The following is a 144,179-nucleotide window of genomic DNA, read 5'->3' on the forward strand; positions in this document are numbered from 1 at the left end:
AGCATTGCAGTGTATGTTTGCTGGCATTCAAACAACATCCGTTCTTTATCTCTCTGTGTTATCCTCAGGAAAGTGATATCATTCATGGTCACCTGGTTGAAATAGGGTGCTTTTCTTAAGGGGACATTCAGAGGTGCCCGTTCCTGCTGAGCTGTTTGCCTGTGGCTGAACAGAAATGTTCCCCGCTGTTAGCCATGGGGAGGGGCTAGCCACACGCTGGGGGGAGGCAAAATGTGACCTTGGAATGAAAGCACATGTTCTATGTATGTAATGTTAACAGTAAGGTTTACCGTGAAAGAGTGTGCCCATTGTTCTAGAAAATGTGTCTTTTTAAATACCACTGTCCCTTTTTTTTTTCCTCCACCAGCTGCATGTGTTTCAAGGATCACAGGATCTTCTCCTTCCCAGAGGCTAGCGAAGATCAGACGGCAAAAAAAATGCACTGGCGATGAAATGTTCGCTGAGCTCATGCTGTCCTCCCACACTGACAGAGCACAGACGAATGCGTGGAGGCAAACAATGTCAGAGTGCAGGAAAGCACAATATGACCGGGAGGAGAGGTGGTGGGCTGAAGAGAGTAAGTGGCGGGCTGAAGAGAGGGCTGAAGCTGAAAGGTGGCGGCAGCGTGATGAGAGGAGGCAGGATTCAATGCTGAGGCTGCTGGAGGATCAAACTAATATGCTCCAGCGTATGGTTGAGCTGCAGGAAAGGCAGCAGGAGCACAGACCGCAGCTACAGCCCCTGTGTAACCAACCGCCCTCCTCCCCAAATTCCATAGCCTCCTCACCCAGACGCCCAAGAACCCGGTGGGGGGGCCTCCGGCCACCCAGACACTCCACCCCAGAGGGTTGCCCAAGCAACAGAAGGCTGGCATACAATAAGTTTTAAACTTTTAAAGTGCTGTGTGGCCTTGTCCTTCCCTCCTCCACCACCCCTCCTGGCGCTCCTCTCCTCCACCGCCCCTCCTGGGCTACCTTGGTAGTTATCCCCCTATTTGTGTGATGAATTAATAAAGAATGCATATATGTGAAGCAACAATGACTTTATTGCCTCTGCAAGCAGTGATTGAAGGGAGGAAGGTTAGCTTACAGGGGCGGGGGATTTCATCAAGGAGAAACAAACAGAACTTTCACACCGTAGCCTGGCCAGTCATGAAACTGGTTTTCAAAGCTTCTCTGATGCATACCACACCCTCCTGTGCTCTTCTAACCGCCCTGGTGTCTGGCTGCACGTAACCAGCAGCCAGGCGATTTGCCTCGATCTCCCACCTCGCCATGAACGTCTCCCCCTTGCTCTCACAGATATTGTGGAGTGCACAGCAAGCAGTAATAACAGTGGGAATACTGGTTTAGCTGAGGTCTAAGCGAGTCAGTAAACTGCGCCAGTGCGCTTTTAAACATCCAAATGCACATTCTACCACCATTCTGCACTTGCTCAGCCTATAGTTGAACAGCTCCTGACTATTGTCCAGGCTGCCTGCATATGGCTTCATGAGCCATGGCATTAACGGGTAGGCTGGGTCCCCAAGGATAACTATAGGCATTTCAACATCCCCAATGGTTATTTTCTGGTCTGGGAATAAAGTCCCTTCCTGCAGCTTTTGAAACAGACCAGAGTTCCTGAAGATGCAAGCGTCATGTACCTTTCCCGGCCATCCCAGATTGATGTTGGTGAAACGTCCTTTGTGATCCACCAGTGCTTGCAGCACTATTGAAAAGTACCTCTTGCGGTTTATGTACTCCGGTGCCAAGATAGGGATATGGGTTCCGTCTATTGCCCCACCACAGTTAGTGGATGGCTTTGCTGCAATGGGATTCCCTATGACCTGCACATTTCCCAGGGTCACTACCCTTGATATCAGCAGATCTTTGATTGCGTTGGCTACTTGCATCACAACAGCCCCCACAGTAGATTTGCCCACTCCAAATTGATTCCCGACTGACCGGTAGCTGTCTGGCGTTGCAAGCTTCCACAGGGCTATTGCCATTCGCTTCTCAACTGTGAGGGCTGCTCTCATCTTGGTATTTATGCGCCTCAGGGCAGGGGAAAGCAAGTCACAAAGTTCCTTACGCATGTGAAAGTTTCGCAGCCACTGGGAATCGTCCCAGACCTGCAACACTATGCGGTCCCAGCAGCCTGTGCTTGTTTCCTGAGCCCAGAATTGGCGTTCCAAGGCATGAACCTGCCCCATTAGCACCATGATTCCCACATTGCCAGGGCCCGTGCTTTGAGAGAAGTCTGCGTCCATGTCCTCATCACTCTCGTCACCGCGCTGACGTCGCCTACTCGCCCGGTTTCGCTTTGCCAGGTTCTGGTGCTCCATATACTGCTGGATAATGCATGTGGTGTTTAATGTGCTCCTAATTGTCAAAGTGATCTGAGCGGGCTCCATGCTTGCCGTGGTATGGCGTCTGAACAGAAAAAAGGCGCAGAACGATTGTCTGCTGTTACCCTGACGGAGGGAGGGGCGACTGACAACATGGCTTACAGGGTTGGCTTAGGGAATTAAAATCAACAAAGGGGGTGGCTTTGCGAGAAACTGAATGGCCCCCTCAAGGATAGGACTCAAAACCTTAAGAATAGAATTCAAAGCTGGGTTTAGCAGGCCGTTGATTTCACAGAGGGAGGGAGGAGAAAATGAATACAAAACAAATCTGGTCTATTTCTTGTTTTGATCCACTTCATCTACCTTTATACATCTTGCTGGCAGCAGACTATGCAGTACGACCGCTAGCCATCGTCATCTCCTGGGTGCTCGGCAGAAGAAGGTGCAGTATGACTGCTGCCCATCATCTTCTACTGGCTGCTGATTAAAGACAGTGCACTGCTGGTAGGACTCAATTGCCATGAGACGAAACTTAAAAGGGAAATGACCTGGCTGAGTCATCCCATGTTTGCCCAGGTGCCCCTGACCTCATCGAGGTCGGTTAAAAGAGCACCCAGTCATACTGCACTGTCTGCTGCCAAAAGGCAATAAATTGCTGCTGTGTAGCAATGCAGTACCGTGTCTGCCAGCACCCAGGAGACATATGGTGACGGTTAGCTGAGCGGGCTCCATGCTTACCGTGGTATGGCGTCTGCACAGGTAACTCAAGAAAAAAGGTGCAAAACGATTGTCTGCCCTTGCTTTCACGGAAGGAGGGAGGGAAGGGGGGCCTGACGATATGTACCCAGAACCACCCGTGACAATGTTTTAGCCCCATCAGGCACTGGGATTTCCACCCAGAATTCAAATGGGTGGCAGAGACTGCGGGAAAGCTACCCACAGTGCAACACTCCGAAAGTCGATGGTTGCCTCGGTACTGTGGACACACTCCGCCGACTACATGCACTTAGAGCATTTGTGTGGGGACACACACAATCGACTGTATAAAAACGCTTTCTACAAAACCGACTTCTATAAATTCGACCTAATTTCATAGTGTAGACATACCCTCAGACCTGATTAACCTAAAAATGGTTACATATCATCTGACTGATATTTGAATAATTTAAGGAGGTTTTGTTAGTTTTTTTCAAGGTGCATTTAGACATATTTCCAGTTGACTTTTGTAATTTTGTTAGAGTAAGAAACTGGAAGTCTATTTTTATGTAGATATTTTATTACTCTTAGTTTTGTGTATATATATTTTAAATAGCAAAATAAAAAAGCAAAAGCCAGACCTGTACAAATATTTTATAAATGCACAATAAATCCCTAGTGTTTTGTCCATATTTTATTTCTTTAGAACAGAAAATCTTAATACAAGAGACTCTTTCAAGCAAGCACTTAAATATACCTGCCAAACACCTATAAATCTATATCAAAAGTGCAACATTTTATAATTTAGAATAACACTGTTTTAATGTTAACCAATAATTGGCAAATTACTTACCTGTAATTATTCTCTGAAGTTAGTATGCTACACAGATCCCCGCTCTTGGGTTACATGGCCTATAGCATAACATAAGAATGTTACTAAGATCTATATTTTTTTCACCAGGCTCTGTGTTTAAGACTCCCTATTGACATCAATAGTTCTGTGAACAAACAAGATAGATAATGCTCTTAACCTCTCCAGAGTTCTAGGAACCCCTTATGTGGGCAGCAACCACAAGCCATTAGAAGGAAAGTCAGGCTACACTGTGCTGGCACTTAAAAAGTGAGGCTCTCCTGTAATACACAGCAAGTAATCATTCTGCAATCTACTGCAAAGATTTAGCTGGAGCACATTTCAAAACTGTGGGGATGGCTCCAAGCAAACCTGATCATATTTAAGAATTTATTTGGATACAAGTTCTGACATGTTTTGGGGTGGGGTGGTGGATATGGAGATTACTTACCTGTAACTGGAGGTTCTTCAAAGAATTTGCAAGTAGCGTCCAATGGTGCGCACCTGCATCCTCATGCGCCTTGTGCTTAGTACAAAGGGTAGACTGATGCCTCTCCAGTTCCTTCTCTACCACAAATCCAAATGTGATCTGAAGCAGAGAGGAAGGAGGGCAGGTAGTAGAATACATATAGGGACCACACATCTCAAACAACCTCCAGTTACAGGTAAGTAACCTCCATTTCTTCTTCAACTGCTGGTCCCTATAGCTATGTCTACACTTATGACAACATGAATAGACACTGCATTGCCAGCTAACATGGGTATAAACAGTGGTGTAGATGATGAGGCATGGCTTAGGCAATTAGAGTGCCTTTCACCTAAATCCTATATGCTCAAGTAGTGCCTCCCAATCTAAACTGCTATTTTTAGCAGTGTAGTGTCCTACTGCCTCCCCCCTGCCAGAGCCTTTCCTCACTGTAGTGAAAGGCTCTGGCAGCAGTAAAAGACTCTGGCAGCCCCCTCCTACCGGAGCCTTTCACTGCCATGATTTCGTTGGGGTTGGTCCTGCTTTGAGCAGGGAGTTGGATTAGATGACCTCCTCTCTTCCAACCCTAATCTTCTATGATTCTACAATGTGTAACTACATACCACAGTGAAAAGTTTGAATGCAGCTGCCTTTTACTGCCGCAGGTAGCTATGCACATAGTGCCTATACTCTACATGCCATTGTAAGTGTAGACATGGCCTATGTGTATTCCACATATGGGCAACTGATAAACAGTATTCAAAGAGGAGGAGGGTGTGAGGATGCAGGTGGTGCAGTTGTCTGTAACTGCTATTCCAACAGCTGTGTCTGTAGAAGAGGCTTGGACTAAACTGTAATGCTTCATAAAGGTATGGATGGAACTCCAGGTTGCTGCCCTAAAAATGTTCAATGTAAGTACTTCTTGAAACGAAGATACTGAGTTTGCCTGTGCTCTAATGGAATTGGCCCACACCGCTTCAAGCAGAGGGAGATGCGCTTACTGACAGCAAAGGGTAATACAGCAGAGGTTCACTTAGAGTCTTTGAGCAGATAAAGCTTGTCCCAGTGATCACTCTGTTATGGCAACAAATAATCTAGGCATTTTCATAATCGGTTTCATTCTTTGCAAGTAGAACACCAGACCGCATCTGAAGTTGAGGGAATGAAACCTTCTCTCCTTGCTGGAGGCAATAGTTTTTGGAAAAAATACTGATAAGTTCCCTCTAATTTTTTCCACCCATGTGCAGAATGAATTTTATGTGCACCAATATTGAGGTAACGTGCAGATGTGCACCACTAGTAGAAACAAAAAACCTAGATATATATTTTTGAAAAGTTACCACAGGGATAATTACACCAGCCAGGACAGGTTAAGCATTTTACAACTCACTACTCAAATAATTAAATTTAAACATGAGAAAAATAAAATTATGAAATATATAGACCAAACAACTAAAATAACAGCACTTTAAAAGAATTAAATTACAGAGAATATATGTGCATTGCAGGAAGTACCAAGTAAAAACAACACAAGTATGTCTTGGGAGGTGAGTGTGACACAGAGACTGTGTATGTGTATGTATGTATGTATGTATGTATGTGAGACAGAGTGTGTGTGTGTGCTGGCTCCTGGGGAAGTCTGAGAGACTGCACATCGTCCCTTTAAGCATAGCATCACTCATCAGACGGCTCGTTCACACTGCAGCATTTGTCAGCAGCTCCATCCTGCTCCTGAGCCCTGTCCCCCCACCTCCCACTCCACGGAGATGGGGTATATTGGTGGGAGGGAGGCAGGGGGAAGGGGACACCCTGACATCATTGCCCTTCCCCTGCTGCTCTGCACAGCAAGCGGGAGAGTTCCGGGAGCAGCTGGTCAGGGGCTCCAAGGCAGAAAGCAGGAGCAATGTGGCTGCAGAGCAGTGGGGGGAGGGGCACCTGAACACATTACTGGATTTGTGCAGCTCTGCTAATCAAGTGTACGGCCCTTGATTGACTCTTGGGTGACCATGCAGCTTAGAGGGAACACAGCTGGTAAGTGAATACATTGATTTTTGTGAAACTCAGAAATTACCTCAGGAATGAGTTTTGAACAGAGATGAAGGAAAAACTTCTCTTTGAGAAATGTAGTGTGTGGCCATGAGTGCTCCAAATTCTGGCTTCTGGCTGATGTGATGGCAATAAGGAAGGAGACCTTCATAGTCATGTGGGACATTGAGCACATGGGCAGAAGCTCAAAGGAAAGTCTGGTAAGTATTGAAAGCACAAGACTGAGATCCCATTGTGGTGTTGGCTTAATTACTGGTGTGAACATCCTTGTTACACCCTTTAAGAATATGGTAGTTCCTAGCTGAGTAAAAACACAAGAGTCCTCTGTTGGAGGGCGGAATGCACTGATAGCTGCTAAGTGGACTCATGACAAGCTAACAGAAGGGCCTGACATCTTGAGGGTGAGGAGGTAGTCTACAAAGGCAGGAATACCTGCTATTTTGGGGAATACAACTGTTTTCTTTTGTGCCCAGTATAGAAATGTCTCCATTTAGCTAGATAGCATATTCTGATGGAGTCTTTTCTGCTTGTGACTGAGGACAGTTTGAATGGTCTCTGGAGAGGAACATTCTAGATCTGATGTCCATCCAAATGGCAGTCTGTGAGGTAAAGAGGAAACTGGCTAGGATATCTGATCTCACTGTTCTCCTCAGTTAGCAGATCCAGGAATGGTTGGATGCTGATGGAGGACAAGTTGACATTTGTAGGAGGTGTGAAAACCAGAACTCTCTGGGCCAGGTGAGTGCAATGAGAATGACTTATGTTCGTTCATGACAAATCTTTTGTAGAACCTGTGGTACTAATAGAATGGGAAGGAAAGCATACCTCAGGTGGTCTGTCCAGGCTAGCTGAAGGACATTGCTCTGGGAGCCCTGACCTAGAGTTGCTCTAGAGTAGTGTAGATTGAACTTCTTGTTCGTCTGAGAGACAAAAAGGTCTCAAGAATACTGAGTGAAAATTTTGTTTGGGATTGAATTGTGCATCTCCCACACATAATCTCCTGAGACTGTCCACCAGAGTGTTTTGTGCACCTGAAATGTTTGTTGCCAAGATTGGTGTTCCGTATACACCAGGTCCATACAGAAGATAGTCGTCATGTTGTCTGACATTACATGGACATGTTGGGATGGTATTAATGTGGGAGGAATGCACTGCAAGCCAGTTGGACTGCCCATAATTTTGAGATTAATGTGCATCCTGGCCTCCCAAAGAGATTGCGTGCTTTGTGCCGCATGACTGCCCAGTAGGCTCTCCAGTCTAAGAAAGATGTATCTGGGATTATGGTTGCATCAGGTGTCAGTGAACTGAAAGGGATTCAAGCACACACCTGTTCCAGGTTTGTCCCCACCCTGCAAGGCAAGCCATGAAATTGATGGGAATTGTCACCTTGTCACACAGCTGAACATAATTTGTTGGGGGAAGAGTCAACATGGTTTTTGTAAAGGGAAATCATGCCTCACCAATCTACTAGAATTCTTTGAGGGGGGTCAACAAGCACGTGGACAAGGGGGAATCCAGGGGATATAGTGTACTTAGATTTTCAGAAAGCCTTTGACAACATCCCTCACCAAAGGTTCTTAAGCAAAGTAAGCTGTCATGGGATAAGAGGGAAGGTCCTCATGGATTGGTAACTTGTTAAAAGATCGGAAACAAAGGGTAGGAATAAATGGTCAGTATTCAGAATGGAGAGTGGTAAATAGTGGTGTACTAGGGTTGCCAACTGTCTAATCCAGGGATTGGTATCCTTTGGCACCCAGCCCGTCAGGGAAATCCGCTGGCAGGCCGGGACGGTTTGTTTACCTGCAGCATCCGCAGGGTCGGGCAGCACATACCTCGGCCCATGCCGCTTCCCGCAGCCCCCATTGGCCTGGAACAGCAAACCGCAGCCAGTAGGAGCTGCGATCGGCCGAACCTGTGGACACTGCAGGTAAACAAACCGTCCCGGCCTGCCAGCGGATTTCCTGATGGGCCGCATGCCAAAGGTTGCTGATCCCTGCTCTAATCACACAAACACCCTTGCCCCGCCCCTGCCCGTTCTCCGAGGCCCCGCCCCACTCACTCTATCCCTCCGTCGCTCATTCTCCCCCACCCTCACTCACTTTCACCAGGCAGGAGGTTGGGATATGGGAGAGGGTCTGAGCTCTGGGCTGGGGCCAAGGGGTTTGGTGTGGGAGGGGGCTCCGGACTGAGCCTGGGGCAGGGGGTTGGGGTGCAGGGTGGAGCTTTTACCAAAGATGGCATCCGTCTAAAAACAGGTATGACATCAGGGGAGGAGCTAGAAAGCTAGAAGCAGATTGGCTGAGAGGAGCTGACCTTGAGAGAGCAACTAGTTTATCAGGCTGAGACTATAGTGGGTTTTGGGGGTTTCTAGAAGAACAGGAGTAGTGAGACACCTCAGCTACCTTGCCAGCAGCAATGGCCACTACATCTGCAGCTCAAAGAGACCGCAGCTGTGCAAGCAACACTCCAGAGATCAGAAGGACCAAATTAGATGGTACAGAGGGAATTCGAACAGAAGTGTAAGTCTGATCTTCTTTTCTACCTATTTAAGAGTGTATGGGTCTCTCTGTAAATAAAGCTGGATGCTTGCATCTTGAGTGAGATCTCCCCTATCCGTTCTACAACTGCTTGGCCAATGCTTACAGGATGTTAAATGTTTAGTTTTAAGTGTTAATGTTAGTGTTAAAGTAAATGTTTTATATTAGTCAGTGAAAATGATGATGGTTTCTCATATGTGTATATAGAGACAGCCTATGCCACAATGTATTAAGTATGGGGTTAGATTGTAGCACAGACTAAAAGCCTTTGTGTATATGGGCTCTTTATATGCATATTATATTGAAACTACTGCATTTCCTGTATGTATTAGATATCTTATGCGGTCTGTCTTATTTTGTTGTGCCACTTTAACTATAGGATTCTTTAAATGTAATTCTACGGCATTTTACCATGTTTTATGTATTCTTTTGTGCTTTATTAAATACAATGTAACCACTTTTTTAAAATAAATAATTCTTTTGTTTTCTAAGAATTACTGCTTGTGCATCTATCCTTGAGCCGAAGGCTGTATCCGTGTCCTTTCAGGGGTTAGCAAGACTAACTTGCTCTGGGGAGCCCTCTGTGGTTAAGAGACAAGTCCGTGCGTAACACCCTGGCAATTCCTTTAGGGCAGGCCAAAACCTTGTTATCCTTTGGTTAAATTAGACAAATTTGTGGGTAACATATTTGGCATCCCTGTATTGGTGGGCTTGAGGTGCTATTTTAAACCCTGAAGCTTGAAAGTTTTATTTCAAGGTCAAGGAGGGTACAGCACCCCTTATTGGATAAAAGGACGACTGACACCAAGCAGTAATATTTTTTTCTCTCTCTTCTTTCCCCCCCTTTTCTTTTTTTTGACAAATACACATACACTCTCAATACACACAAGCACACACACAACTTCATTACATACACATACCTGCTTGCATATCTGGCAGCCGTGCGCAGGTCTGAAAGGCAAGTAGGACCTGTCACTTAAAGCAGGAAATTCTAGACATTTTTACAAGTTTTGAGAACATTACAAAAGCACCAGAGGCCATGTGACTCAACAGTAGGGATATACAAAGAATACAGTACTTACCTTCAGAGAACATATTTTATTATTTAATAGACGTTTTTGCTCCAATATACAAAATAGGGGACCTGTCATCCCAATTAACATTTACATAGTTACACAGAAATCATTTCCATCATTTACAAGTGAAGATTCTTCTCACACTCCCCATTGCAATTACAATCAAGAGATAATCCTCTAATGCTTTTCATATTGGTCAGTTACATTTTGTATTTCCTCTGCCTGTAGTTTCTGGTATCAATTTTACCAAGAATTTACTTATATTTTTCAGTTGCACTAGAAGTGAAATTAAATGCATCATTTGGAACCACTATCTCAAAAAACCCTATCCAAAATAAATCACCATTTTATAAAAATATGTTGCAGGAGTAAAGCAAAATATCCTGTGGCTACCAGTGAAACAAAAATGCTTTAAATTTTGTTACTGTATAAAATATGTTTAGCAACTCAGCTTGGCTTTTAACTACATACATTTTTAAAAACTGTAAAATGACTGAGCAAACTTTTATCAGTTAACAAAAACTAATGCGACAATGGTTTTACAAAGCTGTACATTTAATGCAAGGGACTTCATCTTTCTGGCATGTACTATGGTCCAACTGATTCACCCCTCACTCTTTTCCCACTGAAACCTGGAAAAACAGATTTAGGTTCTAAAATAATTTGGTATAAGCCCTTAAAAATATCTAATCCATTATATTTTTTATGTCTCTCCCAAAATATTTGTGATGCTTTTCTTTGCAATGCTGGTAGTTTAGCCAAGCTACATAATTTATACAAAAGAATTTTAGCCAAACCAAGGTTTCAGAAACCTTGCATTTATAAAAGCAATCTGTTATAATATGACAAGAATTTTCTTTCATATATGTTAAATAGCCCAATTTACTTAGTGACCCTGTTCACCTATTCATTCAGTTGAACAAATCTTGAAGTCTTTTCCTGAGATAAAAATACAGGTAAGTAAATATATTAGTTATAGCAGCAGACAGGAGACATTCTTTTTAAAGGTTTCAACAGTATCAATAAAATAACCTTAGAAAATTACAATAAAGTAAAAATCACTATCTGAAATGGGATGACAAGGACATCCAAGACCTGATAGCCAGAATCTGAAATATGTATTCCATCATTTTCCAGAAATTACATTCAGCCACTGTCAGACAACAAACTAATGCATGGAAAAGTATCAAATCAAAACATTTCACATATTTCTTATTACATCTATTACTTGGTGGTGCTATTATTTAAATCTTAATGCTGTTTCATAAACCCAAAGCAAGGTAAACTTTAATTTCAGAAAATTCACCTCATATGACTTGAAAAAAATCTCAAAACACTGAACTCCTTTTACATTCCTAGATTATTTCATTTATTATCAACTTCATTTCATATTTAGAGAGTTTTTTGAAAGTCACCCAGGCTCTTGGGAGTCTGAATGGATCAATTTTTTGAGAAGGGAATGATATTCTGAAAACTGTTTATTTTGATCCAGGTTTTTCTAACAAATTATTTAGAGTATGGACCCTTAATGAATAAAGAACAGTAAGGATTAGAGTACACCACCAGCATTTCACTATAGTAAGCATTCTTACAATCATCATTCAGACAGCTACAGGAAACATTTTACGGCTTGGCTTTTTCATCAGAGTAAAACCAGATTCATTGTTTAATTATTAAATTAAAATATGAAAGACATTGAGCCAGATACCAGTTCCTCCTGAAAGAGAGAATACAAAAGTGGTAAAACAGAAGGGGTAAAAGACATTTTATGCATTTTATTTAGAATCTGTCTTTCCTAAAAAAACCCATTTAAATGGAACAAGTAAATCTAATTCAAATATATATATAAAATTATGTTCAAGATTTGTTATGCTCTAAGACAATACATAGGACCCTAGTAGTTATAGTAATTCATAAATAAAAATAAACTATTATTGACCTCCCCATCTTTCTCCATAGGGAGATTAAAAGCCATAATTTTTACTGATTGTTCCCGACAGCATAGGTATATATTACTATAATGTAAGCTTCTTCAGAGAAGCAAAACATACTTGGCCTCCTTGACACTAGTTTATATTTTCTGTTAATCTATTACGGTCAAGAAGGCAACTGTGTTGTCCCAAGTATATTTGTTATTTATATATTAAAGAACCCAGGAAAAAAACAAAACAAAAAAACCTGTCCACCATATTCTTTCATAATTGAACACAGTCAAATTACTGCACAAAGAATTCTCTGTCTTTTCAAATAAAAAAATCAGTATAAAATACCAGATTTATATTGCTTCTATTGCACTGCCAGATTGTTGCAATTAGCCTTGAACCAAACCCCAGTGAAGTCAATGGGAGTCTTTCCATTGATTTTAAGGGGCCCTGGCTCAGGACTTTAAAAAGAGAAAATGTGTTCACTGTTGGAAGGTTGTTCCTACAAGAGTGGCGGGTATCTCTCTTTTCTCTTTGCAGTTGTAGAAGAATTGTGTAGTCAGCATGATACCTGAGTAAATAAAATGAACTTGATATGAAGGGTTAAAAAAAAAAAAATCCAAACTTTCCTTTGTTGTGTGCAAACTGCGCGACTGTCCCTGGAGCTCCCTGCATTCCATTTTTTAAATCAGTGCTTGCTCCATTCCATTATAGCCAGAGAAGAAACGAGGCATAAAATCTCTCTTCACCACAGTTCCTGTTCAATCCCGAGACTGATAGAAGAGAATGTAACCAGACTCAGAGTTCTTTGAAATGTCTGATGTCAACCCATAGAATTCTTCAATAGCTTGTGCATCTATTTTCTACAGAAAACAAAATACAAACATTAATTGTAAAGGGAAAAAAATCTACAATGACAAATGTATATTCTATTAAGTTACACTTTGTGAAACAATGACAAGATATTCTGGTCTCATCTGCTAATTACCTTTCTCCGGATAACCTACGTTATAGAAGGGTTATAAGGCTTTTAGGTTTTTTTTTTACTTCCAAATCATCTTTCCTCCACAGCAGCCCATCTTCTGTCTAATTTAAGTAACTTGAACATCTAATACTAACAAATGGACTAAACATGAATACAACTTAATCATCATCTGATAGGTTCCTCACACAGAAAGGTGATTTATAATGGTAAAGATCTTTCCTGACGAGGGGATATAAAGGATATAAAGATCTTTTCTGATGAGGGGCCAAAACTCACCATGGGCTATGCACATATAAGAACTTACAATCAGCACTGAACTTATAAATTGGACTAATCAGAATGTAATAAAGTAGACCAACTTAGACAGAGATGGGGGATGAGCATTAAGAGGACAAAAGGGCACGTGGCTCTTTAAAAAATTATGAGCTACTAGGACGATAGACACTTAAATTGCAAGAAGAGCCTCTAGTTTGTGATATAGAGCAGGATGCAAAGAGCTGCCAGATGCTACCACCATCATGATGATTTTGGGGAGCACAACAGAAATTGAAGCCAAATTAAAGGCAATAAAAGAACTCTTGATTCAGAACAAGCCACAGATATATTTCATACAGCAGGATTGTGGAAATAAGCACTCTTTTCCCTCAGATCAATTAGATTTAATCTAATCTTTTGCCTCCACTGATGTGATGACTAATTGGATCATTTCCATCTTGAAGCACCAAATACAGCTACTTAAGATCTAGTATCAGCCAGCCTTCTTTGGGAATGCAAACTCTAGTAAATTCCTGAAAAGCATTCTCGCTCAGGTTCTAGTGAGATACATTGATGTTTGAGAGGTTGCAAGGCCTGTCCTAGCACCATCCACTTTACTAGTGGGAGAGTGAACCTTTAACTCTGTTGCAGTATCTTAAAATCCACTGACTATCCTGTCAGGACAACTGACACCACTCATCAATCATCTTTGAGCCCCCCCAGGAAGAAGTCTTCAGTAGCCTGATTGGTTCTGGCAACTGAAAGGGAAGACTAACCTCTTGGTATCTCAGGCAAAATGTTCTTTTTCATTATGCAGTTCTTGCACATTGTAGAGAAAAATATGTACTACTAATACACCTTATAGGTTCTAAATGAACTCTATGAACTCAAGGAACTGACTGGGGCATCACTGTGGGCAGTTCAATTAAGACCTCTATTGAGTGTAGCTATGGTTAAAAAAAAAAGCAATCAAGATGATAGGGTGCATAAGGAGAATAATGAAGTCATAAAACTATATAAATCAACACAATGGCCTCATATGAAATACTATATGCAATACAAGTTATACCATCTCAAAAAAAGGATATTGTAAAATTAGAGGGAGTTCAGAAGGCTGACAAGAATTATTTAGGTGCACAAGAAAACTCCTATAAGAGACAAAAGACTGGGACAGTTTACCTTAGAAAAGAAAGGAGACAAAATAAGAGGAGACGTGATAGAAGCATACAAAACATAAGAATGGCCATACTGGGTCAGACCGATGGTCCACCTAGCCCAATATCCTGTCTTCCAATAGTGGCCAGTGCCAATTGCTTCAGAGGGAATGAACAGAACAGGCAATCATGAAGTGATCCATCCCCGGCCACCCACTCCCAGCTTCTGGCTATCAGAGGCTAGGGACACCATCCCTGCCCATCCTGGCTAATAGCCATTGATGGACCTATCTCCATGAACATATCTAATTCTTTTTTGAACCCCATAATAGTTTTGGCCTTCACAACATCCTCTGGGAACAAGTACCACAGGTTGTGTGAAAAAGTACTTCCTTTTGTCATTTAAACCTGCTGTCTAATAATTTCACTGGATGACTCCTGGCGCTTGTGCTATGTGAAGGAGTAAATAACACTTCCTTATTCACTTTCTCCACACCATTCACAAATTTTATAGATTTTTATCACATTCCCCTTTTAGTAGTCTCTTTTCCAAGCTGAAATGTTCCAGTCTTTTTAATCTCTCCTCACACAGAAGCAGATTCGTATCCTTAATCATTTTTGTTGTATGAACAGAATAGAGAACGGACATTAGGAGCTTCTGTTGTCTCTGCCTCACAATGCAAGAATAAGGGACTATCCAATGAAACTAAAAGGTGGCAAAGTCAAAACTGATGACAGAAAAGACATTTTCCACCCATTTAATTCGACTGTGGAACTCATTTACATAGGATGTTATTGAGGCCAAGGATTTAGCAGGATTTAAAGAGTTTATATGGATAACAATAATATCCAGAATTACTGGAGTTAACACTAACGAAAAGATTATTGGAAAGGAAATAAAACCTCATACTTCAACATTAAACCAATCTCCAGCTATTAGGGATTAGGATTAAACCTTCCTGAGGGGCAAGTGACTCTATATCTTTCTACTGTGGGATTTCTTGCACCTTTCTCTGAAGCATCTGGTAATGGCCACAGTCAAGAACAGAGTACTGGACTAGTTGGACCATGGCTCTGATCCAGTATGTCAACTCCGGCATCCCTAAAGGGCTTGGAGTAATGCTTGTCCAAAAAGTTTCTTGCCCTTAAAGAAAGCAGTAGTAAGCATCCATTTTATCTACCTCTCTACCTGCCATGTCTTTTGCCACAGGATCCACCAGTGACATTAATGACCAGAAGAGAAAAGCAGGATGACCTTATCCAAAAAGAAATTGTAAAAAAAGTAGGAAAACAAGCAAAGATTCATGCAGGCCTTTATCATCTGCCTGGAACACACTGATACTTCAGCAGCTGAGGGTTTGAAAAAAAATGCCCAAGCACTTAAGACTACAAGAATATGGCAGAGTCAGCTGATGACACGCACATGGTTTTCAAGTCCTCGCTGCATCTCAAGTTGGACTCCAGTTTCCTGTCATACTACTATTTCTGGAACATTATGCTAGCCATTGAAGGGTTTACTTCTTCACTGACAAGAAGAATACTGTCAAAGTGCTTCCTAGCAGAATCAGTGCATTGCACTGGAGGTTGCATCGCTTTTGAGAGTGCAGTGTCAGAATCTGGATTCTTCCGTGATTCAATTTCCTTCGCTTTCCTTATGGAAAAGGAAACAGAAGGATTCACTTACGACTTAACATCTCTTCCTATGAGCCTTTTGATTCTAAGAATCACTCCACAGTAAATCCAAGACTGAAGACTCCACTTACACAGTGTATTAAAATCTTGTGGCAAAAAAATTATGCTCTGGTACAGGAGTTTCTCTTTCTTTATATGAACTACAGAGAGCCCTTTGGTGACATAACAGTACAGAGAGAGATGGTCCCAAAAGCTTCACAAGCTGGTTCCACACAGGGCTTGGGAAAGGGGAAAGCAGCATCCTTCAAAGAACCATCTCCCAAAAGCCTCCAATGAAGAAAGTTGTATGATCTCTATCATAAGTCAAGGTAGGGATTAGAGAAGACAGTGTGGAATCTTAGTCTCCTTAAAGAAAACTTGGACAAGCAGGCCCTACTACTACCTGGCACTAACAACCAGGGTAATGGAGTTTAGATCAAGGGGTGATGGGAGAGAAGGAAAACAAATAAAAGAAGGATTGGCTGTCCGTCCCACCTGGCCTCATCAAAGGTTTAGTTAAGCAGACTCACTACACAGGGATATATGACCATATTTTCCAATGTTATGTGACCTCCTCTTTGGCCCTGGCATCTCTCATATGGGAAGAGTGGTTTTGTTTTAGAGAGTTTTCCCTCCCTGCCAGGAAAAGGTGAAGGTCACAGGTGGCAAAAGCAGCAAAAGAGATCTGCCATTAATCATCATGCTTGATTCAGAGTTGCAGAGTCTCAGGTACTTCTCTGAAAGACTCTAATCTACCCATAAGGTTGATATTGCAGATAAGACTGCCATGGAGGATAGCCATAAAAACTTAGCAATTCCTTCGGGCAGAGTTACCTCTATCTAAGCTATGACTATTAGTCTCCCTAGCACAGATTTTTCTTCTTTTGGTAAAAAGCAATTCCTCTGGAAAGTGATCCAAAAAGATATACATTTTGAACAAACAGCTCTACTTTATCTTCCTCCAATAAATATCTAAACATGACTGTACTCAAAGAACAAGGATTGAATCTATCTAGTTTAGGAAAGAAAGGAAATGTAGCTGAAGATATTTCTTCAAAGTATCAGCACACTATTCCTTTTAATCTTTAAGTGATCATAAATGGGGTGTTGGGATGGCGGGGGCTGGGGGGGGGGAGACTTTTGTTTAGAAGGAGTAAAAACACCAGGGTTACAGCAACACTTACCTCTACAATATCATCATCAAAGAGCAACCAAAAATCATGACTCTTCACTATTGCAATATAATGTCCTCGATTAGGGCCACTGTATTAAAAAAACGAAACAAAACATAGAACATTAACATTATGAATGTCTATTTTATTAAAGAGCTGCTTTTTTCCACAAGAAAAAACATTTAGTAAAAATTAAGCTGATTATTTGTATTTCTATTTGTATATTCATTCCCCTTTATGTTACCAAGGACATTTACATGAAAACAAGACATTAGTCATCATGACGCCAAATATTATACTAAACAGAGGCTTAAATAAGGAATAAGTAGGACAAGCTATGACAACATAAATGAGAGACTTTCATGCTAAGGCTTTATTGACAGAACTAGGGAAAAAAATATAGAACATTTTTTATTTTAAAAAAAGGGGGGTGGCGGTTGAATGGGGGTGGGGGGGTGATCAAACTTTCCACACCAGATTGGATTCTGGGTGAGACCAATACCAAGAAGTTTCATACCAAAAACATAACTTTGAAGAATATTCAAAACCCATGACAATAGGGGAACTTGGAAGAGTCGTTCCATCAGTATTATTGATCTGTCTCTTATCTATAATGCTGTCCCAAATTTTATGTGAGGCAACAGAAGGTCATGGACTTGACCAGCCAGGATGGACAGAGGTTCAACTCAAAATGTGTAACCTGAAGCACGCTAGCACAGCCAGGACCTCAATGAGGCACACAAACTCAAGCAGAGACGATTGCGTGTGCCTGTTCTCATAAGAAATTGCTTTGAAAGTAGACAGAGTTGGTTAAGATGAGTAATTTTATCCACAAAGCAATATGAAAACTCCTCATAGCAACAACTTGACCATTCAATACAATGCAGGCCACCTACAACAGTTCCACTGTGCAATACCTTGTAGATTAAGGCAGAGACAAAAACATTCTTTACCTTCTGAGCAGACACAGAAGAAGATGTTAAAACATGTCTCTAAGGTGCCACAAGTACTCCTTTTCTTTTTGCGAATACAGACTAACACGGTTGTTACTCTGAAAAAATGTCTTGCATCTCAAACAGTCAGGCTTGGAACTGAATTTGAACTATGAATACTCTAACAGTCTCCTTTCTCATTTGTCTATTGCAAATCATCTGTAAATCACACTGACTTATGAGATGAAAGGTCTGAGGAAGGGGACATCTAGAGGTCACTGAGTTGATGTTTGCAGACAAAAAGGTCCACCCAGGATTTTGTTACATTATTCTATCAACAAAACAGCACACTCCCTCAGAGCCAGCTAAAAACTGGCAGGTCCCATTAACCAATTAAGCAGATTAATAAAGCAGGAGCAGCATTGCCTTTACTGAATAATGGCACCCCAACCTCCAACCATAGGAGGCAATCTTATGGTAGATTTGTGATCGGTGTTCCATTTGGGGCTCCTGTGCTTGAAAAGTAAAATTAGAACACAAGTGCACAAACTTTAAGAATAGAATATACTTCTTAAACGTCCATCAACTAACATAATACTTTGAACTTGAAAGCAGGGAGAAGAGATCAAATCAGGCTATTTAAAAAATTGTACAAAACTGTTCTAGGAAAAATTCTGTTAAAATCTGAAGGTATCTTTTGTTGAAGAACTTACTTAACAAGGTCAAATACATTCTGCAATGTTTCCTTCTGTGCTACATACTTTCTTAAATCACTTTAGAGATTACTTAAATTAAGTGATACTGGATTTCTGTCACAATGTTAATAATGTCATACAAGAACCCCAATGTGACAAACTTCTTATTACCTCCCACAATGAACGACTACAGCAACAAGGTCGTACATTCTGTCAGGATTGGTGGCATCTCCCGAAGTGTTAAAAAGTCTAAGTTCTAAAGGAAACACTACTCTATAAGAGAGTTTTGTATATCGATGTAGCTGATCCATGTATTTAAATCTCTTCAGATGGAGAGCTAGAATCATAGGCAGTTTTTTTACTTTCATCCTGAAATGATAAAATGAAATATATATCATATCTCAGATTCCAAGATTTCAAAATTTTAGGTTGACATTGTCAGAAATGAAAAAAACAGTCTTTTGAATACTATTAAAATACACTCAAGTATTAAAGATGCTCAGCTTGTCAGTTTCCTGAATTTTCTCTATTAAAACCACATGATCAGTCATCTTTTCTTCAGCATGTCTTAATGCTGCAACACCTAAACAATAAAACAAGTTATGAACAACTGCAGTAAGTTACACATGGAGATTAACCCTAAAAGAGAACTGCAAATGTGTGTTTGAAAAACATGTTAAATAAAAGCTTATGTGCCTTATGCCCCAAACAACATAAGTAAAAGGGACATGCAGCACAGAAGTGAATCTAAATACACTTTCCCTCATCCTTCTTGTTTAGGTCCCTAAAAGCAAAACCCAACTCTTTCGTGATACTTCTACGCACAGACCAATTTGTTTTAGAACTACTGTGGAATCCAACTGGAATACAGAGTTATCCTTAAGGTAGAGGGAGTCAAGCTAAATGTTTTCATTTTAAAATGTGTGGCTTATTTTTCAAAAAAAAAAAAATATACATATGTAAAAATTAGTTTTATGTCTGCAAGGGACACAAATGTCAATATACTGCTATTTAACTGATGTAACCCCACCCAAACAAGTCAACACCGTACTCCAGAGAGTGCCATGATAGCATGATCTGCCTGTTACTTTGGAGGACAAAAAACAAGGCAGCAGCAGATGGAAAATACAATCCTAGATTCACCAATGTGTTCAATAACCCCCTTACCCTGTTTGAGCCATTCAGGCCAGAATCTCAAATAATTTGCAGTGACTACAAAACTTTATCAGCTGACCACAGAAAGCCTGGTGGTGAGCTAACAGTTCTGCTTAATGAACAGTAAATTTACTCACTTAACTCACCTCATCCTCTCCCTCCCCACAAACATCCATTTGTCTAGCTCATCCATCAACTGCATCTTGTCATAACCTATGCTATAAACTCTTTAAAGGCAGGAATTGTCTTTTTATTGCTTATTAGTAGGGCTCTGTGTCTGTCACGGAGGTCGCAGAAGTCACAGATTCCATGACTTTCTGTGACCTCCATGACTTCTGCAGCGGCCATTGTGGGTGGCCCAGGGACAGCCACACTGGCCACTGCTGGAGCAGCTCTGCAGCCAGCTGCACTGGCTGCTACTGGAGTGGCCCCAGGGCTGGTCCCGGGGACCGCCCGAGCAGTGGCCAGTGCAACTGGCCTGGAGACTACCTGAGCAGCAGTCCCAGGGTGGCCAGAGCAGCAGCAGGTGGGGCTGCCCTGGGGGTGGCCGGAGCAGGCACTGATCGGCAGCCCCTGACAGCTGGTGCGGCTGGCCCCGGGTCCCCACCCCACTCCATGCTTGAGCAGTGGCTCCCTGCCCCGCGGCCTCCCAGCTAAGATTTAGTCAGGGGTATTTATAGTACAAGTCTGGACCACTGATTTTTGTTTATTGCCAGTGACCTGTCCATGATTTTTACTAAAAATACCTATAACTAAATCATAGCCTTACTTATTAGTACAGCACCAGCACAATGAGTCACGACCCTCAATTGGTGCCTCTTGACATTACTGCAATACAGATAAATCAATAAAAAACAAAAAGCTACCCAGGACTACAAAGAGACAACTTTAGGAAGACAGCCTTTGTGCACCACAACAGTGGCTTTCAACCTTTCCAGACTACTGTACCCCTTTCAGCAGTCTGATTTGTCTTGTGTACACCCAGGTTTCACCTCAATTAAAAAACTACTTGCTTACAAAATTAGACACAAAAATACAAAAGTGACACAGCACGTTATTACTGAATAATTGCTTACTTTCTAATTTTTACCATCAAATTATAAAATAAATCAACTGGAATATAAATGTACTTATATTTCAATGTATAGTATATAGAGCAGTATAAACAAGTCACTGTCTGTATGAAATTTTAGTTTGTACTAACTTCGCTAGTGCTTCTTAAGTAGCCTGTTGTAAAACTAGGCATATATCTAGAGAAGCTTATGTATCCCCTGGAAGACCACTATGTACCCCAGGGATACGTGTACCCCTGGTTGAGAACCAGTGCACCACAATACTAAATCTCTGTTGTGCCAGCACTTAAAAAAATAAATTAAAAGTACCGGAGAAACACCTAATGCCTTCTGCAACCCTACTCAGTGAACATTTTGAATTTGGAATAAAATAAAAGGAAAAAGTCTGAATCACCTCTAAGTCTCTGATGTATATCAGAACATTAGAATGAAGCTACATTAAAGAAAGGCATGAATAGTTTCGGAAAACACTCCAAAAGATGTACATCATAGTAAGTACATGATCTCCAAACTTCCATCCTCAGTGATATCCTCCCCCAAGTGGAACATTCTACAGCAGCACCACAGCAACTAATATATCACTATCTAAAAGTGCAGTTAATACACCACTACATAAAAGTACAACACAAACTCAGTACAACAAAAATATCCTGCCTCCTCTCTTGTGCAAAGACATGAAGGGTCTCAGCTCTCCCTAAAATTCAGCCCATCATAGAATTCAAAAGCAGCACATGGATCAAAAATAAACTGTATAATTTCAAACAACCTCAAAAGTTAATCAGGGCAAAGATATGGAAAGTGTTGACTGTTGACCCTGACTTGATCTTGGAGGCTTCACAATCTTTGGGCTATGATTCCTTTGGTAAGCATGTTTAATGGAAGTTATGAAAGCTGTAAAAGCAAGTAGGAGAGCACACATAATTGGGTTATTAGGCTAAAATCTGCTGGGCCCAAGAAATAACCCAGGTCATAAATTCTGCACTCATTCTGAAAAGACACAGAAGTATCCACAAGAGGACAGCACACAGCAGTTATGTAAGAATGGAGTTTGCGGGGAGGCTTTAGCGATCTGGCTGCTATACAATAACTAGGCAGTTAAACTGTATTTATGTATAAGAATGATTAAGAAATGTGTGATGCAGTTAATTAATATTAATAATTAGGGGTTTGGCTAGGGACACCCAAAAGGCTACGCATGGATAATAGACCGGTATCAATCTTGTTATGGTCACATAAGGTGGTCAGTGTGGTTAGATATCCAACAGGATACAAAAAGTGGGATATAAAAGGCTCTGGTTCTGGTTCTAAGCTGCGCACTTGTGTGGCCACCCAGGAGCAACCCAAGTGCCATGCACGTGATTAGCAGAGCTGCACATAGCGGTATGTGTTCAGGTGCCCCTCTCCCCACTGCTCTGCAGCCATGTTGCTCCTGCCCTCTGCCTTGGAGTCCCTGACCAGCTGCTCCTGGGATCCTCCTGCTTGCTGTGGAGAGCAATGGGGCAGGGGGACGCTGATGTCAGGGTGTCCCCCTATCCCCTCTGCCATGCACCCCATCTCCGCAGAGCAGGGGAGAGAGGACAGGGCTCAAGAGCAGGAGAGCTCAGCTGCTGTGGTCTGAACCTTCTGGCGTGAGTGCCTTAAAGAGACAGTGCATGGTCTCTCAGACTGCCCAAGTAGCCAGCACACTCACTCTCTCTCTCACACACACACACACACACACACTGTCTCTCCCCCTCCCCACGTACTCCATCTCCGCAGAGCTGGGGAGGGGACACAGGCTTCAGGAGCAGAAAAGCTGTTGGCAGCTGCTGCTCTGAGCTTTCTGATAAGTACCTTAAAGAAACAGCACATGGTCTCTAATAGACTTCCCCAGCAGCCAGCGCACGCACACGCACACGTCTCTTTCACACTCACCTCCCAACACATACTTGTGTTGTTGTTGTTACTTCCTGCTACTTCCTGCAATGCACATATAATCTCTGTAATTTTATTCTTTCAAAGTGCTGTTATTTTAGTTGTTTGATTGGTCTATGCATTTCATAATTTTATTTCTCTCTTATGCTTAAATTTAATTCTTTGAGTAGTGAGTTCTAGAATGCCTATCCTGTCCTGGCTTGTGTAACTACCCCTATGGTAACTTTAAAAAAATATATATATACCTAGGTTTTTTTGTTTCTACTGATGGCACACATCTGCACATTACCTCAATATTGGTGCACATAAAATTCATTCCGTACATAGATGGAAAAAATTAGAGGGAACATTGCTCTGGTTCCCTATTTTTGGGTTCACTGGGTCCTCAAGATGCCTAAATCAGAATCCCTTCTGATGGGCTCCACTTATTATTCCTTCTATCTTTGTTTCCAATGGTCTCTATAAAGTTGAAAGTACGTACAAAGCACATTGTACTGGTCTTATACTTCTGTATAATGGTTTTTCTATTATTTCAGTTACAGTTGTCTGTATTAACTAAAGCTAAAGTTTCTGTGTGAGCTTCACTAACTTTCATTTTTAGTAGCTGCCTGAAAAAGAATCTGTGACAAATGTATGTTGCACCCCAATAAATAATCTTACAATTGTTAAGGCTAAAACAGTTTTTAGAAGTACGGATCAGGGTAGATGTTTAGCATTTTTGCCAAGTCCATATCAAATTCAGGAAATAAAATTAAAAATTCAGTCTTAACTTTGTGAGCCCAGTCTTCTTCAAATTAAAAACCATTCAGCATCCTCATGATTCTGCTTTCCTAATCTCCATAAAATTACAAGTGTCCTTTATGGAGAGACAAGAAACCAAATAGTTATTTGACCTCCATAATCTACTCTTAACTTGGCCAGATATTGGACCACTTCAGGAATATCCAAACTCTCAGTTGTCTTAACTTAAACAAGTGCTCTTTTCTTATCTTAACCGTGTTCAGATACAGTTAAGACTGATCGTCACACATAGTATCTTGAACACAAACTTCTCCAAAGATCTTGCTGTCTTAAGTATTCTATTTCTTACTGAAACATGCACAAATAATTAGGGTAGTTCTTGAGACTGCAGCCACAGAAATTATCCTTAAAAGCAATCTTTTGACAACCAAAATATATACAGGACACACAAAACCAGATAGACAAGGTAGCCACAAACTGTCTTTCTCTGCAAGGAAAAATGTCAGTTCACACAAATCAAGCTTCTTTGGGGAAACAAATACTATGAAAGCTCATAATTTTAGGATTGTGAGGCCCCACTTTCACGGTCTGTATTCTAAAGAACTAACTTAATAAACATCACTTTAAAAAAATCAAAACATAATTTTTGTGATAAACTGACATGCCCACTTTTCAGAAACCCCTCACCAATCTTGACAGCAGTCTCTCTAGCACTCTATCTCATCTTTATCAGTAGTTATGCTTGATGTTGAAATTCATCCCTGATAAAAGGGAAGTGACACTGGTTGGTTGAGGGAGCAACTAGAAGATATGGCAAGAATATCACTGTCCCCATAACTGAGGTGTGTATCTGCAGTGCGCCATGGGCAGATACCCCAGTGTACAACCTACCACCATCTGGCACGTTGCCTTTTGGAAAGTTTTGGCAATGCATGGTGGTGCAGAAACAAGTCATGCGGGGGTGACTGGGAGCAAGGGGTGAGCTTCTCAGGGTGCAACTATCTCTATCCCATAATGTCATCAGTATGCCATCATTTTCGCACCTTTTGAAAAAAATCATTAACAAGTTCCAAAAATGGAAATATATATTTTCTAAGTACACTATACCTTTTATGTGCTTCCTGTTTACTGCGACATTCTTCACAGTAATATTTGTATTCACTGCACAGAGTTTCTGTATTGCTGAAACCCCTGAATATAACAGAAAGGAAAATGCAAGATGTAGAAGAAACTACTCCTTGATTTTGAAATATGTACTGATTTTTAAACAAAACAAAAATCACACTGTTTTACATCATATGTTTACATGTCTCATTTTAAATAAACAGGGACAATAAGCATGTAAAATAAACATTTGGACTATCAAATTAACCTGAGATATTTTGCTTTACTTCCTCCATTTTCATCTTCATCAATTTATTATTAGTTAACATGGTGACAGATGAAAGACTAAAATGTATAAGCATTTGTTTGTGCATGTACCTTAAGCAGTGAGTAATTGATGTATTTTGCTCTACATCAACAGAAAGGTCTAAAAAATCTTCATCTTTGCTGCTTATCTGCAGGAAAAAAAAGACTGATTATTAAAATAAATCTGCAATAAATTATAACCAAAATTGATTGTAGTGATTAACCTCACCATTACTGACAATTTCCACTGCTGGATACTAGATCTTATCCTTGAACGAGAAGAAAAGAGGATGCATTCACCTCAATCTTCCTAATTTAAGTACATACTTAAGTCCTTTTGAAATCTAAGGTGTGGTAGACTTTTTTCCCTTCCTGATTTAGGATCAGGACAGAAGCTTGGAAAGTGGTACCGTGGTTAGGTGAAAGGGAGACAGGGATTTGGGCAAAAACTAAGGTAAGTGTTGAAGATCATCTTGTCACTAGGGAATAGCAAATACGGAGGACTAAAGGGAAGTACAAGAATTCTAATTTTCTTGGCCAACCTGATTGCTATCCAGAACTAATGTCAGAAGGCAGAACCACAAATCTACCAAATGGAAAATCTTGAAGGGAAGTTTGCACAACCCTAAGGGGACTAAGTACAGTTGCCATAGAACCAGTGAGGGGCTATCTGAAAGGAAGAGGAGAAGATTCCACTGTACACCACCGCTGCAAGACTGCTGAAGATTCTGAAGTGCAGAGCCTTTTATGTAAAGGGGCCTTCAATGGAAAATCTTATGTAGAAAATCTAAGATGGGGGGATTCTGATTCTTCTCTTTCTAAAAAAAGCCTATCCTGTATCATGTGGAAAGTGCCACCTTCACCTCATTGTACCTCTTTCATTTTCTCTTTTTTGTGGGTGCAGCATGGTAAATAAGGAAGTATTATTTACTCCTTCTCATAACACAGGAACTAGGGAAATTAATTGGCAGCAGGTTTAAAACAAACAAAAGGAAGTACTTCTTCACACAACACACAGTTGTGTGCAGTCAATCTGTGTAACTCTTTGCCAGAGAATATTATGAAGGCCAAGACTATCACAGGATTCAAAAAAGAACTAGATAAATTCATGGAGGATAGGTCCATCAATGGCTATTAGCCAGAATTGGCAGGGATGGTGACCCTATCCTCTGTCTGCCAGAAGCTGGGAATGAGTGATAGGGAATGGCTCACTTGATGATTACCTGTTCTGTTCATTCCCTCTGAAGCACCAGGCATTGGCCACTGTTGGAAGACAGGATACTGGGCTAGATGAACCTTTGGTCTGACCCAGTATGGCCGTTCTTATGGTCAGGGCACCTGGAGATGCTTTACCACTTCAGGAGTGCCCTGTTGTGGACCAATGCAAGAGATTTAATACACTTGGGTTCTAGGCATTACTGGACCCAAGATGGTTTCAGCATGAGGGCAGAGGGATTTATACCCCTTGGGAAAGCATCAGCAGGTCTAGGCAACACCTTCCCTTGGCCAGTCTGGGGAAATTAGGATTAAAGGAGTCACAGGATGACTAGTGCTCTTTAAGACAATCAACTGCCTATCATGCTGACCAATACTGTCTCACTGTTTTCTTGTACTCCCAGATCTGTGTGTCTGTATTCATCTGTTGTCTCTTGTCTTATACTTAGACTGTAATCTCTTTGGGGCAAAAACAGTTTTTTTTGTTCTGTGTTTGTACAACACCTAGCACAATGCGGTGCTGCTCCATGACTAGGGCTCTTAAGTGCTACAGTAATACAAAATAATATTATTATTAATATGACCAGGAAGGGAGGAAATGTATGAGCCAAGGAAAATTCCTTGGAACAGTAAAGCATTCCTTTAGCTAGTGTTTCTATGTCCAGATACATTTAAAAAAAGGAGAGAGTTTGTCATGGAAATATATTGCCAACAGGTCAACAATGGAGATACACCATTTCTTGAGGATTTGCTGGAATATCTCTGCCTTTAATGACCACTCCCCTGGAAGAAACTTTATCAGATCAGCAAGTTCACTGTGCATTTAAGGTGACCCAGATTAAATATGGCTCTACTGAAAGCAGAACTGCAAAAGAGGCAGACTCCCTAAGCAGAGTGGGTTTTTTCATGTCATACTGCTGATTCAAGTATGCAACTATTGCTGTGTGTGCCTCACTTTATGAGGGTGTATTTTCCTTGAATTAACCTTCTGAACACCAAGAAATGCTAACCCAATTACATTAGGTGTTTTTGTGCTGTGCTGAGAAGGCATCCTTGTGTGCTCCCTATCCCAAGAAGCTCATGACCAATGCTATGTGTATTCTGGCTAGGACAAGAGGAGGGATAGTATCAGGCTGCCTTATCTCCTGCAGAATCAAGAAACCTTGAAGTATGTGGAGATGTAGATGAGAACCCTAATCCACACTGAAGCAAATGTGAACAATAGTGAAGCGACAAAGGAGTGTGAAGGGAATTATCTAACAGATGTATTCCTCCTTCAAACCCATAGGATCGGCCAAGGCATACTGGCCTAGATGTCCATGACTCTGAGGTGGTACACCTTCCATAAGGATAAGTTACTCACCATGTAGTAACTTCAGTTCAAGATGTGCTGTCCCTTTGCGTAGTGCACTTCTGGGTTGCACATGTGCTCCATACACCCAGGACTGGAGATTTTTCCTTAGCACTGTCTGCCTGATCCATATTCATGTGCCACCACTCTCCTTGCACTCTGCATTTAGGGGATAAAGGAGGCTGCCAGACCACCAGCAACTTAGTTCCTTCACTACTGTCAGTCCCCGGTAGGGGGAACCAGGCAGTGGGGAATGAGAGCAGGCAGTACACTAGACCATGGGTCTCAAACACGTATGCAGCCCACGGAGTTATTTCCTGCCGCCCGCCATAGCTCCTCTCACCCCCCACCCCTGCACCTCCGAGTACACCACATCCCCGGTCCTCTGCCTATCTCCCCGCACTTCCTGCTGCCAAACAGTTGTTTGGCAGCTCTTGGGGCTTTCCGGGAGGGAAGGGGGAGGAGCAGGGATGAGGCATGCTCAGGAGAGAAGGTGGAGAAGAGGCGGGGCTGGGGTGGGGATTTGGGGAAGGGGCTGGAATTGGGGCAGGGAGGGCAGTGGAGTTTGGGTGGGGACTCTGGGGAAGGGGTTGGAAGAGGCTGGGCTGGGGTGGGGCGGGGCGAGGCCGGACGCAGAGCTGGGGGCTTTTGTATCTTTGTATGAAAAGGTGTCAGTGATGTGGCTCTTGGGCCAATGTCCTCATGTGGCCCTCATGGTGATTTGAGTTTGAGATCCCTGGTCTACGACATTTGAAGTAATTTCATCCTTTGCAGGTAAAAGGAAAAGAGCCCTACACACATCTAGTAAGTGCCATGTCACCTCTTCCCTGCTAGAAAGAGGTTTACTATTAAAAATGGTAGCTGGATACTTTAGTTCATGTGAAAATCTGACACCACCTTAGGAATGAATTTCAGATGTAGTCTTATGGATACCTTGGCCTAGTGGAGAACTGTATCAGGGAGGTGCGGAGGGGTGGGAGTAGAAGAGGGAAGGAGGTATAAGCCATGAGCACTCCCTAGCTCTTAGACTCTGACATGATAGTGACCAAAAATGCTACCTTCATGGAGATACGTAGTAGAGAGCAGGATTCCTGGGGCTTGAACAGTGACTTAGTAAGGGCTGATAAAACAAGGTTCAAGTCCCAGGCTGGTACACATTTTGCCACCGGAGGGAAGTCTAGAATTACACCTTTCAGGAAGTGGGCAGTGACTGGGTGGGAAAATACAGAGTAAGTATCTGTATCAGAGTAAGTATCTACATCTATGCTGCACACTCTTCACGGCGGCATGTAGAATACATACACTATACCTCCCTAGCATGGGTATAAACAGCAATGTAGATGGTACTGCACTACTTTGGCATATAAAGACAGCCCTGAACCCTTAAGGTATGCACACTTTTCAGCCTTTTACACGCTGAAACAGTGGCTCCCATGTTTACACTGCTATTTTTAGCAGTATAGTTTCCTGCTGCCTCCTCATTGATACAGCTTTTCCCCATCACAGAGAGCTGCCAAAGCTCGTCCCCACCGCAGGGAAACACTCAGGAAGCAAGGAGGCAGTGGGGACACTGCTGGAAACTCTCCCTGCTACCTCTCCCTTGCTAGAGAGTCTTTCACTGACGCACGTAGCTATACACTACAGTGTGGATGCAGCCTGCCTTTACTTGTGCATGTAGCTACTCATATACAGCACGCTGTCACCAGTATAGCCTACGTGTCTACTAGTGGATGACAAGCACAGATGGCCTCCAGGTGTATCCTGAGAGACCCAAATGACAGCCCCGAAGATTTAAGTAGAAGAGGTAGTTCAGTACTCATTGATTCTTTGCTCAAAAGGAGGAAATTCCTTGTCTATTAAAACAACAAAATGCAAATCTTCTCCATTTTGATTTGTAACATTTCCCAGTATAGTCCCTTTCTACTGCTGCTCAGAATAGCTTGTACATCAGCTAAACAGGCCTTTTCTAACACTGACATCCAACCAAATACCTTCCCCTCAGGTGAAGCATGGCTGATTTGGGTTGGTAAGTCCGTCCTTTGCCCTGGGTTAATACCCAGGGGGATGGCAGCGAGGAGGTCAGGAGGACAGTTGCAAAAGAATAGGGTACCAGAAATGATGGCCCCAACCTGATGCTATGAGGGTGACTTGCACCTTGTGCATTCTGATTTTCTTCAACACCTAAAATAATAAGGTAATTTGGAGGGGAACGCGTATTTCAGGGCTCCTGACCATTACATGAGAAAAACATCTCCCAGATCACCTGGCACTTGTTTACATGGGACATGAAGAGATCTGTGGATGCAAGATCCCACACCCATAACCCCTCCCACAAAGTTGGTTCATGCTGGTCCCATTCAAGTTCTGTGGAGAAATGTCTGCTTATAGAATCTACCAAAATGTTTTGGATTCCTGGCAGGTGGACAGCAGTCAGGGTAATATACATGGGAATGCTATAGTTCCAAGGGCAACGGATCCACACAAAACTGAGGAGTGTGCTCCTCCTTGCTTGTTGATGCAATAGGCTGCCATCACATCCAATAACACCCAGATTAACTGGCCACAGATACGAGGGAGAATTGTTCGTAGGCTAGTCCAGCTGCTCTTAGCTCCAACACATTGATGTGAAGCACAGATTCCTGAGAAGACCATACAACTCAACCAACCTGTCCCTCCAAGCGTGTTCCCCAACGTAAAACGTGTGCATCTGTGGTTATAGTCTTTGCTGAAAGTGGGGAGTTGAACAGCACTACCACACATACTTTTCCTCTGTCCTCCCACCAACTACGGGAGGTTAAGACCCTTTTGGGAATCAGGACTAACAAGTCGAGACTGTGTTTGCCCAGAGTGTAAACAGTCCACAACCAGGCTTGCAGACATCAGAGATAAAGTTTTGCCAACAGGATAAGTACTTGTGTCCGTATGACCCAATAGCGCCAAGCAGGACCATGTGGATGCCCTGGGACTTGTCTAGCTTCACTGAACTAGTCAGATGATGGAGAGGAAGTGGTCGTGTAGTACGTATGCCCTGGTTGTAACAGCATCCAGCCTTGCTCTGATAAATTCTATCGATTGTGAGGTTTACAGGGTAGACATCTCCAGGTTAATTTTAAAACCCAACCTATCAGATAACGTAGACGTTTGGTGGTTGCTTCTTGTGTTTCCTGGCAAGATTGTCCCTTTAGGAGCCAAATCATTTAAGTAAGGATAAACTGTCACTCCTTCATTGATGAAAGTGAGCCGCTACTACTGACAGCACTTTGATCAACACTTCAGCACTGTCAAGAGTACAAAGACGAGAACGCTGTACCACTTTTGGCTGGCCACAAATCTCAGGAATTCCCTGGCTGCCCAATGAATGTCCATGTGAAAGTAGACATCTTTGAAAATTAGAGCTGTAAAGAGATGGGATAATTGATGGCAGGGTCACCACTCTGAACTTTTGGTGGTGTATTAATTTGTTCAATTCCCTGAGAATGGGTTTCCATCCTCCTGCCTTTTGGGGGATAAGGAAGTACCCCAAGTAAAACCCCTTTCTCCTTGCTGTCGAAGGCACTAGTTCCAGTGCCCTCAAAAGCAACTCTACCTCTTACAGAAGCCTCCCCTCATGAAAAGTGTCCCAGAAAACAGATGGAGGTTGGGGAAGGAAGCAGACTGCTGGTGTATCCTAAGGAGATATCCTCTACTACCCAGCTTTCCATTGTGAATTCTGTCCAGACAGATAGGTAATGGGAAAGTTAGCCTTCAAAGGGAGGGGTAAAACCAGAGGGGATGTGTAGATATGGAGGGACAGTTGGTGTGTGCTTTTGAAGGTCCTGCCAAAACACCAATTTCCAATGGCCGTAGCTGTGAAGTAAAGGACAAGTGTCCCTGTGGTAGATGGTAAAATCATACTTGGCCATCAATGCTTGGCAATTTGACACACAAAACTGCAGGGAAACCAAGGATATGCCTTTTTCCGAAAGAGGTCAAGACTCTTTACTTCTTTCTTATGTGGCGTAGTCCTGGTTTGTCTCTGTCTGTTATGCTTGGCGGCCAATGACACTACCAACAAGTTGGGAGGAGGGGAAAGAATAGGTACTCTGACCCTTTCACAGGTACAAAATGCCTGTTTTCAGCCCATAGGTATACTGGTGGGATCATGGTAAGCATCTGCCAAGTGTGCTACTAGTTTAGAGGGTCTTAATAGGGAGCACAACTCAGACTCATGCTATGCAAGATATCCAGCAGTTTGTGTGGTGCTTTCTGGACCTCTTCCATGGGGATTGTAGCGACTCTGTCACCCTCTTAAGTAAGTCCTGGAAGGTCTTTGTGTAATCAGGATGTGGTGGTGAAGCTGGAATCACCGCCTTGTCTGGGGAAGAGTAGGGTAAGGTCACTAGTATAGAATCCTCCCGCTCCTACTCTTCTCTTCTTCCTTATGCTGCTATAATTCCATGTCTTCAGGAGGCTGACAAAGCTCTTCCTTTTCTCTCAGGACCCTGGATCTCCTTTATCCTCTTGTTAGACAAGAGACCTTACCGGGCAGCAGTTTCACAGATCTTCCAGGCCCCAATACTACCATTGTGGGATCTCATACCTCCTTGGTGCAGGGCCTTGGTACAGTACAAGGTACCAGAAGGCATAGTGGGGTACTCTTTCATATAAGAGTAGTGAGATACCTTGGAGACACCCAATGTTCTGTCTGGGCTCAGTCCTCTCAAAGGACCCCTCAAGGCACAGTCCAGAGTGGGCGTCTGTCATAGTTCTCTTGTGACTCTGAAGTTGTGAAGCTCAGATCCAGTGTGAGCACCCTGTTGTTAACAGTACCGTGTTTCAACAACTACTTTTACATGAGGATGGAGAGGAATACCATAGGGATACTGATACCAGCTGCCATTCTGGCATCACATGTTGGGGTCTGGAAAGGAGTGGAACATGTATTCCGAGAACACTGGAGTCGAGAAGTGAGCCAAAAATCAATGGAGTAGTTTCCATACCTCAAGCTAAAAGTAGATTTTTTTCAGTTAAACAATAAAAGGTTGTTTTAAGAGAAAGGATGGTCTTGTGGTTAAGGTAGTGGACTGAGTCTTTTGATACTTGGCTTCAGTTCTTGGCTCTGCCACTGAATTGCTGTGTGACTTGGGGCAAGTCACTTGATTTCTCTGTGCCTCACTTCCCCATCTGCAAAATACTTCTGTTCTCGAGCACCGTGGTGTTTGTTTGAACTGTTAGTTCTTTCGGGAGGAGCAGTCACTTATGTGTGTACAGTGTCTAGCACAGTAGCGCAAAAACTTGTACCTTCCACCAACAGAAATTGGTCCAATAAAAGATATTACCTCACCTCTCTTGTCTCTCTCAAAGTTCTATCATGCCAATGAGAAATTAACAGCTCAGCAAAGTCTAAAAATATTGTTTTCAGTTTTGTTGCCAAAATGCTGCCCAAATCAGACAAATTTAAAACAGATCTGCCCATCCCAATAACCAAAAGACAAACTCTTGAATACTACATTAAAATAAATAAATTTTGCTTTTGGCAAAGCTATCTTTTTACCAGAAAGAAGTCATGGGGGAAAAAATTAGTTCTAATACCCAGAAGTGAATTCAACATCTCTTATTACCCACATTATATAGTATATAACTGCTGAAAATCATGTGGTACATCCCAGTTAATTGAGCTGGAAGATGGACTTGTGGATCAATAACTTCCTTTAAAAGAAAGAAGGCAAAACACCCTAAAAAGTCAGGGATATGACTAGGATTACGCTACAACCCAGGGATCCCCCTCTGCTGCTCAAAAAGGCACTGTATGTTAGCATTATTCTCCAGCTATAATTAAGTTTTATCCAGAGCCCTAAAAACATGAGTCTCCCACCACACATTTTCTACCTCTACGCATTCCCTTCTACTTGCATAGTCCCCTATATATCTATGCATGGTACTTATTTGAGTGCCTAACAATCTAAAAAGAAAGTACTTACCTTGTGCAAGTAATGACAACTCTTTGAGATGTGTGTCCCCATGGGTGCTCCACTGTAGGTGTGCTTGCATCCCTGCACTGCTGATCATAGAACTTTGATAGTAGTGTCCGTTAAGCCCACACATGCACTGTTTGTCCTTGTGCCCTGCCACGAGACTAGCCACTGTAGGCAGGCTAACCCCCCTCAGTTCCTTCTCTACCAAAGTCACTGACAAGAACTCTGAGGTGGAGGGGAGGAGGGTAAGTTGTGGAGCACCTATAGGGACACAAATCTCAAAGAACCACTGTTACTGCACAAGGTGAGTAACTTCTTCCAATAGTGTCCCTAAGCCCTGGTCTACACTAGGACTTTAGGTCGAATTTAGCAGCATTAAATCGATGTAAACCTGCACCCGTCCACACGATGAAGCCCTTTATTTCAACTTAAAGGGCTCTTAAAATCGATTTCCTTACTCCACCCCTGACAAGTGGATTACCACTTAAATCAGCCTTGCCAGCTCGAATTTGGGGTACTGTGGACACAATTCGACGGTATTGGCCCCCGGGAGCTATCCCAGAGTGCTCCATTGTGACCGCTCTGGACAGCACTCTCAACTCAGATACACTGGCCAGGTAGACAGGAAAAGAACCGCGAACTTTTGAATCTCATTTCCTGTTTGGCCTGCGTGGCAAGCTGCAGGTGACCACGCAGAGCTCATCAGCAGAGATGACCATGATGGAGTCCCAGAATCGCAAAAGAGCTCCAGCATGGACCGAACGGGAGGTACGGGATCTGATCGCTGTATGGGGAGAGGAATCTGTGCTATCAGAACTATGTTCCAGTTTTCGAAATGCCAAAACCTTTGTCAAAATCTCCCAGGGCATGAAGGACAGAGGCCATAACAGGGACCCGAAGCAGTGCCGCGTGAAACTGAAGGAGCTGAGGCAAGCCTACCAGAAAACCAGAGAGGCGAACGGCCGCTCCGGGTCAGAGCCCCAAACATGCCGCTTCTATGATGAGCTGCATGCCATTTTAGGGGGTTCAGCCACCACTACCCAGCCGTGTTGTTTGACTCCTTCAATGGAGATGGAGGCAATACGGAAGCAGGTTTTGGGGACGAAGAAGATGATGATGATGAGGAGGTTGTAGATAGCTCACAGCAAGCAAGCGGAGAAACCGGTTTTCCCGACAGCCAGGAACTGTTTCTTACCCTGGACCTGGAGCCAGTACCCCCCGAACCCACCCAAGGCTGCCTCCTGGACCCAGCAGGCGGAGAAGGGACATCCGGTGAGTGTACCTTTTAAAATACTATACATGGTTTAAAAGCAAGCATGTGAAAGGATTACTTTGCCCTGGCATTCGCAGCTCTCCTGGATGTACTCCCAAAGCCTTTGCAAAAGGTTTCTGGGGAGGGCAGCCTTATTGCATCCTTCATGGTAGGACACTTTACCACTCCAGGCCAGTAACACGTACTCGGGAATCATTGTACAACAAAGCATTGCAGTGTATGTTTGCTGGCGTTCAAACAACATCCGTTCTTTATCTCTCTGTGTTATCCTCAGGAGAGTGAGATATAATTCATGGTCACCTGGTTGAAATAGAGTGCTTTTCTTCAGGGGACACTCAGAGGAGCCCATTCCTGCTGGGCTGTTTGCCTGTGGCTAAACAGAAATGTTCCCCGCTGTTAGCCACAGGGAGGGGGGGAAGGTTGAGGGGGTAGCCACGCGGTGGGGGGAGGCAAAATGCGACCTTGTAACGAAAGCACATGTGCTATGTATGTAATGTTAACAGCAAGGTTTAGCCTGAAAGAGTGTAGCCACTCTTTTATAAAATGTGTCTTTTTAAATACCGCTGTCCCTTTTTTTTTCTCCACCAGCTGCATGTGTTTCAATGATCACAGGATCTTCTCCTTCCCAAAGGCTAGTGAAGCTTAGAAAGAAAAAAAAACGCACTCGAGATGAAATGTTCTCCGAGCTCATGCTGTCCTCCCACACTGACAGAGCACAGACGAATGCGTGGAGGCAAATAATGTCAGAAAGCAGGAAAGCACAAAATGACCGGGAGGAGAGGTGGCGGGCTGAAGAGAGTAAGTGGCGGGCTGAAGACAGGGCTGAAGCTCAAATGTGGCGGCAGCGTGATGAGAGGAGGCAGGATTCAATGCTGAGGCTGCTGGAGGACCAAACCAGTATGCTCCAGTGTATGGTTGAGCTGCAGCAAAGGCAGCTGGAGCACAGACTGCCACTACAGCCCCTGTGTAACCAACCGCCCTCCTCCCCAAGTTCCATAGCCTCCACACCCAGATGCCCAAGAACGCGGTGGGGGGGGGCCACCGGCCAACCAGCCACTCCGCCACAGAGGATTGCCCAAAAAAAAGAAGGCTGGCATTCAATAAATTTTAAAGTTGTAAACTTTTAAAGTGCTGTGTGGCGTTTTCCTTCCCTCCTCCACCACCCCTCCTGGGCTACCTTGGTAGTCATCCCCCTATTTGTGTGATGAATGAATAAAGAATGCATGAATGTGAAGCAACAATGACTTTATTGCCTCTGCAAGCGGTGATCGAAGGAAGGAGGGGAGGGTGGTTAGCTTACAGGGAAGTAGAGTGAACCAAGGGGCGGGGGGTTTCATCAAGGAGAAACAAACAGAACTTTCACACCGTAGCATGGCCAATCATGAAACTGGTTTTCAAAGCTTCTCTGATGCGTACCACACCCTCCTGTGCTCTTCTAACCGCCCTGGTGTCTGGCTGCACGTAACCAGCAGCCAGGCGATTTGCCTCAACCACCCACCCCGTCATAAACGTCTCTCCCTTACTCTCACAGATATTGTGGAGCACACAGCAAGCAGTAATAACAGTGGGAATATTGGTTTAGCTGAGGTCTAAGTGAGTCAGTAAACTGCGCCAGTGCGCCTTTAAACGTCCAAATGCACATTCTACCACCATTCTGCACATGCTCAGCCTGTAGTTGAACAGCTCCTGACTACTGTCCAGGCTGCCTGTGTACGGCTTCATGAGCCATGGCATTAAGGGGTAGGCTGGGTCCCCAAGGATACATATAGGCATTTCAACATCCCCAACGGTTATTTTCTGGTCTGGGAATAAAGTCCCTTCCTGCAGCTTTTGAAACAGACCAGAGTTCCTGAAGATGCGAGCGTCATGTACCTTTCCCGGCCATCCCACGTTGATGTTGGTGAAACGTCCCTTGTGATCCACCAGAGCTTGCAGCACTATTGAAAAGTACCCCTTGCGGTTTATGTACTCGGCAGCTTGGTGCTCCGGTGCCAAGATAGGGATATGGGTTCCGTCTATGGCCCCACCACAGTTAGGGAATCCCATTGCAGCAAAGCCATCCAGTATGACCTGCACATTTCCCAGGGTCACTACCCTTGATATCAGCAGATCTTTGATTGCGTGGGCTACTTGCATCACAGCAGCCCCAACAGCAGATTTGCCCACTCCAAATTGATTCCCGACTGACCGGTAGCTGTCTGGCGTTGCAAGCTTCCACAGGGCTACCGCCACTCACTTCTCAACTGTGAGGGCTGCTCTCATCTTGGTATTCATGAGCCTCAGGGCAGGGGAAAGCAAGTCACAAAGTTCCATGAAAGTGCCCTTACGCATGCGAAAGTTTTGCAGCCACTGGGAATCGTCGCAGACCTGCAACACTGTGAGGTCCCACCAGTCTGTGCTTGTTTCCCGAGCCCAGAATCCGCGTTCCACAGCATGAACCTGCCCCATTAGCACCATGATGCATGCATTGGCAGGGCCCATGCTTTCAGAGAAATCTGTGTCCATGTCCTGATCACTCACGTGACCGCGCTGACGTCACCTCCTCGCCCGGTATTGCTTTGCCAGCTTCTGGTGCTGCATATACTGCTGGATAATGCGTGTGGTGTTTAATGTGCTCCTAATTGCCAAAGTGAGCTGAGCGGCCTCCATGCTTGCCTTGGTATGGCGTCCGCACAGAAAAAAGGCGCGGAACGATTGTCTGCCGTTGCTCTGACGGAAGGAGGGGCGACTGACGACACAGCTTACAGGGTTGGCTTCAGGGAGCTAAAATCAACAAAGGGGGTGGCTTTACATCAAAGAGTATTTCAGGCAGGACTTCACGGAGGGTTCCAATAAGAAATGGTGCACCTAAGTTATTGTTCTTATTGGAACAAGGAGGTTAGCCTGGCCTCTGATTGATATATGGCTAGATTTACCTCGCTGCACCTTCTCTGTGAGTGACTGCAGTGTGACCTAGAGGAATGAGTCCCCTAGACAGGGGAGGGGGGGAAGCAAATGAGTACAAAACAAATCTGGTCTATTTCTTGTTTTGATCCACTCCATCTATCTTTTACATCTTTGGCTGGCAGCAGACGGTGCAGAAGGACTGCATGCCATCCACATCTCATGGCTGCTTGGCAGAAGATGGTACAGTATGACTGCTACCCATCCTCATCTCTTGCCTGTCCAGCAGAAGATGGTACAATACGACTGCTAGCAATCTGTATCGCCTGCCTGCTCACCATAAGACGGTTCAATAGGACTGACTGCAGGACTAAAGAGAATGACCTGGTCAAGTCACTCCAAATTTAGTCCCTGCGCCCATGTCTGCCCAGGTGCTCCCAGCCAACGTGGCCAGGAGCACCTCGGACACGACAAGGACGGCTACCAGTCGTACTGCACCGTCTGCTACCAGAAGGCAATGGGTTGCTGCTACTGTGTAGCAATGCCGTACCGCGTCTGCCAGCACACAGGAGACATACGGTGACGGTTACCTGAGCGGGCTCCATGCTTGCCGTGGTATGGCGTCCGCACAGGTAACTCAGGAAAAAAGGCGCGAAACGATTGTCTGCCCTTGCTTTCACGGAGGGACGGAGGGAAAGGGGGCCTGACGATATGTACCCAGAACCAACCGCGACAATGTTTTAGCCCCATCGGGCATTGGGATCTCAACCCAGAATTCCAATGGGCAGCGGAGACTGTGGGAACTGTGGGATAGCTATCCACAGTGCAACGCTCCGGAAGTCGACTCTAGCCTCGGTACTGTAGAAGCACTCCGCCGAGTTAATGCACTTAATGCACTTAGAGCATTTTCTGTGGGGACACACACACTCGAATATATAAAACCGATTTCTAAAAAACCGACTTCTATAAATTCAACCTTATTCCGTAGTGTAGACATACCCGAAGGGTGCTCCACTGTAGGCCACTCATGAGCAGTATCCCTGCTGGAGGGCTGGGGCTTTGGAGTTGGGTCAGTTACAGATCTCACAACTGTGGAGCTGAAAATGGCATTGGATGGGGAGTCCCCAGTGATTGCAAAATGTTCTGCGAAGGCGTGGACTGACGCCCAAGTCACCGGTCTACAGATCACTGAGATAAGGACATTGTTGAAGAAGGCAACAGAAGAGGAGATTGATCTTGTGGAGCATGTACCAACAGTTTGGAGGTGTCATATTGTGAACTTGGGAACATTGTTTAATGCAGTTTGAGACCCACTTGGAGAGTCTCTGGGCTGATATTGCCGAGCCCTTTGAACTTTCCACAATGGAGAGGAAAAACATAGGGACTTCTTAAAAAGTAGACGGTAGAAGGCTAGGCTCTCCTGATATCTCGAGTGTGTAATATACCCTCTCTGTTGTCTTGGTGAGGCTTGGGTAGAAGATTGGAAAGTGAATCAATTAGTTCATGTGAAACTGGGAGATTACCTTAGGAATGAAGTTTTGATGTAGTCCGAGAGTAACCTGGTCCCGAAAGAATACTGTGTAGGGATAACGTGTCATTAGGGTCACTATTTCCCCTATTCTCGAAGCAGAGGTGATTGCTATCAGGAAGGCTGTTTTCACTGATAGGTATGTACAGTAACTCCTCGCTTAAAGTTGTAGTTATGTTCCTGAAAAATGCAACTTTAAGCAAAACGATGTTAAGCAAACCCAATTTCCCCATAAGAATCAATGTAAATGGGGGGGGTTAGGTTCCAGGGAAACATATATATATATATATACACACACACACACACACACACACACACAGTATAAGTTTTAAATAAACAATTTAATACTGGAACACAGCGATGATGATTGTGAAGCTTGGCTGAGGTGGTTAAGTCAGAGGGTGGGATGCCTTACTGCTAAATGATGAACTAGCACTTGGCTGAGCCCTCAAGGGTTAACTCATTTTTGTTCAGGTAGCTTCACACTCTACAAGGCAGCACAAACGGAGGGAGGGGAGACAACATAGCAGACAGAGACACACACCCTGTGTGTGAGAGAAAGATGTGCATTGCTCCTTTCAGTACGCTGACCCCACTCTAAGTACATTGCCTTTTTAAGTTAATCAGCAAGCTGAGATGGCAGCTGCTGCCAGGAAGCTCCCTCTGTCCTGAGCCCTGTCATGTGTCCCCTCTGCTCTATGGAAGATGGGGTAAGCGGGACACCCTGACATTAGCCTCCCTCTTCCGCCCAACCCCTGCACAGCAAAAAGGAGGCTCTGGGGAGCAGCTTCAAGGCAGAGCGCAGGAGCAGCACATAGCAGTGGGGGGAGGGACAGCTGAACTGCCGGCAGTTGATAGCCTGCTGGGCAGCTGCCGCACAGGGAACTTAGTGGAACGGGGAGCTGTTAGGGGGGCTGCCTGTCCACCTGGGTTCCAAGACCCCACCAGCTAGCTGCAATGGGCTGCTCTTCCTGCAAGCCGTGGACAAAGCAGGCGACTGCCAAATGACGTTATAAGGGAGACCTGCACAACTTTAAACGAGCATGTTCCCTAATTAATCAGCAACGTAACAATGAAACAACATTAACCAGGATGACTTTAAGTGAGGAGTTACTTTAAGTGAACAGCTAGCCATGGGTCTGAAGGGAGACCTGGTCAGTCCTTTCAGTACCAGGTTTAGGTCCCATGAAGGGGTTGGGAGTCAGGGCTCTGAGGAGGCAATCGTCCAGAGAGGGGTAAATCATGATCCCTTGGGAGACTTAAGTGGACAGCCACTACTGAGAGAACCTTGGAGAATATTGTCGGGGCAGATGATAGTCTGAAAGGGAGTAACGTGTATTGGTAGTGGTCTTGTCCCATGAGCACCCACGGGGAAAAAGTGGTGGGTGCTGAACACCCACCGGCAACTTCTTATCAGCTCCCCTCTTCCACTGCAGCGCCTCCCGTGCACTGCGATCAGCTGTATCGCGGCATGTGGGAGGCTTTGGGGGAGGAGCGAGGGTGCAGCATGCTCAAGGAAGGGAGCGGAACAGGGTGGGAAGAGGCGGGTGGGGGCGGGCATTTGGGAGAAGGGGTGGAGTGGGGGCTGGATCTGGGGCAGAGCCAGGGATCGAGCACCCCATAGCACATTGCAACATTGGTGCCTGTGTCTTGTCCTAGGATGAATCTGATAAATCATCGATGAGAGGGTAGGATTGAGATACGAAAGTAGGAATCCTGAAGGTCAAGAGTCGAAAAAAAGTCTCCCTGTTTCAATGCTGGAATGATCATTGCTAGAGAGTGACCATCATGAATTTGAGCTTTGACAAACTTGTTGAGAGCTCTGACGTCTAGTACGGGTCTCCAACCACCCTTCCTGATGGGTTTTAGGAAATAGTGAGAGTAGAACCCTTTGCATCGTAAAGATGGTGAAGTACTGGTTCTATGGCTCCTAACTGGAGGAGATGATCTACCTCTTGTCGTTGTAAACTCTTGTGAGAAGGATCCCTAAAGAGGCATGGGGAAGGCTGTTGTGGAGGGGTCAGGGAGGTAAAATGAATAGAGTACCCATTGCAAATGATCTCTAAGACCCATTGATCCAAATGTTATGCATTCCCAGGTGCTGCAGAACATTGCTAGCCAGTGGCCAAATGTCTAGTGGCCAAAATGGTCACCTGTAGCAGTTGGGGGGAGTGGTCTATCGAAGCCTCAACCAACACCTCAAAATTGGTGCTTGAAATTGACAGCTGGAATGAGGAAGACTGTGGGCCAGATGGTTTACACCTTGAGAACTTATTTTTCCTTTCTCTGTGGCTCATAGTAGCACTGAGCTGGGTATTGGGAGGTGTGGTTTGCGCTGAGGCTGCGGACTAAATTTCCTCTTTTGTCCTGGCGTGTAGATGTCCAACGAACAAAGAGTTGCCCTAGAATCCTTCAGGGTGTGAAGAGAGGCATCCATCAAAAGGAAAGATCTTCAAAGGTCGACTGTACCTCCTTCGGAAAAGCTGACAGATGTAACCATGATGGACATCACATAACCGTGGAGATGGACCTTATGCTGTGTCAGGGGCAGACTGTAGTGTTGTCTTGGCCACTAACTGTCTCTCTTGGATAACGGCTTTAAATTGGTCACAGAGAGACTCAGGCAACTGTTAAATAAAATTGTTGTTCTGAATAGTTTACATAGTCGTAACTTGCCATCAGGGCTTGGTAACTGGCAATTCAAAACTGAAGCATGGCCGAGGAGTATGCTTTCCTCCCAAAAAGGGACTGGGAGCGTTTGGACCTATCGTAGGGAATAGACCTCATCTGGTGTTGCTGGCCACGGGAATTAACTGCATCCACCATGGTGGAGATGGGTGGAGGGTGGGAAAAGAGGAATTCAGTCTCTCTCACTAGGACATAATATTTTTTGTCCACCTACTTGCAGGTAGGTGTCACTGATACTGGGGTCTGCCAAATGGTTTTTGTGGGGTCCAGAACAGTCTCACTAATCAATTTTTGAGGATGAATGGAATAGGTCAGAATTGATGATGGGTGTCCTTGACTTCTTCTAGTGTTATTTGGAGAGTATCTGTCACTCTCTTTGCTAGGTCCTGGAAGAGGTGAAAATCATCAGCCAGAGATGGTGGGGGAGGCATGACAGCCTCATCCGGGGAGGAGAAGGATATGGTCCTTGTCAGGGTTCCTTCCCCACTCTGCACTCTGGGGTACAGATGTGGGGACCTGCATGAAAGACCCTCTAAGCTTATTTTTATCAGCTTAGGTTAAAAACTTTCCCAAGGCAGAAATTCCGCCTTGTCCTTGAACAGTATCCTGCCACCACCAAGTGATTTAGACAAAGAACCAGGAAAAGGACCACTTGGAGTCCTATTCCTCCAAAATATTCCCCAAAGCCCTACACCTCCTTTCCCAGGGAAGGCTTGAGAATAATCACCTCTACCAATTGGTGAGGATAACAGACCCAAACTCTTGGATCTTAAGAACAATGAAAAAATCAATCAGGTTCTTAAAAGAAGAATTTTATTTAAAGAAAAGGTAACAGAATCACCTCTGTAAAATCAGGATGGTAAATACTTTACAAGGTAAACAGATTCAAAACACAGAGGATTCCCCTCTAGGCAAAACTTTAAAGTTACAAAAAAACGGGATAAACCTCCCTCTCGCAAAGGGAAAATTCACAAGTGGAAAACAAAAGGTAATCTAACGCGTCTTGCCTTATTTACTTACTCTTTTTGTAATATCAGAGACTTGTACGGGATGGTTTATAGGAGGAGTTTTTTGACCTGATGCTTCTCTGCTTTCCCCAGAGAACACACCAACAAAATCTTTGCTCCCTCCCCACCCCCGCCGATTTGAAAGTATCTTCTTTCCCCACTGGTCCTTTTGGTCAGCTGCCAAGCAGGTTATTTGAGCTTCTCAATTCCTTACAGGTAAGGAGGAATTCTAGGCTACCCTTAGCTGTATGGTTATGACAGTCCTCAAGGTCACCTCTTCCTCAACACCGCCCTATGGTTCCTTCCTGATTCCTTCTGGAAGTTATGAAGCTCTGGACGCCACAGTGGAAGGGGTGCATCTCAAGGATTCTTGGGTGGGGCTTAAAGCCTGAGAAGCATGGCGGTGATAAGCAGTGGTCTCAGTATGGCCGTAGTGATTGTGGTGGTGCCCAAGGTTGGCCATACCATGATGGTGGTAGTGGGCCAGCTGAGGGTACGCTCAGTGGCCCGGTTGATATCGGGCACCATACGGAGCTTGAGATGAGTACTGTGATACCGCCTCCTCTGGTTCGCTATCCAAGTCTGCACTAGAGAGTGGGGGAGCATGATAGGGCAGCAAGGAAAACTCCCATGCCAAATGAAGACTCGGTATGGAAATCCTGGTACCAACAAGAGGAGACTCTGCAATGTCTGATACACGGAGGTCCCTTGAGTGCCGGAATGCTGGCAGTACTGACCAACTCGGTGCCACTGTCAGTTCCAGGGAGGACGGAGATCTTGCCCGCACCTATCGTTCTGGTGTGGGATGGGGTGTCGATGATGGTACCGATGGAGAACTGCACACCAGCAGTGCCTTCTTAGTGGAGTGCTTACTCCTGTCCTTGGTCCCTCAGTGCTGTTGACTTGGTGCCTGAGCCCATTGAATCCATAGGCTTGCTCACAGTACCTACCGCCGTTGAAATCTGTGAGCAGTGGGTACCGGGCTGGGATTGTCTTGGTGCTGATGGTACCAAGGATACTGAGCATGTCAGAGATTGTTGGCAGCTATCTCAGGGCTCACTGTGGGGACTTCCTGCTCTCTTTTTTGATGATTTATGAGAGGGGTCAGCGCCTGGTTTCTTCAATCTACAGTCTTTAGATGTTGAAGATTGTGGGGAAGACTCATGTCTGCCAGGTGACTTGTTGCATGGGTCCAGAGAAGGCTGGAGGGCCGCCTCCATTAAAATGATCATCTGTCTCAGCTCCCTATCCTTGCGAGACCTGGGCCTGAGTTGCTAGTACAGACCACACTTTCATTGAATGTGACCTTCCCCCAAGGCAGCATATGCTCTGAGAGTGTTTGGAAAGAGGTTATCCCTGTTGCATACAAGAAAGGCACTTCTTGAACTCCTGTGAACTGGGCATACCCTGTTAGGGGAAGGGTCCCCAAAGAAAAAAGGTGGGAATTTTTTATTTTTTTTTCAGGCAGAAAAGATAAGATAAAAAGGAAAGAACTACAACTACATACTAGGAGATCAACTAACTACAGAAATGCAGAACAAAAGGACTGGTCGTAATGCACTGTGAATAGCTCAGTCTCCAGCCAGGGACAATTGAGAAGGAACTGAAGGCAGTTAGCCTGTGTGCTGGCTAGCCTCTTGGCGGGGCACGAGGACAGACAGCACGTAGGTGGGCCTACCGGACACTGCTACCAAAGCTCTTCAGCAGGGAGCATGGTACCTACAGTGGAGCACCCATAGGGACACTACTCAAAGAAGAATATTTTTATCCTCACAACACCCTTGTGACATAAGAAAATATTTTTATACTTTTATTTTAGAGATGGGAAATTGAGGAATGGAAACACTAAGTGACTTGCCCAATGTCATACAGAAAGTCTGTGATGCAGCAGGGATTTGAATTTCGTCCTCCCCAATCCCAGCCTAGCACACTAATAACTGGACCATACTTCTTCTCATTCTGCCCTCATCACCATAGCGTCCAAGTACTTTAAAAACATTAATTAATTTATTCTTATAATACTCCTTCTGAGGAAGAAAAGTATTATCCCCATTTTACAGAAGTGGAACCAAGGCACAGAAGAGATAAAGGACTTGCCAAAGTCACACTGGGAATTTGTGGAAGATCCAGGAATTGAAACCTGAACTCTGGAACATTAGCCTAATGTCTTAATCACAAGACCATTCTTCTTCCTTTTCCTGAAATTTTCCCCACATCTTTTAACTATTTCAAGTTATAATCAGAAAACTTTATACTATCTTCACTCAACCATATTCACTGAATTGAGACTATTTGCGGGTTTGCCATCACCCTTCCCTTATATCTTAGGGGAAATTCTGTATGATCCAAGAATCAATTAATATTACTTTTATTTTCAAAGAGCAGCAAATTCGTAACATGAGCACATACTACCAACATCCCCACCTTCCAAGCCAAAATCCTGATAAAATCTCTATTGAAGGAAATATACAGATAATGGTTCTGTTACAGCGTAGCTGGTCCCAGAAAACTAATCTTTGCTTAAGAGCAGCCATTCTACGTCCTCACAATCACCTTCCATTTGTACTACACAAAAGCCAAAAAACAACTCAACATCTTCCTGCATAGACACACTCTGGCCCACGACCAAAGTGTGTGTCTAGGACAGCGGTTTTCAAACTGTGGGTTGGGACTAGTAGACACTCAGCTTAATGAAGTCAGGCACATAACAACAGGTACCAAGTAGGGATGTCAATTAATTGCAGTTAACTCACGCAATTAACTCACAAAAAATTAATCACAACTAATTGCAGTTTTAATTGCACTGTTAAATAGAATACCAATTGAAATTAATTAAATATTTTGGATGTTTTTCTACCTTTTCATATAGATTGTAGTCTGTGTTGTAATTGAAATCAAAGTGTATATTATTTTTATTATACATATTTTCACTATAAAAATGATAAACCTCATACAAGTACTGTAGTGCAATCTCTTTGTTGTGAAAGTGCAATTTACAAATGTAGATTTTTTTTTGTTATATAACTGCACTCAAAAACAAAACCATGTAAAACTTCAGAGCCTACAAGACCACTCAGTCCTACTTCCTGTGCAGCCAATCACTAAGACAAACGAGTTTGTTTACATTTACAGGAGATAATGCTGTCCTCTGTCTTATTTACAATGTCACCATAAAATGAGAACAGGCAATTTGCACGGCACTTTTGTTGCTGGCATTGCAACGTCTTTACATCTCAGATATGCTAAATATTCATATGCCCCTTCATGCTTCGGCCACCATTCCAGAGGATATGCTTCCATGCTGATGACGCTTGTTAAAAAAAGAATGCATTAATTAAATTTGTGACTGAACTCCTCAGGGGAGAATTGTATGACTTTTGCTCTATTTTACCCACGTTCTGCCATATATTTCATGTTATAGCAGTCTCAGATGATGACCCAGCACATGTTATTCATTTTAAGAACACTTTCACTGCAGATTTAACAAAATGCAAAGAAGGTACCAATGTGAGATTTCTAAAGATTTAAGAATCTGAAGTGCCTTCCAAAATCTGAGAGGGATGAGGTGTGGAGCATGCTTTCAAAAGTCTTAAAAGAACAACACTCCGACGTGGAAACTACAGAACCCGAACCACCAAAAAAGAAAATTAACCTTTTGCTGGTGGCATCTGACGCAGATAATGAAAATGAACATGCATCAGTCCTCACTGCTTTGCATTGTTATCAAGCAGAACCCGTCCTCAGCAAGGACATGTGTCTTCTGGAATGGTGGCTGAAGCATGAAGGGACATATGAATCTTTAGCGCATCTGGCACATAAATATGTTGCGACGCCGGCTACAACAGTGCCATGAGAATGCCTGTTCTCACTTTCAGGTGACATTGTAAACAAGAAGCGGGCAACATTATCTCCTGCAAATGTAAACAAACTTGTTTGAGCTATTGGCTGAATCAGAAGTAGGACTGAGTGGACTTGCAGGTTCTAAAATTTTACATTGTTTTATTTTCGAATGCATTATTTTGTACATAATTCTACATTTTTAAGTTCAACTTTCATGATTAAGAGATTACACTATAATACTTGTATTAGGTGAATTGAAAAATACTATTTCTTTTGTTTTTTTACAGGGCAAATACTTGTAATAAAAAATAATTATTAAGTGAGCACTGTACACTTTGTATTCTGTGTTGTAATTAAAATCAATATATTTGAAAATGTAGAAAACATCCAAAAATATTTAAATAAATGGTAGTCTATTATTACTTAATTGCACGATTAATTCTTTTAATTGCTTGACAGCCCTAGTACCAAAAGAATGATTAACCTGGCCTGGCTGCTGGTCCTGTGCAACAGCGTCACCTTGCAGAATCTGCTCCTTAAGGAGCAAAACAGGCCACATCTATCCCTGCTTACAGATTAGTTTAATCCATTGAGCCATCATCTCAGCTCAGTTTCCCTAAGGAACCTTGATATCACCTCCAGGTGGCACTGTAGCTGGCAAGAGCAAGCTTCCAACATTGACAGTGCCTATCTTGTGACAGATCCAACAGTCCAGCCCCTAGTTTTGACATTCCATGCCATTTTTGGGTAAAGCTCAAACACTTATAGAATGATCAGATGTGCTGACCATGACTATAAGTGGTCTGACCTTAAGAGCCTCTCCATGCCAACTGGCAGAGACCCACTATTTTGTAACTCCTATCAGACCTGACAAACTCACTCCACCTAACATATTGCTATCATTTATCTGTAAAGAGTACTGTGTGAAGTATCAAATGAAAGCTGAAAACTGGTGACACATCTGTCATTAATATCATTGCATGATGTATGTACACATGGCGTGTAAAGAGTTGTACGTGTGCCAGAAATATGTTCCTAAAATGTGTTTTGAGGGCAGAGTTGATAAACAAATTTCTCCTAGACAAAGGAATGTTGATTTACCTATTTACATGTGTGTCTAATGTAAATTGAGTGTGGTGATGCCAGAGACATTGAGCAGTTCCTTTACATCAGAGGTTAACGTCTGTTATCAGGAGGATAAGTCGTCAGCACACCAGAAGATACATCACAGGTCATCCTGACTCTTGAGACAATGAACTTCGGGAAATGTAAGGAGAAGCAAAAGGGCATTTTGTTTTCATCACTGGGGGAGGAGAGGAGGAAAGAAGTCAGTGTTCTTTACATTCTGTGAACGGTGGATCCCCAACTACATAGGGTTGGTGATGTTAAAACTGGCTGTAGGTGAGAAAACTGCCTTGGACAAGGATTGTAAGCTGTTAAGTTTTAGTCACTAGAAAGCGTGATTATATTATGGTTTATTTGTAACCATTTTCTGTTATCTCTGCTTAGAATCACTTTAATCTGTTTTTTACTAATAAAACTTACTCTTGTTTTACTATAAATTCATCTCAGTGCTGTTAAGTGAGGTGTGGATCCTCAGCTAAGCCAACAGGCTGGTATATATTCCTTCTCTTTAGAAACACGGGCATCCAGTGGCTGGATGCTGCACAGAGATGCTTCTGGACAGTTAGGGAACTAAAGTACATCAAGGGTTAACCTGCAGAGAAAAGTTAGGACTGATAGAGTGAGAAGGAGTTTGTTTGGCTGGCTAACAGACTGGGGTGGCAGAGAGCACCAAAAATGTGTACACAGAGTGTAGTACCAAAAATGTATCTTTTGCTAAAGCAGAAGGGTGACAGTGAGTTACAGTTCCGGATGCCCTAAAAAAAGTGTCAAAATGGGGCCTTTGTAACTCCCCCATGTTGTTGCTGTGGCCAGTTAGAAGATGTAGGCCACATATTAGTAGGCTGCATGCATCAGCAAGGGCTGCCCGGTTCCATCATGGTCTGGCATAATGCCCTCCCATCAGCTATTGAATGGTTAAGACATTTAAATTAATGCACCTGACTTGATCATCTATCCAGATGCAATGTTTAAGTTATATATTTTACAGTCATCATCCTAATATCTTATTTTAAGTAGGGACTTATTTTAGACTTGAGCTGATCCTCTAGACCAGAGCTGGAATAGTATCCTGTGGAGAAACATCTCTCTATATTCAAGACTTGGCTATCTAAATAAATGAGGAAAAATGGGCCAATTTTGACAATGGAATTCTGCCATACTGATTTTAGCACTGTTAAGCAAATTTGGCCAATTAAAAACTGATCAAGCTCACCTGGGAAGATATACTTAATTATAGAACATAAATGTGCATGTTGAATGATAGCAATGTTTTAAATCTAAATCTGAAATAGGTTAGATTTAATAGTTTACTATTAGAAGAAAAGGATTAACAACGAAAACAAAAAAGGTGGATTTACATATAACTATCTATAGTCAGGCCCTTCTAAACTTTTAATCCTTGTTTTTAAAACATTATCTAAATTCTCTAGCTGATTATGGAGGGCACAATTCAAAAATCCAAATGCAGATTTTTCATGCAACAGTTTGCTCAGTACTCTCACTGACCAATAACTCATTCAGTGATTACTCATTTAAAAAAAAAATTTCATCACTCACTAATATTTAGTGGAACATACAGATAGTCACATTTAAAGCTTACAGAAATAAACCAATTAGTCTAATACACTTACCATCTGCATGAATCTTGAAACTAACAGAGTAAAAAAAATTAAAATAATTTGAACTGCATATTTAAATTACAAAGAAAAATGGATTCCTGAAAGTATGAAATAAGAATTTCTTCTATAAAACAAATACAAACTTACAGTTTCACAAGTAAGACATCTGGTTTCATTAGTTAATGTTCCCTGAAAGATCTCATGAACCCAGGTCGGGTCTGGGGTGCTGTTATTGTTTTCGTTGTCAATACTGCCATTAGGTAGACGGCCATTTTGTTTTTCCTGTTTTCTCTCTTCTTGTAAAATATCAGCAATTGTGTTTAAAAGATAGTTTAAGAACTCATGCGCATCCTGCTGCATGTAGTTGTCAAAGAGCTCTAAAACATGAAGATAAAATAAAATAACCAACTAATTAAAATTTAGAATAAAAAGTCCAATGAATGTAAAACTTTCAAAATATAAGTCAAAAATATGGCATTAGCAGAACTTATTTCATAGACATATGCAATCAATTTTAACCTTTAAAAAAAAACAGTGAAAGCAATCAAATTAAAAAACTTTGGCAGAACAAGGTACTGTATATATATTTGGATAAATAATACAGATAAGAAGGGATTCTAAGATGAATTTTATGATGTAAACATGTATGGAAAAGAGAAAAGTGTACTTATGGAAAAGGTATTAAGTCCAATACAATGCCTTGAAATATAGGAAAATATTGATTAGGATGCTTTCTCAAAATTTCCACCTCCCACCCATATGTACTTGTTACAAACACAAATAAAGTAAAATTACATTAAATGATTGCAGAGCACAATCTAAAGAAGAGGACACCATATAACAGTGGCTCTCAAACTTTTTTACTGTTGACCCTTTTCACATAGCAAGTCTCTGAGTGCGATCCCCCCTTATAAATTAAAAACCATTTTTATACAGTAACTCCTCACTTAACATTGTAGTTAACTTAACATTATGTTCCCGAAAAATGCAACTTTAAGTGAAACGACGTTAAACAAATCCAATTTTCCCATAAGATTTAATGTAAATGCAGGGGGTTAGGTTCCAAGGAAATTTTGGGGGGCAGACAAAAGGCATTATATATATATTGTACAGTACTGTACTGTGGTTGGGAAGTGCCCCTGGCTTACCCTATACAGGCACTGCGCTTCCTCACTCCTCCCCCTCCCTCCCAGAAAGTCCTAAGCACTGCCAAACAGCTGTCTGGCGGTGGGGGAAGAGCTGGGAGGGAGCGGGAGGAGGCGGAGAAAAGGAACTTGCTCAATGCTCCCTTGTAAAGTTGCTGCTCTTCCACAAAATCTTACATGCAGTGTACAGAGCAGGCAGCCAAACAACATTATAAGGGAGCATTGCACAACTTTAAACGAGCACATTTCCTAATTGAGCAGCGACATAACTTTGAAACAACATTAAGCGGGAGGACATTAAGTCAGGAGTTACATAGGATACAGAAGGACCTAGACAAATTGGAGGATTGGGCCAAAAGAAATCTGATGAGGTTCAATAAGGATAAGTGCAGGGTCCTGCACTTAGGACGGAAGAACCCAATGCACAGCTACAGACTAGGGACCGAATGGCTAGGCAGCAGTTCTGCGGAAAAGGACCTAGGGGTGACAGTGGACGAGAAGCTGGATATGAGTCAGCAGTGTGCCCTCGTTGCCAAGAAGGCCAATGGCATTTTGGGATGTATAAGTAGGGGCATAGCGAGCAGATCGAGGGACGTGATCGTTCCCCTCTATTCGACATTGGTGAGGCCTCATCTGGAGTACTGTGTCCAGTTTTGGGCCCCACACTTTAAGAAGGATGTGGATAAATTGGAGAGAGTCCAGCAAAGGGCAACAAAAATGATTAGGGGTCTGGAACACATGAGTTATGAGGAGAGGCTGAGGGAGCTGGGATTGTTTAGCCTGCAGAAGAGAAGAATGAGGGGGGATTTGATAGCTGCTTTCAACTACCTGAAAGGGGGTTCCAAAGAGGATGGCTCTAGACTGTTCTCAATGGTATCAGATGACAGAACGAGGAGTAATGGTCTCAAGCTGCAGTGGGGGAGGTTTAGATTGGATATTAGGAAAAACTTTTTCACTAAGAGGGTGGTGAAACACTGGAATGCGTTACCTAGGGAGGTGGTAGAATCTCCTTCCTTAGAGGTTTTTAAGGTCAGGCTTGACAAAGCCCTGGCTGGGATGATTTAACTGGGAATTGGTCCTGCTTCGAGCAGGGGGTTGGACTAGATGACCTTCTGGGGTCCCTTCCAACCCTTATATTCTATGATTCTATGATACTGTACATTTAACACCATTATAAATGCTGGAGGCAGAGCAGGGTTTGGGGTGGAGGTTGACAGCTCGCGACCCCCCCAGGTAATAACCTCAGGACCCCCTGAGGGGTCCCAACCCCCAGTTTGAGAACCCCTGCCAAATAATATAGTTCAATGCCACCATTTACATTCAAACATGTCCTAAGACGTCAGGCAAAAGTTGACATTGGTCTATGTCAAGAATCATGCATGACTGTAAGTACTTCTATAACATTACCCATAAAACCTATATTCCACAAACTTTACGTCTGGGGATGAGAAAGTGCAGTGGTATATAAGAACAGTCTTTTTATCCCATGTGCTTCGAAACTACTTACAGAGTGAACAGGCTCAAAAGAAAGCCTTAAACAACAGGCTTATGCATAGGTTGGTTCAGTCAAAGCAGACACACAGCTTTGAACAGAGAAACATTTCCTGATTCTACCTTCATCAGAGGAAGAATATGACCACTATGGCCTCAAAGGCCAAATCTACAAAAGTGCAAGGTTTTTGTTTTTAAATACTATCACAAGTGCGACTCCATAAATGCTAGCAATAATGAAAACATTATAATAAACAAGGCCCCTACAGATGTCAGTATTTTTAATGAATATCATCTAACTATTAAAAATATAAAACTATTTTAAAAATGGTGGTAGCCACAGGTCCCTTGTCTACATATGGCTAAAAGGACTTAGCCCAAGACTCAAAGTGGACAGGAGCAGTGACAGCCAACCACCAAATTTGTTCTCCCTTTTTGAGCAGTAGTTGACTCAAAGGAATTGCACATTCACCTTAATTACCAAATCAAAAATATTCTATGCCTGCATAACTAATCATGCAATTCCTCCAATGGGGCTCTATATATTGGTTACATAGCAGAAATTGTGTTTCTACCTAACAAATTACAAGTTGCAACTTGTTCTTAGTCCAAGAATATAGAGCAAATGTTAGCCCATAAGTGAAGGAATGGTACCATAAATAGAAAGACGAACAAAAATGTGTCATCAGTTTAATATGGTGCTACTACAATCGAGCCTACATCTGAGGAGAGTATATTTGAAGATACATGGAAATTTGGCTAGCCTATTTTAGGGAGTCTGAAAAGAAAAAAAACAACAACAACATTTGGAATAGGGAAAAATTGCTAGTTTGATTCTAGATCACTAAGAGGGTCTAAAGTAAAAAGTGTCACAGATCATCTACAAACCAAGCAGCTTCCAGGACAAGACACAACTATACTTTTCAGAGTTGAAAATAAACTAGATCCCAGATCAAACCAGCCCAAATGTCTCTATTTAATTGAATATTTTAATGAGGTGGCATAACAAGTATTTCAAGTGCCCTGAAGGTAAAAGGCTTGTCTCAGAGGTTCTTAGCAGTATTGCATCCAGATTCCAGTGTAGTTAATGTCCAGTCAACAGTCTGATATTAAGCACAGTGGATCTAATCCCACAGATGATCTTGCCATTATTTAATTCAAGGATTAGGAGTGATCGAAACAAAAGGAAATAGAACACTTCCACTTGGTTAATGAGAAACTGCAAACTTGAAGCATGTCAGTTTTTAAACTCTTATTACCATATACTGTACAGTATGTATTTTAATGTAATAGAGTCTAGAAATGATATAGAGGTAAGAGATTCTGAGCACAGAAAGAGTCTTGATATGACAGCTGTGAGGATATAAAACTCCTCATGAGTGATTGGTCTTACTTAATGAGAGTAGAATCCAGACTGGGTTTTTCTTTGCGTTTATCCTCTTTCATGTATTGTATATCAATACAAACATAAATCTACTATTCCTAGGAGACATATTTTTATAAAGAATTCTCCATTGTAGCTATCAAGAAAGTTATTATTCATGGATGTACTTTTTAAAAAAGTTAATTCATCAGAGTAGTTAATACTTCAGTGTACATAATCAGCCACCTGGCAATTCAGCAATTGTCTCCTATAAGTCTATACCAGGGATGGCCAAACTTACTGAATCTCTGAGCTGCATACAACAATCTTCAGAAGTTCGAGAACCGGGACGCGCCTGCCGGGGCTTCAGCAGGCGCTGGGCTGAAGCCCCGAGCCCCAGCAGGCACCTCCCATGGAATATAGAGTCTTTTTTACTTCTAAATCCCCATTTGAATAAATCCCAAAGTCAGCAGTGATTAAAGTTGATGTGTTTGATGAGTGAGATGATGGTGTTTTATGATATGTACACTTAAAATACCATTATAGTTATCACCTTTGATGGCAGTCTCAGCAGAATTGCCAAGAGCTAAATGGCATGGAGATTGAACTATTCTCTCACCTCTAAAAACAGTCACCCTTCTTCAGATTTAAGACTCACTGGTGTGAGAAAGCTTGCACAACACTACTACCTATGCTATAAACTGCTCTATTGATAAACAGATCATCTTCCAGGTCTGAAAAATCTAGCATCTTTCATGAGCAGTAAATTCACTCAAGGCTTGAAATAAATTGTTATGCTATCCTAGAGTAGTTTGTCTTTATTATGCATCTTCATAATATTTGAATACATTTTAATTTTAAATGTTTAATTTGGAAATATGACCCAGGATGGATTATACAGGTATGAAAATTTCTACTATATGAAAGTGTTGCCATATTTAACTTGTGTAAACCAAGCACGGAAGTTTTTATTGAAAGACAACCTGTAATTAATTTAAATAAAATGTACAATTTACAAGCATTATTTTATATTTCCTCCAAATCAAGTAGCAGATCTATTAAAGGATTTAATTATATTTTACTACACAGAATTATTTCATGAACCGTCCTAATCAACAAGCATTACAAATACCAAATAGGAAGTGTTAAATATATGAAATTAGGCGTGTCCATGGCACTAGGATAATTACTGGAAGGGTTACTAATTTTTAAAGAAGAGTATATTAATCCTGAATAGAAATGTTAAGTCCTAAGTGTTATATAAACATGAACTGAACTAAATTTAAGCTATAATTTTCCAGTCAAAGCCTTAACATGGAAAGACAGACCTTCAGGGCTCACTTCACACTTTAATTATTTCATTTAATTAGTAATATTCTTACTAATAAGCACTAACATTCTGGAACAACAGAAAGTTTCAGATTATTTGATTTTAACATATGAACTGAGACAAAAGAATGGCCATTCTGGGTCCAACCAAAGGTCCATCTAGCCCAGTATCCTGTCTTCCGACAGTGACCAACACCAGATGCTTCAGAGGGAATGAACAAAACAGGTAATCATCAAGTGATCCATCCTGTCACCCATTCCCAGCTTCTGGCAAAAGAAAAGGAGTACTTGTGGCACCTTAGAGACTAACCAATTTATTTGAGCATGAGCTTTCGTGAGCTACAGCTCACTTCATCGGATGCATACCGTGGAAACTGCAGAAGACATTATATACACACAGAGACCATGAAACAATACCTCCTCCCACTCCACTGTCCTGCTGGTAATAGCTTATCTAAAGTGATCATCAGGTTGGGCCATTTCCAGCACAAATCCAGGTTCTCTCACCCTCCGCCCCCCCCCACACAAACTCACTCTCCTGCTGGTAATAGCTTATCCAAAGTGACCACTCTCCCTACAATGTGCATGATAATCAAGGTGGGCCATTTCCAGCACAAATCCAGGCTTTCTCACCCCCCCACCCCCGAAAACACACACACACACACACAAACAGGAGAGTGAGTTTGTGTGTGTGTGTGTGTGTGTGTGTGTGTTTCCGGGGGGGGGGGGGGGTGAGAGAGCCTGGATTTGTGCTGGAAATGGCCCACCTTGATTACCATGCACATTGTAGACATGTAGGGAGAGTGGTCACTTTGGATGAGCTATTACCAGCAGGAGAGTAAGTTTGTGTGTGTGGTTTCTGGAGGGGGGTGAGGGGGTGAGAGAACCTGGATTTGTGCAGGAAATGGCCCACCTTGATTATCATACACATTGTGAAGAGAGTGGTCACTTTGGATGGGCTATTACCAGCAGGAGAGTGAGTTTGTGTGTGTGTGTGGGGGGGGGGGGGGGAGGCGGAGGGTGAGAAAACCTGGATTTGTGCTGGAAATGGCCCAACTTGATGATCACTTTAGATAAGCTATTACCAGCAGGACAGTGGGGTGGGAGGAGGTATTGTTTCATGGTCTCTGTGTGTATATAATGTCTTCTGCAGTTTCCACGGTATGCATCCGATGAAGTGAGCTGTAGCTCACGAAAGCTCATGCTCAAATAAATTGGTTAGTCTCTAAGGTGCTCCTTTTCTTTTTGCGAATACAGACTAACACGGCTGTTACTCTGAAACCTGGCAAAAGAAACTGTGCCTCTGCCCAGTTTCGAAGCAGGGCCCTTTTGTGTGTTAGCCAAACATGATAACCACTATACTACAGAAACAAACACAGATGTGAGACAAATAGCAAGAACAAAAGCTTTAAAACAGCGATTTTTGACAAAAATCTACAAATTCCACACTGCCTCCAATATTTGCTAAGCACTGCCTGGGCTCAGTTCTGTATGAGACGGGGGAAGGGGGTGGGGGGGAAGACATTGCCTCAAGAAGGCCAAAGTATTTCTCAAATGTGGCCACCGGGGCTTTTCTTGTGGCCAGGCTTCTGGGCAGTGATGGGGGAAGGAGCAAAGCAGCGGCCCCTCCTCTGGGGCTGCCAGGAGGGGTTGGGCCCTGACCCTCTCAGGATCCACAACTGCCGGAGGAGCAGACAGAGGTTGTGAGTTCTCTGCCTTCCTGGGGGTGGTGGGGCTCAGGCTTCCAGCTTTAGCCCTGGGTTGGTGTGGGCAGGCTCCAAACCCTGATCACAGGGCTTCGGGCTCACCACTCCCCCGCCGCACCACCTGGCTTGAAGGGTTTCTATCATGTACAGGATTTCAATGGTTCTCAGCACGACCACTATAAAAATTGTTCCAGAGCCCCTGCCCACTGCCTCCCTTCCCACCTCACCATCCAAGGTTTAATTTGTCCCCTGGCTTGACAGGGATGAGTAAGTCTGCTGTGAAAAGCAATATTTGTATGTTTGTTAATATCACTTTTCACTGCCTCCCAGCTAGCTAACCAGTCTGCTGCTGTGAAAAGTGATATCAACAAGCATACGAATATCTCTTTTCACAGAAGCAGATTTATAAGCTATCAAATCTAAAAAACAAGAACAACCAAAACAGCAAAACAACAACATGCAAAACACCTTATTTGTGTTTCTATTCTGTTTAGGTCCAGTAAAGAACAGACACAACTGTACATTATTTTTAGTATTGAGTCTGCAAAAAAACAAACCTACATAAATTACTGTATATACTCGCTCATTAGCCCATTTGTTTATAAGCCGACCCCCCAAGATGGAGACGTAAAAATAGTAAAAACTGTATGACCCTTTCATAAGCCGACCCTATATTTCAGGGGTTGGCAAACTTTGGCTCCTGGCCCGTCAGGGTAAGCTACTGGCGGGTCGAGACGTTTTGTTTACCTGGAGCATTCACAGGCACAGAGCTCCTCAGCTCCCAGTGGCCGCGGTTTGCCGTTCCCAGCCAATGGGAGCTGCAGAAAGTGGTGCCACTTCCCAAAAATATTCGGCTTATGAACGAGTATATACGGTACTGTGATTTGGACATGTATATGTGCATATTTATTTGTTTTTCCTAAAGTTAATTAAGCATTTTAGGGAAAAAATGTCATAGCAGCCACCAGCAAGAGTTGGTGGCCGCACTCTGAGGCCACCAAAAAATGTGTTGTGAGAACTTATTCAGCATGTGTGTCGTCTTTTCTGTCTTTTACAGCATCAAGCGTTCCTGTTGTACTTAGCAAATATATTTTACATATAAAAAAAATGTCAACCTTTCAATTTCAGTATTAAATCACAATTGATGTAATTAGTATACACAGAATAAAAGAAAAATTAAGAAGGTACCATTTTCTTTCCGTAATCTTGTTATAAACTTCTTCGGAGGTATTACTCCAACTTTTTTCTTCTGTGTAGCTATGCTGTGGAAGAGATCAGCTAAGCATGTAAGAAGGGTCTCTTTTTTTCGGGGTTGACTCTTGTATGCTAGGACTTTTTCTCGAAATGGTCGACAAAAATAAAGTGCCTGAAGAACTGAATTGCAGTAGCATGTGTTCCCAAACTATAAAATAAGAAAAAAAAATATTACCTTGTATTGTATTTCTACAGTGATGCAAGGTTAAAAAAAACAAAACTAAATATAAACGCACAAGCAAGGGCAAATTTTCTGGAAGGCATTTCTTGTTGATTTTCAGACAGTAAAGAATCTCAGGCGGCAACATAAATAATGGGGAGCACTCCAGATATTTTTAACTGATACTAGATTGTGTTTTCCTGTTTGTAATAACTGGGGTATGTATGTGTTATCAATGCTTTACAGTGCTGCAGAACTGTAAAAGTATTCAGTAAGTGCTCAGTATTTACCTAGTGCCAAAAATGTATACAACACAGTATAAAGAGTAAACTGAAAAAATGAGATTCTCTGCCACATATATCAGTCAAAACACCACTCAGTACAATGAAGAACAGAGTGTAATGTCGTGTTTATAGCTGAAATTCTTCATGGTAAAGGTAGGTGGGTCTTCGAGAAAAATGCATGGTCCTGGGCAAGTCTCCCCATCTGTAAAAAGGGAACATCATATATCTGCCACACATAGATTCTGTGAAATACAGTCAATATTTGTACAGCATTTTAAAAACGCAAAATGCTATTTTCATCATATAAATTGTAGAATCATAGAAATGTAGGGCTGGGAAGGGTCCTCAAGTTCGTCCTCCTGAGCTAAAGCAGGACCATGAATACCTAAGCCCTGGTCTACACTAGGAGTTGAGGTCGAATTTAGCAGCGTTAAATCGATTTAACCCTGCACCCGTCCACATGACGAAGCCCTTTTTTTCGACTTAAAGGGCTCTTAAAATAGATTTCCTTACTCCACCCCCGACAAGGGGATTAGCGCTGAAATCGGCCCTGCCAGGTCGAATTTGGGGTACTGTGTACGCAATTAAACGGTATTGGGGTCCAGGAGCTATCCCAGAGTGCTCCTTTGTGACCGCTCTGGACAGCACTCTCAACTCAGATGTACTAGCCAGGTAGACAGGAAAAGGCCCGCCAACTTTCGAATTTCAATTTCCTGTTTGGCCAGCGTGGCAAGCTCCAGGTGAGTGCAGAGCTCATCAGCAGAGGTGACCATGATGGAGTCCCAGAATCGCAGAAGAGCTCCAGCATGGACCGAACGGGAGGTACGGGATCTGATCGCTGTATGGGGAGAGGAATCCGTGTTATCAGAACTCCGTTCCAGTTTTCGAAATGCCAGAACCTTTGTCAAAATCTCCCAGGGCATGAAGGACAGAGGCCATAACAGGGACCCAAAGCAGTGCCGCGTGAAACTGAAGGAGCTGAGGCAAGCCTACCAGAAAACCAGAGAGGCGAACGGCCGCTCCGGGTCAGAGCCCCAAACATGCCGCTTCTATGACGAGCTGCATGCCATTTTAGGGGGTTCGGCCACCACTACCCAGCCGTGTTGTTTGACTCCTTCAATGGAGATGGAGGCAACAGGGAAGCAGGTTTTGGGGACAAGGAAGATGATGATGATGAAGTTGTAGACAGCTCACAGCAAGCAAGCGGAGAAACTGGTTATCCCGACAGCCAGGAACTGTTTCTCACCCTGGACCTGGAGCCAGTACCCCCCCGAACCCACCCAAGGCTACCTCCCGGACCCGCCAGGCAGAGAAGGGACCTCCGGTGAGTGTACCTTTTAAAATACTATACATGGTTTAAAAGCAACCATGTTTAATGATTAATTTGCCCTGGCATTTGCGGCTCTCCTGGATGTACTCCCACAGCCTTTGCTAAAGGTTTCTGGGGAGGGCAGCCTTATTCCGTCCACCATGGTAGGACACTTTACCACACCAGGCCAGTAGCACGTACTCTGGAATCATTGTAGAACAAAGCATTGCAGTGTATGGTTGTTGGCATTTAAACAACATCCGTTCTTTATCTCTCTGTGTTATCCTCAGGAGAGTGATATCATTCATGGTCACCTGGTTGAAATAGGGTGCTTTTCTTAAGGGGACGTTCCTGCTGGGCTGTTTGCCTGTGGCTGAACAGAAATGTTCCCCGCTCTTAGCCACGGGGAGGGGGGGTGGGGCTAGCCACGTGGTGTGGGGAGGCAAAATGTGACCTTGGAACGAAAGCACATGTGCTATGTATGTAATGTTAACAGCAAGGTTTAGCCTGAAAGAGTGTAGCCACTCTTTTATAAAATGTGTCTTTTTAAATACCACTGTCCCTTTTTTTCTCCACCAGCTGCATGTGTTTCAAGGATCGCAGGATCTTCCCCTTCCCAGAGGTTAGTGAAGATTAGAAGGCAAAAAAAAATCACTCGTGATGAAATGTTCTCTGAGCTCATGCTGTCCTCCCACAGTGACAGAGCACAGACGAATGCGTGGAGGCAGACAACGTCAGGGTGCAGGAAAGCACAAAATGACCGGGAGGAGAAGTGGCGGGCTGAAGAGAGAGCTGAAGCTGAAAGGTGGCGGCAGCGTGATGAGAGGAGGCAGGATTCAATGCTGAGGCTGCTGGAGGATCAAACTAATATGCTCCAGAGTATGGTTGAGCTGCAGGAAAGGCAGCTGGAGCACAGACCGCCGCTACAGCCCCTGTGTAATCAACCGCCCTCCTCCCCAAATTCCATAGCCTCCTCACCCCGATGCCCAAGAATGCAGTGGGGGGGACTCCAGCCACCCAGCCACTCCACCCCAGAGGATTGCCCAAGCAACAGAAGGCTGGCATTCAATAAGTTTTAAACTTTTAAAGCGCTGTGTGGCCTTGTCCTTCCCTCCTCCACCACCCTTCCTGGCGCTCCTCTCCTCCTCCACCACCCCTCCTGGGCTACCTTGGTAGTTATCCCCCTATTTGTGTGATGAATTAATAAAGAATGCATATATGTGAAGCAACAATGACTTTATTGCCTCTGCAAGCAGTGATCAAAGGGACGAGGGGAGGGTGGTTAGCTTACAGGGAAGTAGAGTGAACCAAGGGGCGGGGGGTTTCATCAAGGAGAAACAAACAGAACTTTCACACCGTAGCATGGCCAGTCATGAAACTGGTTTTCAAAGCTTCTCGGATACGCACCACGCCCTCCTGTGCTCTTCTAACCGCCCTGGTGTGTGGCTGCACGTAATCAGCGGCCAGGCGATTTGCCTCAATCTCCCACCCCACCATAAACGTCTTCCCCTTACTCTCACAGATATTGTGGAGCACACAGCAAGCAGTAATAACAGTGGGAATATTGGTTTCGCTGAGGTCTAAGCGAGTCAGTAAACTGCGCCAGCGCGCCTTTAAACGTCCAAATGCACATTCTACCACCATTCTGCACTTGCTCAGCCTGTAGTTGAACAGCTCCTGACTACTGTCCAGGCTGCCTGTGTACGGCTTCATGAGCCATGGCATTAAGGGGTAGGCTGGGTCCCCAAGGATACATATAGGCATTTCAACATCCCCAACGGTTATTTTCTGGTCTGGGAATAAAGTCCCTTCCTGCAGCTTTTGAAACAGACCAGAGTTCCTGAAGATGCGAGCGTCATGTACCTTTCCCAGCCATCCCACGTTGATGTTGGTGAAATGTCCCTTGTGATCCACCAGTGCTTGCAGCACTATTGAAAAGGACCTCTTGCAGTTTATGTACTCGCCGGCTTGGTGCTCCGGTGCCAAGATAGGGATATGGGTTCCGTCCATGGCCCCACCACAGTTAGGGAATCCCACTGCAGCAAAGCCATCCACTATGACCTGCACATTTCCCAGGGTCACTACCCTAGATATCGGCAGATCATAGAATCATAGAATATCAGGGTTGGAAGGGACCCCAGAAGGTCATCTAGTCCAACCCCCTGCTCAAAGCAGGACCAATTCCCAGTTAAATCATCCCAGCCAGGGCTTTGTCAAGCCTGACCTTAAAAACCTCTAAGGAAGGAGATTCTACCACCTCCCTAGGTAACACATTCCAGTGTTTCACCACCCTCTTAGTGAAAAAGTTTTTCCTAATATCCAATCTAAACCTCCCCCACTGCAACTTGAGACCATTACTCCTCGTTCTGTCATCTGATACCATTGAGAACAGTCTAGAGCCATCCTCTTTGGTAGTTGAAAGCAGCTATCAAATCCCCCCTCATTCTTCTCTTCTGCAGGCTAAACAATCCCAGCTCCCTCAGCCTCTCCTCATAACTCATGTGTTCCAGTCCCCTAATCATTTTTGTTGCCCTTCGCTGGACTCTCTCCAATTCATCCACATCCTTCTTGAAGTGTGGGGCCCAAAACTGGACACAGTACTCCAGATGAGGCCTCACCAATGTCGAATAGAGGGGAACGATCACGTCCCTCGATCTGCTCGCTATGCCCCTACTTATACATCCCAAAATGCCATTGGCCTTCTTGGCAACGAGGGCACACTGCTGACTCATATCCAGCTTCTCGTCCACTGTCACCCCTAGGTCCTTTTCTGCAAAACTGCTGCCTAGCCATTCGGTCCCTAGTCTGTAGCTGTGCAGATCTTTGATTGCGTGGGCTACTTGCATCACAGCAGCCCCCACAGTAGATCTGCCCATTCCAAATTGATTCCCGACTGACTGGTAGCTGTCTGGCGTTGCAAGCTTCCACAGGGCTATTGCCACTCGCTTCTCAACTGTGAGGGCTGCTCTAATCTTGGTATTCATGTGCTTCAGGGCAGGGGAAAACAAGTCACAAAGTTCCATGGGAGTATCCTTACGCATACGAAAGTTTCGCAGCCACTGGGAATCGTCCCAGACCTGCAACACTGTGCGGTTCCACTAGCCTGTGCTTGCTTCCCGGGTCCAGAATCGGCATTCCACCGCATGAACCTGCCCCATTAGCACCATGATGCCTGCATTGCCAGGGCCCGTGCTTTGAGAGAAGTCTGTGTCCATGTTGTCATCACTCTCGTCACCGCGCTGCCATCGCCTACTCGTCCGGTTTCGCTTTGCCAGGTTCTGGTGCTGCATATACAGCTGGATAACGTGCGTGGTGTTTAATGTGTTCCTAATTGCCAAAGTGAGCTGAGTGGGCTCCATGCTTGCTGTGGTATGGCGTCTGCACAGAAAAAAGGCACGGAACGATTGTCTGCCGTTGCTCTGATGGAGGGAGGGGCGACTGACGACATGGCTTACAGGGAATTAAAATCAACAAAGGGGGTGGCTTTACACCAAGGAGAAACAAAAACAGGGGTCACACAGAATGGTCCCCTCAAGGACTGAACTCAAAACCCTGGGTTTAGCAGGCCAATGCTCAACCCGCTAAGCTATCCCTCCCTCTGGTATTTCAAGCAGGACTTCACGGAGGGAGGCAGGGAGGGGGGAGCAAATGAATACAAAACAAATCTGGTCTATTTCTTGTTTTGATCCACTCCATCTATCTTTTACATCTTTGGCTGGCAGCAGACGGTGCAGAAGGACTGCAAGCCATCCACATCTCCCGGCTGCTCGGCAGAAGATGGTGCAATAGGACTGCCTGTTGGACTGAAGAGAATGACCTGGTCGAGTCACTCCTAATTTAGTCCCTGCACCCGTATCTGCCCAGGCGCTCCTGACTGACCTTAGCGAGGCGGCCAGGAGCACCTCGGACATGAGGAGGATGGTTTTCAGGCCTATTGCACAGTCTGCTGCCACAAGGCAATGAGTTGCTGCTGCTGTGTAGCAATGCAGTACCGCGTCTGCCAGCACCCAGGAGACATACGGTGACAGTGAGCTGAGCGGGCTCCATGCTTGCCGTGGTATGGCGTCTGCACAGGTAACTCAGGAAAAAAGGCGTGAAACCATTGTCTGCTTTCACAGAGAGAGGGAGGGAGGGAGGGCCTGATGACATGTACCCAGAACCACCCGCAACAATGTTTTTTGCCCCATCAGGCATTGGGATCTCAACCCAGAATTCCAATCGGCAGCGGAGACTGCGGGAACTGTTGGATAGCTACCCACAGTGCAACACTCTGGAAGTCGACGCTAGCCTCGGTACTGTGGAAGCACTCCACCAAGTTAATGCACTTAGAGCATTTTGTGTGGGGACAAACACAATCGACTATGTAAAAGCTATTTCTAAAAAACCGATGTCTATAAATTCGACCTAATTTCGTAGTGTAGACATACCCTAAGACTACCCCTGATAGGCATTGTCTAACATGCTCTCAAAAACCTCTAATGAGAAGGATTCCACAAACTGTCTTGGCAACCTATTCCAGTAGTTAACTATCCTTATCGTTAGAAAGGCTTTTCTAATATCTAACCTAAACCTCCTTTGCTGCACATTAAGCCAGAAACTTCTTGTCCTACCTTCTGTGGACATAGAGAAAAATTGATCATCGTCATTATAACAGCCCTTACCATAACTGAAGACTTATCAGCAACCCCCACCTACCTCCTTTTTTCCTAAAGGATAAATATACTCTATTTTTTTAATCTTTTCTCATAGGTCATGCTTTCTAAACCTTTTATCATTTTTGTTGCTCTCATCTGGACTCTCTTCAGTTAGTTCACCTCTTTCCTAAAGTGTGGTACCTAAAACTGGATACACTATTCCAGCTGTGGTCTTACCAGTGCCAAGTACAGCACAACAATTACCTCCCATGTCTTACATACAATACTCCTGCTAATAGATCACAGAATATTAGCCTTTTTTTTTTTGCAATGGCATCATACTGATGACTCTCATTCTATTTGTGATCCACTATAACCCCTAGACCCTTTTCTGCAGTGCTACTGCCTAGCCAGCTATTCCCCATTTTGTATTTGTGCATTTGAATACTTTGCACGTTTTTATTGAATTTCATCTTGTTTATTTCAGACAAATTCTTCAATTTATCAAGGTTCTTTGGAATTCTAATCCTGTTCTCTGAAGTGCTTGTGATCCCTCTCAGCTTCATGTCATCTACAAATTTTATAAACATATTCTCCACTCCATTATCAAAGTAATTCATGAAAATGTTATGTATTAGTGCACGTTAGTAGCTGGTTTCAAACTATAGGGATGTACTATATCATAAAGCCACTAATACAAACAGTTATCTAGGGGCAAGTTGAGACCATGTTCTCAACCGAGAATGGTCTAAAAGTTCCTTAGTCATTGCTTTGGGAGTATGGGGAAAGTGACTGCTTTTGGCAGCTCTCCTTTGGGACTGCATGATCAACAAAACCACCATATACAATGCAGTCAAAAAATTGGAGACCAAAGACAGACATCTGGTTTCCAGATTTTCAGTTGATTTCAAGTACAATTATTCACAGAATACATATCTATTGCTAAATGCTTTAAAGAGTCACAGCTCCTACAATTTAGAATATAGGTAATCAGGATGAACACAGCCCATTTAAAAAAACGAAAACAAAACCAAACCCAGTTTCCACCCCCAAGATTATTCTCCAGGAAAGGCTGCTTGCAATAGCTCAAAGTTTTTAATATTACATGAAATATACTGATCACATTATAATCAAGAATATCCAAGACAACTGAATTTTTGTTTAAATATAAAATTAACATTTTTAATTAAATCAGTGAATTTCAAATATGCCTTTCAAAATTTCCTACAGAAATCAGGGCAACAAAGTTGTAGATAAAAGGTTTCACAATTTTCAGATCGAAAAAGCATACAGACTGGTGACATATTAATTGGGAGAGTAAAACATGTAGAAGGACAGAGAACCAAAATGCAGAGTGACATTAAAGCTCTGGGCCAAACTGAAAGAGATGAAATCCAATATAAATTAATGTAAAATTATACATTTATGGAAGAAAATAAAAGCAGACTGACTCTCAGCTTTTCAGAGTCTCTCTCTCCAATCCATTTTGAGAGACAAGGAGACAACTGTAAGTAGCAAGCTAAATGTTAATTATTCATATTATTATTTGTATTATCATAGCACCTAGGAATGCCAGTTATGAACTAGGATCTCACTATGCAGCTGTGCTATTTACAAAGACCACCACATTTGGGGAACCACACGTACAGGTAGAGAAGAAAGACAATAAGACCATACCTATGCTACTGGCTATAAGTTTGACCTCCCATTTTTGGGAGATGCTAAGAAACTATAAACAGGATAACAAAGTGATATATGGATTAGATTGCCCACTTGGTAAAGCAACTCCCATCTTTTCATGTACTGTGTATCTATATCGGCCTATTGTATTTTCCACTCCATGCATCTGATGAAGTGGGTTTTAGCCCACGAAAGCTTATGCCCAAATAAATTTGTTAGTCTCTAAGGTGCCACAAGTACTCCTCGTTGTTTTTGCTAATAAAGACTAACTCAGCTACCACTCTGAAACAGAGCACACTAAGTTTATCTAGTCTGAAAAAGATCACCATATGCTAGTAATACCTTCAAAGTAACAGTTTAAATGAAGGTATGGAACTGTTTCATCTAAGGCCAGATATACACTAAAGAGTTAAGTCATACAGCTACATCCCTCAGGGGTATGAAAAATCCACACCCCTGAGCAACTCAGTTAAGATGACCCAAGTAGACAGTGCTAGGTTGATACAATAATTCTTCCGTTGCCCTAGCTACTGCCTTTCAGTGAGGTGGATTACTTATGTCAAAGGGAGAACCCCTCCTATCAGCATAGGTAACATCTACACTGAAGCGCTACAGCGATGCAACTCGGCAGCTGTGCCACTGTAGAGTTCCAAAAGTAGACAAGCCCTCAGATGATATCAGGAATCTAAAACTAAGAAAAAGTTTAGCCAAGGTATTATGAAAAACTTTACTGGACAAAGACTATCAAGATTTCCTCAGACAGAACCATGAAAATTATTTTTACAGTTTTATTGTTCATCACAGAGTTCTGAATATCAGCAATGAAACTAACTAGTCTTAGGCCAGGTCTACACTTAAAAATTTGATCATTCTAGCTACATTGCTCAGGGCTGTGAAAAGTTTCACGCCTTGTGCAATATAGTTAGGTTGACCTAACCGCCTGTGCAGATCAATGGAAGAATTCTTCCATTGACCTCTCTACTACCTCCTGGAGACGTGAATTAACTACATTGATGGAAAACTCCCTTCTGTCAATGTAGGAAGTAGCTATGCTACCGCGCCATAATTGTGTCACGGTAGCAACTGTAGTGTAGTCATACCATTAGTCTCAACTTGCTCGTATTTGGCAAACCTATGAGTAGCAGCGGAGGCACTAAGGCTATGTCTACACTACAGCTTATGTCGGCATAACTTACGTTGCACAGGGGTGTGAATAAACCACCCCCCTCCTGAGCAACGTAAGTTACACTGACAAAAGTGCAAGTGTGGACAGGACTATGTTGGCGGGAAAGTTTCTCCCACCGACATAGCTTCTGTTGCTCACAGAGGTGGTTTTATTATGCCACAGGAGAGCTCTCCTGTTGGCATAGAGCCAGCTTTTTTGTTCTGTGGTGGGACATAGCCTGGGGTCGCTGTGGGATACTTTCCCCCTGAATTGGTCAAAACATCTGCTGTCTGCCTTCCTTCCAATTCTGCTCCTGCCCAAGGTCTTGTCCAAGATCAAACAAGATGGTGCTCACATCATACTAAAAGCCCCAGCATGGTCTCACCAACACTGGTTTTTGTCTCTACTAATCCTATCAGTCCGAATCCCTATGATGCTCCTGAGAAATGCGGATGTGGTCTCCCAGGACAACAGCTGCTCCTCCATCTGACAGCATGGATGCTACGTGGCTAACTTCCTTGGAAAGTCTTTGCTTTAAAGAAGAATGCCATACAAGCCAAATGGATGGGCCCAGACTTCTTTGATATTTATATGGAGAGTGAGGTCCTATGATGACCAAAGCCTCTGAGTCTGATGGGGGACTAAATGAGCCACAAACACTCGTGGGTTGTTACGAGACAATGTCAGGAGAGGAAAAGGCCCATGTACACCACAGCACAAAAGAACTGTGGCTGGTTTAATCAGAAATGCTCGAGAGAGAAAGGAAAGAGTTGTTTGGAAAAACCTGATTGAGACAGGACCCACTGAAGTCAGGCCTGCCTAGGTTACCATCAGAGGCAGTATGCCTCCAGTATGCACGTAGACTGTCATTTTAAAATCTTTTTTCTCTAGATCCTTTGCTCCCATTGCAAAATAAACAATATTTTTGTTTTAAGAGGACTGTTTTATCACCAGATACCACTGGTCACAGACTCCTGAAATGAAGAACCACAGGTTTCCAAATTCAGTCAGACCTGCTGGGTAAGATTAGTTGGTACATACAGAATCATAGAAAAGTACATCTGAAAGGGACCTCAAAAGGTCATCTAGTTCATCCCCCGCTTGCTAAAGCAGGACCAAGTACAACTCGACCATCCTTAGACATTATACTATACAGCCCAGGTCTCGGAAGAACTGCAGAATTCCACCCCAAAATAGGTAAAGGTAGAAAAGCCATTAGTCAAAAGCCACTTGATGGACTGCATTCAGAGAGACAAGAAAGGGGACAGAGGTGCAGCTGGCCCTGTAATCATGACATATTAACCAAAACTTCTGGACACAAGTTAAGGTTATTGAATGTTGCATGTATGAAAAATAACTGGGTCATCACAACAGAATCAATTCTGAGCTATTGGTAAACAAGCAATGACATAACAAACCCTCTCTGTGCAGAGAAGCAGAATAAAGACTATGAAACAGTTCTATTTGTCAATACAATGGTACCCCGAGATAAAGATGAGAATATTTTTGAAAACTTTGAAGGAAAGAAGTTTACAAATGTAAGATTGTGTTGTCAGTTCTACAAGCTAGCACCAATACTTCACTATAATTGTGTTTCATTATTTCCCAACTAAACTAATACCAAGCTGAAAGGAAACTGTTTCATCCTTCTACATGAAATAGGAAAAATGGTGATTTAAACTTATGCATGGTCTGAACACAACTAGATTACATTTAATCAACAGGCATTCTTGTTGGCCTATGAATAGGGCCCTACTAAACTCATGGCCGTAAAAAAACACGTCACAGGCCATGAAATCAGACCTCCTTCATGAAATGTAGCTATTGGAGGAAAGAGGAAGGGGCAGGGAGAGGGGTGCGCCAGCCAGGGGCTCCTACCATTCAGTGGGCTCCAACTGCTAGGCCACCAGGCTGGAGAAGAACAGGACTTCCTCTTCCCCTGCACAGCCCCTCATGAGGGGGAGATCAGACCCACCTCCAGGTACCTCTCATGGCTGCAGAAAGCTCCATGCCTGCGCTGCCCTCAGAGCTGGGCTCTAAAGGTAGCAGCCACAGCGCTTCCTGCAGCTGGGGAAGGTTCCTGGGGGTGGAGGCTTCTTCCCCTGCACAGCCACTCTCGGAGGGGTGGGGGGGGGGAAGAGATCAGACCCACCTCCAGGTACCTTCTCCAGTTGCAGGAAGCGCCGCAGCTGAATAAGCCCAGCTCTGAAGGCAGTGCAGCTGTGGAGCTTCCTGCCCTCAGGGGAAGTACCCAGAGGTGGGTATGATTTCCCTCCCAAGCAGCCATGCAGGGGAAGAGGAAGTCCTGGTCCCCCGCAGCCTGGCCCAGACTAGCAGCTAAGAACCCCCAGCTGCGGTACACCCAGCAGCACAGGGGAGATCAGACCCATCTCCACCTCCAGGAAACTTCCCCAGCCACAGGAAGCTCCACAGCTGCTGCCTTCAGAGCCTACCTCTGACGGCAGCACAGAAGTGAGGGTGGCAATCCCCCAACAACAGCTTTGCAACCCCTATGACCCTCTTTTGGGTCAGGACAATACCGTGAAATTTCAGATGTAAACATGTGAAAATGTGAAGTTGAACAATTTTAAAACCCTGAGGCTGTGAAATTGAACAAAAAGGACCATGAATTTGGTAAGGCCCTACTGTCAGACTCACTTTCTTAAAGTGTAGCATATCTATGGAACATATCCTAACAAGAGGCAGAAGATTACACTACGGTAGCAATTCCTGTTAACAGCAATTAAAAATAAACTTATTTCTTTAAGAAACAAAGCATTGTGGCCTATGTTTATTCATCTGTTTTTTACTACTGTATATTCTGAAACCCACAACGATTTTAAAATATCTCTAACCTGTTCAGTTGCAACTAGAGAACTAAAAATACCCGCTATGTTTTCAGATCTGTGTGATTTAAATGCTCTCCCCCAAATCTCTCTCACCTACCCCGCTGTCAGACCAACAGTTTTAAAACTGCAGCAACGCTTAGTCTCACACAGAACGTTTCCAAGATGGTAGCAATTCCATTTGGAATGATCAGAAGCATTTCAATGTATTATTTTTTCCCCCTTTGCTTTTTTGGAGGGCATATATTTAAACAATCGATTGTGCTTTCATTTAAATATGCTTCTTTTCCAATCTGAGATTCTGCCACCAGCTTAGAACAGCTGTGCGGTGGATTCCTGCAGCTCATGCAGAAACGAGCAGCACTTGTCGCTCTGGTCCATCCAAAGTGAAGGTGCTATATTATATTACTGTTTGTCTTTACAATACCCTCATCACCAAGAAACAAAATTTAAAAACTCTTATATCACTTCAGGCAGTGCTACAGAAGTTCTTCTAATGAGATGCAGTTTTCACAATTTGCCAACTGTCAGTTGTGTAATTAAATTTTATTATTGAATAGAATATGCTGAAATTTTCCAGTCTGGCTCTCTTTTTTGGGCTGAACATGTTTTGAAAGTTTCAACAAAAACTGCAACCTCTATTCTGGCATTTCCACACTTCTGAGTGCTTTAACACTGCAACCATGTGTTAAGGTTTTTTGTATGTAATTATTTATATAGACTGTGATAACCACCACAACATGCTATGTACTTTTCTGCTTTAGAGTATAGTAATCTGAAGAAGTAAAAGTTTACAGAGGAGTAAAACGCAAGAAACATGAGAAATAGTTCTATATTTATTCTAACATATATATATATACTGTACCTTTATGAGAGTCTTAACTTTTAACATTAAGTTTACAGCAAGTCAGATTTCAATAATTTCTTTCCAATGACATTATATTAGTGTTGTACACAATTTGCTCCACCTCAGTTCTATCACTTAGTATTTCAAAGCAATTAAATTATTAATTGAAACTTACGTTAACTAAACCAAAATAGTGCTCATTGACTGGAAACTGTTCCGGACCAATCTCTTTCTCTAAAGCTGAGGCATTGGCGCCCTGGAAAATAAAACAATGCAATCTTAATATTCATAGGTTCTATGGTTCTATCTATTTATAGTTCTATCTACGTCCACAGTGTAGACATGTAGTGTAACTAAAGAAGGAAAAATTAATTAAATGGCAGTTTCTACCAGGATACAAGGCCAGCTCTGCAATGGTCAATGTGAATAACTGCACACACAAATGGCCAGTTACACATCTAACTGGCAGTGTATGCACAAATGAGGCATGCAAATACATACCCACCGTTCTGAAAATCTGTCCCAAATGTCCAATATGAACAACAGTCACTTGTTAAAAAGAAAAACAGGTGCTCAATTGCTTTTGAAGTAGCATGTATTAATGTGGAGGACTATATGCTTGGAATTAGCTGCCTATATTCCACAGTGCACATTTATTCTACCAAAATTAAGTAATTGTTTAAGGCAATTTTAAACCAAACAAATTGAAAATACCAGAAAAGCATGTCTGACTGAGTTTGAACTTTCTGAGCCATCAAAATAAACAAACAAACAAACAACAGGTTTGGTCAGGATTTGGTACTTATTCCTAGGCACTCCATAACATGGGGCTGATCCAGCCAAAACAAGCATGCACAGCTTTCAGGACATAAATGCTCTGGATTTCCTAGACTCTGTAACAACAGTTACGCCCTAGTCAGATGAAGAAAGGCAAAGATATGCAAAAAATTAATCTGACTGTAAATCTGCGGAACAATGGATTAGGCGTCTGTCCTGCCTCCTTCCCAGGGGGTGTTTTTATGACCCAGCCCAGTCATTATACATGGCAATTAAAATCTTGGCAATGATTAGAGAAAGAACTAACTGAGTATGCTTAGCTAGTCCTAATTAGTCAGCAATACAGAAAAAAGTAGCCATTTTAATTGTTGGTGTTTTTCCGGATGACACCTCCAGAATGGAACTTATTTTTTTTCCATACAGCTCTTAAAGAAGGCAGAACATCTACCAAGTGTTCCTCAGACTAAACCCCATTCATATTTTTAAAACTTCCAAAATATTGCCTCACCTAACCTCTCTTGCACCAAGACAGACAGGATTATGTTAAATCATTTTACAATCCCCTAAAAGATTTTTTTATTTCTGTGTATGTTCTGTGTATACTTCACTTTTAGTATGATATTTACTGACCCGCAAAAGTTACAAGTATTTTTGCATAACTATAAATAAAGCACACCAAAACAATAAGACATTAGTTCTTTTCTGAGCAACATTTGCACGCGCATCTAGCATTGCAAAGCAATGGACCTCAGGCCACATGATTTGTAACAATTTCAGAAATAATGATCTCCAGGAATGAAATGCCTGGAATGTACTATTATACCAGGATTACATTTTACAGAAGTTAGGGAATTGAGATCATCTACAAGGAGCAGAGAGGCTTGTTTGTTTTATTAATATTAATATTAACATTAGAATTCTGCAATCTTCAGGTTGGTTTTCTATACAGTTATATCATCTTGGCCTAATGACAGCCATTTCAGCACTAACATGTAGGAGACATTACGGGATAATATGAAGCAGTAAAGGCTGGAACTGCTGCAAACTTCGTAAAATAAGGACAGAATATAATGATGTTGCTTATTTTGATGTTTTGGTGATGTTTTTATCTGGCACACTTTTCTATTGGACTGTCACCCTACTGCTTCCCTCACCTCCAGTACACCACTTCCCCAGTCAACAAAGGAAGTTAGGTTTGTTTAGCACAATTTGTTCTTAAAGCCATTTTGGCTATTACTTATCACCTTATCCTCTAAGTCAGTGGTTCTCAAACTTTTGTACTGGTGACCCCTTTCACATAGCAAGCCTCTGAGTGCAACCCCCTTACAAATTAAAAACACTTTTTTATGTATTTAACGCCATTATAAATACTGGATGCAAAGCACGGTTTGGGGTGGAGGCTGACAGCTCATGGCCCCCCATGTAATAACCTCGCGAGCCCCAAGAAGTCCCGACTGCCAGTTTGAGAACCTCTGCTCTAGGTGCTTGCAATTTAATAATTTGTTTCAGTATCTTTCTGGGTAATGAAGTTATGACGATTGTGCTTTAATGGCCTGAGTCTTCCTTTTTTCCTGCTTTAAAGATTATTGCAGAGCTCTGCTATACTTAGGGTGACCAGATGTCCTGATTTTATAGGGACAGTCCCGATTTTTGGGTCTTTTTCTTATATAGGCTCCTATTACCCCCCCACCCCGTCCCGATTTTTCGCATTTGCTGTCTGGTCACCCTAGCTATACTTACGGTTAAGACCAGCTTCCTGTTTAAAGCCTGACTGTTCCAAGTGCTCTAAAATCCTTACAGTTACTCAGATTGCCTTGAAATCTGTGCACCTCATGTGGGTTCAGTGTAGGGTCAGTGATCCAAATTTGGGGCCACTTGGATAAACTCTCTTTTTGGGAGAGCTGTTTCTTAAAGTTGACCTATTCTGGAACACAGAGATCAACCCAGTACTCAGATCATCACATCAGGATCTCTGAAGCCCAAGGGTTACCCCAACAGAGTGTATGGCACCCACCAGCCCTTCAGGGGAAATCTAATTGGAATGTGATCTAAAAAAAGAAAGAGTTTGCTTCTCCAGATGGGCCCACTCCAAGCAGTTCTACTGCTCACACATCAAATGGATTACACTGTGCACAGGTAGAGAGAGCAGCTAACAATCTGAAAAACTCTCTCTACATCACAGAACCTGTGTGGCTCTGATGGTATGTTACAGTCATCAAATCTGACCACCACCACAGGCACTGAGAGTATGAATCCAAAATAGGGCAGAAATCTGAAACTGAAAGAAGGGATAACGTTACTGTGATCTGGCTCTGTAAAAGGTTTTTTTTCATTCTGGGGAAATGTAATCAAAGTACAACAAAAATTTCAGAAGGCACTGAAACTACTTTTTGAAAAGAAAAACTACACAAGCAAATGCTTGCTCAGAGGGCAGGATGACTAGGGTGAAAGTAGGTGGGAATAAGGGGAGAGGACCTGGGGGAGGGAGGCTAGGGATGGAGGCTAGTGGGGGAGGAGGGGTGCACTGGGAAGGGAATATGGGGGTGAGTGACAGGGGGACTGGGAAACAATACAAATAGGAGTGTCTGTCAGCTCTACATTCCCCATCTGAGTGTGCTACAATACAGGAGCCCCCAGCCCATCTACAGGGATGTAATCTCCCCCTTCTCCAAGTGATCTGGAAAGGCTTGCCTTTCTGGGGAGGGTCTGAGCCCCTCTCCCCACCCCTTCATATGAGCTGGGATTTGGGGGTCCCTGCCCTCCAAATGTATCTGAGCCTCACTCCCTGCCCTGCTGGGTGAAGGACAGAAACTCAGGGGTTCGATTTTCCCCCACCCCCTTCCTGCCACCACTCATGTAAGCTGGGATGTTGGGATGTCTTGTCCCTCTAATGGCTTCAGGACCCATCTCACTACCCCCTCACATATAAGTCAGGATCTGGGAAAGCCCTGCCCCTCTGGTGGGGAGCTTAGAACAGGCATGCTAGGAGCATGCACCAAGAACACATTGCTGACGCTGGGGTGAGGGGTTGAGAACAGACATGCTTGACGCATATCACAGCCTCTCCAGTATTGGGTAGAGAGGATGGGAACACTCATAGGTATAAATGGAGCAGTTCATATGTTTAGAGCTATTACTACAGGCTACACTCATCTCACTGAGATGTTCTCACCTCTCCGAGCCTCTCTCACCTGCCTTGTTAGTAACTACACATTGCAAACATTTCAAAGCATGACCATTATCCCCATTCCACTATAACAAAATATACAGGACACAGGAGAAGCACTCAGAAATCATATAGCAATTGTGTAGCTTAGTGGAAATACCACTAGACTGGCCTGGATGATCTTGGGCAAGCCACATCACCTCTCTGTGCCTCAGTTTCCCATATGTAAAATGGAGATAAGAAGAACATAAGAACGGCCATACTAGGTCAGACCAAAGGTCCATCTAGCCCTGTATCCTGTCTTCCGACAATCGCCAATGCCATGTGCCCCAGAGGGAATGAACAGAACAGGTAATCATCAAGTGATCCATTCCCTGTCACTCATTCCCAACTTCTGGCAAACAGAGGCTAGGGACACCATCCCTGCCCATCCTGGCTAATAGCCATTGATGGACCTATCCTCCATTAACTTATCTAGCTCTTTTTTGAACCCTGTTATACTCTTGGCCTTCACAACATCCTCTGACAAAGACTTCCACAGACTGGAAGTTGTGTGAAGAAATACTTCCTTTTATTTGTTTTAAACTTGCTGATTATTAATTTCATTTGGTGACCCCTAGTTCTTGTGTTATGAGAAGGAGTAAATAACACTTCCTTATTCGCTTTCTCCACACCAGTCATGATTTTATAGACCTCTATCATATCCCCCCTTAGTCGGCTCTCTTCCAAGTTGAAAAGTCCTAGTCTTATTATTCTCTCCTCATAAGGAAGGCCTTCCACACCCCTAATCATTTTTGTTGCCCTTTTCTGAACCTTTTCCAATTCCAATATTTTTTGAGATGGGGCGACCACATCTGCACGCAGTATTCAAGATGTGGGTTACCATGGATTTATATAGAGGCAATATGACACTTTCTGTCTTACTATCTATCCCTTTCTTAATGATGCCCAACATTCTGTTGGCTTTTTTGACTGCTGCTGCACATTGAGTGGATGATTTCAGGGAACTATCCACAATGACTCCAAGATCTTTTTCTTGAGTGGTAACAGCTAATTTAGACCCCATCATTTTATATGTATAGCTGGAATTGTTTTCTCTAATGTGTATTACTTTACATTTATCAACATTGAATTTCAGCTGCCATTTTGTTGCCCAGTCACCTAGTTTTGAGAGATACTTTTGTATCTCTTCGCAGTCAGCCTGGGACTTAACTATTTGAGTAGTTTTGTATCATCTGCAAATTTTGCCACCTCACTGCTTACCCCTTTTCCATTTCATTTATGGATAGGTTGAATTCAGACCCCTGGGGAACACCACTATTTACCGCTCTCCATTCTGAAAACTGACCATTTATTCCTACCCTTTGTTTCCGATCTTTTAACAAGTTACCAATCCATGAGAGGACCTTCCCTCTTATCTGATGACAGCTTACTTTGCCTTGGTGAGGGACCCTGTCAAAGCCTTTTGGAAAATCTAAGTACACTGTATCTACTGGATCCCCCTTGTCCACATGCTTGTTGAGCACATCAAAGAATTCTAGCAGATTGGTGAGGCATGATTTCCCTTTACAAAAACCATGTTGACTCTTCCCTAACAAATTGTGTTAATCTATGTGTATGACAGCGTTGTTCTTTACTATAGTTTCAACCAGTTTGCCGAGTACTGAAGTCAGGCTTACCGGCCTGTAATTGCCGGGATCATCTCTGGAGCCCTTTCTAAAAATTGGCATCACATTAGCTATCCTCCCGTCATTTGGTACAGAAGCTGATTTAAATGATAGGTTACAGTTAGTAGTTCTGCAATTTCACGTAAGTTCCTTCAGAACTCTTGGGTGAATACCATCAGGTCCTGGTGACTTATTACTTCTAAAACCTCCTCTAATGACACCTCAATCTGGGACAGTTCCTCAGATTTGTCACCTAAAAAGAATGGTTCAGGTTTGGGACTCTCCCTCACATCCTCAGCCATGAAGACCGAGGCAAAGAATTCATTTAGTTTCTCTGCAATGGCCTTATCATCCTGGAGTGCTCCTTTAGCAAGCTTTCTGCTTCTGATGTACTTAAAAAAAAAACCCTGCTATTACTTTTTGATCTTTGGCTAGCTGTTCTTCAAATTCTTTTTTGGCCTTCCTAATTATATTTTTACACTTTATTTGCCAGAGTTTATGCTCCTTTCTATTTTCCTTGCTAGGATTTAACTTCTTCTTAAAGGATGCCTTTTTGCCTCTCACTGCTTCTTTTACTTTGTTGTTTAGCCACAGTAGCACTTCTTTGGATCTCTGTTTTTTTAATTTGGGATAAACATTTAAGTTGAGCCTCTATTATGAAGTCTTTAAAAAGTTTCCATGCAGCTTGCATGGATTTCACTTTTTGAGCTGTACCTTTTAATTTCTGTTTCACTATCTTCCTCATTTTTGTGTAATCCCCCTTTCTGAAATTAAATGCTACAGTGTTGGGCTGTTGAGGTGTTTTCCCCACCACAGGGATGTTAAATTTAATTATATTATGGTCAGTATTACCAAGCGGTCCAGCTATATTCACCTCTTGGACCAGATCCTGTGCTCCACTTAGGACTAAATCAAGAATTGCCTCTCCTCTTGTGGGTTCCAGGACTAGCTGCTCCAAGAAGCATCCATTTAAGATGTCAAGAAACTTTATCTCTGCTTCCCATCCTGAGGTGACATGTACCCAGTCAATATGAGGATAGTTGAAATCCCCTATTATTATTGAGTTTTTTATTTTAATAGCCTCTCTAATCTCCTTGAGCATTTCACAGACACTATCACCATCCTGGTCAGGTGGTTGGTAATATATCCCTACTGCTATATTCTTATTATTAGAGCTTGGAATTACTATCCATAGAGATTCTATGGTACAGTTTGGTTCATTTAAGATTTTTTAAGTATTCATTTGATTCTACGCTTTCTTTCACATACAGTGCCACTCCCCCATCAGCATGACCTGTTCTGTCCTTCCGATATATTTTGTACCCTGACATTACTGTGTCCCATTGATTATCCTCATTCCACCAAGTTTCTGTGATGCCTATTATATCAATATCCTCATTTAATAAGAGGCACTCTAGTTCACCCATTTTATTATTTAGACTTCTAGCATTGGTATAGAAGCACTTTAAAAACTCGTCACTTTTTAGCAGTCTGCCATTACATGATGTAATTGAATGGGACTTTTTTCATTTGACTGTTTCTCATCAGATCCTACCTGTATTTTATCATCTACCATCCTCTCCTCACTAGGACATAGAGAATCTCCATTAATAGATCCTCCCCTAAGAGATGTCTCTGTACGAATGATACGCCCACATCTTGAATACAGCGTGCAGCCTATAGGGAAACAATAATCTCTGTGGAAACTAGCGCTGCATCCTGCTGATTTCCCCAGGTGCAGATAGCTACAAACTTTTCCTGTAGTAAGAACAGGAGTACTTGTGGCACCTTAGAGACTAACAAATTTATTAGAGCATAAGTTTCGTGGGCTACAGCCCACTTCATCGGATGCATAGAATGGAACATATAGTAAGAAGATATATATACACATACAGATAAGTTGGAAGTTGCCATACAAACTATGAGAGGCTAATTAGTTAAGATGAGCAATTATCTGCAGGAGTAAAAAACTTTTGTAGGGATAATCAAGATGGCCCATTTAGACAGTTGACAAGAAGGTGTGAGGATACTTAACTTAGGGAAACAGATTCAATATGTGCAATGACCCAACCACTCCCAGTCTCTATTCAAACCCAAGTTAATGGTATCTAGTTTGCATATTAATCCAAGCTCAGCAGTTTCTCGTTGGAGTCTGTTTTTGAAGCTTTTCTGTTGCAAAATTGCCACCCTTAAATCTTTTACTGAGTGGTCAGAGAGGCTGAAGTGTTCTCCTACCAGTTTTTGAATGTTATGATTCCTGATGTCAGATTTGTGTCCATTTATTCCTTTGCGTAGGGACTGTCCAGTTTCGCCAATGTACATGGCAGAGGGGCATTGCTGGCACATGATGGCATAGATCTCATTGGTAGATGTGCAGGTGAACGAGCCCCTGATGGCGTGGCTAATGTGATTAAGTCCTACAATGGTATGATAGTAGGAACTCAACACACATCTGGCCGCCATCAGTAACTTGGAACAGAATATCCCTTTGCCATTCAGGAATCTCCCAAATTGTTATGTCCTCCCAAACGCCTAAAAGGATAATAAAACCATAGGTAGCAAACTATGGAAAGTGGCACTCACACCCCAAGGCTAAAGTGGACTGCAATTTTTAACAATATATCACTAAATGAATTTTGTAAATTTCACCTTACCATTATGTGTGAAGGCTTTGCGCTCTGAAGTGGTGCTTAACTCTAAGTGGTGTACAAGCAACATTTAGAAACTAAAAAACTGTTGGTCTCAGATATACTGAAGCACAAAATTATACAAAATATTATGTTTTGGCCTTGAGATCCTAAAGAAATTTCTGCTGATGATATAATAAAATTCTTCTGAAATACTGAGACAGTGTACTGTTTCATTTCTATTTTCAGGCCCTTCTACTTCTACCCTTGCAGGCCAACCACAATCAAGCAGGAGCCTGGCAGGGCAGGATCGTGCTTTCATGATGCAGTAAAACATTGTGAAGAGCACAGCAAGCCACAATAATGCAGACAGCATTGTAACACTTACATCCAAATGGTTCTGTAAACAGCACCAGCAAGATTTTAATTGGCCAAATGCGCATTCAGCCACCATTCTGTACCTATTGAGAGTGTAATTAAACCTTCCTTTACCAGGGCTTCTGAAATCAGGTACAATCTCGTAACACAAGGGTGGGGTCTCCTAGAATAAAAGTGGGGACAGTTACTCCATTTATGACAATGTCATTTGATGAGAATAGCATCCCAGTATGTCCATGAAGGAAAACTACCAATCAGCTGAAAAGTCTGTCATCATGCACTTTTCTAGCAGTCCATGTTGGCATCCATGAATCAGCCTCTGTGGTTGACAAGGGCCAGCACAGCAACGGAGTAGTAGCCTTTGTGGTTTATGTACTCTGGTGCTCCTCGAGGGAGGACAAGCTTTGGGCACAAATATCATCATGGCCCCAGTGCAGTTGGGAAACCCCATTTTCTCAAAACCAGCAATTACGGCAAGGATATTTTTTATGCTTGCCAGATTTGAGTAAATCACATGCCTCATTGCCTCTGAAACCTCCACCACCACAACCATCCCACTCAAATTGCCAACACTGAACTGGTTAGCAGTGGACTTGTAGAAGTCAGAAGTACCCAGCTTCCAGATGGTTATACAACCAGCTTCTGGACCAGCATGGCCACCCTCTCTCAAATTGGAGGTTCGTGAAAAGCTGCTCCCAAAGCTCCAGAAATGTCACTTTCTTCATGCAAAACTTCTGGAGTCACTGCTGATCATCCCAGGTCCACATGACGATACGATCCCACCAGTCTGTACTTGTGATCCTGCTCAGGAAGCACTGGTCTACACAGAGGACATCAGCAGCTATACTGAGAGTTGTGAGCAGCATTAGCCAGTTAGCATCTCATTCTCCTCCTCCGCTGAGAGGTGCCTTCAGTAGGTCAGAAAATGCCATCAAAACATCCACCAGCATCTCATGGATGCTCTGCCCATTTCCTGAAATGGGAACAAAAGAACAAGCAGAACAAGTTCTTCAAATGGTGCCTCATCTATGTTGTTGGCTCTGGTTGCAGAGAGCATGAAGACCCAAAAGATGGCTTGGCTGAATGTGTTGGTGGGCTGAAACAACTTCCAATATGGTTCTGAAGGATGGATAGTCAAGTTTTCCCACAATGCACCAGGAACCAAGGACTAGAGCAGCTACAGCTACAGAGGGTTGAAAATGCTGAGGAAAGGACTTAAAATAAGCTATCTTGCTGGAGACAGGAATGTTTTGAGAATTAAATTTCAGCTCTAGAAAGACTGTTATGATTTTGTTTTATATGTAATCATTTGTTTCCAATATTCTTACTTTCCATCATCTAAATCTCTGTTCTTTGGTAATAGATATATTTATAGTGAAAACAAGAATAAGTTTAAGTGTTTGTTAAGAAAAATGGCAATCCTGAATTAAAACTAGTAAATTTTTGTGTACTATTCCTCTGAGAGCAGCAAATCTGAGACTTCTGTGAGTGTTCGGTGGACCAGGGGCTGGGTGCTCAAGAGGGATGCTTGGTGTGCCTATCGTTAACCTTCACAGACAAAGCAAGGCCTGCCGAGGCCTGGAAGTTAGTGCTCATGTTGCTAGAGGATGTTGGAGTCAGGGAGCTGATCCACAGCAGGCACAGACAAGACTTCCTCATGCTAAGGGCAGGTGGAAGTGAGGTGCCTCACAACTCTGGATGCCTTTGGGAAGCATCACAGTAGAACACTCAGGGCTGACCCCTGTAGGAGCCCATTAGATAAGCCCTCCCAGTTAGACAACGAATCATTGATAACTACTCTTTGAGTACGATCTTTCAACCAGTTGTGCACCCACCTTATAGTAATGTCATCTAAACCAGATTTCCCTAGTCTGCTTATGAGAATGTCATGTGGAACTGTGTCAAAAGCCTTACTAAAAATCAAGATATATCATGTCTATTGCTTTCCCCCATCCACTAGGTTTGTGACCCTGTTCTTGACAAATCCATACTGACTATTCCTTATAATCCTATTATCCTCTAGGTGCTTACGAATTGAATATTTATTCCGGTATCTTTCCAGGTACTGAAGTTAAGTTGACTGATTTATGATTGCCCAGGTCCTCTTTGTCCCCCTTTTTAAAGAAAGGTAGTAGGTTTGCCCTTTTCCAGTCCTCTGGGACCTCACCTGTCCTCTGAGTTCTCAAAGATAATCACTAACAGTTCCAAGATTGCTTTGGCTAGCTCCTTAAGTACTCGAGTGAATTTCATCAGGCCCTGCTGACTTGAATATACCTAACTTATCTAAACATTATTTAAACTAATTTTTCCCTATTTTGGAATGTGCTCCTTTCCCCTTGTTAATATTGTGCTGAGTATCCAATCACCATTAATTTTCTAGTGAAGATTACTGAGCTTGGCAAAATAGGCATTAAACACCTCAGCCTTCTTGCTGTTATAGTTATTAGTGTGTCTTCTCCAGGAAGTAGAGTACCTAAACTTTTCTTTGTCTTTCTTTCAATCCTAATGTATTTAAGGAACCTCTTACTGCCTTTTATGTCCTTTGCTAGGTGTAATTCATTTTGTGCCCTTACGTTTTTGGATTTTGTCCCTACATGCTTGTGCTAATGTTCTGTACTCCTGAGCCATTTGTCCACATTTCCACTTTTTGTGGGATTTCTTTTTGATTTTCAGGTCATTAAAGAGCTCCTGAGAGAGCCTTCCTATTCTTCCTATCTTACTTCCGCATCAGAATAGTTTGAAATTATGCCTTCACCACTGTCCCATTGAGAAACAGCCAGCTCTCCTTAACTCCTTTATCCCTTATTCTCCCTGTACCAACCCAATTTTCATCAAGCCACCATGAGAGAGTCAAGTTGTAAACGTAAATTTTGAATACTTTTAATTTTTTTTAACAAAACAAATATTTAAAACACCACTTAAACTAAGAACTTTTATCTCAGCATGATAACTATACTGTTGGGACCAGCTTCAGCATAATGTGTGCATTAATTTACACTACGATTGTAAATAAGATCCTAGATTACCTATTAAATTTAAACACTGCAGCTTTACAATGGGTATCTTCATCTAGCTGTCCTATCCCAAGATCCTAGTAAAGCACAGACATTTTGAAATTCATTTTAAATTTTATAATGGCTTTATCCCAGAGCACATCGTGAGTTAATACACCATAAGACTGACCATAATATGTACCTGATGTAAAAATGTCTTAGTTATATATAGACATATTTTAGTTCATCACAAAAGAGATTTAACTGAAACAAAATGGCTTAGGTGACAACACAGAATGTAGAGTCCTCTCCTAAGTCACTTGTTCAAATCCAACCCATACCTGATGACTATTCAGTAGCTTACCTGAAAGCACTTTGGGTGCTCTCTCATACCACAAACATGTCACTACAGTAGACTAGCAACATTACTGGCAATTTTAGCTGGCATGCTATAGAAAGTTATTCATTTAGAAGTGTTTGGGCCTCCTTTGAAACTTTTGCTTGATATATTCAGACAATACAGAAATTCCTAAAAACTGCAGAACAGTCTCCTATGGGAAGTGGAGGAAGCCCCACTGCTTGAGAAGTTTATAACTAGACAGAAAAAAGCCTAGAGAAAGTACTGTAGGGAATGATCCAATAGGTCTCTCCCCACTTCTGCAGTCTCTAAATTCACATTTTTGTGCTCTCAGAAGGTGTGTAGATAGCTCCTTCATTCATAGTACAGTTTTACAGAGAAGTGGAATGCAAGATTCCCTACAATGGTCTGCCAACGTGCCTCATCTGTGAGGAGAGGCTATTTCTACAGGTTAGAGGATAGCTTGGTCTCAAAGTTCAGCACTCTCAAAGAGCACTAAATTCCCAATTTTTTAAAATTAGAGACAGAAAAGTTCTATTACACCAATTAGTGTGGTCATAACTCTTTCTTCACAAATAATTAAGGATGAAGTTCAATTAAAAATAAACACTGACAGCTGTGTTCCAATCCGGACTTGGACCGATGCAAACCTTTCAGACTACATACCAGTATATGTACCATACTGCACAAGACTAACTACACTGGCTGCTAATGCAGCTTTTAAGGGTAACCAAGAGTGCACCAGATTACCACTGTGACATGACAGCCATGCCCACATAACATTAGTGAGGCATTATGTACTAACTACTACTGACAAAAATTTATGATGTGGAGTTGGGGGGGGGGGAGGGGAAAATCAAGATTTCTAGAAATCCTATAGTCAGTAAAAACCAGCTTGAGCAAATATTTTAAAGCATCTGCAAGATTTCCGATACAATTTTGATAAAGACTTTACTGGTTAACTAATGATTCCTAGTTTCCTGTGTAGTTATTTAAACCAAGTTTCACCTTATGTCCATATTACGCTCCCCCACCCCCCACTGCCATTTGCGCTTGCCTCAGTACTGCATTCTCTAAAGCCGATTAACTACACCCAGTTTTTGATTCCCACCCTCGCTCCCTCCCACGGCGAGCGGCACGCTCTTCTACGGGAGCCGCACAAAACCCAGGCGGAGAGGAGGCACCGCTCCGAGGAGCTTGGTTTCCGAACCCAGCATAACCCGCGTCACCTGCTTGCAAGGGAAGGAAGCGCCCCCCTCACGCCCTTTCCCAGCACCCGCTCCACGCGCGATGCTGCAGGCCGCGCAAGCGCCGCCTCCCGCCCCAATTCCAAAGCCACCCCCGACTCAGTGCTTCGCTCTCACCCCAACCCCCCCGCAGCATGCCCAGCCGCCCCAGGACCCGCCCCCTCGAGCCCGCCCCGCCAGGAGGCTCCCCCTCACACCCGGCCCCCTTAGATCACCTCCCTCCCCCACAGGCCCCGCGGGTGCCCAGCCGGCCGCCCCCCCCTCACCATGGTACAGATAGAGGCGATTTTGGAGACCGTCATTAGGATTTCCATCCGCCCAGCGCCATCTTCCGCCCACTCACAGCGCCGAGCCGGGGAGGGGGCAGCCCCCACCAGCCGCTGCAGCGGGACACGTACCCCGCGCGCCAGACCCGCCGCCCCAACCGCCGGGCGCGCGGCTCCGAGAGGCAGAGGCTAGAGCGCGAAACCCTCCTCCTCCTCCCCGCCCCGCGCGCGGGCACAGACCGCGAGCCCACCCCGCCTTACGCCGGCTCCCTCTGGGCCCTAGCGCCGCCCCACAGCTGCCCTCTGCTTCCTCTCGGGCCTTTGCACCGCCCACTCTAAGCGGCTCCCAGCACGGGGCTGTAGCGCCGCCCCACATTGGCTCTCTCCGGGCGCTAGCCCTACTGTGCCATTCAGCCCCCTCCCCACCGGCCCGGCTGCCCACGCCACCTGGAGTCCTGCCGGCCTGGGGCCCCTCCACCACCCGCGCCTGGAGGGGACGGGCCCCACCTGCAGGGTGGCAGCGCAGCACATGGCGGCAGTAACCTGCCGCACCTGGCCGAAGTCAGGCCCTCCCCCCCGCGGCCACAAAGCATGTGCCTGGCTGACAAAGCAGGGGCCCGTGGAGCCTGACCAGTGGCGGGCTCTTGCTGTTTGCGGCCTCTTCCCGTTGCGGGGGGGGGGTCAGAAACTTAATTCTCCATACAGGGGAGAGTGGTGGGCAAACCCCAGAGTCCAGGAGCCCAGGCGTTGAGAACAACACCCCAGCGTAGGTGCAGTCAGGCCCTGCCCTGCCACTATTAAACACTGGCAAAGCTCCAGAACTGGTAAAACATTGTGGTACCATTCACAAACAGGAGCCTGATTTGCCTAGGGTGACCAGATGCTAAATACAAAATATTGGGACTGCTGCAAGGGGAGCACCTTTTCACCCGACACTCACCCGGCACATTCGGCAGTGGGAAATAAATCTTGCCACTGAAGAAAGAAGTACCCGCCGCCAAAATCCGTCAGCAACTGAAGGGCCCGCCGTCAAAGTGCCGCCGAAGACCCAGACGTGCCGGGTCAGTGTAACAATGAAAAAGGCGCGCCCGCTGCCCATCATCACCGCCTAAGGGAGGGGAAAAGAAAAAAAACGCACCCGAAACAAAATATCGGGACAAATAGTGTCCCGACCGTATTTTTGGTCAGGACACGGGACAAACTGCTCAATATCGGGACGTCTGGTCACCCTAGATTTGCCACTGTTTTACTTCAGCTTTAAACAGCTGTAACACCATTGACGTGGATGGGGTTACACCAGCATAGTGTAACTAGGGTGACCAGATGCCCTGATTTTATAGGGACAGTCCCGATTTTTGGGTCTTTTTCTTATATAGGCTCCTATTACCCGCCCACCCCATCCCGATTTTTCACACTTACTCTCTGGTCACCCTTAGTGTAACACACACGCCTCCTGGGTGTGATGTTCTGTCCCATCTAGTGGCACTGAGACCACTTAGAGAGAGAGATAAAATGAGTCTGTTCTACAGCCTTAGCTAACAGCCAGTTAGCTTTTACCGCATGAGTAGGGGCTCATGCACTAAGCTCCAGAGGGCCCTGGTTTGATCCTGCCCGCTGACCGGTGTTACAAGTGGGGGCTTGTATGAGATTTCAACTAGGAAGACTGAAGCTTGGGACACACTTCCTCAGCTAGGGGAAGTATGTAACCCACACACCTCCTTGGTGTGGTGTTCTGTTCCTTCTGGTGGCACCAAGACCACTTAGAGAGAGTTAAATGAGTCATGCTGAGGGAATTGATTGATTGTTGGGATGATGAAAAGACAAGGTGAAAAGGGATTTTTAATGAGATTTTTTTATTATGTTTTTTAAGGTGAGGAGGCATACCCCTGACTCAACGCCAGAGCCTGTTCCAGGAAGAGACAGGCTAAACCTGCAGCTGCTGAAGGGATAGGGATTATCAGAGTGGTCAGTTTATACATATATATTTTTCAAACAACAGATCTAGAACTAGAACTAACAAGACCTGTGTCCATTCATCTTAATCACTTTGTATGAGACTCCCTTTCCTCCATCCTTTGTCCTTTTAGATTACAATGTCTTTGAGGCAGTGACTGTCTCTTCCTACACATATGGAAAGTGCTGAGCACATTTTAATAAATACTAATAAATACATAAATAAACAGTGTTTAGAAACAAGTGGCCAAAACTCATAAGGGCTTTTTTTTCCACTGTGAAAACCATAGATTTTTGAGTCTTTACTATATAAACAATTGTGATTCTTCACTTCTGAAGGTCATTAGAAAAATCCTACTTAACACTAACATTAGACCCAAAAAAATGCAGCTCAATAGCTCTTTCAACTAAAAATTGGGGGGGGGGGCAGAGGTGTATGTTCAAAATGAGCATTATAATAGAACTATTTGTTGCAACCTTAATTTTGGAGTTGCAAGCACTCCATAATATTAACTACTTGATGGATCATTTGATGATTACCTGTTCTGTTCATTGCCTCTGAAGCACCTGGCATTAGCCACTGTCAGAAGACAGAATACTGGGCTAGATGGATCTTTGGTCTGATCCAGTATGGCTGTTCTTATGCTCTCCTCCCTGCTCTATAGATCATACAGATCCTCGCCCATTCTCACAATTTTCCCTCACCTCTTTCTGTCAAGAGCATATTTTTCACACTGATGGTAATTCACATTAAGACCTCTTAGGCCTTGCTCAGTATTATCCCTCCACCTTCTCCTGGGTCAACCACAAGGTCAAGCATCAATAGGATGTCTGTCCAAAAGACACTTAGCTCATCTGTCTTTCATCATTCTAACAACATGCCCAGCCCACTGAAGACAAGTTTTGACCGCTAGGCAAGGTCAACACTATACCTTCCAACTGTGGTTGACCTCATCTACCCACATTACAGTAAAATATAGAGAGCCTTGTCTCCACTAGGATTTTACAGCAAGATAATTAATGTGCATTAGTATCTCACTGTAAAAACACACCTCTTTTGGCAGTGAAGACATAGGCACAGGTTGAGGTGCATTTGTGTTGTATGCTCATTGTGCTATTAGTCAGGTGTGTGTCCTTGGGTGGAGGAACAGATGGTATATACTGTTGGTTTCCTTAAATTTTAATTTCTTTGCTTTTTAGGTTCTGTGTTAAGTATATTATAGGTAAATCTAATTTAACTGACACCAAGAATAGTGTTTTATGTTATTTTATATATAGTACAGTGGGATTAATCTAAAGGCAGCAACTCTGTACCTAACTCCTAATTTATCAGGAGTCATTCAAGTACAATTCTAAGTCAGTTTTATCTCCATAATCTCAACACCTGAAGGAGAAGAAAATTAAAATAGTTTATAAATATTTACAGTAGTTATAGGAGCAGGGGGAAAATAACCGGATCCTTTGCCAAATAAAGAAAAACTAGATGAGATTTTAGCAGAGATTTTTTTAGTGTAGTCTCTGTGTTTATAGAGGATAAAGATATAGAAGGATATAGAAGAGCCTTCCTTCTTTCCTATATTTTGGAATCTATAAGAGTCCTATTGTTAAAAACTTGTTACTCCGTCTCTTGTTTAAGAGTTCTCAGGTGGCATTTAAGAAATGTCATCTCACTATCCTCAATAACCCTCTTTGAATCCTGTAATTGCTCTACTTTATCTTATCCCATTGTGAACCAGGGTATACATAGTTAGGTTATTTGTAAAAACAAAAGGAGTACTTGTGGCACCTTAGAGAGTAACAAATTTATTAGCACATAAGCTTTCATGAGCTACAGCTGAAGTGAGCTGTAGCTCACAAAAGCTTATGCGCTAATAAATTTGTTGGTCTCTTAGGTGCCACAAGTACTCCTTTTCTTTTTACGGATACAGAATAACACGGCTGCTACTCTGAAACCTTAGGTTATTTGATGATTGAAAGAAATGATATCAGTTAATGGATTTTTACAGACTCTCTTATACTACCTGAAGCATTTATTTAAGGTAATTCTCAAACGATAAACAGTTAATAAGGAACTTCCCTTTTTTTCTGTCCTCATGTGATTGATTGGCGATCCCTCAATTCGAGGATGATCTCTACCACGGATTTACATATGGGTCCTGAGATGACTCAGGAGTCCCATCCTGGAACCCCAAATCCGCCCACAGTAGATAAGGACATTTTGTGGTAGGCCAGCGGCCTGCTGGGAGAAAGTTATTTCTTTTTCCTTCCTCCTCTCTCTTTTCAGCTTCGAGGGCAAGGCACTTCTTCTCAAAGCGGGCTACTGCCCGATGGAGGATATGGCACCACTGGGGTCGGTTGGTGGCTTGCTCTTCCCAGTTTGTGATGTCCACATCAGTTTTCTTAAGATACACTTTCATTGTAGCGTTTCCTCTTTCCACCACGGGTTCTCTGACCGGGGTGAGCTGAGAGTAGAGGACCTGTTTTGGGACGCAAGAGTCTGGCATCTGCACACAATGTCTGGCCCAGCAAGGCTGGTGCATGAGGATCATTGCTTCAATGCTGGTGACATTGGCTACAGCGAGGATGCTGGTGTTAGTGATGTGATTTTACCACTTGATGCAAAGGAGCTTCCGGAGGCATTGTTGGTGATACCTCTCCAAACTTTTGAGGTGCTGTCAATAGGCCACCCAGGTTTCACATCCATAGAGACGTTTAGGAAAAACAACTGTCTTTTAGACCTGTATCTTGGTGTCCTGCCATAGGTCACGATCTATGAAAATGCATCAGAGTAATTTCCCAAAGGAAGCACTTGCACACTGGATCCTGTGCTGGATCTCACTGTCGATTTTTGCATTTTGAGAAGGTTGGCTACCGAGGTAGCTAAAGTGCTCAACTGTCTCCAAAGTCGGACCCTCGATGGTGATTTGTGGTGGGTCATGTGCAAGGCCTGAAGCAGGTTGTCCCCATGTAAGCAGGGTCTGAATGAAGTCTCCTATGATAGCTAGTTGGGGGGGGGGAAAGAGACTTCAGGAGCAAATTGTATTTACATGAACACACCTACTCTGCCAAGATATCCAGCAGATAGAGCTGTGTTGCTCAAAGTGATCAACTTTGGCTGGTGTTTGGTTACAAATCACTTTAGTACTGAATGTAGGGTAGTGAAATGTTATCATCAATGTTGTCTTTACTGTATGAATAAAGGGGAGTAGAACTGTGCTTAACCTATCCCAAATGAGGGGGTCACCCTCAGCTGAAAGGACCTTGTTAAGCCAGGGGCTTGAATGCCAGACCCCTGTGAAAGTAAGAGAGGGGGGGATAGGTGTCCCAGTTAGGAGGTGTGGACCGTCCCTAAAGGTGGTCTGCTTTAACCTGTTCCTCCCCACTTTTCAAAGATAGAGCTAAATAGGCTTCATTAGGAGTCTTATGTTATTTCAAGTACTTAATAATGGCTGAAATCACTTGTAGTGGGGCAGTGTTTCTGGCCAGCCTGCTGAGAGCTTAAAAATCACTAAGAGGCTGATCTGCAGAGGTTACAGCAGAGAGGCAGGTGGCAGCCAAAGGTAACTGACGGATAGCCGGCTGGCAAAAGTGGCAAGCAGTCAGCTGGCGGGGCAGCTGGGTGGCGAGGAACAGCAGCTGGCGGAGTGGCCAGTAGAGAGGAACCATGGCTGGCGGGGTGGTCAACCAGAGAAACTGCTCAGATGGCAGAGCAAGCAAGGTGTCTTCTTCACTGGATGGGAGGTGAACTCACACAGATGCACCTCTGAACCCTGGGTCCTCACTGACCAAGGACAGCCACTGTGAGTTGGGTGTGATGAGGGAGCAGAGGGGGGAACAGTAAAGGAATTTTTGGTTGTAGAACTCAAGAACATGAGGCAGAAGGCACTGTCCCAAGCACTCTGGGGTGGGTGACCTGCTCACAGTTTTATGATTATGAATCCTGCTTGTGGCATTTTCCCTAATTAATATCGGGTGACTTCTCTCCTTTCATTAAAAGTTTCTTTTCTACACTCAGACTGCTTGCAAGTGGGGAAGTATTGCCTCTCAGAGGTGCCCAGGGGCAGTGTGTAATTTTCCCAGGTTACGGTGTGGGGGCTTGGGCCGGTTCTGTGTTGTATTGTTGAAAAGGAACTCCTACATATTGAATCGGGCCCTGGTTGCTGCTGACTCCACCTGGCACAAGGGTTACACTCACATATATTTTCCTAATTATTTTAACTATACATTCTCAGGCATTAATTTGTTTGAGATCTGACAACTGTTGCATCAAACATGATGCTTTTCTGCAATACCATAATGAAGAGATAATGAGTCAAATTATACTTTCAGTTACAACCACATAATCCCATTGACGCTTATTAAGTGAACAGGACCATTTCAGAGAGTACAGAAGCAGATGCAGTGCTTACAAATAAAGTGATAGCGTGTGTTTGGTCTGTCTGTTTGTTTGTTTCCATGTGGCTGGCGGTTTGAGCCACTATACAAGCCAGGCAAAGAGATCTTCTTGTTCATATTTCTATGTGGTGGGCATAGGCGCCAACTCTGTGGGTGGTCCAGGGCTCAAACACCCACAGAAAAAAATAGGGGGTGCTTAAAACCCACAGCCACAGTGGTTCCAAGTTCCAGGGCTGGCCACTGATCAGCTGTTCTGTGGGCCCCAGGCTGGACACTGATCAGAAAATGGCTGGCAGGAGGTGCTGGGGGTGGGCAGAGGGGTCTTGGGGGAGGGGATGCAGAGGAGCAAGCGGTGGGGCCTTGCAGGAGAGGGTGGAGCATTGGGCTGGTTGGGGGGGCCCTGAGGGGAGGGGCCAGAGCGGAGGCAGGAAGAGGCAGAGTGAGGGCAGGGCTCCAGGGAAAGAGACGGAGTGGGAGCTGGGCCTTGGGGTGGAGCATCCACTGGGAAAAACAAAAGGCAGTGCCTGTGGCTGGGGGTTTGAGCCACTAAATAGGCCAGGCAACGTCTGCTTGTTCATGTCTCTGTGAGGAAGGCATGGCTTTAACCCAGTGTTTCAAGTCTGAGTGATTAATCCCTCTTTGTTAGCGAAGGGGTGGATCTGAACACTGAGATTTAGGGTACGTCTACAGTACGAAATTATTTCGAAATTATTCTATTTGAATTTTCAGAAGCTATTTTATACATTCGGTCTTCTGTGTCCCCACTAAAGCGCGTGAATTCAGCAGATTGCATCCACAGTACCAAAGCTAGCATCGAAAGTCGGAGCGGTGCACTGTTGGTAGCTATCCCACAGTTCCCGCAGTCCCCGCCACCCATTGGAATTCTGGGTTAAGCTCCCAGTGCATGGTGGGGCAAAAACATTCTTGCAGGTGTTTCTGGGTGTGTGTCATCAGAAAGCTAAGGAAGACAATCGTTTCGCACCTTTTTGGCGTGCAGACGCCATACTGCTTTCAGCAGACGGTGCACCGCTCCTCTCCTGCTACTATGAATCCACCTCTCATTTCCTCTCATCTTCCTATGTAATCTCTATCTACTCTTTCTCTTCCTCATCGAACGCTTCTGCTGCCAACTCTGCTCAGCCATCGTGAACCGAGCAGCACAGCTTCCACCGCCAACTCTGCTCTCCCGCTATTGCCACGCTTCCGAGCTTCTCCATGTTGTCTGTCCTGGGCTCCCACCTCTGTGAAAGCCACAAAAGGCAACCATTTTTGGCCATTGTTCGGTTATCATGAACCGAACAGCACAGCTTCCGCTGCCTCTCTACCATCCTACGTTTTGAGCACTTTTTCCAGGATTACCCGTGCAGGCGCCATAGCCATGGAGCCCGATCAGATCTCCACTGCAGTTTTGACCATTGTAAATACCTCGTGCATTATCCAGCAGTATGTGCAGTACCTGTAAAACTGGATGAGGAAGTGACGACAGCATGATTACTTTACGGATGAGGACATGGACACAAACGGCACAGCATGTGGCAATTGGGAGATCATGGTGCTGTTGGGCCAGGTTCATGCCGTGGAATGCCGATTCTGGGCCCGGGAAACAAGCACAGACTTGTGGGACTGCATAGTGTTGTGGGTATGGGATGATTCCCAGTGGCTGAGAAACTTTCGTATGCATAGGGCCACTTTCATGGAACTTTGTGACTTGCTGTCCCCTGCCCTGAAGCACAAAGACACCAAAATGAGAGCAGCCCTCACAGTTGAGAAGCGAGTGGCAATAGCCCTGTGGAAGCTTGCAACACCCAACAGCTACTGGTCAGTCGGGAATCAGTTTGGAGTGGACAAATCTACGGTGGGGGCTGCTGCGCTGCAAGTAGCCAACGCAATCATTGACCAGCTGCTATCAAGGGTAGTGACTTTGGGAAATGTGCAGACCGTTGTGGATAGCTTTAAAGCACTGGGGTTTTCTAACTGTGGCGGGGCGATAGATGGAACGAGTATCCCTATCTTGGCCCCGGAACACCGGGGCAGCCAGTACATAAACTGCAAGGGGTACTTTTCCATGGTGCTGCAAGCGCTGGTGGATCACAAGGGACGTTTCACTGACATCAGTGTGGGATGGCTGGGAAAGGTGCACAACACTCGCATCTTCAGGAACTCTGGTCTGTTTGAACAGCTGCCGGAAGGAACTTACTTCCCAGACCAGAAAATTACTGTTGGGGATGTTGAAATGCCTATAGTTATCCTTGGGGACCCGGCCTACCCCTTAATGCCATGGCTCATGAAGCCGTACACAGGCAGTCTGGACAGTAGTAAGGAGCAGTTCAACTATAGGCTGAGCAAGTGCAGAATGGTGGTAGAATGTGCGTTTAGACGTTTGAAAGTGCGCTGGCGCAGTTTACTGACTCGGTTAGATCTCAGCACAACCAATATTCCAATTGTAATTGCTGCTTGTTGTGTGCAGCACAATATCTGTGAGAGTAAGGGGGAGACATTTATGGCGGGGTGGGAGGTTGAGGCAACTCACCTGGCGGCCAGTTTCACACAGCCAGACAATAGGATGATTAGAAGAGCGCAGCAGGGTGCGCTGCACATCAGAGAAGCTTTGAAAGCCAGTTTCATGACTGGCCAGGGTACGGTGTGAGAGTTGCATTTGTTTCTCTTAAAGTTACTCGCCCCATATATATATATATATATATATATATATGAAAGGAAATAAAGTCACAATTATTTAAAAAACGTTCTTTATTATTTGTTGCACAAAACACTGAAAGAAATCAGAAGCTAGATGGCGTGGGGGGGGCGGTATTGGGTTATGGGGGTGAAGGAGGGGGGAAGGACAAGTCCAGGAACCAAATGAAAATTTAGGATATGCCAGCTTTCTGCTGCTTGTGCAGTCCTCAGGGGTTGACTGTGTGGGTCCCCGTAGCCTTCGCCCCCCCCCCCCCCCCCGTTCTTGGGCGTCTGGGTGAGGAGGCTATGGAACTTGAGGAGGAGGGAGGGCGGTTATTCAGGGGCTGCAGCAGCAGTCTGTGGTCTTGCTGCCTTTCCCGCATTAGATCCACCATACAGCGGAGCTCCCCCATGAGCTTGACCATAGCATCCTGCCTGCTCTCATCGTGCACATCCCTCCTCTCTTTGTATTCATGTAACGCTTTACCCAACTCCACAATTGTTTGCCTCCACGCATTCAACTGGGCCCTATCAGTGCGGGAGGACTGCATGAGCTCGGCAAACATGTTGTCCCGAGTTCATTTTTTCTGTCTTCTAATCTGGACCAGCCTCTCGGACGGAGTAGATAGGGGCCACGTTGAAACATTTGCACCTGCTGCGGGAGGAGAAAAAAGGGAGGGTAGTATTTTAAAAAATACATTTTAGAGAACAAAGGGGATACTGTTTCTCAGTGAAACAGGCAATTCACAGTACACAGCATATGTTCTTTCTGTACAAGGTCTCATTTTGCCTTTTATACTGACGTGCCTGCCACATGCGGCCAGGCAACAGAATTCAGCTTGCAGGCAGCCTGCAGGCTCTCTGGAATGATCGCTTCACACACCCCCACCACGGGGCTCCAATGAGGCTCTGAGCAAGGATGAGCTCTTTAAACTAAACGTGAACAGCCCAGCGCGGCTGGGTTTCCCTCCACCACGTGGCTCCAATCAAGCTCTCACTCACCAGAAGTGCCTTCTCCAGGGTCATGGTCTGGAAGCAGGGTTTGGGAATAGGGGGAGACTATTGGCTCCAGCATTAAGAATAGTTCCTGGCTAGGCGGGGAAACAGATTCCCCACTTGCCGCCTGTGCACTGTCCTCCTCCTCCTCTTCGTCCTCCAAAAACTCATCCTCCTCGCTCCGTGCTACTCCCCCCTTGAAGGTGTCCACGGACAGTGGTGGGGTAGTGGTGTTGTCACCCCCCATAATTGCATGCAGCTCCTGGTAGAAGCAGCATGTATGGGGCTGTGACCCAGACCTCCTGTTTGCCTCCCTGGCTTTTTGGTACGCTTGCCTGAGCTCCTTGATTTTTGTATGGTACTGCACTATACGTATTTGCATTCCTTTTTTTGGAACATAGTTCTGCCATAACAGATTCATCTCCCCAACATGCAATGAAATCCAGTACCTCCCGTTCGGACCAGGCTGGAGCTCGTCTGCGAATCCAGGACCGCGTGGTCTCTTGAGATGGTGGACTCTGCATGGTCGCCTTTTATGGTGGACTATGCTGTTGGTCACCTGGGCTGATGGTGACCAAACAGGAAATTCAAAAGTTCCCAGGGCTTTTACTGCCTACCTGGCTAGTGCATCAGAGTTCAGAGTGTTGTCCAGAGCGGTCACAAGGGAGCATTCGTCAAATTGCGTCCACAGTACCTGTAACCCGGAACTGCGATCTCGATTTTAGCGCTACTCCACTTGCCGAGGTGGCATACAGAAATCGGAGTAAAGAGCCCTTTAAATCGAAAAAACTAGTTTGGTTGTGTGGACGGAACCAGTTTTATTTTGAGGTAACTCGGCTAATTCTGAAATAACCGCGTACTGTAGACCAGGCCTAAGTATATAAATCAGTTGCCAAGTGATCTGAGCAGGCAAACTGGGGAGTTTCAGATGAAGCTTGTAGAGAGAGTGTGGTTCTTTTAATTTAGGTATGGCTCTATGCCACACAGCAGATATGAAAGGAACAACCTCTGTTACCTGCCTTGGAAGTGGTATATTTTCCTTTCTGGAGAAGGGGGAAAAAAAAGAAAATCCTGGTGCATGCAGTGCAAGCTGGTGGACATAATGGAGAAGATATATGATTTGGAAGTGCAAATTTCAGCTCTGCATAGCATCTAAGAAAGTGAAGTCTTCTTAGATGACCAGATTCCAAAATGCATTGCCACATACACTACAAGGGGAAGGATCTGCAGTAAGAGAACTGGAGAGCACAGAAACCAAAGAAGCAAACTGGTGATTTGTGACTCAGAGGGGAAGAGAACCAGGAGTCATCCAACCAGAATAGACATAATGGTTGGCATGTTAATATTTGAACTTGCTGTTCAGTTGTAGAGAAGGCACAGGGGAATACGTTGATCGTTTTACTTTTAGAGCATAAGTGATGCTGTGCATCTTGTCATGTATGCAACTGGTAAAGAATAAAACTTTTGATATCCCAATATCAAAAAAAAAAAAAATTAGGGGAGAAAAAGGTTACTGAATATTGAACTGAAAAGAGTATTTCAGCTAACAATTTTTTGTCAAATATATCAGCAGCAGACAAAAGACTAAAGAGAAAATATGTCCAATAAAAAATAGGAATTTGGAGTTGAGAACAACAGAACAATAGATTTTTAAATCATTACTGCTTTTTGTCTTTAGACAGCTAAAAGAAGATGGAGAGCTGGATGCGAAGGAGATCATATTTCTTGAGGGAGTCAATGTATGCATATAAGAATGTATATCATGATGAAAAGATAGGTTTCAGAGTAGCAGCTGTGTTAGTCTGTATCTGCAAAAAGAACATGAGTACTTGTGGCACCTTAGAGACTAACGAATTTATTAAAGCATAAGCTTTCGTGGGCTACAGCCCACTTCACTGGATGCACAAAATGGAACCTATAATAAGAAAATATATATATATACACATATACACCTACAGAGAAGGTGGAAGTTGCCATACAAACTGTAAGAGGCTACTCAGTTTAAGATGAGCTATTATCAGCAGGAGAAAAAAAACTTTTGTAGTGATAATCAAGATGGCCCAGTTGTCAACTATCTAAATGGGCCATCTGCATAACACAACCCATGAGCCAAAACCCACGCCAAGCAAATTGGGCCGTGTCCTTTCCCTTTGGTTCTTGAGTCCAGCAACCCAAAAGTCACCCAAAGTCTCAAAAGTCTCTGTCCCTAGTCAGTGCAGCCCCAGATTTCAAAAGTTTATCTGCAGAGTTTTTCCTCCCAACCTGCGTGGAAATGGGTGTGGGTTAACGGGCACCTTACATGATCCAAAGCCGACTGCCCAACCACTCCGTGGGGCTCCGCTCTACCAGCTGTCCCACGAACTGCTCCACAATATATCTTCGGGCCCCCCCACTACTTAACACAACAGTCAATAATTTCAGCTCTTCAGTGATTTCAGCTTGTAGTAGAGGAGCCTCAGTGCTGGTACACCACGGGCCCAAAATGAATTCAGCTCAGCAACCTGTAACTAGACTCGTAGTGGAATCAAAACTAGCTCTGATATTCCACTATGGAGAGAGTGCAGTTGGCACATAGGGCCCTCATCAGGGACCCATACCACCAAGTATTAACACCTATCCCCAACCTCTCTCAATTCGCTGGGTTTTGGAACCCATGTCCCTTACCTAGCAAGTGCTGCTTAGTTGATGGTGAGTCCCTCCATCATAACAAAAGGCCAAGTACAGTTCCACTGTCCTTAATTCACATAATCAGGATAATAACAGTTTATTCTTCCTGCCCCAATAACAGAGTAACTGGGGCTCCTACAGCAGCCAAAGTGACCATCTAGGCAGGGTGGGTGTGCCAATGCAAATGAGATCAGCCCCTAAAGTGCTTTTCCATAACCCACCACGACTCACCACCAGATGTCAGGGTAGAGCTCATCCTGACTCTGCTTACACAAGTAAAGTAATTAAAAAATGCTTACCATTGATTTCTGATATGTCTCACATGGTGCTAATGTTTGGTTTATTACTTTTGCTGTGATTGAAACCTATGTCACTGTTAGCCATATTTTGTTCTTTTGCTGATTGTAAAGCTATTGTTCATGTGCAGGTGGCAATCAGTTCTTAAACACTGCTGTCTTTGTTGTCAACAAAAAAGTAAAATCATTTTGATTCACTCTCTTGAAAGATTTCTACCCTGGAAAATTAGTAGCCTCCCCGATGAGCTTGCAGATGGCCAGCTAGTTTAATAGCCCCATCTGGTTATACTTATAATTTTGTTTTTTTAAAAAGCCACATACATGTATGATAATAACTGTGAACTTACCACTAAGGAGTAAATTCACTGAGAACAGTGTTGCTGACACTCAGGGCTCATGTATGAGAGAAGGGGCAAATCTTGAAATTCTTGCTTAGGTTTTATTGAGTCCTTATTTAGACCTAAGTCGTGATGCCAGCTCTCATGATTTTCTTGCCAGTCTCAATGTTTGTTGCTTTTCTTCAAGCCTCCAGTTTAATTCTTAGAATTATTTGAGAATCTCCACTTTAATTAAAAAAACAAATATGCTTCTAGCCCTCCTGGTTGCTGAAAAAAGCTTGAAAATGTGAACCCTGAAGGCAATGACACTAGAAAACAAATAAAAAGAACCCACATATTATTTAAAAAAAAAATCACATGATTTTTAAGCCAATCTCATGGTTTCTAGTGACCGGACTCTTGATTTTTAAAGGCTTGTGATTGGCAACACTGTTAATGAGAATGTGGTGTAAGGACTTCAGGATTTGGGACAGAAATGTCATAGTATTAACATTTACATTACTTAGAATGCCTTCCATTAAAGGATTTCACAGCACTTTGTAAGCACTGATGAATTAATCAATTACAACTGCCAGTGAGGTAAGCGTGCATTATCATCCCCATTTCACAGATAGAAAAACTGAGGCACACAGGGATCAAGGGGTAGATCACGGTCCTTTATTAATTTTCACTTTTAATCCACCATTATTACTTTCTCTCTCTCTCTCGTAGTGAAAAGAAGTGGCATGTCACAGTGCGGCCAATTCTCACTGTTTTATCGCAAGTCTTCTGATAACTGATGTTTTACTTAAGGCCCCAGTTACTAGATACAAGTGATTATTATTTGAGAATTTAATCTTTCATTCATTTTTAAAAATAAGTTTCTAGATCACATTGTTGCAGTCCAAAGCTTGAAAACGTAGTCTGAGCACACCCTAAAGTTTAAAAAAAAAATAGAAGACAAATAAAAAGAAAAGAACTCAATGTATTTTTACATATAAGTATTGTAAAGCCAATCTTATGATATTTTGAAATCTGGTTTATGATCTTTCAATAATGCAAGTTGTCAATACTGGGTATAGCTTCAGAGACCAAAAGTCACCCTTCATTTTGGAAGGTGAGACTCTGGACTGCAAGGGTATGTCTGCATAGCACATTAAGCCCAGGCTCTGATTCAGGTTTAAGTCCAAGCCCTCCCAGCTGTCCACACAGAAGTTAATTTGATTTGGTCAGGAATCCCTCTGGACTCAGGTCTGCAAACCCTGGTAGGGGTCAGAGCCACTGTGACTGCAGAGTAATGCACACTGGAAAACATAATCACAACTACACATACAAAATAATGGGGCCTAATTAGCTGTTACCACTCAGGAAAGAGATATTGGAGTCATTGTGGATAGTTCTCTGAAAAAATCTGCTCAATGTGCAGTGGCAGTCAAAAAAGCTAACAGAATGTTAGGAACCATTAGGAAAGGGATAGATAAAACAGAAAATATCATAATGCTGCTATATAAATCCATGGTACACTCACATCTTGAATACTGTGTGCAGTTCAGGTCACCCCATCTCAAAAAAGATACATTAGAATTGGAAAAGGTACAGAAAAGGGCAACAAAAATAATTAAGGATATAGAACAGTGTCCGTATGAGGAGAGTTTAAAAAGACTGGGACTTTTCAGCTTGGAAAAGAGACCACTAAAAGGGGATATGATAGAGGTATATAAAATTGTGAATAATGTGGAGAGAGTGAATAAGGGAGTGTTATTTATTCCTTCACATAACACAAGAACCAGGTGTTACCCCATGAAATTAATAGGTAGCAGGTTTAAAACAAACAAAAGGAAGTACTTTTTTAAACACTGCACAGTCAACCTGTGGAACTCATTGCCAGGGGATGTTGTGAAGGTCAAAAGTATAACGGGGTTCAAAAAAGAACTAGATAAATTCAGAGGATAGGTCTATCAACGGTTGTTAGCCAAGATGGTCAAGGATCTAACCCCATGCTCTGGATGTCCCTAGCCTCTGACTGCCAAGAAGCTGGGAGTGGATAACAGGGGATGGATCATTCAATGATTGCCTGTTCTGTTCATTCCCTCTGAAGTACCTGACATTAGCCACTGTTGGAAGACAGGATATTGGGCTACATGGACCATTGGTCTGACCCAGTATGGCCATTCTTATGTTTACGTTCTTATATGATGCAGGTGAAAGCCCAGGCATTTTGCAACATGGCCGCAGCTCAAGTTTGGGTTGCCAGATTCAGGACTGGCAAGTGCAGCAACATTGTATCACAATTTCCTGGGATTTGGTTCCCAGTCCTTCCATCCCAAAACTTCCCACTCACTTCCCAGGAACCAGAAGCAACTTCCTGGTTCAAATGCGGCTGTTTAGCATTTACCCATGTCCATAGAGACTGCTCAACTAGAATCAGTTAACCCTCACATGTATTAATATGGCCAGCACTAAGAAGTCGTCCTGCATCTAGAGGAACACAACAGAATTCTGATTAACCTCTGGTGCAAGGTGAGCAAGACATTCAACTTCAGCAAGAGCACCTAGGAGATACTTGGGAGGCCTTTTGAAGTTATATCCTGGGAAGAGACCCATTGTCTCCTAATTACCTGCTCCTGGAAATTCCAGATCAAAGGCCCCTGAACTATATAAAGGGTGGACTAAACATGCCATGTGTGTGCTTGTTCTGAGAGGAAGCTGATGATCCTGAAACCACAAGCAGACCTACAGGGTGGGGTTATGAAGGACTGCTCCTACCAGAGCTCATGTTAGGGCTGAGTGATCTCTAGTATGCTTATTAGCATGTGTGTAGATTCCTTTGTTGTTTTAAATGTTTTCTCTGTAGTGCTTTTTCCTTCAGACTAAAATAGGATTTTATAGGAAGTGGTGTTTGGTAACTTACAACTGTCCGCAATCACTCTGTTGTTAGTATCTGAAGAGAAAGCAAGAGAAGCTTGCCTAGGTAGCCTGTCTTTTGCTGGGAACAACACAGTGAAGGCAGGGAACTGTTTAGCCTGGAGATACCCTGGCCAGGAGAGAGAGACACATGGGTCTCCACCCGAGAAACTGCTAGGGAGCTAGAAGCCTGAAAGTGGGTGTCACGCTGTTTCGAGTGGTTTACAAACAAGAGTGCCAATCTCAGGGAAGACTGTCAAAAAGCAAGGGAGAAACCCCAAACCGGTTGTATGATCTATAATTAGATTTTACCAAACCAGTAACAAGTGTGAACTGCTAAAGCTCTAGAACAATCTTACCATGGAGTCACAGACAGCCCCCTTGGACATTTGGATCTATCTTGCTCCCCACGCAAGCTTGATTCTGTGATTGCAAAGTAAGCAAAATAAGCTGTCATAGGATAAGGGGGAAGGTCCTCTCATGGATTGGTAACTGGTTAAAAGATTGAAAACAAAGGGTAGGAATAAATGGTCAGTGTGACAGAGTCTGCTTACGCCGCACTAGCCCAGACAGGGTTAAGCCCATATTATTGACAGCAGAAGTCCCACCTCCCCGGCAGGACTGGGCATGCTCCAGATGCTCTAGCAGTATAAAAGGAGGGAGCCCAGCTAATTCTGGGCTAGAGGCTGTAGGGGAAGGACCTGTCTGGGAAGTGCCTGCAGAGGGCTAGCTACAGCCCCTGACTATGCCAGGGATCAGAACCTTCCTGGGCCTGCTTGAACTCTGGTGACTGGAGGAGCCATAGGAGGTGACTGGCCCAGCTGACCATGGAGAATCTGAAGTCTCATGGGAGACCCCAGCACAGACTGTAGTAGAAAGTGATGCAGGGAGGGTGACCAAGTGGTACGTCCCACCTGGGAAACCTCAGTGTGTTCTGGTAGGACCCCCTGCTGAGTCAGTGGCTAGTTGCTATGCCACTGCTAGGGCCCTGATTTGGGGCCTGGTGGAGTTGGGAGGCCCTGAGCCCCTGTACTGGGGCTGCCACACCCTTTGGTAGGTGCCCCACCCCCATAGGCTTTGGCTGCTAGGCCATGCTGCCCTGCACCTAAGGGTGGCTCTGTGGACTCTGGCTGCTAGGCTATGCTGCCCTGACCCTAGGGCTGTAAAGGTCACAGTCCATTTACAGAATGGAGAGAGGTAAATAGTGGTGTCCCTCATAGGTCTGTACTGGGCCCAGTATTATTCAATGTATTCATAAATAATTTGGAAAAAGGGGTAAACAGTGAGGTAGCAAATTTTGCTGATGATACAAAACTACTTAAGATAGTTAAGCCCAAAGCAGACTGAAAAGAGCTACAAAGGGATCTCACAAACTGGGTGACTGGTCTACAAAATGGCAGATGAAATTCACTGTCAATAAATGCAAAGTAATGCACATTAGAAAACATAATCCCAACTATGCATATAAAATGATGGGGTCTAAATTAGCTGTTACCACTTAAGAAAGATCTTGGAGTCATTGTGGATAGTTCTCTGAAAACAGCCACTCAATGTGCAGCGACAGTCAAAAAAGGTAACAGAATGTTGGGAATAATTAAAAAGGAATAGATAGTAAGACAGAAAATATTCTATTGCCTCTGAATAAATCTATGGCATGCCCACATCTTGAGCACTGTGTGCAGATGTGGTCACCCCATCTCAAAAAAATATATATTGGAATTGGAAAAGGTTCAGAAAAGGGCAACAAAAATGAGTAGGGGCATGGGTGGCTGGTGACCCAGCCGTTGGGGAGGCTAACCCCTAGCTCCTCCCTCGTGCCTGAAGCCACTCCCCTGCCCTCCCATCTAACCCCCCTCCACCTGCAGGAGTCCAGAGCAGCCCCACCTTGGCCCCCAGCCCCGGGCAGCACAGCTGCAGCATCCCCAGCAGTGCAGTCACAGCATCCCAAATACACCAGGTGACCAGCCCCAGAGTGCTGGGCGGCCAGGCAGCATAGGCACATTGCTCTGAGCCCCAGTGCGCCAGGTGGCCACCCAGGGCATTACTTATGAACATCAAAATGTTTATGATCAAAATATAACTAGTATATTATTTTGTTGTATTTATCAATTACATTTTTACTGTTGGACTTCTGAATATTTTTATTGCAATCAGCCAGGGCAGAGCACTGGGAACTGCAAGACTCTGAGTGGGCCTGGGGATAGAGTGTGGGCAGGCATGCCAGGCTGTTTGGGGAGGCACAGTCCCCCATTGATAATTGGCCCCACTCCAATCCCCTCCTTTCCTTCCCTGATTATGGGCACTCCTAGTTTTGTTTCACTTGGGAGGGTAAGGAATTCAGAATTTGGAGTGTCAAGGTTTATAAATATGGCAGAATAGGACATTTTACTGTATTAAGGGTGTCATAAATATAAAGGGAAGGGTAAACCCCTTTGAAATCCCTCCTGGCCAGGGGAAAGCTCCTCTCACCTGTAAAGGGTTAAGAAGCTAAAGGTAACCTCCCTGGCACCTGACCAAAATGACCAATGAGGAGACAAGATACTTTCAAAAGCTGGGAGGAGGGAGAGGAACAAAGGGTCTGTGTCTGTCTGTAGTCGTCTTGGCCAGGGACAGAACAGGAATGGAGGCTTAGAACTTTTAGTAAGTAATCTAGCTAGGTATGTGTTAGATTATGATTTCTTTAAATGGCTGAGAAAAGAATTGTGCTGAATAGAATAACTATTTCTGTCTGTATATCTTTTTTGTAACTTAAGGTTTTGCCTAGAGGGGTTCTCTATGTTTTTGAATCTAATTACCCTGTAAGATATCTACCATCCTGATTTTACAGGGGGGATTTCTTTATTTCTATTTACTGCTATTTTTTATTAAAAGTCTTCTTGTAAAAAACTGAATGCTTTTTCATTGTTCTCAGATCCAAGGGTTTGGGTCTGTGGTCACCTATGCAAATTGGTGAGGCTTTTTATCCAACATTTCCCAGGAAAGGGGGGGTGCAAGTGTTGGGAGGATTGTTCATTGTTCTTAAGATCCAAGGGTCTGGGTCTGTAGTCACCTAGGCAAATTGGTGAGGCTTTTTACCAAACCTTGTCCAGGAAGTGGGGTGCAAGGTTTTGGGAAGTATTTTGGGGGGAAAGACGCGTCCAAACAGCTCTTCCCCAGTAACCAGTATTAGTTTGGTGGTGGTAGCGGCCATTCCAAGGATAACGGGTGTAATATTTTGTACCTTGGGGAAGTTTTGACCTAAGCTGGTAAAGATAAGCTTAGGAGGTTTTTCATGCAGGTCCCCACATCTGTACCCTAGAGTTCAGAGTGGGGGAGGAACCTTGACAAAGGGCTTGATCCTGTGGAGGACCCAAGGGTTGTGCTACTGATAGAGAGGCCACCCATCCCTTATTTTATTGATTTGTCCCTCAGAGTGACCACCTGTCTGTCATTTTAAGATGTATTGACATGTATTAAGACTGATAAGAGCATTTAAACATAAGTATCAAACTTCCATTTAATACTTGAGGGCAGTAGAAATGTACATTGGAGAGGAAATACATGATATGCTAAGGGAAATGGTGTTTTCCTTAAAATAAAGCATTGTCCCTTATTTTTCATGTGGTTTTCCCTTACTTCCATCTAACAAAGGTGGTCACCCTAGCTACTGGAAGCAACAGATGCCCATGTCATCATAGGCATTGGGACCTGGCCTCGGACTCCAGGAAACAGCATCACATCTCATCAGGATCACACACTGAGCCACCTGGGAGGTCTCATACTCCTATTTTATAACTTCTCCCTATCTGAACTTTGATTGGCTCAGTCCTCAAATTATGAATATTTTTGGCTCCACCCACCATGGAAACTTACTCTCCCAGATCATAGAAAAACACTGATCTGCACAGTATCTACCAGCTCTTGCTTCCGGGAACTTAAAGTAAATGGCCTTGCTCTGTCTCCTTGTGTGTGTATAAACACAAACAGAAATTCAAACAGAAATCCACTAATTCCTCAGCTGCCTCCCTCTGTCTCCAAACAAACAAACTACTGCAGTGCAAAAAAGTCATGTGGGTGACATAACCAGAAGTCTTGGACTGTTAGTTCTTTTGTTTTTCTGAGACTAGCAATGACAGTTATGTAACAAGGGAGAAGGAGTGTGCAACCAGAAAGGAGCAACACTGATATCAAAGCAGGACACTGTGGGAAGAAGAGAACACTTTTCAGAGTGTAGTCTCTAATGCTGATTTCAACACCTGGGAATTGTGGCCGGGGGGGCCAGGCTACAGGTTGTAAAGAAGACCTTATTTGGGAATGTTTTCAAGAAACTCCTATATCTTTGGTAAAAATAGGAACATACACCAAATGTGAACAGTGCAACAAAGAAATGCAAGGCATAGCTGTCATTATGACAAATGTTCCTCCAAAGACAATGAATTTGGAGATGTGGCCATGTTTAAACAATTTGGATCAACTGGTTAGTAAACTTATATTTGCACCTCTCTTATGGACTGCCTATCATGTTTTACTATGGTAGAAAATGATACATTTGTGTTTTGAGTGGATTACTTATGACTGTCAAAATGTTTGATCAAAATATAAGTGGTTTATTTTGTTAGAGTATTTATCCATTATATTTTTACTGTTGGACTTCTGAGATGATTTTTTATTGCTAAATATTCTCAAATATCCTAGGTGAAGATTTCCTGTGTAAAACTAAAATTTTATTAGGCATTTATGAACTTGTACATTTAAAAAGTGATTTTGTTTACAATCTGTTTAGTATGGCACTAGAGACAAGGGTTTAAATAGATAATCCTTATGATTTTTCCTATAAAACTAGGTTTAGAATAAGTCATTTAAATAGTGGTAAAAACAGCTGCAACAGGAGGAACATTTCATTAACAATTTTTTTTGTAAAGCAGTGCACCGAGTAACAGTCAGTGAGTTAGTGACTTTTAACCATTTTGTTTGAGTCCAGCTTAGACATAACGAGTTTTGAACATCCATCATCTGCAATGTCTACAACTTCAGAGCTATCTGTTGGTACCACAAGCACCGCTGCAACTAACATATGTTTGTTTTTTGATACAGGTAATTTTATTTTCTAACAGACTCTTCTTTATCCAGTAAAACCATAGATGAGTATCAGGACCAGCAAATTCCTGCAAGACTCTAAAGATGAAAAGATTGCTTGGATCATTTATGCAACTAATTTCCCACTTCATCTCGTTCAGAACAAACATTTCATTGACACAGGCTACACTCCACCCAGCAGAGTGGACATTGCTAGATACCATCTATGAGAAGGAAATTGAATAGTGTGGGGAAAAAAAACCACAAAACCCATTGACAGGAAATCCATTAATCTGTGTCTTGATAGGCAGTGCAATGTACACAATGATCCAGTAATATCTGCTTCTGTGACAGAAGATGGGGTTGTTTATCTTACAGAAAATTGATACATCAGAAAATGCTCATACAACAGAATACTTAAAAGAAGTAGCAGTAAGAGCTATAACAAAACATGATCAAAAATTCAAGTGTCAAGTACATAGGCAAAGCTGCAAATGTAGTAAAGATGAGCATTATCGTATATTTCTTAAGGGGAACCTGAAACTTACAACATCTGGGTAAGTGCTCATTTGATGAATGTTTTAACCAAAGATGTAAGTGCAACCCCAGGGATAAAGGAAAATGTTGAAATTGTTATGGCAGCATTTTGCCATCACTTTGCTTCAGCTTCACTGAAGAGAGCAGGAGGATCCAGACTAATTCTTCCTCAAGATGTACAATGGAATTCAGCAGTTGACTGGCCTGATCTGATAAAATACAAGCAGTCCTCAGACTTACAACACAATTGGTTCCTGAAAATTGCATTGTAAGTCGTAACTGAGAACCACAATCCACTCCATTGTGGGACCAAGCATTGTAAAGTCTAAACCAACTGTCATAAGTCAAATCAGTGTGTCAATTCAGAAATGTCGTAAGTCAAACATCGTAAAATCAAGGACAGCCTGTAGATGGAACTATCGTAGCCAAAGCAGACACACCGACTTTCTGGTTTCCCTGGGGGTGCTCGACCCCTGCTTCACTCCCTGCCTCTTCCCATACCTGCTCCGTCCCCTCCCCTGAACACCCTGCCCTTGCTATGCCTCTTCCTTCCCCTCCCCGCCCAGGCCTCCTACACGCCACTGAACAGCTGATTACTGGCGGGTAGGAGGTGCTAGGAGGAAGAACTGATCAACAGGGCTGCCAGTGGGTGCCAAGCACCCACTATTTTCTTTCCCCCCCCCATGGGTGCTCAAGCCACGGAGTCTGCTTATGAGCCAAAGTATTCAATATTGGACTAAAGAGAAACATAGAAGATATGCTAAATATAATGGAACCTCCTTTTTATAGCCTTGGACAAACTTTGGGGAGATTGCTACTGTATTGTTGAAGCTGTTTAAATCTGGAAAGCACTTCAAGAGACACTGAAGAAAGAATGCTTTCCTGCCTACAAAGTTAAATTTGTACACAGGAAAAGCCCCAGGAACTTTTGAATTTAATTTCCTGTTTGGTCAGCATGGCAAGCTCAGCAGCACAGGTGACCATGCAGTCCCCCCCAGAATTGCAAACAAGCTCCAGCCTGGAACAAACGGGAGAGACTGGATCTGACTGCTGTACGGGGAGAAGAATCTGTGCAGGCAGAACTCTGATCAAGAAGAAGAAATGCTAATATATGTCAATCTCACAGGGCATGGTGGAGAGAGGCTACACCAGGGACACACAGCAGTGCCGCGTGAAAGTCAAGGAGCTCAGGCAAGCCTACCAAAAGATAAAGGAGGCAAATGGTCATTCTGGGTCAGAGCCCCACACATGCCACTTCTATGATCAGCTGCAAGGCATTCTGGGGGGGACCCTACCACTACCCCACCACTGTCCATGGACACCAGCAAGGGGGGAGTCTCCTGCAACATGGAGGAGGATTCTGTGGATGAGGAGGAGGAGAATGCACAGCAGGCAAGCAGTGAAGCAGTTCTCCCCGGCAGCCAGGACCTTTTCATCACCCTGGAGCCAATACACTCCCAAGGCAGGATCCCCAACCCTGAAGGCAGAGAAGACACCTCTAGTGAGTGCATATTTGTAACTACAGTACAGGGTTTAAAAGCAACAGAGTTTAATGTTCGGGGGGGAGGGACAGCACAGTGGTTTCAGCATTAGCCTGCTAAACCCAGGGTTGTGAGTTCAATCCTTGAGGGTCCCATTTAGGGATCTGGGGCAAACACTGGAAACTGGCCCTGCTTTGAGCAGGGGGTTGGACGAGATGACCTCCTAAGGTCCCTTCCAACCCTGATATTTTATGACTTGCCCTGAAGACTTAGGATGCATTCATGGTCAGTACAGCTACTGGAAAAGTCTGGGGATGGAGCAGGAATCCACCAGGGACATCTCCGTGAAGCTCTACTGCAAAAGCCTTTGCAGAAGGTTTCTGGGGAGGGCTGCCTTATTTCATTCTCCACTTTACAATGCCTAGCAAGTAGTCTGGAATCATTGCAGCACAAAGCATAGCAGCAAATGGTCCTAGGTTTTGGTTGCATTCAAGCAACATTTGATCTTTATCTTTCTGTGTTAGCCTCAGGAGAGTGATACCATTCATAGTCACCTGCTTGAAATAGGGGAACTTTTGCAAGGGAACAGTAAAAGGACCCCATTCATGCTGGGCTGTTTGCTTGGCTAAAAGGGATCATCCCATAGCCATGTAGCAGGGAGAGGGGTGAAGGGATTATCCCAAATAGCCATGCAGACTGGGGGTGGGAGGTGTGTGCTGCACATCCACCTGAAAACCACAGCCTCTCCTTTTAAATGGCAAACCCAACCAGCATTGCTTACTATAGGAAAGAAGGACGGTGCAGTTTGAAAACATTCCCACCTGTTATGAAGGCGTTAGAAGCCAAACCAGCGTACCCTTTGGCTCACCATGGCTGCTTGGAAACTGAATTCTGTTGCCCAGCCGTGTGTGATGTCACCATACCAGCAGGCGCTCAATATAAAAGGCAAAATGCGATCTTGTACCTAAAGCACATGTGCTGTCCCCTGTGAATTGCTTGATTCACTGAAAGTCTCCCTTTTGTTCTCAAATGTATCATCTTAAATTTTACTCCCCTTTTTTTATCCCCCTGCAGGTGCAAATGTTTCTATACTCCCCTATCCTCTCTGTCCCTGAGGTTATTGCAGATTAGAAGGCCAAAAAAAAAAAAGCACTCACGATGACATGTTTTCTGAGCTCATGCAGTCCTCCTCCACTGATAGGGCATAGCTGAATGCCAAAAACATCTTCCCCCTTACTCTCTCTCATTATGGAGCAAGCAGTAATAATAATGGGAATATTGGTTGTGCTGAAGTCTAACCTAGTCAGCAAACAGCGCAAGCGAGCTTTTAAACATCCAAATGCACATTCTATCACCCTTCTGCACTTGCTCAGCATATAGTTCAACTGCTCCTTACTGCTGTCCAGGGTGCCTGTATAAGGCTTCATGAGTCATAGGAGCAAGGGGTAGGCTGGGTCCCCAAGGATAACTACTGGCATTTCAACATCCCCAACAGTAATTTTCTAGTCGGGGAAGTAAGTCCCTTCTTGCAGCTGCTCAAACAGCCCAGAGTTCCTAAAGATGTGAGCATCATGCACCTTTCCTAGCCATCCCATGTTGATGGTGGTGAAACATCCCTTGTGATCCACCAGTGCTTGCAGCACCATTGAGAAGTACCCCTTGCGGTTTATATACTAGTTGGCAAGGTGGTCCAGTGCCAAGATAGGGATGTGTGTTCCGTCTATCACCCCACCACAGTTAAGGAAACCCATTGCAGCAAAGCCATCCACTATGACCTGCACACTTCCCAGAGTCACTACCCTTGATACAGAACACCAATGATTGCATTGGCTACTTGAAACACAGCAATCCCCACAGTAGATTTGCCACTCCAAATTGATTCCCAACTGACCGGTAGCAGTCAGGTGTTGCAAGGTTCCACAGGGCTATCACCACTCGCTTCTCAACTGTCAGGGCAGCTCTCATCTTGATATTCCTGCGCTTCAGGGCAGGGGAAAGCAACTCACAGAGTTCCAGGAAAGTAGCTTTACACATGCAAAAGTTTCACAGCCACTGGAAATCATCCCATACCCACAAGACTATGCGGTCCCACCCGTCTGTGCTTATTTGCGGGTCCCAGAATCAGCATTCCACTATATCTACCAGCCCCACTGCCACCAGGATGACCCAGTTGCCCCATCCTATGCTTTCAGGAACATCTGTGTCCATGTCCTCCTCACAATCTTCCTCGTGCTGCAGTCTCTTAGCCAGGTACTGCACATACTGCAGTATAATGCATGAGGTGTTTACAATGCTCGCAACAGCAGCGGTGAGCTGAGCGGGCTCCATGCTATGGCATCTGCACAGAGAAGCCAGGAAAAAAGGCACAAAATGAGAGTCTGCAGTTGCTTTCACGGAGGGAGGAAGGGAGGGGAGACTGCCAAAACCACCCATGACAATGTTTTTGCCCCATCGGGCATTGGGAGCTTAACCCAAAATTCCAATGGGACGTAGAGACTGGGGGGAACCGTGGGATAGCTTCCCACAGTGCAACGCTCTGTGAGTCGATGCTAGCCATGGTATTGAGGACGCACTCCACCAACTTAATGCGCTTAGTGGGGACATACACAATAGACTGTATAAAATAGATTTCTAAAAATTGACTTCTATAAGATCAATCTAATTTCATAGTGTAGACAAACCCTTACTATTCTAGTCTATGATAAAAACACGGACAGAGAGAATGAAATCTACTAGTTTTTAAAGTTTGAAGGACAGCTTAATAGTTTAGCAGACTGTCTCATTTGCAAGATTTAGGCCAGGATCTACATTCACAAGTTAAATCAACCCAGCTATGTTGCTCAGAAGTTGAAAAATACACAACATAGTTAAACTGATCTCACTTCTGGTGTAGATAGCATTAGGTTGACAAAATTCTTCTGCTGACCTACCCATTACCTCTCGGAGAGGTAGATTAGCTACTGATGGGAGAACTCCTCCCATTGCTGTAGTGAATGTCTACACTGAAGCAAGAAGTACTGCAGTGGCATAGACAAGCCCTTAGGCAAGTGCAAACTTAAATGCCAGTCACTTTCACTTTGGCATATTTGAAAATTTTCCCAGGCTAACCTGAAATAATCCTTCTGACTACAGTTAATCCCTCTGTTTAATAAATCTTTTACCTGTAAATATGAAACATGTCTTGATAAGAGAACTTTATCCAAAACATTTAAGGTTGCTTTTTTTTAAATGAACGTGAGTTTTACATGCTGTTTTGTGTATTTAATTAAATTCAGTTACCACCCTAATGCAGCTTGACACAACTCCTGAGCAAAAAGTTAATTATCTAGTAAATAAGCAATATCCTTTACCATTCTCTAACATACTAAAAAAATACAATTAATAACAACCTGCAACTATTAAGCTCTACAATTAAATAAATGCATCAAGTGTACCCTTCTAGCTAACAAAACGACATTCCAGATCCCGTGTAAAGGCGCTATTGAGGTGTAAATCAATACATTTTCATGGTTCTATCAGCTAATGAGAATACACTTTAAAGATCCGAAATATAAACGGAAAAGTTGATTAAAATTGATTATTTACATCGAGGCTTTTCCGCGGGGTGACAGAACTCGCAGGCTTCACTGGAGCCGCCCTGACACGGTGCACAGAGCGCGGCGCCTGCCCTGACTTTCAACCCACAGACTAATAACGAACAATCCACACAGGGCGACACCGGGCCGCTGTTTTCTCCCACGGGTGCTAGAGCGCCCAGCGCCCTGCGGCGACAGGACAAGCTGGCCCCGCCCGGGAGACAGACGATGGACGGAGACTAGCACCCCCACCCGCCACGTCACGTGGCCCTCCTAAGCCCACTTCCCGGGCTGTCTGTCCATGTGCCTGTTTGCAATCGATGGCGCGGCCCCCCCCCCCGTCGGGCGCTGCAGGGCCAGTATGTCACACAGTGAATTCCTAGCCGCTAGTGTTGTCCTGCCCCTACCCCCCGCCCTCGATTGCTTTATAGTCAGGCAGTGCGCGGGCAGCCCCTGAGGTCCCCCGTTAAGAGAGCCCGGGAGGCGCCGCCTCCTTCCTTTCGGCCTGAGCCGCCATTTTGTAGGTATGTGTGAGAAGTAGTGCTCTTGTCACGCTGCGATAACAGCGGGTAGGGAACTCCGCGGCTGCGGTACCGCTGGGTGGCGGGGAGGGCAGCGGATGGGGGCCGGGCTGGGCCTGGAAGGCGGCAGCAGGGCGGGGAGGGTGGCTGCATGGGCCCGGGAGGCCGCTCCACGTGCCAGCCCGAGCCGGGACAGAGAAGGGAGGCGGCTGCACAGGCCCAGGGGCGAGTTGGCGGGGGACCGGGGAGGCCGCTGCACAGGCCTGAAAGGGGCCCGGGGGTGGCTGCACGGGTTGGTGTGGGGGAGCTGCCTGCGGGGCGGGGCTGGGGCCAGGGAGCGAGCCCTGCCTCCTCCAGCGGCCGCTGTTCAGCCGCCCCGTTCTCGTGCAGGGGGCGCGCAGGTCTCCCGCCTGTGTCCTAGTAGGTCTGCCAAGGGGCCACGTACCTGTACGTCCACTTCATTCAACTGTTAGTGTGACGCCAGGGCAAGCTGCCTGTCTGCACGGGGTGAAGTGTCTCTAAATGATCGGATAGCGAATATATCTCCCTCTGCCACCGTTGTGCTTAGTTTACAATATTTTTTTTTACCTAGTTCATCTAGACAAAGCTGTCGCTTTTTTCCCCTAGTAACTTTTATAAAGCTCTTATCGGAAGTATTGAGCAACACGCAGGATTTTGTCAGAGGTTTCAGTAATTTGGAATATAATCTGAAAACAATGGGATGATTTAGTCGGGGATCGATCCTGCTTTGAGTAGGGGGTTGGACTAGATGACCTCCTGAGGTCCCTTCCAACCCTGATATTCTATGAACAACACTAGATCTAAGCATGCTGCAAGACCTGAATAGCTCTGGGTGGCAAATACATGAGGATAATCTGAGTTGTCTTTTTTTAATAGCTGTTTGCCAAAATGACAAACACAAAGGGGAAAAGGAGAGGGACACGTTATATGTTCTCGAGGCCATTTCGCAAACATGGTAAGTATAGCTTGTGTTAGGGATACCTGCATTCATAGCAATAATGAGTTTAGCCAATTCTAAAAAGACATTCAAGCTAAATCCAGGGTTGTGAGTTCAATCCTTGAGGGGGCCATTTAGGGATCTGGGGCAAAAATTGGGGATTGGTCCTGCTTCAAGCAGGGGGTTGGACTAGATGACCTCCTGAGGTCCCTTCCAACCCTAACCTCCTATGATTGTGTTAACCATTTCTCATCAACATTGTACTAAGAATGTATTTAAGGAGACAACTAAAAATGCAGAACAAAATACTGTCATAGCCACTGCTTTTATTGGATAAACTTTTTTTCCCTATGGGGTAGCTGCCTTTTTATCTTGTACTTCAAATTTTGATTACCTTATCTTTTGACTGCTTGAAAATAGGTTACAGTACTTGTCATTTTTAGTAAAGATAGGATAAGAACTGCTTTGAAGGGGGAAGTGAGTTATAAGTATTGGGAGTACTGGCTTAAAACTATATAATTAAATCGACAAGTTCAAACTGCTCTTACCAAAAGGCAATGGCAACACCAATTACCCAGCTAACAATGGGGGGGGAATCTTACTGTGTAATATCTTGTAACTTCTACACTGATCAGGTTAAAACCAAACTTGAATTAGCTGTAGTGTCTTAAAGTGCACTTTTTTAAATGTGAAAAGATGGCTGGCTTTTCCATTTCTAGTCACCTAAGCTTTTTCAGATGAGTTTGAGAAATACCACTTTTTAGTAAAAATGAATCTCTTATGAAACAACTTTGTATTTTCCTCCTCCCAGGAGTTGTCCCTCTGGCCACCTATATGCGAATCTACAAGAAGGGTGATATTGTGGACATCAAGGTATCTAATAGTATAATTCAAAGATGAAATAAGAGTCTATAACAAATTCAGTGCCAGAACAGTAATGTAGTATATATTTTAAAAACATGGCTGAGAATGTAAACATTAATTAAGGGACTGTTTTGGTTGCTGTAGCAGCTGTCTCTTCCATTTTGCATGTTCATTGGGAATTGATGTCTGGAAGCTGGACATCTTCAGGAGAAGACTTTACTCTTTTGTACAGTGTCTGACACAATGGACCCAGGTTAATGTTTGCAGGCTCCCCTGGATGTTATTGATATACAAATAGCAATAATAACTCAGTCTGCATCTCTCTATTGGCCTAACAGAGCCAAAATTTTACTTCTAGGGTATTGTGCAAAGCAGATCCGTTTTAGCTCCTACCTACAATCCTAGATACAGGTAGAGTTGCTTGGGGAGTCTATATATTAAAAGTATATGCACAGAGATGGAAGCAGTGAATGTTTTAAAATCTGGGAAATAAACTAAGGGATGTACTTGATTGCATATATAATAAGTGCAGTGTGACTTTCAGTTCTGAACTTGTGCTCCAAAAGTCAACCGTAGTGTTAATTTAAATTATCATTTGCATTGGATATTGAATTTCTCCATAGAAGAATTCTACTTTTATCTTCCAGTATACAAACTTTTGAGAAGACTTGCCTTTTTGAGAAAGCTAAGGATGCAAAGTCTAAGCTTCTTGACATTCTGGAGCTTGATGATGACTGTCTCATGCGATTGCTTTGATAATAACAAAATGAGCAAATCATTTCACCGGCACTGAAAGCAAGCCAGGATTGTCAGAGAAGTTTAATAGATTTCAGATATCTTGTGATGATTTCAGTAGCTCAAAGCAAACTTGTAAACATCTACCAAGAGATCCATAAAATTAAGAATGTCAGATTTATACTCTATTCTCCACATTAAAGCTGAGAGTAGAATGGCTTCACTTTATTTTAATGGTCTTACTCTTGTATGTTTTTAACAGGGCATGGGTACTGTTCAACAAGGTATGCCCCACAAGTGTTACCATGGCAAGACTGGAAGGGTATTTAACATTACTCAGCATGCTGTTGGCATTATTGTAAACAAACAGGTTAAGTAAGTGTTTTTTAAACTTTCCTCTGGGTGAAACTTGATTTTAAAAATAAACTGTAGTGACACCCCCTCTTTCACTTTGCCAAGTAGACATTTCTTGTCATCTTGGTCATTCAGTTGGGGTAAAATAAGTCCTTTTAAAACCCAAGCAAGCAAACAATGATTGTTTGGCTTGGATCCTGTCAGGGGAAACACTGGACTGTTAAACAAGATTATGAAGAGTTCAGCAAGCTAGCATATTTATACTAAATTCGTTTTAAAGGTCATTATGTTTTCTTAATTTTATTCAACTGGGCATAATATAGTATAGTCACTAAAATAAGGTACAGCGCTTACTTATCCCTGGACCAACTGACTGTGTGGATTGACCTACAACAGTGGTAGATGATACAACTGTTTGTCCCTGTATTACAGAGGAGAGAATCATTAATCTTCAAGAGTATTAGTCTTGAGGTATTAGAACATGGTTAAGAGTTATTTCTTCATGTTAAGTATCCTCACACCTTGTCAACTGTCTAATTGGGCCATCTTGATTATCACTACAAAAGTTTTTTTTGTTCCTGAAAATAGCTCATCTTAGCCTCTTCCTCCACCTTTTCATATTTTTGTGTGTATGTATCTGTTCCATTCTATGCATCCAATGAAGTGGGCCGTAGCCTACGAAAGCTTATGCTCAAATAAATTAAGTCTAAGGTGCCACAAGTACTCCTGTTTTTGTGGATACAGACTAACATGGCTGCTACTGACACCCTGTTGTAGAAACTGATAAAAATCTGAGTACAGTTCCGTGTGTTTTGAGCAACAGCCCTTTTAAGAAAAATGCTATGTAGTCATGCTTCTGGGACTTTTTAAAATGAGCTTCAGTATTTGTCTTACACTTTTTATAATTACAATAGATTCAAAATAGGCTTCTTCCCTCAGGGGCAAGATTCTCGCCAAGAGAATTAATGTGCGTATTGAGCATATTAAGCATTCTAAGAGCAGAGACAGCTTCCTGCAGCGTGTGACAGAAAATGAAAGGAAGAAAAAGGAAGCGAAGGAAAAAGGCACTTGGTTTGAACTGAAACGCCAGGTATTGTTTGTTAACTGAACTAATACACCTATGACATTTGACTCAAACTGCCTTACCATGTAAATGAGCGTTGTTGTTCCTCGGACACTAGTGAAGGAGGGGGACAAGCTACTAATGGTTTCTGTGCCTATACTAGACAGGCTTAAGTGGGAGAAATAGAGAAGATAAACACTGATTTGTTTAAGGTAGATCTATACTGGAAAAAATTAGGTTAACCCAGCTGCATTGCTCTGAGGCAATGGTCCCCAACCTCTCTGTTGCAATAGCATATTCATGTTCCCAGAAGAGTGTGGCGGGCACTAGACTACCACCTGCCGAAATGCCGCCAAGAAGCAGCGGCATTCTGATGGCAGGTTGTCCAGTGGAAGCGCTTCCTTGTCAGCAGGTGGGCACACAAATGCCCCAGCAGGCACCATGGTGCCCATGGGCAGTGTTGGACCACTGCTCTGAGATATGAAAAATCCATAACCCCCTGAATGATGTAGTTAAGGTGACCTAATGCCCAGTAGGTTGACAAAATAATTGTTGACTTGACTACTCCCTCTCACTACAAGGGGGGGAGCCCCTTCTATAACTACTCAGTAGCACTGAAAATATTTTCATTAAAGCAGTCAGATTGGAAATACATTTAGCTTAATAGAATCATATGAAAAGAAACTTTACATTACACATGATAGAATTGGTTTACACATTGCTAATGTAACTGCAAACTAAACATTTTAAAAAATTTAAATCAGGTTTACTTTGAGTGTGTCATATTAATGGTTATTGCTTTTTTTGCTTACAGCCTGCTCCACCCAGGGAAGCACACTTTGTGAGAACCAATGGCAAAGAGCCAGAGCTGCTGGAGCCAATTCCCTATGAATTCATGGCATAGGGAAACTTAAAAAAAATAAAGCTGTCTCTAAGACAAAATGTGAGTGATGGTTGATTGCTTCCAGAACACATGCTTTGGATGATCTTCCTTCATTAAATTATACTTTTTGGATTATAGATCAGTTTTGGGTAATGAAGGAAAAATTCTGTATATCACTTGTACTGTTAAACAGGTGTACCTTAACCATTATGCTTTGTATATGCCAATGATTAAGGTTAAGATTGTCACAGGTATTAATAAGTTGGGTTGCAAGCACACAAATTCCTGGAAACCTATGACATGTCTGACTTTTACTAAATACACAAGGGGGGGGGGAAATCAGGGGCCTGTTAGTCTGAATTAGTGACCACTGTATCCTTACCAAGGATTATTCACCTTTGATGGCACTCATGTTGCCTTATTAGGCACTGTCAAACAGCAAGTAGTATTTAATGTCATACTACAATCTTTAGCTGTTTACTTGATTATCATTAGGTGTTTACTAGCTTATTTACTTGATTGTTATCTTAAAGTGACTCAGCTGTATGAGTTGATAGAAGCCAGTTTAGGTGTAGTTAGCTGACTGTTATGGACATCTTAATCTATTGAGTTGTATGTAAACTGTTAAGTGTTTCAACATTAATTGTCAGAACAAGGTTTGTAAAACAAAGCTGTATGCATACACGAAAGGTGAGATGCTCTCCAAGAGCAGATCCCTCCTGTAAGCCTTAAGTTCTGTGAGGTCTGCCTTTGCTCAAACTTAGGTGTTCCAGAGTCCTTGCTTTAGTGGCTTTCACAATGTTCTCAAGGAAGATAGTATGTGGTATTCAGATATAAGGCATAGGAATAGAATTTCCTTCCTGTGCTAGTCAGATCCACAGCACTGAAGATTCCTATATACATAAGGTCCCCAGAAGCTAGTGAAATTAAAATGAAGTTTGTATAGGAAATAGGCCTTGCACCAAAAAAAATCTTCCAAAATAACCAGCCTCCAATTTTTACCTGCAAGCCAGCTTTCAATTTATATCTAAAATCAGCTACCTTATACTCATTTTCCTTGTGCGCTTACATACCTTACAAGTGTGATAACAGTTCTACTACTACTTGCAGCCTAATTCACCCATTAGGGAAGCTTCCCTTGAGTCAAATACTTGTACTCTTAAGGTCTGGTCTACACCTAAATTACATTGATCTAGCTATATCATTTAGCAGTGAAAGATTTCATGCTGTGTGAGGTAGTTAGATCAGCTGGTCAGACTAACCACTTGTGTTTAGACAGTTGGGTTGATGGAAGAATTCTTTATGTAGTTAGAGAAGTGGATTAATTACTTTGATAGCATCTACCCTCTAGTGCTACACCTGCAGTGCCACAGCTGTGCTACTGAGTAGACACCTTAAATACAACTAAAAATAGCACCTTTAGCCATCTGCTTCTTGTGGGATCAGCACTGACATTAAATCTATATTGCTTCAAGGGAAGTGCTGGAGGAATTCTATCCTGATGCTCTCTAGTTCAGGCAATATACCCCAACCCCTCCAGGGGCAGTAGTGTATATCCTTGTGGGGTAAATGGTGATGGCCCTGCTTTCTTCCACACCATCTTCAGGATTTGCACTGTAGGAGTTGCACAGAGGAATCACAATTGTACAACTAGTGCCATATCATCCCCCCTCTGAAGCAGTGCTTAACAGGCAAAATGTTAGAAAAACAGGAAGTTTCTGAAGAATTGAATTGGCCTCTGGAACAGCTCACCTTCAATCCTTTTGTTCCCACACCCAAATTTCATCTGCTTGCATCCTTCCATATCTTGTCAGTGCCTTTACCCACACCACTCACAGCCTTGCTTCACCTATTCATACAGTACTCTTCCTCAGGCCTCCACCAGCTCAGCTTCTGCCTTTGTTTCACTTTGTTCAAATTCCCATTTCTATCCACCATTGTTCTTTTATCCTTACTCCTCCATTTCTACTGCTCATCCACCATTGCCCCCAACCCATCTGCCCTCTTACTTATTCTTCCTATCCATGCACCCTTTCCTCTCTGTCATTCTTCTTTTCCTCTGCCACATGTCTCCATCCACTGAGTACAAGTCACTTGGCTCAAAATACAGTGATAGACCTAGTGCAGCAGTTCTCAAACTGGGTCCAGACCCCATTTTAATGGGGTCACCAGGGCTGGCTTAGATGTGCTGTAGCCTAGGGCCAAAGCTTGAGGGTTTCAGCCCTGCATGTTGGGACTCAGGTTACAGGCCTGCTGCCTGGGGCTGAAGCCCTTAGGCTTCAGCTTTATCCCCACCTCTGGTTCAGGGGGCTTAGGCTTCAGTCCCCCATTCTGGGGTATGTAATAATTTTTATTGTCAGAAGGGGATTACAGTGCAATGAAGTTTGAGAACCCCTGTCCCAGTGTATTCTACAATTGTGAATCGCATATGTTAATTCTGTCCAGTCCCCCCACCCACTACACACACCCAGCGGTTACAGATTTCAAAGCTCAAGGCTGACAAGGGCTTCTTTTAAGTCATACTTCTACTTTCTGGTCTCTACTTATCTGGATACATTACCTCACTTCCAATTAAAAAAAAGCATGATTCACATTTGCACTGGTGGAAATACACAAATCTTAAAATATCAATGCATGCCAGCATAAGTAAAGTGTTTTGATTACATTTGTAACTATAAAAAGTCACTTCCAAGCCAGAGGAGTATGACTTGATTATATTGGTCTGCATGTGTCAGTACCTGTAATATTCACTGGCCTAGTTTCTCCCCTGCTTTGTACCTATAGCATTAAAAAAAAAGACAGGTAAATAAGTAGAATTTGGTCCATTAAAGGAAAGGCTGATCATTGACCTTTCTTTGTAATTAGGATATATATATCTATTTCAAATTTTATTTGTCAGCTAAAAATCAAGACAGTATTGTTCCAAAGTTATTTAGGTGTCAAAGACCATAGAAAAGTACTAGTACTCCATTTGAAAGAATGAACAAAATATACACATACCTTTAAGCTTTTGCTAGTAGGTTACATAGCTTTAGCAGTATAATGGACAACTTGTTAGCCAAATATTAACCTATAAAGTATATTTATCAATCATATGCCTATGTAGTTTTCTCTGTGATAGTGCTGCTCCCTAACTCTAATAGGACTAACCAAACCTACAGATCTGAACATCCCCAACCCAGGAAGTTTGGCTATTACCCAAGCTGCAGTGGTCAGAAGATTGTGTTTTCTACATGTGCCAAATTTCTATGTATGATCAAGTTGATCATCCTTTTCCACCATATGTCCTTCAGTCTTGTGAGATATATCCTAGTATTGCAACAGAACCGGCTTATTGTACCTGTGGTACTAGTAGTAGTTAGCTTTCCAGACCAATGCCAAGTCCAGTTTGCCTCTGATGGGTCCCATAAGCATCATATCCTTCGGTAAATGAAACAGACAAAATAAAATAAAATACAAATCAGTAAGGTGGGGTAAAGCCCTTCTTTTTTTATAAAAAAAAGTGCAGATCACATGTCTCCCTTCCCATTCTCATTTGCACATTTCCATCATCTCCTTTTGGGGACCAAATAGTCCCAAGGCAACTGCAGTGATTGCATTTAAAAAAAAAAAAAACACACAACTGCTAAATACTACGTGAAATACTTTCCTAATTTACTTTTCCATTTAAGCAGTTTAATAGATGGAGACAAGGAAGGGAAACCAAGCATCTGGAATAGTGGTACCACAGTTTGGTAATCATTGCCCTCTGAAAATTGATAAGGGATATCAGGTTATTGTTTTCATTTTAGCATAAGGGACAATTCTTAAACAGCATATTGCACCTGTTCATTTGGTACAAAATAGTACAGTGTTCACTAAACAATGTGAAGAGAACACAACTTGCTTAAATCATTTTGACATCTATAAACTATTAAAGTAAATTTTATTTACAGAAAGTATTAAGAGTCAGGACAGCAATAGATTGATGATATTGGCCCATGACTAGGGAGAAGGCCATTTGGCAGGGTTTTGTAGTCACTGCAGAGGTGGAACACAAGGAAGAATAAATTTTGAAAGGAAGAAAAATAAATACTGACAATTATCTTCACTTACAATCACAACAGTAATAGATTGTTTTGATAGATTCTGAACTGAACATGAAAGGTAGCCCTTAAAATTCAGACCCAGAACCCCCCAGAATATACTCAGATCTATGTAGATGCGGAGCCTTACAAGCTAAGATTGTAAACGGACCATTTCTGCTAAGTCAAAAGAGGCTAAGGTTTGCACGAGAGCTCTCTTTTTCTATATACAAAAATACCTTGAGCATGCTGTTGTGCTTTAAGTGGAGTCCATTAAAAGCAGCAACATACTTCAGGAAATATGCAATCTTGTGTCTCTGTTCATGTCAGTCTTGTTATGTGTATGGAATTTTCTTCTCTATAATGAAGGTATGTTTGTTACCTATGGGAGCTGAAGTCAGGTAATGGTGTAGTTGTGTGAACCTAAAATATGGGCAAAAGGAAAGATGGCTTTTTGCCTGTAGGAATCCACTATAACACAAAGTTAAAGAAATATATGAACTAAAGTGATAAGCAGGACAGTGGAGGACAACCTGATTTTGCAGAGAGTGCTGCAGTGTGGCCATAAAGTTAGTGCAGGCTAATAGTAGGAGTACAGCTGTTACCCGGCACTTCACTGGTTTGCCAAAGTCTCCCCGTACACAGCCAGTGATGGGAATGCCAAACTAAAAACCTCATTTGCAATCTAAGAATAGCATTTAAACCCATAACCGCTCACTCTGATTTGACTATTCCCCCATATTCTGCTCCTTTTCTACCTCATGATATTGAGAAGGGAGAAGACACGTAACGGAGTTAACACATGTTTTTGCTCAGTGAAGACGACTATGTCTAAGGTTTAACCTTGCCTGCCCCCCGCCCCAGCCTGTGCTTACCCTTGTGCTGGAGTGCAGCAACCTTGCTCATCCTGACACAGCTTGCAAATACTTGCAAGATTAAGGCTTGAGTGACAGACTTAGCCATTGCAACAATTGTATCCCTCCTGCACATGCTTCCCTGCTTCTTGTTTCCCTTCTCTCCTTCCTGGATATACTGCTCCCTTGTATACGCTGCCAGACTGCCTCATTCCTCTTGAGAGGCAAGGGGACTGGGACTGACACAGCTACAACTACATTCCATTCCTCTTCTGCAGGTGGCTGGCAGCTCCAGTCCCAAGGACTTCAGTCACTGAGGGGACTTCTGTTTCCCCTATTCTTAAGGGACAGCAGTCCGTAATAAAGGAGTTCAACAGCCTCACTTTCAGCTTCTTAAACCTCCGAGCCTGGAAACAAAAGTCCACACAATCTAATCAGCTGTCTTTCTATGGACCTCCAGTGGGCCACAATCCACAGTTCATGAACTATTGCTGTATCATTTAACAGCCATGACAGGCATTTAGAGCTCACGGTGTTTCCAGTTCAGGCTACGTAAAGCTATCTAAGATCAGCGATGGCTCTCTTTCACAGATTGCCTCTGTAGATAGAAACGGAGACAGGATGATTAGCTCAACACAGCAATACAAACACCCCCGCTTGGTATAAAACAAGGGGACACGAAGTCCTGGGGCTGCAATTTGTTAATTCTCCTATTTATCAGGCATGGAAGGGACAGGTTTTGATAATGTTCTGTCAAGGGGCACTTTGAATGAACACCCTTAAATAGCACACTTCAAAAAGGTTATAGAAAAATAGTGCAAACAAATGCTATGTGCAAGGCCAAAGACAAGATGGAATATGACAACAGAAGTGGACGACGACATGAATTACTGGGAAAAAAACCTAAAAAGCTTTAGCAATAGAACAGAAATCTTGGTACAAAAGTAAAAGGTCTGCTTGGGTGATGGTAAAGCTTTGATGATATTTCAAATTAAAAATAGAGACCATCATTCTGCTACTTTGGAAATAGCTGAATAGTTGAAGTACCCGATTCCCTATTGTATTTCTTAGGGAGCCTAATTTAACTTTGTGCCAATTTGTGCAATGTTAATTACAATGGACTGGATTATACCTTGAGGCAGCAGTAATCAATGGGTGGACCACAGGCCAAATCTGAACCGCCAGATGCTTTTGAATGGACCCTGAAGTCTTATTTACTTATCACTGTTATTTTTCTCTGGAGTCAGGACCTTGACCAATAAATTTGGACTTTGACCAAAAATAATTGACCACCACTGCCCTGAGGAAATGGCTCTGCACTGGGGGACAGTGTGGAACAATGGAGGCAACCTGATAGCCACACAAAGCCTCCCAGAGCCGTCAGGGTACAGGAGGAACACAAACAGATATTCTGCACCCCTTCAAGAGTCCTCATCAGTGTGCAGCAGACACATTCTGCTGGCTGGTGCATGGACACCTAGCCAGGGATCAGTCAACTCCCTTCCCCACCCTGCCCCTTTGGGGTACCATGCATCCCTTGGGTAGTAGTTAGAGAACAGCTCCTGGGTGCAACAGCAGCAATGCTGCCCAGCCCTGACCCTACAGTGCCTGAGCATTCTCCTACACAGGGGGAATCTTCCACTGCTTTGGTAATTGATTGTGGGACAACTTTCCACTGGTTGAATGGTATTAAGTTTCCCCACCACTCCTGAGGACTGTGGCCATGGCCCCTCTGAAGCCTCCTCCACACCTGTGCATTTGACCTCTTCTGATGGAGAGAAAGGGCAGAGAGCAAACATGAGTTCATGCACCCTTCATGCTCTGGCATTCTCTGAGAATTTCCATACAACTCAGTTGACACTGATTAGACTTCCCATACTAGTTTAAATTTAAAATTACTTCTATTTGGGATCCATCCAATTGGGTACTTGGCATATTTTAGTTAGATTAAAAGGCAGTTTGTCTACTCACTGCTGGGAGTCAAACAACCCTTTGTTCAAGAACTGCAATCTTAATCTTGTCTGACTCCACTGCATTTTTAACATTGTCATCACTGCAAACTCTAAGTCTATTATTGGTATATTATATTTTTGTTAAGTGGCAACAGTATGCTTGGCATTGTACAAGACAGAATGCTACAGTGCTACCCTCCTCTCACCCCAAGAAATGTATAATCTAAATAGTGCAAAATTAACTGAGAGCATCTGCATTTTCTGATGTAATGGGGTGACTGAATTTTTATATGTATTAGCTTTATCGCCAATTGACTTTCCACACCACATTGTGGGTCATTAGCCTGGCTTAGTCAGGGTCTGACTTTTTCCAAACCCTTAGTTGCACACAGTCATTACCCATTCAAATAATGTTATTGACTTCAAAGAGGAATAACTAGGAGTAATGGGATGTTAAGAAAGGGAAAATTAGTCCTGAATAAAGATAACCTTCCCAACAGTGGAACAGACTGTGAAAGTCTCCCAAGCAAAGCAATAAAAGCCCTATTACTTAAGACATGTAAAGCTAGCCCAGGTAAAGGATGAGAACATATAGCATGTAGAGAATAATTCTGCCCTGGCAGAGGGAAGGACTAGATGAGTTAATAGGGTTCTCTCTCAACTTCTATAAAAGTGCCATTCAATGTGGGAGTCTTGTTGGGTATCACTTCGCCTGTCTTTATAGGCCTTCTTGTCATTCCTCCAGTCCCCTTTCCTACAAAAGGGATGGACATATTTTCTACAGCCAGCAAGGGGAAGAGAACTCAAAGATATGGTATTGGCAAGAGAGAAATAGACAATTTTTTTTCCTCTCATTCTGCAACAAAATGTAAATTGGTTATGCAGTGTGGTGTTTCTGTAATGTGATTTCAACAAAGCAATATAGTTCAATATACTTCCATAAGTTCTCATTCAAAAGTATCAAGGAATGAGTCAGTCAATGTTTATTACATAGCTTGTATTTTTTTAATACATACATATGCAATACAGTATATACTTATATGGCTATGAGTGGAAGGCTAAAGATAAAAAAATAATGGAGAGAGCATGAAACAAAACCTTGCATCTCAACACTCCTGAACTCTGGGAACTATACATCCCAATTGGATCTTAGACCAATCTCCAATTTTATAATATTAGTATTCATAAATACTTTGCCTCGAGATACCATTTCATCTGTTTGCCTTGACCTGACATTTGAACAGAGAAGAAAGATTTACACTGTGTGACAAGGCTATATGGTTGTGACAGATCTGGCAATTTCCTGACCTAGACAAACCTTGAATTAAGTTTAAGTATCTTCGGAGTTCACTGTACTAACAATGCAAATGTCTATGTATTATTGTGGGATCGTATTTAACATCTAAAACCATGGGAAGTGTCATGAACTTCAAAGGACTATTTGAAGCAGTGGGTCAAGACAATGAACTTTTCAAGTTAAAGTGTCACAGATCCACAGGATCTGTACTATGCTCCAGCTTTAAAATAGTCTCTTAGAGGAACAGCTTTGTGTGGCATCCCTCCTTCCCAAGTGGTTTCACCCTTTCTTAAGGATGGTCTCAATACGGAGACTGAGGGCTGGTCTACACTACGGGGTGGGGGGAGAAATCTATCCCAGTTACGCAACTTCAGCTACATTATTCACAGAGCTGAAGTTGACGTACTTAGATCTACTTACTGCAGTGTCTTCACTGCAGGGTGTCAACAGGAGATGCTCTCCCATCAATTCCCCTTGTGCTTCTCATTGAGCGAGAATACTGGAGTCAACGCTAGAGTGATGGGCGGTTGATTTATCGCATCTATACTAGACACGATAAATCATCCCCCACTGGATCGATGGCTGGCTGTCAATCCAGCTGGTAGTGTAGACAAGCCCTGAGCCTCTCAACTCTAGCCCTCCTGCTTCACACAGTGACCTCTTCCGAGCAAGTCCAGCTAAGGTAGGCTCCTGGTCAGAGACTTCTACGATCTTCAAGGACCAAAAATGCTCCTCAGCAAGTATTTTCAGTGACACCAAGGTGCCTTTTCAAAGTAGAGTAGGATGTGTGTGTCAACTGGGACACAGCATCAGGAAGTCTTTAGGTAAACAGAGACAAAGGCTAAGACATACAGTATTTTATTCTGGCCAAGCCAGTGCAATTAGCCAGCCAAGTTGCTATGGAATCTATTTCTGGCTCTTCATCTCTGTCAGTCCCATGTGAGAGCTGCTGTCTCTTCCAAAAGCCAACCCTTTCTCCAGCCACCTTTCTCCTTTGTTCTTGAGCTGGAGCCCTTGCTCTGCTTCCCTGCCTCTCTCAGCTATTGTTGGTTGCCAGGTATGAACGTCTTGGTTACTGGGGTTCCCATTGTCTTTGCAGATTCTCCATTAATATGGGTCGGTTTCAGCCAGTCCTTTAATGATCCATTCATTCCACCCCAGACAGCTATGTGACCCAACTCATGTCTCTTGTTGTGCCCTAAAAGCAGATTTTGCGTTGTTACTCAGTGATTGGAAAATGCTAACTAGAGCAGGAAGCTTAAGCACACATACAAATCAAAGACATTACAGAAAATCCACCCTTCATCTCAGTAGGTTTCCCAGGAAATCTTGGGGGCACATTATGCAAATACACTTACTCCGGTTATGCAAGAACTCAGCCTTTTAAAGCTTCACCCTGAGAGGGGGACCTATTGTAACAAGTGACCGGCAGGCAGGCAGGACAGAAAAAAAACAAACCCAAACTGTCTAATGAAGGGACTCTCAGAGTCATGCAGGAGGAGGGGCTTGTTCTGAGCCAAGACAGTTATGAACTTGTGACCACAGGAAACCCTTTGTGTGGTGTTTGAAGGGCCATTCACCAGCCAGAGCCTTTACTGGAGTCAAGGTGATCTCTGGTAAGCTTATAGAATCTTTATTGTTTAATAGGTTCTCTCTTTAATGCTTTCATCCATAGGTGCTGGAACTAGGGGTGCTGTGGGTGCTGCCACCCCCTGGCTTGAAGTGGTTTCCATCATATACAGAGTTAACAGTTAGATTCAGTGGCTCTCCTCACGCCCATTATACAAGTTTTTCCTGCTCCCCTGCTTTCACCTTAAGAATAAAGGTGCTTGCTTAGAAAGAGCTGTGTAGTTCCTTAACCGTGGGCAATTACACTGTTTTCGGTCTCTAAAGAGAAAGAAAAGCACAGATGCTGGCCTGTTTAGGCACTCATTTTCTTGGGATATCAGTGTAGGCAGCGAGCTGTGCAACCTGGAATACCCTGGTCAGGAGGAAGAAAAACATGTCTCCACCCAGGAGACCTGACAGCTGGGGAGCCAGGAGTCTGACAGTGGATCATAGAGGGGGAGTGCAGATGCAGTTGCCCTGAACTTTGTCACTGTCACAAATGAAAGTAGGGGGGTTGATAAGTTTTACTTTGATCCCTCTCTTGTATTGTAATAGTTGCATCAAACACAACCTATAGGTGGTTAACAAAGACACAAACTTGATTTTTTCAATTTACTACTTTTTTTTTTTTAAAGTCATGTTCTTACAGAGAACCTTCTAGCATTTTAGTTCTACATGTTAGCTTTTGCTGGTTTGTGTCATAACCCTTAATGGTAAAATTATATATAATACACACACACTTTTATAAATTCTTTAAGGCCCAGATCAGCAAACTCTTACCTGCTGGCAGAAATGAACATGCATAAGTAATTTCATTAAAGCCAGTGCAACTCCTCACATGAATAAAAATGAGGATGTGCACAATTGCTCGCAGGATTGGGACTTGAGTGCTACAGTAATTGTGTTATCCATTTCTAGTAATAGAAGCATTTCACTTTTAATATTTGCCTCACTTTTTAAAAAAGTCTATTTTAAACCCGTGGCTCCCCCCCGAGCACTTTCAGATTCCTCCCAGATGAACCTTAATTAACGTGAGCCTGGATTTCCAATATTGGTTATTGAATGACATATCTGGATATGAAAATAAGAGCATTTCTCAATGATAAATGAAAAGCAAAATGAATTAGGTTTATAACTTTATATGAAAAATGAAAAAATAAAGTATATGGTTTACTCCCAATTACTAAAACAAAACATGTATCACAATAGATTAAGGCTTTTGACACTGTCCTACATTACATTCTTATAAGCAAACTAGGGAAATATGGTCTAGATTGGCAGTTCTCAACCGGGGGGGGGGGGGGGTCGGGTCTGTGAGCCCTTTCAGGGGAGCCACAAGGCCCCAACGCTGAAACCCCAAACTCTAGCATCCCACCGTGGGGCTGAAGCTGGGAGTGGTGCAGGGCTGAAACCCTGAGCACCCCTCTTCTCTCCTCCCCCCCCCCCCCACCCAGCAGCACAGGGCTGAAACCCTGAGCTCCCCCTCCCCACCGCTTGCTGAAGCCAGGAGTGGCAGCGCTGAAGCCCCAGCAGAATCCCTAGTCCACAGGCAGAATTGAGGGGGCACAAGGGGGTTGCCCCCCAAACTGCAGTGCCTTACCCAGAGTCGGGCAGTCCTGGGGGCAGCTCCACGCTTCTCCCACCGCCTTCTCTCCCTCAGCCCCCACCCCACGCAGGAAGCCGGAGTCAGGAAGCGAGGGGCAGCTGCTCCTCTGGCTGGTGATGCCATGGAGTGGGCAGCCATGGTATTCCCCCATCTGCTGCTTGTGGCCAGGGTTGCAATTGCTCCTCAGCTCCCAGCCCTCTCTGACTGCTCACGCAGCTGATCAGAGCTGCCCACATGGGGACCCAGGCCAGGAAGAGCCCTTGGAAAGTAGTCACCAGCACACATCCCCAGACAGGCTGGGTGGCCTGCTGAGGTGAGCCGGGGGTGGAGATGGCACTTCCTCCCCGGACCCTGCTGTGTGGAGCTGGTCTGAGCCCCTGCAAAATAGAAGTCAAACTATGCCAATACCAAAGGGTTCCCCCCCTCCAGCCCTGCACCCTGGCGTTTTTACAGCATGTTGAGGGGGGGCCCCTCAGGGGAAAAAAAAAAGAGGTTGAGAACCCCTGGTATACATACAATTACTAGAAGGTGGGTGCATAACTGCATTCAAAGAGAGTAATCATCAATGGTTCACTGGGAGGGCGTATCTATTGGGATCCCCCAGGGGTCAGTACTATTCAGTATTTTCAATAGTAACTTGGATAATGGAGTCAAGAGCGTGCTTATAAAATTTGCAGAGGACACAAAGCTGGGAGGAGTTGCAAGCACTTCGGAGGACAGGATTAGAATTCAACATGACCTTGACAAATTGGAGACTTGGTCTGAATTCAATAAAATTAAATTCAGTCAGGACAAGTATAAAGTGCTTCACTTAGGAAGCAAAAAATCAAGTGCACAAAACAAAAGGGGGAATAACTGGCTTGGTGGTAGTACTGCTGAAAAGGTTCAGAGGGTTATAGTGGATCTCACAGAATAGAGGTCAACAGTGTGATACAGTTGTGAAAAAGGCTAAAATCATTCTGAGCTAGACGCAGACTAGTGCCTGCAGAGCCAGCTCCACCCCTGGGCCCTCTCACAGAATCCAGGGAAGGTAGTTTCCAATCAGATTAATTGCTGTGGGTTTTATTTCAAACCTTCATAACCAGAATCAACACTTCACAACCTCACCACAGTCTGTATAGGTTAAATCCCTTTCTCCCAAGTCTGTCCCTCACCCCACAAGCTTATCAACCCACAAGCTCTTACCTCAGAGCCTTTTTTGTGATAACAAGACTTTCCCTTCTGTTTCTTGGAGCTGCTCCTCCCAGAATTTGCTCCAAGCTCCAACAGGTATTACAGCCCCCTCTTCTTTAATCTGCTCCTCCTTTTATGAGGATCAGCCAGTTAAGTTGTAGGTCTGTTCCCAGGTGCAGTGGGTGAGGCTAATTTGCCAGCCAGTCAGCTGTAGGCCTCTGACCCCAGAGAAACAGATTTAAAATTGCTATTAAAGCTAATGTTAAAAAAATTATATAATACATAGGTTGAGAAAAGAGTGTCTGTACATCTGGTTATAGTGCTTAGATTACCCACAAATAAAAAGGTTTGTTTTTAAAGTCATAAGATACACATAGTGCATAATCAGCAATAACCTAAATTTGGGTGAATAAATTTTCTTTTGTTTCAAAAAAATACAGTTTAGATATCTAGCTTCCATGCATTTGGGTACATTACTCATGAAAAAAGTTATACACAGAGTTGGTGGTGGAAAGCAAAATATATCAATGAGTGAAGATTGTGCCTCAGAATTTGAGAATTTAGGATAGGTTGTCCATTTAGAGAAAAAAGACAGTCCATCAGGAAAGTATTTGAGTTACTTTCCTGACTGTGCTTCTCATCAGTACCCCAGGTCATCCCTCCTAGTATTGCCAATGGCCGGTGATGTGTGTGACGGTGCACCCCATAAGGCTATATGGAAATATGCTTATGAATATATATATGACATAACTGGAATATGTTTTATGCTACATATGCCATGTAACATATCTCTGTAAAGGCTATGGTCTACTGAATTTATTCATCCTATTTGTATGCATGTGTCATTATTGTATTCGAAGTTATGAATATTGGCTGTATACGTTTGATTTTAAATAGCCTTAGTAAGGCATTTAGTCAGCTTCTTTAAAAAGGAATTTGCAAGTTAAGTGCTCAATCAAGAAGCACTTAACAGACAATGGATCTTGAAAGGCTCCAATCCACACAAGAAGTCTACATGAAGACGTTCAAGGTAGCATGTGAACAATGGCTGCTGCCTGTAAAAACTGAGTTATGCATGGACATGTGACTTGCCCAGGTGACTCCAAAACTCCATCTTGGAGCTGGACTTTGCATAGGAGAGAGGAGGGGGTCTCCACCCACATGAGAAAGTCTATTTAAGCCTGTGGGAGACCCCTCCATTTTGTCTTCAGCTAGCTCAAGAGATAGTCTCTCCACTCCCAAGGATACCTGAAAGAAACTGGAACAAAGGACAGTAACTATAGGGCTTGTGAGTGATTGCTGGACCCAGACTAGAAGGACTCTAGTCTGTAAAAGGAAGCTTACTTGAATTCCTCTGAGGGTGAGGTTTTTATTTGCATTCTGTTTTCTTACTGTATTAGACATAGATTTGCATGTTCTATTTTATTTTGCTTGGTAATTCACTTTGTTCTGTCTGTTACTACTTGGAACCACTTAAATCCTACTTTCTGTATTTAATAAAATCACTTTTTACCTATTAATTAACCCAGAGTATGTATTAATACTTGGGGAAGGAGGGGGCAAACAGCTGTGCATACCTCTCTATCAGTGTTATAGAGGGTGAACAATTTATGAATTTACCCTGTATAAGCTTTATACAGGGTAAAACAGATTTATTTGGGGTTTGGTCCCCATTGGGAGTTGAGCATCTGAGTGTTAAAGACAGGAACACTTCTTAAGCTGCTTTCAATTAAGCCTACAGCTGTTGGGGGACATGGTTCAGACCTGCGTCTGAGTTTGCAGCAGGCTAGTGGGTCTGGCTCAAACCAGGCAGGACACTGAAGTCCCAAGCTAGGAGGGCAGGGAAAGCAGGGGCAGCAGTAGTCTTGGCAAATCAGTTGGCAGCCCCAAGGGGGTTTCTGTGATCCAACCTGTCACAATGTGTTCTATGTAGATGTCCCTCGACCACCTGATGGCGCCTGACACCATGACACATTAGCCAAGTGTAGCGTTGACCAACGCCACATTCTCTCAGCACTCGCTCATTACCGGGGTCCCATGCACCCAGGGCTCCGATGATCACCACGTGAGTTTGGACCTCATAGCCCCTAACTCTCAGGGTGTCGACCAGAGGGGCATATTTCTCCAATTTTCGAGATCGGGCATCATGGAAAGCCAGAGTCCTGTTTTCGAAGGGCACTGTGATGTCCACCATGATGATCTTCTTCTGGTCCTCGTTGGTGATGATGATGTCCAGTCACAGTTGGCTGTCGGTTCTGGGGATGGCAGAGTTCATGGCTGTCTTCCCCACAGGTGGCAGGATGGCTCTGCCCAGGTGATCTTGGATGGCGTTGTGTCACAGCTGCCAGGCTCTGGAATGGGGCTTGCAGCTACACAAGACGTGGGGTAGTGTCTTGTTGGCGTAGCCGCACTTCCTGCATCGCTTGTCCCAATTCTCGTGGGAATGTGGAGTGTGGTAGGTAAGGTGCATGGGAGGTAATTGTCTAGCTCTACCTGGCACTGGTGAGGCCTCAGGTGGAATATGGTGTCCAGTTCCAGGTGCCACATTTCAGGAAAAATGTGTACAAATTAGGGCGTGTCCACAGAAGAGCAATAAAAATGATTGGTTTAGAAAACCTGACCCACCAGGAAAGGTTTAAAAAATGGGCATGTTTAGTTTTGAGAAAAGGAGATAGGGGGGCTGATAGCCTTCAAATAAGTTCAGGGCTGTTAGAGGAGGTGATCAATTATTCTTCATAGCCCCTGAAGGCAGGACAAGATGGAATTGGCTTAGTCCGCAGCAAGGGAGATTTAGGGTGGATATTAGGAAAAAAATTATAATTAATAGTGTAGTTAAGCTCTGCAATAGGCTTCCAATGGAGGTTATGGAGTCCCCAGCATCTGAGCTTTTTAAAGAACAGGTTGGACAAACACCCGTCGGGGATGATCTCTAGGTTTACTTGGTCCTGCCACAGTGTAGGGGGCTGGACTTGAGCGCCATGGCGCTCGGCCCAGAATCAGCAGAGGCCCTGGCCAGACTGATCCCCTGGCTGGCTGAGCCGGCCAGGAAAGCTGCCCGCACCCCTGCTCCGCCCCCACCTAGCCTCTTCCCCAAAGCCCCTGCCCCACCTCTTCCCACCCCTGTTCCGCCCCAGGCCCGCCCCCACTCCACCCCTTCCTCTGGGCAAAGTCCTGGGGGACTGCAGCAGGGGTTGGGCGTGCCCTGCACTCACCGCTCCATGCCGCCAGTGAGTACTGGGGGGCGGTTTCCTCCTACCCCCCAGTCCCAAGGCTGGGAGTTAGAGAAGCAGAGTGGTGCGGGCTGGGGCCGGGTCGCTCCACTTCCCGTCGCCCTGTGAGTGCAGGGTCAGGCCTGCCCTGCAATCACCAGGTGGCAGGAAATGGAGCGACCTGGCCCCAGCCTGCTCTGCAGGCTCATGCTGGGGGGTGGTTTTCCCCCTGCCCCCCAAGTCTAGGGAGAAGATGGAGCGGTGGAGAAGGGGCATGGGATGGGGAAGAGAAGGGGATAGGGGAAGCGGGGGCCCAGCATGTGGATCCCCTTGGCAGCAGCTGGGGCTCCCCTGTTAAGCAGGCCCATCAAACGCTCACCCTAACAAGCCCCACCTCCCCTGCATCTGTACCACTCCAATGAGCCACCCCCAGACACCCTCCTCACTGAGCCCCACCTCCCCTGTACCCAGACCACCCCCCACTGAGCTCCAACCACTTTCACTTGGTCCTCCCTGCAGACTCCCATTGCCCCTGCACCTGGAACCTCCCTGTGCATCCAGATCCCCCACTGAGCTGCCTGCACCCAGACTGCCCCACACAGAACCCTCTGACCCCCCTCTGGATCCCCCCACACTAAGTCTCTCTGCACTTGGATCTTGCTGCCAGGCTGAGCCTTCCTGCCCACATCTGGTGTGCCTGGTGCAAAAGGAGCAGGGCCCCAAGATGTTTCTGTGGCACGCATAGCCCTTGTGCTGTGTCAGGTTCAGCCTAACTGCCAAGTCCCTGTCCCAAGGGGGCGGGGGAGGCTGCAGGGTATTCTCCTACCTCCACGCAGCTAGTGGCCTGTGCTCCCCACCGCCATGGGGGAGCTTCCCACATTTATTTATTGTGTTTAAAAAATTGCATAATTTTAAGATATTATGCACAGAATTTGATGCAGAATTCCCTCAGGAATATGGGGTGCTGTACAGCTGTGATGGTGGGACCGTGAAGGGGGTGCTGGACAGTAGGGGATGTGGGGGGGGAGCGGGGCAGGGGGTATGGTGTGCAGGGTGCTGTGCAGTTGTGGTGGGAGGTCAGCAGAAGGGGTCTCTGGGCATGGGGTGCTGGGCATAGCGGGTCCAGGGGCCTTGGGCATAGGGATCTGTGGGGGAAGTCTCTGGGTGAGGGGGCGCTGGGCATAAGGGCAGGGCACTGGGCAGTGTGGAAGGGGCAGGCTGGCAGCACAGGGCTAGGTGGGCCAGTGTGCGTCTGGCAGTTGTGGGTTTGTAAACCGTGCCCTTGTGCTGGGCTGAGGGGGGCCACTCCCGCTGCGCTGCACTTCATTGCCCCCAACCAGCCCCTCGCTCTGCAGACCGCCCCCCATCACATGCCCTATTTCCCCAATTGGGGGCCCACAAAAAGTTAATCGGGCCCTGGACTTGAGGACCTGCCAGGTCATTTCCAGCCTTCCACGCCGAGGGCTCTGAGCGCCCGCTGGTGTCTTGTTCGCAGCATAAGCAAAGGTACATTTACTCGCCCAGGAGCAGCCCCCGGCAGCCAGGGGGCGGCGGGCGGTGAAGCTGCCAGGGGAGTTTGCAGGACCGGGGCTCTAGCGGGTTCACCTGTCGCTGGCGCGCTTCCCCCGGCGGGGCCAATGGGTCACCACCAGCCCCCTGACCAGCGGCCCCGCGGCAGCCGGCGCCCGAACCCGAAGGCGCGCAGAGCCGCGGCTGCCGAGCGCGCTGTCTGCGCACACCCCGCCCTGTGCGTACGCAGCGACGGCCGCCGGGCTCAGCCTCCCCAGCGCCGGGGCTGGGCGGCGAGGGGAGGAGGCGGCTCCTAGCGGTCGCCGGGATCCCTTTAAAAGCTCGGGCTTCAGAGGCAGCTCGGGCAGCCGCAACATCTGCAGCCGCTGGCAGCGCCTCGTCCTCCTCTGCCTCCTGCCGCGGCTGCCCTCCTGCCGCCCGCGGGGCTCCCTCCGCGGCGCCGGTGGTTGTGGGGCACACGCTGCTGTTCCCAGCCCGGATCGACCCCTCCCTGTCCATGCGCCCGCCGACCATGTCCACTAACTTCCTGCTCGCGCCCATCCTGGAGTGCCCCTCGGACTTCTTCCAGCGCCGGGACATCAAACTGGCGGTGCTGGGGGCCGGCAGCGTGGGCAAAAGCGGTGAGTTCCGCTGGGCGAGCCACTGCCGTGGGCTGGGAGCCGCGGTCGAGGGCCGTAGCTGGGGCTGGGGAGCGAGAGACAGCCGGGCTCCATCGCACGTAGAGATCCCGGGGGGTTGAGGGAAGGAATAGCCCTGAAAACAGAAGGATGTTGGCTGAGTCTCTCTGGGTTGTTTGTGGACGTGGCCCTTGGTCAGGAGAGAAGTGCCGAAGTCAGGGATGGCTCCTGCCTGAGCTGGAGAATTCCTTCACAGCCACAGAGTTTTCCCAGTAGCCAGGCAGGCCAAGCCTATTGTCCAATTCTTGTTCCTTTGACTGGCTTTGATCTAGCTGTACACCCCTCCAATCCAAATATGACAATTTTTTTAAAGCTCTTTATGCATTAATCTCCACTGATAAACCTGTAGATGTACAGGCCTGGGAGTGCAAGAGGAGCTAGAGCATGATTGTAGTGTGTTTTGCCATGCGGCTATTAATAAAAGCATCTGGTTCTTTTCAGCTATGATTGTTCGATTCCTAACGAAGAGGTTTATTGGAGACTATGAACCCAATACAGGTGAGGATTTTTTTTTTAAATGTCTGTTTGCAGAATCTACATGCTAGCTACCATGTTGCTTTAGAATTTATTCCCCCTGCCCCAAAGCAACAGGTTTCATTACCTTTATTTATTTCTCAGGAAACTTATATTCAAGACTTGTTCATGTAGAGGGAGATCAAGTTTCCATACAGATCCAAGACACACCAGGATGTATTCAGGTACAGAAATGCTTCTGAACTAGTAATGGAGGACTTGATCCAAACTCCACTGAAAATCAGAAATGCTGTCTTTCTTTCCTACTATTAGTATCATTCATGCATCACTGCCTACAGTTATTTTATGACTAATAGCTGTGATTAAAGGTACATTAGCAAACATTTCCATAAATAGAATGGATTTAAGCCTGTACAAAATAATCTGTAATGGCTGTTTGGAATACAATTTTATATCAAACTTATTTATGTTGAAAGTTTATTAACAAACTTTTTAAATTAAATTTTATTTAAAATACTAAATTTAAGACCTACTAGAATGTGCATGATAATGTACTCAGGCTGCTAGTAGAACATGACTAAAACCAGATTTATTGAATATGCTAGAGTAGCTTGCTTGAAAATGTTGTGTGCTATAGTGATTTATATTATCTAGGACTAAGCTAAATGTACAGCGACTAAATCATCTGATTTATCTTAAAATGATTCAAGATGAAACATTAGTTTTCACAATTGTGTTCTTTAAATCTGCATTAAGCTGTTAAGCTCTATCAGATAGTAAAGACTCAAAAATTGAACCATTCCTTAAATAGCCAGACCTGCCTCCTAATAAATAGGAATAAAGTTCATTTACATTGTACAGTGTGGTCAGATGTCTTGTTGCTTTATTAATCTGTTTGAAAGTAGTACAATTTAAGCTTCATCTTTCCATTATCTAACTTCCAATAATTCCTTTACAGGTGCAAGAAGGCTTTGTACAGGTGTTGGACTCTCTTTCCAGATGTGTGAAGTGGGCAGAGGGCTTTCTCTTGGTCTATTCTATCACAGACTACAGTAGCTATCAGTCTATTCGTCCTCTCTATCAGCACATACGCAAAGTCCATCCAGACTCTAAAATTCCCATCCTTATTGTGGGAAACAAAGGGGATCTCCTCCATGCGAGGCAGGTACAGACCAATGAGGGGATGCAGCTGGCTAATGAACTGGGCAGTGTGTTTTTAGAAATCTCCACTAGTGAAAACTACCACGGGGTCTGTGATGTTTTTCAGTATCTTTGCAGGGAAGTTAGCAAACTACACCACAGCAGCTGTGGAGACAAAAGGAGATCGTCCATCATCCCTCGACCCAAGTCTCCTAACATGCAAGATCTAAAGAGACGTTTCAAACAGGCACTAACTTCCAAAGTCAAGTAAACCAACACTGAGTCATGTGCAACTAAATGGACTTTTTTTTTTATAAACTGTAAATTTTAAAAAAATATTTATTTTTGTACTCATGCCACTGATGTGCAGGTGGGTGGAAGTATGCAATATTTTGTTTAGTTTTGTAAGAAGTACTGTGCTGTAACAAACTGGATTTTGCTAGTGGTTAGAGAAAGGGATTGAGCCAGGAGCTGTGGTTTCTAGTCCTGTTTTGGACAGTGACTTGCGGTTTAATCTAGGCTATGTTGCTGTGTCTGTGCCTCCTGTCTGTAAAATGGGGATGATAATGTAACACCTTTTGTCAAATGCTGTGAGATCCTTGGCTGACTAGCTTTACATATGGAGAAAGTATTATTAAAGGTGAAATGATCAAACTCTTCAGTCGCAATAGTCCTGTTTTAACAGAACACTTAGCAGGCCTTCCCTCCTTTATGGCCGACAGGTTGGTACCTGAGTGTGTGCAAGGATATGAGTTATTTTGCCAGCATCTGTAGAGTGGCAACAAGTCCTCTTGGCATTTTTGTTATACTGTGCTGTTCTCAATATGCATTATATTATACAAGCATTACCACATACCTTGCACTAGGAGATCACTGGTGTATATCGTCTGCCCTAAAGTAATCCTTTGTGTAGATCCATTGGCTTCCATGTATTTTCAGCAGGGATGAATGTTTCCTTGAAAGACACTGTGGGCCAAAGTGCTAGTTTTGGAGGTTCTGTGACGGTCACAAGTGGGAGGCATTGCTGTCGTATTGCTCTTTGAGTAGTATAGCAGTAGATCTACTGAACAGAATTGATTGACATACACTCTATTTATAGAGAAGTGGTTGTATTTAAAGGAATGACTTGTTTTTCTCAAGGCTTTTTTCATAGGTATGCAAAGGCAAGGCAGTGAATTTATGTGACGGCTTATCTAGTGTAAACTATGCTATATCAGAATGGTTGTAATAACTGTTTTTAAGAGGCACTATAACAAGAAATATGGTCTTAGTTAATGGCACATGCACACCATTTGGGCAAGCTACAGCTTTGCTCTCCCAGCCATTTATATAAAATGCTCACTCAGGCCTAACTCCTGGTAGGCTTCAATAGAAGTTGTAGCTAGCAGTGTCTGGGGCCAAAGATTGTTATGCAGGTGGTGGTTTTATTCCCCCCCCCCCATCTTCTCCTTGCTATTTTTACTAATATTTTACTTTCACAACCTATCCTCTGTGGGTGCTACAATGAAATCCATAATCCTCTGTCTATATCAGCCACTGCTGTGGCATCAGACTTGTCACAGTTTTAACAGTATGCTTCCTTCCCCTCCGCCCCCCACACTAGCCTTGATTTATAGATGGAAATCCTATTGACATCAGTGGGAATTGCACATGTAGATCTGGGGTAGTGTATAGACTGCAGCATCAAGTAAGAGGAGATGCTCTGCAAAGAAATACCATTTTTAAAATCCCACAGGGCCCAAATCCTGCAGCCTTTACTCAGGGCTGAATTCATCCAACATATACTTCTCACAACCCCTTTAGCAACTGCACCATTGTTCCTCTTCTATGGTCTACCACAGGCACCCTCTCCCAGGCTTCTGGTTCTCCAGTCATTAGCTCTCTTAAGTAGAGACATGCATTTCCGTCCCCTTCTGACTGGGCTATTTTCAGGCTGCCCAGTTCCCTGTCTACACTGTGCGAATTCTCCAGCAAGTCAGACTGCCTAAGCAGACCTGCTTTGCTTTCTTTCCCCCTCAGAGGCTGTGAACAGTGTAACTGCCTACAGTTATAAAGGTACTGCACAGCTTTTCCTAAGCAAGCACATTTATTCCTAAGGCACAAACATTATAGAGAAACCATATTAAAACGAGAACCATACGTGCTAATAAGCTTACCTGAAATCACTCCAACTCCAGCAAGGATCCTGGTAGGAGTCTGTCCTTCAAAACCCACCAAGGGGGTTTTGTGTGGTTACAAGTTCATAACTGCCTTGTGTGAGAACAAGCACATCTGTGAGTCACCCCTTTACACAGTTTGGGCTTCTGATCTTGTCCTCGTGTAACAGGCAACCAACAGACAATGGTTCGCTCCTCAGGGTGAGGCTTCAAAAAGCAGAGCTCTTGCATAATAGAGGGGGTATGTTTGCATACACCTTCCCCCAAGATTGTTTCCAGGAAACCTACTTAACTACAGTATCAGAGGGGTAGCTGTGTTAGTCTGTATCCATAAAAACAACAAGGAGTCTGGTGGCACCTTAAAGACTAACAGATTTATTTGGGCATACGCTTTTGTGGGTAAAAAGCCCACTTCTTCAGATGCATGGAGTGACTGAAGAAGTGGATTTTTTACCCCCAAAAGCTTATGCCCAAATAAATCGGTTAGTCTTTAAGATGCCACCAGGCTCCTTAACAATGAATGTAGTTAAGTGTCATCTGGCACGTTGTTTCAAATAACCTGCTGAAGCTCATAACACGTCCCAGGGTTTACGTTAGTCACGTCTCCACCCCCTCGCTCCCACCTCCCAGAGACATTATATACAATAGTACATAAACATTTGCATTTTTAATACAATGAACTCCTAATAAGCTTAATTCAATAAGTTTGTCCAGGAAATTGTCATACCTGTCACAGGGGCATTCAGAGAACATTAAAATCAAGGCTGGCTTTGGCCTCAGTACTTGCTAGATATCTATTCCTGCTCCCACTGAAGCGAATGAAATAGCTTCAATTGAGTTGAAAAGAAGCAGGAGCAGGCCCTATGGCAGTCTGCCTCCCACACACACTTCATTGAAATCCTGAACTAGGATTGCAAATTGGGCACATATACCTTTGGTTAATTAGTAGCTATGGAAAGGCCCTCTAAAAAACCTGACAAAAATAAATGCCACTTGATGACATGCATATGAAAGACTTCCCCAAAATGGACGTCCCTTGTTAAGGTATATTATAAGCATCTATTGCTAGTAGACTATAAGTGTCTACTGTTGTGTGTTTGTAAATAGTTTTAGTGCAATGAAAGACAAACTACAACTATAGATATAGTTCAGAGGAAAAGGCTGTAGTAATAGTTTTGTTGTTGTTGAAGACCTTTGACTTTAGTTTCGGAAACACAACTGAACCCCACTGTTGTATACTACATTTGATTTGTGAAATTCTTTCCCCACCCACCACCTCACAAAGTTTAACTAAACAAGTTGCTTCTTGTGGCACCTTAGAGGCTAACAAATTTATTTGGGCATAAGCTTTCATGGGCTAAAACCCACTTCATCGATAAGCCCATTAACTTATATTGGAAGAAGACACACTTGTCTCTCATTCCCTCCCACCACTATGACTAAGCCAAATCAAGGCAATTTCAAAGGATAAGATGAGTGGATTTTCAGCAACAGCACTTTGTGCAGCATCACACACTATTATGACTGTTATTACATTATGATCTCTCCCCTGTTGAGCTATTTTGCTTAGTTATCTCCCAGTATTGAAATCATCCCATTATGCTTTTTAAGACTCTGAATTTTAAAATACCAGTTGTCATAAGCTTGTTCTAAGTATTTCAGTTCAAGGCTTCCAGTATCCTAAATATATGCCAGGAGCTTTTTTGAGAAAAAGTTCCATTTATGTAGGGATCCAATCCTTATCCAGGGCTTGCTTCTCCACTGCCTTGCATCGTGTGTCATCATTCACACCTGTGCAAATTACTAAAAATTCAGAATAGTAATGATGCATGCCCAAGAGGCGCAAGACAGTGGGAAACTAGTCCTTCTGTCTTTATTCACACAAAACTCCTATTGAGTTCAAAATGCATTTTATTGCAGTAACAATCTCAAGACAAGGACCATAAATAAGGCCAGAACCTTATTAGAAAAGCATCAGTACTAGAATATTATTAATCTAAATAGCATATTAGAACCTAAATAGAAAGGCATCAGTACTAAAATACCTGGATCTAATTCTTTTGTAATTTAAGCCAGTTTTACATGTGTAACTCCATTGACTTTTGATGGAGTCACTCCTTATTTAAAGTTAGTGCAAGCATATTTGGAATCAAGTCCCGGTGTTACTCCTGATTTACACCAGTGTAAGGGCAGGACCAGGTTCACATCCAGTTACTACTACTACTCCCATGGGTTTGAAGTCATTTCCACATTTGTCACTTCTAGAGAACAATACTTTGGGGAATGACTATACAAAGATAGTGATTCAACCGTGCTGCTGACGTACTTCTAAAAAGTAACATTTTCCGGAGGTAGCAGTTCAGAATGACACACTGATAAACCTGATGCGGGGTATAACAGAGTTCACAAAATACTACCTCATCCTGTTTTTCTGATAAACTAGTCACAATTCTGTGCTAACGCCGCCATCACCACCCACCCAGTATTTAACAAAAACAAAACAGTTTTTTGATTGGAAAAGGTTTCTGGGTAATGCATTTACGTGGCTTCCCACTATATGATGCTGTTGTCCAAGAAAAAATTGGATCAGATATCTAAACCCAGATTCTGACTTGTTATGCCAGTGGGTATTTGGAATAAATCCATTATATTCTCTGATTACATTCATAAAAGGGCAATCAGGGTGCAGTCAGAAATGAAGCACACATTTCCTTGGACATCTGCAAAGCTTCATAGTGAAATTTGCATGTTATACAGCTCAATAGATGGTTCATTTGTGATTTTTAAAAAAACCTATTTGTTTGTTTGCCATTCAGAGTTTGATTTCTTGACAGCAAGTGGCAATTCATATGAGAATGCCTCAGATACAACGACCCAAACCTGCAAGCTGTTCTGTGGGGCAGACACTCCGAGGCAGAGCCCCACTGACTTTGGTGACCTCTGAATGGACAGAAGGGTCTGTCTGCATGCAGCAGTTTGCAGGATTGGGACCCTGAAAGCCATATCATGCTCTAGATCTGTGCCCAAACTTCCATTAAAATTATATACATATTTTACCAGGAAACTGTCCCATGCTGTTTGTTTAATAGTTTTAGTCCTCATGGTTGATAAATGGTAATTTATTCTTAGAAGCAGAAATATTTCCCTCACAGGCTAATTGCAGCTTTTCCCGTTATTAAAATTGATTCCTTTCCCCATGTTTCAAATGGAGTGTGAAATGGTTTCTCTCCTCCCCACCTGCCGTGGTTGTGAGCCAATACCATGAAGTACAGGTAATCAGCACAGCTCTGGGAAGGGGGGACTAAATTCTCCCCTCCCATAGTGGGAAATAAAGTGATTCAAACGCTCACTAGGCCACTTTCTGTCAAGAAAACAAAATCTGATTCAAACTGATACCCCTCATTCAGGCAAAGACTCCCACTGAGGGCAAGTCACTGGGATTTTTGCTTGAGTAAGGATTGCATGATTGGGCCCAAAGGTAACTGAAAGCGCTGTAGAAACATTTTAAGGAGAATGCTGTTGGCCTATGGGTAGCTTGACAGGAGCCTGCTTATTTGGTATACTTCAGAACAGATATTGGTTCATTTTAAAATTAATACTTGCAAAGCACAATGGGATGACTTCAATGCTGGGAGATAACTAGGCAAAAGCACACAATAAGGGAGAGATCATCAGGCACTAACAGCAATAACAGGTGTCTTATGTTGCTGAAAACCCCCTCATCTTCCTAGGATTTGAAATTGCTGTATAGCAATTCACTGCTGTTGGTGCAAGGGAAGGAAAGGTTTTTGCAGACAAATAGAGAAGATGTAACCTTGCAACAGTTTGGAGCCTGAGGATGTTGAGACATCAGTTTCCAACACTATAACCATTGGGGTAGCTGCCTAGAGAGCTTATCTCTCTGCATACCCTCAACAAATCAGCCTGGCTCACACAATAATCAGACTGCAGTGCCATCTGCTCCCTCACTGAGGCTGCTCACTAGTCTCTCTGGGGCAATGTGCACTACAAACTTTTACCGATGCAGGTTACATTGGCGTCCAGCCACCACAGTTAGTGCATTGCTTGTGGTTGTGCATACTTAGCTCTTTGCATTGGTGCTGTGCGTACTCACTGAGAGTGCTTGCATCAGTGCACAGTGGGACACACCATGGGTAGGTATGCCACTGTGCAACTCACCACTGTCCACCACATAGGGTGACTAGACAGCAAATGTGAAAAATCGGGACAGGGGATGGGGGGGTAATAGGAGCCTATATAAGAAAAAGACCCCAAAATCGGGGACTGTCCCTATAAAATCGGGACATCTGGTCACCCTACCAGCACACTATCTTTTGGCAATGCATGGTAGGGCAAAAACGAGTCATGCAGGGGTCAAGTTCTATCATGCAACTTTATCCACCCCATAATGCAATCTCTATCCCATAATTTTCATGCCTATTTTGAAAAGCCCATGAACCCACATGGGACTTGTTGCTGTCCACCACCCCTGACAGATGCAAGGAGCGTTCCAGCGCTGCTCTATTGTTATGAGCATTGCAAGCACAGGACCCACAATTATCCGGTATTTGCAGAGCCACAAGAAGAGCTGCAGGGAACACAATGATTTCCTGGAGGGCAGATTGCTATGGGACATAGCGAGAACAATTCAAGGTTGTTGGTGGCATTCACAGAGCAGCTGCAAATGGTAGTGTGACACTGCTGGGCATGAGAAACGAGCACTGACTGGTGGGATCACATCATAATGCAGGCTTGGGATTGGATTGCTGGAACTAGTGGTGCTGGGGGGGTGTGGCAGCATCCACAGCTTGAAGTGGTTTCCATCATCTAGAGGTTTCAGAGTAGCAGCCGTGTTAGTCTGTATTCGCAAAAAGAAAAGGAGTACTTGTGGCACCTTAGAGACTAACCAATTTATTTGAGCATAAGCTTTTGTGAACTACTGATGAAGTGAGCTGTAGCTCACGAAAGCTTATGCTCAAATAAATTGGTTAGTCTCTAAGGTGCCACAAGTACTCCATCATATTGAGGCTTTACAGTTTGGTTCAATGGCTTTCAGCACCCCACACTATACAAACTGTTCCAATGCCACTGCTTGGTAGGATGAGCAGTTGCTGCAGAAGTTTCGGATGTGCAAGGCCACATCCCTGGATCTGTGTGCTGTGTTCACCAAACCCTCCAGTGCAGGGACACCTGAATGAGAGCTGCACTGAGAGTGTTTCAGAGTAACAGCCGTGTTAGTCTGCATTCGCAAAAAGAAAAGGAGTACTTGTGGCACCTTAGAGACTAACCAATCTATTTGAGCATGAGCTTTCGTGAGCTACAGCTCACTTCATCGGATGCATACCGTGGAAAGTGTAGAAGATCTGTGATTTCACTGTGGAAATGTTCAATGCTGGATTTCTGCCAGTGGGAAATCATTGTGGAGTTGGAAAATCCACTGTGGGTGCTGTCGTCATGCAATTGTGCAGGGCCATTAATGGTCTCCTGCTATGCAGGATTGACTCAGCAATGTGCACAACACAGTGGATGGATTTGCAGCAATGGGGTTCCCAAACTGTGGTGGAGCAATAGACAGCACACATCTCTCTATTTTGGCACGAGACCACCTTGCCACAGAGTACATCAACAAAAAGGGTTACTTTTCTATGGTACTGCAAGCGCTGGTCAGAGGTGGATTAAGGTCTCCTGGGGCCCTGGGCTGGAGCAAGTGGGGATGCCCCGGCATGGGAACTGTGGCTCCACCCCATGCCTTCCGCCTGTGGCCCCACCCCATTCTACCCCTTCCCACGTGGCCCCGTCCCTCTTCCGCCCATGTCCCTGTCCCTATTCCACCCACCCCCCTGCTATGGCCCTGAGACTGGAGAAGGTCTGTGCCCCTGCCATGACCCTGAGGCTGCAGCAGGGAGCGAAAGCTCTTCCAGCCTTGGGGCTGCAGCAAGGGGAGATTTTTCCAAGGGC

At 43.8% G+C, this 144,179-nt stretch overlaps 3 protein-coding genes, 1 long non-coding RNA gene and 2 other non-coding genes across 8 annotated transcripts; 4 read left to right on the forward strand and 2 right to left on the reverse strand.

Annotated features, from left to right (window-relative positions):
* Positions 1-9,999: 9,999 nt before the first annotated feature.
* Positions 10,000-84,476, reverse strand: USP12 (ubiquitin specific peptidase 12). Of its 2 annotated transcripts, XM_075127545.1 has the most exons (10): positions 84,252-84,476; positions 79,398-80,360; positions 70,948-71,028; positions 57,782-57,995; positions 49,707-49,936; positions 25,149-25,225; positions 24,774-24,857; positions 18,955-19,152; positions 17,169-17,247; positions 10,000-12,782 (listed from the first exon to the last, which is right to left on the reverse strand). In XM_075127545.1, the coding sequence occupies exons 2-10, from the start codon at positions 79,461-79,463 to the stop codon at positions 12,681-12,683; spliced, it is 1,131 nt and encodes a 376-aa protein (XP_074983646.1). In that variant the 5' UTR covers positions 79,464-80,360; positions 84,252-84,476; the 3' UTR covers positions 10,000-12,680. The 2 variants fall into 2 exon arrangements, with proteins under 2 accessions (XP_074983646.1, XP_048702266.1); XM_048846309.2 differs by lacking the exon at positions 79,398-80,360.
* Positions 84,477-93,329: 8,853 nt separating this feature from the next.
* On the reverse strand, positions 93,330-111,337 carry LOC125635003 (uncharacterized). Its single transcript, XR_012668057.1, has 2 exons — positions 111,114-111,337; positions 93,330-93,930 (listed from the first exon to the last, which is right to left on the reverse strand). It is a non-coding gene; the product is annotated as an uncharacterized LOC125635003 (long non-coding RNA).
* Positions 111,338-111,544: 207 nt separating this feature from the next.
* RPL21 (ribosomal protein L21) lies at positions 111,545-116,540 on the forward strand. 2 transcript variants are annotated; one of them, XM_075127557.1, is made up of 6 exons: positions 111,545-111,627; positions 112,522-112,600; positions 113,394-113,455; positions 114,444-114,556; positions 115,475-115,625; positions 116,413-116,540. In XM_075127557.1, the coding sequence occupies exons 2-6, from the start codon at positions 112,534-112,536 to the stop codon at positions 116,500-116,502; spliced, it is 483 nt and encodes a 160-aa protein (XP_074983658.1). In that variant the 5' UTR covers positions 111,545-111,627; positions 112,522-112,533; the 3' UTR covers positions 116,503-116,540. The 2 variants fall into 2 exon arrangements, with proteins under 2 accessions (XP_074983658.1, XP_048702281.2); XM_048846324.2 differs by having other exon boundaries at positions 111,593-111,672.
* LOC125630750 (small nucleolar RNA SNORD102) lies at positions 114,168-114,244 on the forward strand. The gene has a single exon (XR_007354788.1). It is a non-coding gene; the product is annotated as a small nucleolar RNA SNORD102 (small nucleolar RNA).
* Positions 114,618-114,750, forward strand: LOC125630697 (small nucleolar RNA SNORA27). Its single transcript, XR_007354750.1, has one exon. It is a non-coding gene; the product is annotated as a small nucleolar RNA SNORA27 (small nucleolar RNA).
* Positions 116,541-134,020: 17,480 nt separating the features above from the next.
* On the forward strand, positions 134,021-136,719 carry RASL11A (RAS like family 11 member A). Its single transcript, XM_048817738.2, has 4 exons — positions 134,021-134,394; positions 134,893-134,949; positions 135,070-135,149; positions 135,884-136,719. The coding sequence occupies exons 1-4, from the start codon at positions 134,271-134,273 to the stop codon at positions 136,334-136,336; spliced, it is 714 nt and encodes a 237-aa protein (XP_048673695.1). The 5' UTR covers positions 134,021-134,270; the 3' UTR covers positions 136,337-136,719.
* The last annotated feature ends 7,460 nt before the right edge of the window (positions 136,720-144,179 follow it).

This window comes from Caretta caretta, chromosome 1 (assembly GCF_965140235.1).
Source record: "Caretta caretta isolate rCarCar2 chromosome 1, rCarCar1.hap1, whole genome shotgun sequence".
Classification (NCBI taxonomy): domain Eukaryota; kingdom Metazoa; phylum Chordata; order Testudines; family Cheloniidae; genus Caretta; species Caretta caretta.

Excerpts from the sequence above, each read along its gene's own strand:
- USP12 (XM_075127545.1), bottom strand. The coding sequence starts at position 79,463 with ATGGTGGCTGAATGCGCATTTGGCCAATTAAAATCTTGCTGGTGCTGT. Across the intron at positions 25,226-49,706 it reads GATGTCTTACTTGTGAAACT|ATAAGCAGCAAAGATGAAGA; the intron begins GTAAGTTTGTAT and ends TTTTTCCTGCAG. Across the intron at positions 19,153-24,773 it reads AAACAGGAAGCACATAAAAG|GATGAAAGTAAAAAAACTGC; the intron begins GTATAGTGTACT and ends TTATCATTTCAG.
- RPL21 (XM_075127557.1), top strand. The coding sequence starts at position 112,534 with ATGACAAACACAAAGGGGAAAAGGAGAGGGACACGTTATATGTTCTCG. Across the intron at positions 114,557-115,474 it reads ATTGTAAACAAACAGGTTAA|GGGCAAGATTCTCGCCAAGA; the intron begins GTAAGTGTTTTT and ends TTCTTCCCTCAG. Across the intron at positions 115,626-116,412 it reads GGTTTGAACTGAAACGCCAG|CCTGCTCCACCCAGGGAAGC; the intron begins GTATTGTTTGTT and ends TTTTGCTTACAG.
- RASL11A (XM_048817738.2), top strand. The coding sequence starts at position 134,271 with ATGCGCCCGCCGACCATGTCCACTAACTTCCTGCTCGCGCCCATCCTG. Across the intron at positions 134,395-134,892 it reads CGGCAGCGTGGGCAAAAGCG|CTATGATTGTTCGATTCCTA; the intron begins GTGAGTTCCGCT and ends GGTTCTTTTCAG. Across the intron at positions 135,150-135,883 it reads ACACACCAGGATGTATTCAG|GTGCAAGAAGGCTTTGTACA; the intron begins GTACAGAAATGC and ends ATTCCTTTACAG.